Raw genomic sequence first — 142,341 nt, 5'->3', positions numbered from 1 at the left:
TATGATGAACTCTTTCTATTACCCATTGCCACATTTACAATTCAGTAGGTGCTCTACTGAATAACTCAAAAAGATTGTACTTTTGTTTTTCTCCCTTTAGGATCAGGGGTCTTTGTGCACTAGGCATTCTCATATAACCTTAAAATAGCTGGATCCGTGTACAATTTTTAAACATGGTCCTTTTGAACATAAGACTTGATTATATTACATTTTGCCAGTGCTTTTTTTGTAAAAGAAAAAGGTGCCGGAACTCACACATGTTATACAACCCGTTCCATCCAAAAAAAGGTGCCGGGAACTCCGTTCTGAGCGTTCTATGAGGAAAAAAAGCCCTGCATTTTGCACACTCATGTGCAGCTGAAGTATGAAAGGGTTTTATGATTTTTCAGTAGCCTCCTTGAATTGATATTGCTGGGAACAAAAGCAGTATACAAAAGAAGGTGGCCTTAACTAGCACAGCGCATGCTGCTTCTGTCCTGACATCCTAGTTACAAAACAGGTTTTCAAACTAGAGACTCGAACCCTATGGCCATTCCTTGCCGCTCACCACACAACTTGCCCCACAGATTTTTAAAATGGTTTAATGAAATGAATTGATTTGCTAAAAAAAAAGAAAATCCTAGCCTGTATCCTTTTTTTTCCAAAAATAATTTTTAGCCCTATGAGACCAGAGCTTTTGGCAGGGATGTTCATGAAGATATAGGTTATATTAAAGAGCATTTGGTGGCAGAAATTAATTGGGATTGTTGGGAGTAGCCTCACGAGTTTCCTTAGGGTAAATGGGTCAGGTTTGTGACTAAAGCAGCCATTTTGTAATCAGGCAAGCCTTCACCTAGTGGCCAGAGTATTATGCGACTACTCTACATATGTTTACTAAATTCCGAATTTCTTCTGGTCTGTGGGAAACTTGATTTCCTGGTCTGGTTTACCTTGTGCAGGGGTAGGCAACCTCGGCTCTTTTATGACTCATGGACTTCAACTCCCAGAATTCCTGAGCCAGCATAGCATAGCTGGCTCAGGAATTCTAGGAGTTGAAGTCCATGAGTCATAAAAGAGCTGAGGTTGCCTACCCCTGACCTTGTGGGATTCATGCTGATCACCTTATATATGCATTGCAAAATCATGTAGGTTAGAAGTGTAATTAAAAAAAAATAAAGTTCAATGTAGAAAAACCATCATGGATTTTAAGTGAGATCTTCGGTGCATATTAAATATAATTACTGATGTAGAAATATTGTTTTTTAAAATATCTTTAACTGCTAAATTCTGCATTTTTAGATGTATGTGTGTAGAAATTTTAGCAAATATCTTCTGGGCCCTCAAGCAAGATTCTAGTTAACTTAAATTTTATGCTGTGGAGGTGATGATTTTATTTAGCCAGGTAAACATATCTTTACATTGTTTTTTCAAAAGCGAGTTGCGATCTAATCATCTAGAGATGTAAGCCTTATAGTAAGTAGCAAACGTGGAAGGAGATGGGGGAATCAATCCGCATTTTTTCATGAATGAACTGGTTAATCAAATTCTTTTACTGTTAAGAATTCGGAAGATGGGGAAAGTAATGAGTTTCAAAGTGTAACAATCTGGGTTACAAATATCAGTATGGTTATGAATGTAAGGTCCAACTGTTCATTCTACTGGACAGAGACATATGGTATAATTTTTCTTTTTTCTCATTGTGCATTTAGGCTATTCCCATCCTTGAACCCAGATGGGAATGCAAACAGATCTTTTCTTTGTTTAGCACTGCCATTTCTGTTGCATTGTGTTTTCAAGGAATACTACCAAGTATCCTTTTGTCGAGATCTTTGCAGTAGTAAAAATCCTGTGAAATATATCTGGAATGGCCCCACACTACCCACTATGATAGATCATTTGCAACCCAGGACTTTTTTTTACCCCATACAACATGTAGATTTTTAATAATTCCACTGCCTCTGAATGCTGCAGACATTATAAATTCACTTGAAGTGTATAACTTGCTGTTCAGACATTGCAGAGATGCTCTGCATAAAGAATGTTAGCATTTGATTCTGTTTGATTAATGAAAAAAAGTCTTTTTGGTGGTAAATGAATTTGTTTGGGATATTCCTAAGATGTCTTTTTTGTTTGTGTGAGGTAGGAAATATGAGCTACCATGCAAAATGTGTTTGGCTAAATCATGTATAAGATACAGAATGGCCTTCTATTATTAATGCAGTTGCATACAATGGAATGTGAGCAAATTATACATCAAATCAAATCTTTATTACTGTTAGAGACCAGCATAAGGAGGATGGGTTACAGTCAATTAAAAAGCACATAAAATACATCAAAGTCTAAAACATAATTTTTATAAAAAGCCAAAAGATATAAAACAAAAGTGTATACAAAAGTAAAAGCCTAAAAGGAATCTAAAAGGAGGATAGAAGCATTAGCTGGGTGTAGGAGAACATAAAGATTAGTATGTTGTTGTTAGTTGCAAAGTCGTGTCTGACCCTTCGCTACCCCATGGACAACATTCCTCCAGTCATTCTTGTCCTCTACCATCTTCTGGAGTCCATTTAGGCTCACGCCTACTGCTTCAATGACTCCATCCAGCCACCTCATTCTCTGTCGTCCCCTTCTTCTCTTGCCCTCAACCTTTCCCAGCATTAGGCTCTTCTCCAGTGATTCCTTCCTTCTCATTAGGTGGCCAAAGTATTTAGCTTTAGGATCTGGCCTTCTAAAGAGCAGTCAGGGTTGATCTCCTGTAGGACCGGTTTGATCACCTTGCAGTCCAAGGGACTCGCAGGAGTCTTCTCCAGCACCATAGTTCAAAGGCCTCAATTCTTTGGCGCTCAGCCTTTTTTATGGTCCAACTTTCACAGCCATACATTGCAACTGGGAAGACCATAGCCTTGACTATACGCACTTTTGCTGGCAGGGTGATGTCTCTGCTTTTTAGTGTGCTGTCTAGATTTGCCATAGCTTTCCTCCCCAGGAGCAAGGGTCTTTTAATTTCTTGGCTGCAGTCCCCGTCTGCGGTGATCTTGGAGCCCAGGAAAATAAAATCCGTCACTACTTCCATTTCTTCCCCATCTATTTGCCAGGAATTGAGAGGGCCGGATGCCATGATCTTAGTTTTCTTAATGGTTAGTTTCAAAAAGGTTAGTATACAGCAAACTAAATTACAATAAACTAAATTCCAGTACGGAGCACTCTAGAATGACAAACCCGATACTCATTAAGACCAGTTTATAGCACAGGTAATTATCTGAGGATTTTGAGGACTACTTTGCAGAACCTGTAGCAGGGTTGATATCTGAAAGTAGGGAGGGAGGTATAGAATTGTCCTGTGCGACCTGGGTATTTATGCAGTAAGGGTGAGAAGAAGCTATTACGAATGTCTCTGCAATCTACAGGCATTGGAGGAGGACATGCTCTTTTGCTTCCGTGTCCAGAGTCACCAGGGTATTGTCTCTCTGGGTAGGGAACTTTCCTGCATTGGCCTCCAAGGACAGCCAAGGGAACATCATGCTAGAATAAAGGCCCTCTGGGAGTTAGGTATTTTGAAATTAGTTAAGTATGCCATGGGGGAGGGGAGAGTACCTGGATTCTTGGGCAAAGAAAAATTGGCAACCTGGCTAGATCCAGTTGGTGCTTTGTGTCTGCTATTTAATGAGTGCTTTGGCTTGATTACATCCCATGCTGATTAGAAGACCTGTAGAGAAGCCCAAGGATGAGATTTTCATTGCCGCTGCCTTCTTCCATGTGGATTGAAAGATATCCCTCATAGTTAATGAGAAAGGCCAAGGGAAAAAAGGATAGTTTGAGCCAGTTTGGGTATGATCTAGTCTTCACATTCATGAGGCTTGTTTCTAGACTCAGGGTGGCATTAGAGACACCTTTGGGGATTGAAAGGACTGATCTTGGATAGAACAAGCTCTAATAATGCAAAATTGCTGAAGGAGCCCAGTGGGCAACATAAAGAATTTGTGCTATTGGCTTAGCTTCAAATAATTTCAGTGCTGGGTGTATATGATGACTACCACTTGTCTTGAGGAATTTAAAGATGTCAGATGACCTCCCCTATCCATTTTCAGCAATGTAGTTCCCATGGGGTTTCCTACTGTTGGCAGTCTTGTGACCAGCTATCCTCCAGGAGTGTGTCTTGGGCCTTTGGCGAATGCCGTGATTTCTGCTTTCTGATACTTGTCTATTAGCTGGTCTTCCTTGTAATACTGTGTTAGTGCTCAATAGGTATTCTTGAAAGTATTGCTGCCTTGTTTGCATAGAGTAGAAGACAGGTCTTCCAGTCTTCATTTGGGGAATGAAAGTCCGTGTTGCAGATATGGCCTACCATGGAGCTGATTTAGAAATTGAATGAGGATGGGGCCGACATGTAGCCTTGCGTGACATCTTTTTCAGTTCCAGTGGCACTGGTGAGATGGTCCTGGGGGCTGCATCTTCTTTTGAGTGAGGTCCTTCATGTAGCACACATATTAAATGAAGTAAACAGCCATCAGCCTACAGTTTTTCCTATAGCATGGAATCAAAAGCTGCTTCAAAGTCTATGGAAGGAGGTTGTGTTGTAGAGCAAATAAGAATAGAATAGAATAGAATAGAGCTGGAAGAGAACTTGGAGGACTTCTAGTCCATCCCCCTGCTCAAGCAGAAGTCACTATATCATTTCAGACAAGAGGCTGTCCAGTCTCTTTTTTAAAGCCTTGAGTGATGAAGCACCCACAACGTCTGAAGGCAAAGATGTTCCACTGGTTGATTGTCCTCACTGTTAGGAAGTTTCTCCTTAATTCCAGGTTGCTTCTTTCTTTGATCAGTTTCCAGCCGTTATTATGTCCCAAGAAGTTGCTTTTCATAGAAGAGGGGAAGTTTTTTATTTTTATTTTTTAACTGATTCCCATTGATTGCCCTAAAAATCTTTCCCGGGAGCTGGAGAGCTCTTCAGGGGAAACAGTAACTACCAAACATTCACCATCGTGTTGTGTTTATTGCCTTAATTAATCTGTTGTGGATTTTTAATTAAAACAGTGCTTTGTGATGAAAAGAATACTCTGCACTGATGTCCTACACATTCTAATCCAGATTATTAGCAGATTCAGCATCATACAAAGTGCATTGTGACAGAAAATGTGGACCTTGGAAATCTTGACTCTGTTTCTCTTGCAGGTTAATTGTAACATTTGTTGACCACCAAACCCGTTTTTGCAGATGATATTATTATTATTTAAGATTTAATCTTCAATTTGATTCACAGTCTGGGACTGATAAAAACCTAACAGTTGAAGTCCTAATCAAGGGCCTAAGATCTAGTAAGCTGCTTCTTCTTTCTCTTCTTCTCCTTCTCCTCTTCTTCAATTTTATTCACAGTTTGGGACTGCTAAAACTTAACTATTATTATTATTGGTAGTAATAAATGCAGAGCAAATGGTAGTACAATCGTGTGATGCATGTAATGATAAACTTTGCCACTTTTGTGGCCTTTTAAAAGACTGTAATAAACCACAAACGGTGGAAAAAGTTCAGGAGAGGTAGTCCCTCAGATAGCCTGTTCCATGCCATGAGGAGTTTCTAGGTTAAAAGCAGCACCCTGAATCAGATCCAGAAACAAACTGGCAACCAATGCAGTTTGCAGAGCTGAGGGGGTAAATTGCTCTGCCCTAAGAGCACGCATAATTGCCTTCACTGCCACATTCTGTAGCAGCTGAAGCTTCTGAGTACTCTTTGAGGGCTGACCCATGTAAAGCGCATTGCAGTAGTCCAGTCTGGAGGTGACTCTAGGGCATGAATATCTGTTAGGACCTACTGATCCAGGAACAGATGTATCTGGCACATAAGACAAAGCTGTGCAAAGGTCCTTCTAGCCAAAGGTGCCGTATGCTCATTGAAGCAGGAGTTGTGAATCTAGAAGGACCTCTAGATTGTACATTAGGTCTGTCTGGAGTAGTGCAATCCCATCTAGCATGAAAAATGGCACAGTCTTAGAATCACAAACCCCCAAAACCAAAGCCACTCAGTTTTGCCAGGGTTTAGCTGAAGCCTGTTGTACCCCAACCAGATTCTCCCAGCCTCCAAGACTTTATAATAAGAAGCCCATGACATCACTTGAGTCAACAGGGCCAGAAATAAATAATTGGTTATCATCAACATATTTATACCCTCATCCCATGGTAATGGATGAGGTCACCCAGTGGCTTCATGTAGATGTTGAAAAGGAGAGGAGAAAGCACCAAGCACCCCACATAGCAGGGGCCAAGGAAAGATCCCCCCCCCAATCATCACAGATCGGAATCAACCCTGAAGGAAGGTGAACCAACATTAACATTCTCCCATCCACCCCAGTTCTCTGAGCAATTCAGAAGGACACCATGGTTAATGATCTCGAAACCTGCCGAGAGGTCATATAGGGCAAAGATCGCCATATAATGTATGTGAACAACCTGCCTCCAAAAGTTGTGAATGCTCCAGCACTGGAAGTTTTTAAGAAGAGACTGGACAACCATTTGTCTGAAATGATACTATAGGGTTTCCTGCCTGTGCAGGGGGTTGAACTAGGAGACCTCCAAGGTCCCTTCCAACTACTACTACTACTACTACTACTACTACTTATTATTATTATTATTATTATTATTATTATTATTATTATTATTATTATTATTATTATTCCCACATCAATCCACTCAGGGCCAAGATCTCTTCACTGAAGGTTAGGACCATGATCTGTCCTGCTGGCTTGATGGATAGATTGATGGATAGATGTTTGATGACTTTATGGGTTAAGGTTGGATGAACGTGACTGGCCTAAATCATCTAGCCAGCTAGGCTGGCTGGCTAGCTTACTACACAGACAGACAGAAAACACACACACACACACACACACACACACACACACAAGAAAGATCAATTGTTTCCCTTTCTTAAAGATCCCTTGCATATTCTGCTAGAAGCTCTTCCTCTGCCACAAATTGGGTGAAGGGAAAGTTGTTCGTGATTCATTAGTCTTTACCAGTGCATAAAAACTAGCATCTTAGTATCTTTGATACATTCGGTCTCTCAAGTTGAAGCAAGTCCACTACTTGTGAAGCAATCTGTTGAAAGAACTTCTTCCAGTAGGAAGCTGGTGCTAAAATATGTTTCTTTGCAGCCTTCTGCCAATAGAAGACCCTTTCACCAACCTGCCTTTGGTATATCTTTTGCTGTCAGCACTGTTCTATGGTGTTAGATTAAACTGGTTGGGTTTTCCATCCACTTGGGTTGTTTTCAGGCTGACTAGAGGCTCTGCACTTTTGCTTTTGTTTTTCCAAACTAATGCATTCTCTTGAAAGCCTGCAGACCTAAGCAATTTACTGCTCTTGGAACTTTGCCCCCAATCTAGATATCAGGCATAAATGAAAATCCTTCATTATATTTATATGTTGTCCTCTTTCCTGCTCTGCTCTTATCTCCTTCAAATTCCCGAAAGGCTTTTTGCTGTGATAATTTAGTTGAAATAAGCAGAGAGTTGGTGCACAATATGGTGGAGGATGAGGAGAAAGTATTTTCTGAGCCAGAGTTAGCATCCCTGTGCTGGTTCTCCAACTCTTGCGGCTCCTAACTACACACAATTTCATATTTTAAGTAGTCATATTTGATTCCATAGTACCTTCCTCTGGTACACAATTTTTTTTGGTTAACTGATTATGTGTCTTAAAGTCAGTATCGACTCCTAGCAACCACAAAGACGTTTTCAGGATGATCTGTCCTCAACCTGCATATATTTGCATAAATATAATAATATGAACTTTGTCATTTGTGTCTTGAGTGAGAACTTTGAATTGATTGGTTCTGTGAGCCATTTGTTTGATTTCTTGGCTATGCATGGTATTCTTAAAATCTTTTCCAGTATTAAAGTCCAAAAATGAGATTCCCATATTCTTGGGGAGACAGGGCTGATTTTCTGATTCTTCACTAGTGAAACGGGTTCTCTTACTGTACATTTTTTGAGATGTGTAGGAGATGCTTTATAAAATGCATAATTAACTGGGCATATCCAAGTGGAGACCATGGCGCTTCAGTTTTATTTCCCTTCTTTTGCTGAATTTTAAGTATCCAAGAAGCCTGGAAGGATTGCATTATACAGTAGTGTACATGTGTAGTATTAGTATTTGTTTTAGTATTAGTATTAGTATACATATATAAAATAAATCCTTCTTCCAAACTACACAGATACACACATTATTTCTTTCCTTCCATCTATTCCAAATATTTGTTTAGCTAGTAGATGTCAATAACTGCATCTCAATTTTGGCTGCAAGTACAGTCAGAGATATTGGGAGTGTTTATAGGTTTGCTAATATCCCACTTCAGAATTAAGTATAGAGCAAACATTTGTAGGAATAAATAAATACAAGGTACAATAAGTAGAAACTATTCCCTGTAACTTATAGGGCTGGGTAGAGGTGGGAATTTGATTGTCCTTAGAATGGGAGAAGGTTTACAAAGCTCCTGTTGTCATATGTCAACATTATTGTTGCATTCGCTCTGTGTAATGTACTTCTTGGTCCTTGAAGTTTGCTTCTGTCTTTTCTCAACTCTACTACCTTATCCACTGCAGGAAGTGTCAAGAGAATAATAAAAGTGAAACTATAAAAATAGTTCTGTTTTGGTGTTTTTTTTAAAAAAATAGTATTTATGTTTGAAGAACTGAGTGTCTTTATGATGCAGTAAATTAATGCCATAGTTTAACAATGTTTTTAAGATCTGTAGGCAGCCATAATCACATGCTTCTTGGTGGGTGATTGGATAAACAAACATAAAATGCCAATAGGGTAACAATGGCTAGTATGGTAATACAAAAATTAAAAGCAACAATCTAATTGGAGCAATATAAATGTTCCTGTGACTTTTAATTAATTAAAAAAGAAAGAAGAGCCCACAATGTTAGGAGTAATTTGATGATGATGATGATGGTGATGGTGGTGGTGGTGGAAGGGACCTTGGAGGTCATCTAGTCCAACCCCCTGCTCAGGCAGGAAACCCTATACCATTTCAGACAAATGGCTGTCCAGCCTCTTCTTAAAAACTTTCAGTGTTGGATTATCCACAGCTTCTGGAGGCAGGTTGTTCCACTGATTAATTGTTCTGTCAGGAAGTTTCTCCTTAGTTCTAGGTTGCTTCTCTCCTTGATTAGTTTCCATCCATTGCTTCTTGTCCTGCCTTCAGGCGCTTTGGAGAATAGCTTGACTCCCTCTTCTTTGTGGCAGCCCCTGAGATATTGGAACACTGCTATCGTGTCCCCCCTCGTCCTTCTCTTCATTGAACTAGACATACCCAGTTCTAGCAACTGTTCCTTATATGTTTTAGCCTCCAGTCCCCTGATCATTTACTTTGCTAGGAAACCTGTCTGATAATATGAGGGCCATCATGGAGAAGACCATCACTTCCTTCTGTCCTCCCTCTGATTTCATGGTACAGGGGAGGTACAAGTAATTTCCCCCCAACATGTTGTTATTGGATGGGTTGATTCTACTTGACAGCCTCTGGGGGAACATATTGCAGATACCTAGCCATTCAAGTGGTAACCAGTCTAAAAAACCAAGTTTGTGAGATGTGGCTGTCCTTTCATATACTTTTGTAACTTTACGAATGCATTTCATGTATCGGAACAGTGTATTGGCAACACAAGCCACATGAGATAAAACTGATGGAGCTAATCATGCTTAAAGTGACTAATCTGCCTGAAGAGAGGATGACACCATGGCCAGGAGTGCCTTTGCACAGCTCCTTGTTGTGTACCAGTTGCACCTGTTCCCATACTGGGAGTCCCTACTCATGGTCACTCACACCTTTAGTCACTTCCTGGTTGGACTACTGCAAGATGCACCACATGGGGCTGCTTCTGACAAGTATTCAGAAGCCTCAGCATTTGTGGATGTTGATGGTTGAAACATATGACAGTTCTGCTCCACAGGCTGCATTGGCTACCATGTGCTTCTGAGTACAATTCAAACTGTTGCAGGTCACCTTTAAAACCTTTCATGGCTTGGAACCAGATTATGGATAGGACTGTCTGTCCCCAATAGTGACTGTTACATTGGACAGAAGTATTATGCTCTGGTCCCATCCATTTCAACCTTGCGGAGTAGTCCAGGCAATTTAGAAGTATTCGTTCTAAATTACTTGTAAGCTTAGCTTTAACAGAATCATACAAAGTCTGAAAGAACATCTCGCCTGCCCCCCCCCTTCCCTTTACAGTGCAAGAAACTAGGGGAGGGTCTCTTCTGAAGCACCTCTATTGCTTCTGTGGGCTGAGCTGCTCTTATCCGAATGCTGTCTAGTCTGAGGCTCTTCTTCCTGTCTCCCAAAGTCATCCCTACATACCATTCCATTCCATTAGAGAGTGCCATCTGGCAGGACCCAGGAAAAGGGCCTTTTCTTCTGGGCACTCACTCATTGGAACCTCATTTCTCCCAGGACCAGATTTGTCCTGACCTTATTGGTTTTTCACAAGGCATTAGCAACTTGTTTCTGCCAACAGGCCTGAAGCTCTAATAAGATAGTCTTCTTGGCAAAGTTTTTCAGAGGTGGCTTATCCTTGCCTTCTTACTAATGTTGAGAGAGAGAAAGAGAAAGAGAGAGAGAGAGAGAGGGAGGGAGGGAGGGAGGGAGGGAGGGAGGGAAGGAGGGAGAGAGAGGGAGAGAGAGAGAGAGAGAGAGAGAGAGAGAGAGAGCTGGCTTTGTGCTTAAGGCAGGACTAGAACTCACGCTCTCCCGGTTTCTAGCCTGATTCCTTAGCGACTGCAACAAACTGGCTTTGCATTCCAAACAATGCGCTCTAAATAAATAATTTTTTCTCTGAAATTCTGATACAGTTTAAACCATATTAAGAGTTTCGTTCTGTGCCTTTTGATTCAGAGGATAGGACAGAAAGCTCTTCCCGATCCCTTAGAGTACCTTTTTGTCATCCTTAGTTTTCTCTCTTATTCACACTGAGTCGTGCTGCAGGGCCAGGTAGGAAGAGAAGGAGGAGGAGGAGGAGGAGGAGGAGTTGGGGGTGGATGACACTGCTGCTTTCAGCACTCCACGCAAGCTAGGGGCAGAGCAAATGAAGCTCAATTACGCAAATACTGGAGGCACTGAGAATGTGCCACATCACTTATGAGCATGACTGGAGCCGATGTGAATCATGGCTGTTGTTAAAGCTTTGTGTATCAGTTCAAGTGGGCAGAAACAGGGTGCTTTTTCAAATGTAAGGTTGAAGCTAATGAGCTGTGAGCTTGTAAACATTGCAATTTCACAGATCCTTGTATTCAGTCTTTCTCTCTCTCTCTCTCTCTCTCTTTTCCCTCCTCCGGTTACTTTTTCAGAGAACAAGGTCAAGACTTGCCACTGTGTCTCTGAAGATTTTTAGCTGCTAAAAGGAGAGAAAAAACCCAATGGTTAACAACTTTAAAAAATCTGACTTCAGTAAGAAAAACTCAGCTTCAGAGAGCAGTAGATACAATTGCTTTCAATTGTGGCAAGGACTGAGTCAGGATTTTGGCTTGCGTGCCAAAGTTTTCCACTGGGATTTGCTCAAACAGCTACCAGGTTTTACTCCCAAATATCTATGTTGTTTTTGCTGGGTTTTGCTCTTCTCCTGGCAGCCAATTCCTGTTTACCAAATAAAATTGGCTTGGTCTCCTTTGTAGATTTTTCAAGCGTATAAGTAAAAAACTGCTTCTCTCACTTAGCATGGTTTAAAACAGGCTTTTGTCCCCAAAATGGTAATAAGTAGGGATGGACGGCGAAGGATGATAGATAACCTGGCACAGTCATATATTCTGGAAAAAACAACAACCCCACCTCCTGCAATAATATAGTCAGTTGTTTATTAGTAAGAACATATTTAAACATGCACTCAGGTGACCGTTGCGCGCAGGTGTGAGGAAGCCATATTCTTCCAGATGTTGTTGAATTACCATCCTCAGTAAATCTCACCAGCATGGAAAATGGTGAGGGATACTACTACCAAGTCTAGCTCAGCAATATTGAAATTTCACATTTCTGTTGCAGCGTGGACTGATTATAATATGCTACAGTACATAGGTAAGCTATCCTAGTGGAAAATTGTTTCAGTTAACCCACCCAACATTTTTTTTCCCATTTGCACTTGGCAGGGTCCATAAAATTGCTCATAAATGAATGCTGGGGGGAAAAAAGGGTGAAACGCATGTATATCTTTACCTTCCTCCTGTTTGTATTCGTGAATAGTTTGTTTATCCTTTCTTCATTTTTTTCTTCACAGTTCTACCCACTACAAACCGCTGGCCGGACTCGATCCTGCTGTTGTAAAGACAGCCTAACTGTCAGAACAGCTGTCAGAAGGAAACATGCCCCGGGGTGTGGTGGTGGCTGTATTTTCAAAGCTGGATTTCTGTACTAGAGCTTATCAAGATGGCAACTGCACACAATGACAAAAATGGGGATCTGTGTGTGTGTGTGTGTGTGTGTGTGTGTGTGTGTGTGTGCGTGCGTGCTGGTCAACTTTGCCAGAACTACTTCTGGACAGGAAAAGGGAGGTCACACACCAGGCCTTGCAAGGTCTCGCCTGCTTTTCTGTCCAGGGCTGCAACATTCCACCATCCTGGACCTCTGAACTTGCCTGCCGGAATAACTTTTTAAAATCTCTTCCCACCTGATCTTTTTGCCCTTTCTATTTGCTGTGGAATTAGCCTCCTTCTTCACTTCCTGCCACTTGTTCCATTTCTGTCCCCTCACAGCTGCAGTTTCAGTTGTCCTGGGAGGGGGCACAATGCAGTTATGTCTAAAGACAAAGGTTTATATAGGCGATAAAGTACTATGGAAGTTGCAGTTTTGGAAACGGCGCGAACAATACTCGGAATTGTGTCTTTTTTTAATCATGTAATAACCTTTCTTCTCCCTTTACACACAAATACACACACACACACACACCAGTAATCTTGGGGGGGGGGGCGTCAAAAAGAAAAGTCTGGATCTCTCAGGATGTAGCGTCTAATATTCTCATTGTTTATTAAAGATCCTGCATGTGAGAATGTGTAAAGTACAATTTCTATTTAAATATTCCATGTATATATTTTGAGTGGGGCTGTCCTTGGTCTATGAAAAGCCACATCTCGCTAAAAACATGATGCCAATCTTGGTTCTTTTGGTGTCTAACATTCTTGCTGATCATGACTTCATTTTTGTACATTTTCCATTCTTGCCTAAATGGGCAATGCTAAATGACTCATCAATCAGCTCTGATGGACAGGAATCTCTCCCAGCTGCAGAGTGAACTAGCTTCCTTTTGTTGGAGCCTCCTTCAAGTGCTTGAGGATTGACTTCCTGCTCCCTCTTCCTATTATCTAGGCCCCATTTGCATCAGAAAGACCCTCCTGGCAATAGATTATTCACCAGGTCTTCCTCAGAGCAGTTTGTGATTTTGGCCAATGCAGATGTGCTAATATGTGCTAAAAGGATGATTCAGGTTACAGTTAGCATTGGAAATGGGTGTCTAGGTGGGTGAGCTGAGAACTGGATCACTGAATTTTCAAGTATTAGTCACTCACTAATACAAATGGGAAGGGATGCGGTGGCTCAGTGGGTTAGGATGCTGAGCTTGTTGATCAGAAGGTCGGCAGTTTGGCGGGTCAAATCCCGAGTGCCGTGTAACAGAGTGAGCGCCTGTTACTCGTCCCAGCTTCTGCCAACCTAGCAGTTCGAAAGCACGTAAAAATTCAAGTAGAAAAATAGGGACCACTATGGTGGGAAGGTAACAGCGTTCCGTGCGCCTTTGGCGTCTAGTCATGCCGGCCACAGAGACGTCCTCGGACAAGCGCTGGCTTTTCGGCTTTGAAACGGAGATGAGCACCGGCCCCTAGAGTCGGAAACGACTAGCACACATGTGTGGGGGAACCTTTACCTTTACCTTAATACAAATGGGGATCAAGATTCTAATTTACAGGCCAGAAGAGCTGGTCTGGGAAATAGCAATAGCATTTTGGCCTAATTTGAGGAGATATTGCAAAAAAGAGCAGCCATGTTGTTCAAAGAGTACATCACCTCAATGTGAGTAGTATAGTGTAAGAAATTATATTAGCCCATGGCAGTGGATGGCTTTGGAGTGCCTTAATTTTCCCAGAATTGATCTCAAGCATCTTGAGAAACTGGTCACCTAGCAGTCTTCAAAATTAAGGGCTAAACGTATCTTTCGAGAACACTCATTATTTGTGCACTGGCAGTCACACAGAGGTATCCGTAATCTTACTGAAGATGTAGACCACAGCTTCTATTGCACAGAATGATATACGTCCATTCGGCGATTCTGAAAATAAATGAACCAAATTCATTTTTATTAATTCTGATGGCTCTGCCCAGAATTCCCTTTACTGCCCAATAGATGCAGCGTTTTTTTAACGCTTTCTGTCTGAGGATAAGCTTATGGGTTTTACATCTAAAACTGTGAGTGGAAAGCTGAGGTTGACACTAATTTCAGAACTGATGCTGCGTGCAACAACAAAGACAACAACATTTGCCCCAGGTCTATCCACTAGTCCAGGGGTAGGAAACCTTGGCTCTTTTATGACTCATGGACTTCAATTCCCAGAATTCCTGAGTCAGCTATGCCAAGGTTGCCTACCCCTGCACTAGTCACTTGCTCTTTCTCACTCACCGCCTTCCCCAATTTTATTTTTCAAGGATGTATATGTATATGTGGGGGGGGGGGAGGAGGAGGAGGGCATTTTTTAAAAAGCTTTTTTTTTCAGAAGGCATTTTGTGCCTTGCTGGATTGGCTCTTGAGAGATGCAGTTTTGGCTGGCCCAGGCAGAATTATAGCAACAGGAGGGGTTTGAGGGTGGTGCTGGAGAGGTGAGGGTTTTCTCTCCCGGGGGCGGGGGCAGTTCTTTTTCTACAAACCACAAGTTTAATGGCCTTGGTGAACAAGCCAAGTGCACGCTTTGAAAAGCTATGGTTTTTGATGCAATATGCAAAGAACAAAAAGGCTGTTGTCAGCTTGCATGCAAGAGTTGGAGAGAGAGTTTGTGTTCTGTGCGCTCACTCTCTTTTTCTGTGGGAGTTATTTCCTGTTGTTGACTCCAGTTCTTTATTTAGAACCACCTTAGCTACTCAGCAACTGCTAGTTGGAGAAGGGGGTTGGAGGGAGGAACAGCAGCGTGATTACAACTTCTAAAGGTCCCTTTCAAACAGATAGCCCAGCTTTGCTTCATTAAAACCAAGCAGCTTTCCTTAGTAGAACACAAGAAACTTTTGCCCATCAACACAACTGCATTTCCTTCTGATAGTGCCACCCACACTTAGCAGAGAGCCAAGCCCCACCCTCCCACACACCCAAGAAGAAGCAAGTTGTGCTTCAGAGGTGCTTGCTCTCATCACATCGAAAGCAAAGTGCCTGAGATTTCTCTACAGAAAAATGACGGGCTTCTTTTGTGCTTTACAAAGGACAGTTTCACCCTGCTGTAAAAGTAAAAGTTATAAATCAGCTGCCCAGAAGAACGAAAAGGCCGTCAACTGGTATATTTTCTGATTGTGGAGGCTATTCTTTTTAGCTGACACTCGGGTTTCTTAGACTTAGGCTACCCATGAAAGGGACGCGGTGGCTCAGTGGGTTAGGACGCTGAGCTTGTCGATCAGAAGGTCGGCAGTTTGGCGGGTCGAATCCCGAGTGCCGCATAGCAGAGTGAGCGCCTGTTACTCGTCCCAGCTTCTGCCAACCTAGCAGTTCAAAAGCACATAAAAAGGCAAGTAGAAAAATAGGGACCACTACGGTGGGAAGGTAACAGTGTTCCGTGCGCCTTTGGCGTCTAGTCATGCCGGCCACATGACCACAGAGACGTCCTCGGACAAGCGCTGGCTCTTCGGCTTTGAAACGGAGATGAGCACCAGCCCCTAGAGTCGGAAACGACTAGCACGCATGTGCGGGGGAACCTTTACCTTTTACCCATGTAAGCTCAGGCACTTTCTGTCTCCCAATGGTAGCAGAGTCCTTTGCATTGGATGCCAGCTAAGGAAGTCACTCCCAGGGGTTCACCTGGGAATCTCAACAAGCAGCCATACTTTTCAAAAGTCCAGTTGTAGGCATGGATGTATGGATTATGAGCTTTATGTCCCATTTTTCCTTCAGGAGCTCAAAGCAGCACACACAACACTCCTGCCTCCTGCTCCCCCCCCCAAATATCCTTGTGCTTTTCCATAAGCACTTTTTTGACACTTAGGATGAAAGAAGAATCTTGCAAAGAATTGCAATAGACCCCTTTCGGTCAGTGCAGATGTTCATTCACAACCTCCAGTGGGGAAGAAATTCAGATACGAGTCTAAAATGAAAATTTAGCACATTATATTGTGGGCAATGGGGTGAATTTTGATATACATACTGATTCTCCCAATAATCGTCACTACCTCCACGCTGGTCAAAATAACTAGGAAATTCAGATGGATGTTTTCTAGGGATTTTGTCTTCCAAAACTAGACACAGTGAAGTCCCATTGATTTTGATCTGCTTTAACATTTGGTTTAATGGTGCTCAGGTTAGCATTCGTTCTGAAGGAAAATGCAATATGAAACTCACTGATTTGTTTTCTAGGAGGCCAGTTCCCTTGGTGATGGGAGTAAGTTGTGGGGGGCAGGGAGCTTTATATATATCATCCTGAATTCCAGTTCCCCCAGCTGTTTTCTGATAAGTGCTTTGGTTCTTTGTGATGACAGGGGCTGAAGCTCTCTAATAACATTTTAACTTTCCCCAATAATATCTAAAAAGAAATCTGTAAAATTTGTCTATGCAATTTATATAAACAGTTTACATTGTTGGATTGTAAACTTGTGAAATCCTGTAGTGAAGAACTTTGCTGAAGCCTTAATAACACAGTGCAATATTATGAAATTCATAAATGACCTCAAAGCAACCAAACTCTAGGCCAGGCGCGGCCAATCCATCGCTTGCAGGCTACATGCGGCCTGGAACAGCTAGTAATGCGGCCCCAAAAGATTGTAAATTTTAAACATTATTGTGTGATTTATATACATTAACTGTATTATATATTTTATACGGGGCGCAAGGCAGTCCCTTTTCACTCAACGCAGCCCAGGTAAGCTGAAAGACTGGACACCCGTGCTCTAGGCAGTTTACATTGTATAATAAAATACAGCAACAATAATATTATTGCAATATAAAAACTAATATATATCTTGATGGTTCCAGAAACAATGCCAAAAGGTCCCACAAAGAAGCCATGTTTTCACAACTTTCCAAGCGGTCACCAGAGTGGGGTCTGTCTTCATTGGTGTGGGGTAAGATGGGGTTAACTGTTCCATTGAAAAAGAGAACGTCTCCCTTCAGGCCATTTCCTGTGGCACTTTTTGGTTGTAGATGTTATTTAGTTATTCCTTCTGCTTAGAAAATAACCAAGTGCCTTCCAGATGATCCATCCACTTGTTAGTGGTTGTTAAGACACTGTAGCACAAATTGAAGAGAAACTTAAGACTCCTAAACATAGTTGTAATTTAAGCTTCAGCTTGATAATACTATGTTTCCACAAAAATAGGACCCTTTTTTTGTTTTGTTTTGCCTCCAAAAGAGGCACCAGATCTTATTTTGGAGGGGATGTTTTTTCCGCGGTCTCACCTCATGGCGGCAGCACCGACAGCCCTGCCCAGCCGGCTCACTTCTGTGGCCACAGGCGTCAATCCAGAGCTCGGCTCTCAGCTGCAGAGGCCTTTCCTGAAGGCCTCTAATGGTAAAATGGAGCCTGGGATGACATGCATGTCAATCCGGAGCTCCATTATCGGCTGCAGAGACATTTTCTGAAGGCCCCTGATGGCGAAATGGAGGCTGGGGGCTGGCAAGGCAAGGCAGGTGTCGGGGTTTGGGAGGCCTGGCTGCAATGGTAAGTAGGTGTGGGGCGCATGGGGTAGCTGCACCCCACCGCTCTAGCTTGACTTTTACGCGTGCGACTCATCTCCAAAACTAGGGCCTATTTTGGGGGTAGGGTTTATATTAGGCCCACCCCCGAAAATGAAGCTAGGGCTTATTTTTGGAGTAGATTTTATTTTGGGGAAAACACGGTATGGAGATGACAGAACTGTTTCCAGATAGAGTGTTCAGTTATCAGTTTGCCATGAGTTTCTTGCCCAGGAATTCCAGAATGCCAGGAGATGACTTGTGGGTTATAACATGCTTTTTATAATCTGAGAATATTGCTTTTGTTGGCTACTAATATTTGTTCAATTGCTTCCCTTGGTAAGATATAGCAACCCTGAATGGGTCAGGACAGTCCCTTTCAAAACAACTGTTTTAAAACAGTTTAGGATTTAAAAGTGTTTTGCACAGTCTTAATATGCAGGAATGATATGGCCTCTTTGGTTAGCCACCATTTGTCTGCTCGAGTGCAGAATGGGGTCTAGGGGCATCACAGAAACAGAATTGTACATCCAGCTTCAAGACATTTTTGCAACAACTTCTTGTGCTTTGGAGAGGAGGGTGAATGAAAAGAACTTAGGTCAGGGGTAGGGAACGATGGCCCTTTTATGACTTGTGGACTTCAGCTCCTAGAATTCCTCCTAAGCATGGCTGGCTTAGGAATTCTGGGAGTCGAAGTCCAGAAATCATAAAAGGGCCATCGTTCCCTACCCGACTTAAGTGAACACTTTGATAAAGCTCTAAATCCTAGATGAATTTCATAGACTCATAGAATGTAAGAATTGAAAGGTATCTTGGAAGTCAACTTGCCCAACATCCACAAACAGTTGGCCATTATTGGCCATACCTCCGTAGAACAGAATTTTAGAAATATTTCATTCAGGTTTTTGTTGTAGTAAGTACTATGAACAATAATACTTTTTTAAGAGAAAGAAGTGCACAATTACTGTGGTGTTCACTGTAACTGGCCTTGCACTTACATTTAATGGGGCAGAATGGAGTGGGAGTTGAGTCCAGATCTGACATTCTCACACTGAATTCTGGCAGTGAATTTATTTCTAAATTTGGTGATGCAGATTAAATGTTTGTATGTATGTCTATTTGTGTGTCTACATGTTTAAGAGAACTTAATTAAAATTGCTTATACTATCTGCTTATTATCGCCAAAAATCCATTTTTTTTAAAAAAAAACACCTAAATTCTCCCCCCCCAAATAAACTGTAATTCTCAATCCTGAGAATAAACTGCACAAAGCTTTCATTCTTTGGAAGAATCAGTTCTGATTACACATCATGATAACACCAATATAGAAACTAACTTCAGATTATTTATCATTCATCATAAAATTTACATAGCTACTCATCTCATCCTTGATGACATATAAAACAGTAATCATATAAAATAATTATTATTTAAAAATGAAAATTACAAAGCTAAGAGACAATAACAGATCTGAAAAATAATGGAGTCACATCACTACCTTGCCAGTCCCTTGGGGCCCCCAGGCTGGATGGCATGACCAGGTTTTGATTAATTAAAAATCAAGATGACTTCTGGTTTTTCTAATGAGAAAGAGAAGACTAAAGATTGCAATTGTGGATTACAGTAATACTTTAGACTAATAAAAGTATGCTTTATTTTATTAAACTTATATTTAATAATAATTTAATTGATTTGATTTAAACAAAAATATAAAAGCTTGCTCCAAGGAAAATATTAAGTTGCAAAAGTATGGGAATCTAAATAATTAAAATACGGTTACAGTAGGATGCAAGTTCTTCAGAACATATTGGATAAAGTCTCCATTCTCACAACCATGTTGGACATCTAAAATTGGGAATAGGTGTGTGGTTTCTATTGCTTAGTCCTGAATTGGAAAAGCTTATATTGCATGGAACATTAAAAGAATGTACTTCCAGCTGAATTTCACTTTTCAGATATGCCTTCTGTGCTTCTAAAATGATTCGATTACAAGAACATAATTGATACCAATTGCCTTGATATTATTTAGTCATTACTTTAATTATTTTTATAAGTAACTCAAGGTGCCAAACATACTTAAATACAGGTAGTCCTTGGCTTACAATAGGTCATTTGGTGACCATTCGAATTTACAATGGCACTGAAAAAATTGACCATTGAAGCATCCCCCATGGTTACATGATCAAAATTCAAATACTTGACTGATAATGATCATTGCAGTGTTCAGGGGTCATGTGATCACCCTTTGCGACCTTCTGACAAGCAGTGAGGAAGCCAGATTCACTTAACAATCATGTTATTAACTTAAACTGCGATGATTCACTTAACAACTGTGGCAAATAAGATCGTAAAATGGCACAAAATGAAATGTTGGGCTTAACTGTAGTTGTAAGTCGAGGACTATGTGTTCTTCCTCCTCCCACTTACCCCACAACAATCTTGTGAGGTGGGTTGGGCTGAGAGAGAATGACTGACTCAAAGTCACTCAGACGGCGGCTTTCGTGCCTAAGGCAGGACTAGAACTCACAATCTCCTGGCTTCTAGCTCCACGCCTCAACCTCTCGACCAATCTGGCTTTCAAAAAATAACGACTAATAATATTACAATGGTAAGTCCTAAAACTTTATTTTCTCAATGCACTTATTGAATAATTAAAAGCCAGGATTATTTAATATGATTTTTAAGTGGTAGCCAACATTTGAATGTGTGTGGATGAAGTTTTAGGATACTATTTGAAATAAGTGTCACATTTAAAGTTTTGATATAGTGTTCCAATTCTGTAGCTTTCCTTCAAATCTTCCTGCACGTATTATTGATCTCAACTCTGTAACCAAAGTTGTGCCTTCACAGAAGTGCTGGGTTTTGTGTTGGGAAGAGGAAAACCTGTCACCCTATCTGATTTAATGCCCCTAGGAGGAGGAAAGATGGCAGTTTACCGAGTTTCTCTTTGTCCCTTGCATAAACCGATGATTTGTGTGTCAGGACCTCGATAATCTCGTCCGTCTTGGAAACTTAAGAAGAATCATCCTGGTTACCAGTAGTACTTACTGGGGAGATTCTCTGGCCTGTCCTAGAAAGGGAACCTAAAAAAGATCTCGGCAGAAGGCAGCGGAAATCCACTTCCCTAACTCTGCCAAGAAGAACTCATGGCATTGTCTTGTTAAAATCACCACAATTTCTTTTCCACTGGATAGATATACCGTATTGAAGACGGTTAGTTAGCACTGTTGCTTCTATCACCGCTACTCCCCTCGAATGCGTCCATTGTTGGGGGAGGGGCATTTCATTGTCCTTCTCTTTGGCGCCCGGGTTGTTGTGTGTCACAGGAACGGAATCCATAGTCCGCAGGCTCGATCCGAGCTGGGACGGTTTTGGGTGGCTTGTCGGTTCGGCCTTTCGGTACTGATCCCAGGCCTTTGGGGGGGGGGGCAAGTGCATCTCTTGAGGCTCCTTCCCCCTTCCCAGCCCAAGATCCACTCGGTTTGGGTGGCTTGTCGGTTCGGCCTTTTGCTACTGATCCCAGGCCTTTGGGGGGGGGAAGTGCATCTCTTGAGGCTCCTTCCCCCTTCCCAGCCCAAGATCCACTCAGCTTGGGTGGCTTGTCGGTTCGGCCTTTCGGTACTGATCCCAGGCCTTTGGGGGGGGGGAAGTGCATCTCTTGAGGCTCCTTCCCCCTTCCCAGCCCAAGATCCACTCGGCTTGGGTGGCTTGTCGGTTCGGCCTTTCGGTACCGATCCCAGGCCTTTGGGTGGGGGAAGTGCATCTCTTGAGGCTCCTTCCCCCTTCCCAGCCCAAGATCCACTCGGTTTGGGTGGCTTGTCGGTTCGGCCTTTTGCTACTGATCCCAGGCCTTTGGGGGGGGGGGAAGTGCATCTCTTGAGGCTCCTTCCCCCTTCCCAGCCCAAGATCCACTCGGCTTGGGTGGCTTGTCGGTTCGGCCTTTTGCTACTGATCCCAGGCCTTTGGGGGGGGGAAGTGCATCTCTTGAGGCTCCTTCCCCCTTCCCAGCCCAAGATCCACTCGGCTTGGGTGGCTTGTCGGTTCGGCCTTTCGGTACCGATCCCAGGCCTTTGGGTGGGGGAAGTGCATCTCTTGAGGCTCCTTCCCCCTTCCCAGCCCAAGATCCACTCGGTTTGGGTGGCTTGTCGGTTCGGCCTTTTGCTACTGATCCCAGGCCTTTGGGGGGGGGAAGTGCATCTCTTGAGGCTCCTTCCCCCTTCCCAGCCCAAGATCCACTCGGCTTGGGTGGCTTGTCGGTTCGGCCTTTTGCTACTGATCCCAGGCCTTTGGGGGGGGGGAAGTGCATCTCTTGAGGCTCCTTCCCAGCCCAAGATCCACTCGGTTTGGGTGGCTTGTCGGTTCGGCCTTTTGCTACTGATCCCAGGCCTTTGGGGGGGGGGGAAAGTGCATCTCTTGAGGCTCCTTCCCCCTTCCCAGCCCAAGATCCACTCGGTTTGGGTGGCTTGTCGGTTCGGCCTTTCGGTACTGATCCCAGGCCTTTGGGGGGGGGGAAGTGCATCTCTTGAGGCTCCTTCCCCCTTCCCAGCCCAAGATCCACTCGGCTTGGGTGGCTTGTCGGTTCGGCCTTTCGGTACCGATCCCAGGCCTTTGGGTGGGGGAAGTGCATCTCTTGAGGCTCCTTCCCCCTTCCCAGCCCAAGATCCACTCGGTTTGGGTGGCTTGTCGGTTCGGCCTTTTGCTACTGATCCCAGGCCTTTGGGGGGGGGGAAGTGCATCTCTTGAGGCTCCTTCCCCCTTCCCAGCCCAAGATCCACTCGGCTTGGGTGGCTTGTCGGTTCGGCCTTTTGCTACTGATCCCAGGCCTTTGGGGGGGGGGGGGAAGTGCATCTCTTGAGGCTCCTTCCCAGCCCAAGATCCACTCGGTTTGGGTGGCTTGTCGGTTCGGCCTTTTGCTACTGATCCCAGGCCTTTGGGGGGGGGGGAAGTGCATCTCTTGAGGCTCCTTCCCCCTTCCCAGCCCAAGATCCACTCGGTTTGGGTGGCTTGTCGGTTCGGCCTTTTGCTACTGATCCCAGGCCTTTGGGGGGGGGGGAAGTGCATCTCTTGAGGCTCCTTCCCCCTTCCCAGCCCAAGATCCACTCGGTTTGGGTGGCTTGTCGGTTCGGCCTTTCGGTACTGATCCCAGGCCTTTGGGGGGGGGGGAAGTGCATCTCTTGAGGCTCCTTCCCAGCCCAAGATCCACTCGGTTTGGGTGGCTTGTCGGTTCGGCCTTTTGCTACTGATCCCAGGCCTTTGGGGGGGGGGAAAGTGCATCTCTTGAGGCTCCTTCCCCCTTCCCAGCCCAAGATCCACTCGGTTTGGGTGGCTTGTCGGTTCGGCCTTTCGGTACTGATCCCAGGCCTTTGGGGGGGGGGAAGTGCATCTCTTGAGGCTCCTTCCCCCTTCCCAGCCCAAGATCCACTCGGCTTGGGTGGCTTGTCGGTTCGGCCTTTCGGTACCGATCCCAGGCCTTTGGGTGGGGGAAGTGCATCTCTTGAGGCTCCTTCCCCCTTCCCAGCCCAAGATCCACTCGGTTTGGGTGGCTTGTCGGTTCGGCCTTTTGCTACTGATCCCAGGCCTTTGGGGGGGGGGGGGAAGTGCATCTCTTGAGGCTCCTTCCCAGCCCAAGATCCACTCGGTTTGGGTGGCTTGTCGGTTCGGCCTTTTGCTACTGATCCCAGGCCTTTGGGGGGGGGGAAGTGCATCTCTTGAGGCTCCTTCCCCCTTCCCAGCCCAAGATCCACTCGGTTTGGGTGGCTTGTCGGTTCGGCCTTTTGCTACTGATCCCAGGCCTTTGGGGGGGGGGGGGAAGTGCATCTCTTGAGGCTCCTTCCCCCTTCCCAGCCCAAGATCCACTCGGTTTGGGTGGCTTGTCGGTTCGGCCTTTCGGTACTGATCCCAGGCCTTTGGGGGGGGGGGGAAGTGCATCTCTTGAGGCTCCTTCCCCCTTCCCAGCCCAAGATCCACTCGGCTTGGGTGGCTTGTCGGTTCGGCCTTTTGCTACTGATCCCAGGCCTTTGGGGGGGGGGAAGTGCATCTCTTGAGGCTCCTTCCCAGCCCAAGATCCACTCGGTTTGGGTGGCTTGTCGGTTCGGCCTTTTGCTACTGATCCCAGGCCTTTGGGGGGGGGGGAGTGCATCTCTTGAGGCTCCTTCCCCCTTCCCAGCCCAAGATCCACTCGGTTTGGGTGGCTTGTCGGTTCGGCCTTTTGCTACTGATCCCAGGCCTTTGGGGGGGGGGGGAAGTGCATCTCTTGAGGCTCCTTCCCCCTTCCCAGCCCAAGATCCACTCGGTTTGGGTGGCTTGTCGGTTCGGCCTTTCGGTACTGATCCCAGGCCTTTGGGGGGGGGGGAAGTGCATCTCTTGAGGCTCCTTCCCCCTTCCCAGCCCAAGATCCACTCGGCTTGGGTGGCTTGTCGGTTCGGCCTTTTGCTACTGATCCCAGGCCTTTGGGGGGGGGGGAAGTGCATCTCTTGAGGCTCCTTCCCCCTTCCCAGCCCAAGATCCACTCGGTTTGGGTGGCTTGTCGGTTCGGCCTTTTGCTACTGATCCCAGGCCTTTGGGGGGGGGGGGAAGTGCATCTCTTGAGGCTCCTTCCCAGCCCAAGATCCACTCGGTTTGGGTGGCTTGTCGGTTCGGCCTTTTGCTACTGATCCCAGGCCTTTGGGGGGGGGGGAAGTGCATCTCTTGAGGCTCCTTCCCCCTTCCCAGCCCAAGATCCACTCGGTTTGGGTGGCTTGTCGGTTCGGCCTTTTGCTACTGATCCCAGGCCTTTGGGGGGGGGGGGAAGTGCATCTCTTGAGGCTCCTTCCCCCTTCCCAGCCCAAGATCCACTCGGTTTGGGTGGCTTGTCGGTTCGGCCTTTTGCTACTGATCCCAGGCCTTTGGGGGGGGGGGGGAAGTGCATCTCTTGAGGCTCCTTCCCAGCCCAAGATCCACTCGGTTTGGGTGGCTTGTCGGTTCGGCCTTTTGCTACTGATCCCAGGCCTTTGGGGGGGGGGGGAAGTGCATCTCTTGAGGCTCCTTCCCAGCCCAAGATCCACTCGGTTTGGGTGGCTTGTCGGTTCGGCCTTTTGCTACTGATCCCAGGCCTTTGGGGGGGGGGGAGTGCATCTCTTGAGGCTCCTTCCCCCTTCCCAGCCCAAGATCCACTCGGTTTGGGTGGCTTGTCGGTTCGGCCTTTCGGTACTGATCCCAGGCCTTTGGGGGGGGGGGGAAGTGCATCTCTTGAGGCTCCTTCCCCCTTCCCAGCCCAAGATCCACTCGGCTTGGGTGGCTTGTCGGTTCGGCCTTTCGGTACCGATCCCAGGCCTTTGGGGTGTGTGTGTGTGTGTGAAAGTGCATCTCTCGAGGCTCCTTCCCAGCCCAAGATCCACTCGATCTACACCGAATCTTAAGCGCCCAGGCTTCGTGAGGCAGGAAAGCCCAGCTTTCATTTCTCGTTCGCACCGTCGTGCCGCGCCCGGGCGTTTCGTGTTGTTGTTTTGTTTTTGTTTTGTTTTTTTTTCCTCCCCGGCTCTCCTCTTAAAAAAAAAGAAGAAAGAGTTACGCAATGCTTGCTTAGGAGGGAGCTTTCGGCTTGCTCACCTACGCGTTTGGAGAGGGGAGGGAGAAAGAAAGAGGGGGAACCCCCCCCCAAAAAAAACCCCTCAAGGATCTCCTGGGAAGCCTGAGGAAAAAAGTCCTGCCCAAAGTTGAGGGACGAAAGAAGCCTCCCCTCCCCCCTCCCCGCACACATGCCTGGGAGAGAGAGAGAGGCCTCCCCGCCCCGGGAGCGAAGCCCCCCCCCCCAGCTCTGCGCTTCCCGCCCACTTCTCTTCAGCGCGGCTCTGCCCGGCGAGGGGAGCCCAGCTGTCGTCCCTTCCGCGGAGGCCGCCCGCTGCGGCTGCTCCTTTCAGGAACTCGGCAGCCCTGCTCCAGTTTGACTTGTTGACTAATTTCGAGTTGTTGAATAGCTCGCGTGCTTATCATAGTTGCGGTTGGCTTCGAGCTTGCAAGACTCGCTGCCGTCGGGGACTTGTGTGTGTGTGTGTGTGTGTGTGTGTGTGTGTGTGTGTGTGTGTGTGAGGGGGGGGAGGGAGGTGTGTGTGTGGGGGGGAGAAGAGTGTGTGGGGGGGAGAAGAGCGGGAGGGTCAGCGCGTCCTCCGCGTAGGACAGGGGTCTTCAAACTTGGCCCTTTTATGACTTGTGGACTTCAACTCCCAGAATTCCTCAGCCAGCCATGCTGGCTGAGGAATTCTGGGAGTTGAAGTCCACAAGTCATAAAAGGGCCAAGCTTGAAGACCCCTGGCGTAGGAACTCCAGAGTTGGGCTCGGTTTTTGTTCCTCTCCCGCCCGCCCCCGCCCCCACCCCGAGAACCGCGCCAATTCTGCGCCACAGAAGCGGCGAGTCTCAAGTACGGCGGCGTCTCCCTTTTGCCTTTTTCGGCTGCCTGATTTTTTTTTCTCTTTTCGGAAACGAGAGTCGCTTTGGCTCGCTTTGCCGCCTTCCGTTTTTGAAAAGAGTCGCCTGCGTGATGTGGGCGGCGTGTGCTGGAGGCTTGAAAGGCTGGATCCAGGTTTCTTCCTCTGCTCCTCCAACTTAAGATCGGAGCAAAGCTTTCTTTTAGCTTGGTCTTCCAACCCAAAAGCAGCCTCGGTCCGGAACGTCCATCCTGGCAAAGCAACCTCTCCGCTTTTCTCTAGAACCGGCACGAGGAAAAAAAAAAGAGTCCGAGATCAATACAAATCAAAATCAAGATCAATCAAAATCAAAATCAAGATCAATAAAGTTGTCATCAAAACCACCCACCGGCCGGCCTTTCGGATGATCTTCCAGAACTAAAGAGTACGAACCCGGAAGGTGTACCACGTAAGCCAGGGGTCTTCAAACTTGGCCCTTTTATGACTTGTGGACTTCAACTCCCAGAATTCCTCAGCCAGCAAAGCTGGCTGAGGAATTCTGGGAGTTGAAGTCCACAAGTCATAAAAGGGCCAAGTTTGAAGACCCCTGACGTAAGCCCTTGTAACCGCCACTGGGCATGTGCAGAGGGCAGCCCCAAATCATGACGGCTCAGCGGAGGGACTGAAGCCCCGCTCTCCCTCCCATCCCGGGGCTTTTGCGAGATGAGGGCTGGAGCCAGCCCGTTGGGTTACCTTTTCGTTTCCAAGGTACAGCCTTCCCTCCGGGGCCCGTTGTATATCACCTTTTATTTCTTCGACCCGATCGCTCATGAAAAGCGATCCGCTCTTCCCGAGCCCCTCTCGCCCCCGAGTCGGGCGGGAAAGGGTGGGGAACGAAAAGCCAGGTTGGCTGCGCCTGCTTGTCATCCCCCCCTCCCCTCACCCCTTTCCTCTCCCTGGCGTGTGAGGCCGGGGTGAGTGGGTGACCGCGCGCTGGTCTCGTCTTCTGCGGCAAGCGGCGGATTTGTATCAGCGTAGCCGCTGATCCCTTGGGACAAAGGCACAGGGAAGGGAGAAGGGGGGCCCGACGCCCCGCCCTCCTTAGCCGGCCCGGCCAGGGGGGGGGGCATGTGTCGCCTGCCTCCCAGGCCTTCGGAGGGAGGAGCGGAGAGCGAGCAAGCAGCAGCAGCAGCGGCAGAAGGAGAGAAAGGAAGGCGGGAGGGAGGGAGGGAGGACGGAGGACGCTGCCTGCCTTGCCTGCCTTAGGGACATAGGCGGGGCTTCCGACGTGAGCCAAAGGGCAAGGAGCTTGCAGAAGAAGCCTTTTCCTCGCGTCACTCTCTCCGCCTGGCAAGTGCTGGAAGCGCAGGCTGCTGCTCTTCCAGCGCTCGCCTGCCTGCCCGCCTGCCCGCCTGCCTGCCTGCCCTCTCCCTCCACCACCACCACCACCACCACCATTGTATAATGCTTCGTGATCGCCGCAGCCACAGGAAAGCGGAGGCTTAAATCCTCCCCGAGCGGCATTCGCTTCCCCGCCCCCCCCCACACACACCCTATTCCACCTCCTCCTCCTCCTCCTCCTCTGTCCCACCGTCAGCCCCCCCCACCGCCACCCCTCGGGCCAGGAGAGTGACATATGGAGCGAGTGGAAGATTAGGAGCGGGCAGCGGGCAGGCAGAGCCCGATGCTTTAGTTCTCGGGAGGAAACTGCATGTGGTAAGTTCAACTCGCCGCCGAAGAGGAGCGGGCCAAAGTGGGCGAGGGAGGGAGGGAGGGAGGGAGGGAGCGAGCCAACCCCCCCTCCCCATCTTTCCTCGTCGCCGGGAGTCACGCACGATCCGACGGGGGGGGGGATGTAATTGACTCGGGTCAGCAAACGGGAGGGGGGGGAATTAAGAGGTCCGCGGGGGCGGCGAGACGGACTCTAGGCAAATCTCGGGGTGGGGGGGGGTGGGGGGCGCCTGGCTTAAGAAACGTCGTCCTCGTAAGCCGGATGGGGCGAAAGAAAGACGTCGGCGAGAAAAAGCTCGGGGAAACTCGGCGCTTCTTGTGCCTTGACTGGATTTCCCCCCCCTCCCCTCCCCTCCCCTGTAAACCCTTCGGATAGAGATCTTCCCCTCGCCTCCCGGGAGGACCCGACGGGGCAGTCAGAAGAGGCTGGCTGAGTTTACTTTCCTGCCCGCCAAACCGCCGAATCCCGAAACGTACGAGAGAGAGAGAGGGCTCGGAGGTGGCCCGAGGTGCCTCGAAGCAGGTGTGTGTGTGTGTGTGTGTGTGTGTGTGTGTGTGTGTGCGTGCCTACTCGCGGGTGGCTTACGGCAGGAATGTAACTGTGCGCGTTTCTTCCTCGCTCTTCCCGAGGGTGATAATGTCGGGAGAGTTTTTCAGAGCCGTCTTTACGGCGCAACTTTGCATTTTTTTTTAATTTATTTTTTTTGCTTTGACCATTTTCAACGTCTGCTGTGTGGAGTTGGAGATGCAGAAGCCGCTTGCCGGGTTTCTCTGATGTTGGAGAAAAAAGCAGACCGGTGTGGGGGGGGGGCGGAACGGAACCTTAAACTGGGGTTCTAAGCGAGCAAAACCCAATTCTCAGAGCATTTTGTGCATTATTTGTTCGTTTGATTAGGACACGATGGCCCGCGGAGGAGGAAGTTTAAAGCAGCGTTTCCCAACCTTAGGAACTTGAAGATGCGTGGACTTCAACTCCCAGAATTCCCCAGCCAGCATAGCTGGCTGGGGAATTCTGGGAGTTGAAGTCCACGCATCTTCAAGTTCCTAAAGGTTGGGAAACGCTGATTTAAAGAGCTGTCTCTTGGGTTGTACAATGTAACATTTTAGCCTGGTTGTAAGTATGTATGTTCCAATTGGTTATTTAAAGAGCTGGGTTAATCTTCTTCTATGTCTTGGTATGGGACAGAAGCATTGATATAAATGGAAAATCGTGGTTATAATTTTGGCACCCTAAAAGCTGCAGTGGGTTTTAAAAGCAGCTCTTGAATATGAAATGCTGAGTTTCGTTCCTTGAATCGCATAGAGCAGAAGTTGGCAAGACTAATTGAAACGGCTCTCCAACTTGGTTTCACTTGACTGAAAGTTCAGGCAAAATAAATAAATAAATAAATAAATGGCGATAGTGACCATTCAGAATTCTTAATCAGAGTCAGCCCCTCCAGTTTGCTCCCTTGAGATCCCATAGCATGCTGTTCCAAAGAAACATGCTTCTTTTTTTGGCTTCTGTGAAGTTTTGTAAATGCTTGGAGTAAAGGGCCCGATTCCACTGCCATATCAAGTATACACAATTAGGTTTATTCCGTGACTGACTTTGGGGGTTTTTTGGGTTGAAAGTGGCAGAAAAATAGTGTTGAGTTAGTCCTAGACTTTGTATCCATCCAGGTGTTGGCTCAAAGATCAACCTTGTGTTAACCACTCCCCCTCCCACCTAGCCCATGACACTGTAAATCAGCCTTTATACTGTACTGGCCTCCAGGCACATTAGATTACAAATTCTGCTTCCATAGCCAACAGCTGTGCCGAGTGGAGAAGATGGGATCTGTAGTCTTTTGGGAGGTTAGGTGTTGAGGAAGGCTGCTGTGTTGCTATATGGACCATGTGATTCAATTGGGCTATGGCCTGTGCTACTCAAAGAGACTTCTTGCCCTTGATTTCAGCCTTTCGTCTCTTGCAGCCTCACACGTTCCCTAAAAATTTGTGGCAAATCGGGTATCTTTATTAGGGATACAGAAAAGATGGCAGGAAGAAACCGTTCAGTTATTTATTCTGTTTTATCAATTGTCTGATGCAGTAGGAAATATTTTTTAGTAGTATTTATTTTACTGGAGTATATATGATACGTGTATTGCAAAGCAACGAAAAGGGCACTGCCTTCTCTCATCCCCCCTTACCTTTCTTTGCAAAAGCTTCTTGAAGAAAATTCCGTTGTTTTGCCTTTTTTTAAGGGCAACTCTTTAAAGCAGCCATATCCTTTCCCCAAGAATTGTAGATTGTGTAGGCAGGTGCTACATTTGTGTTCCTTGCACTTTAGGGGGCATCTTTTAGAATCGAATCTGAAACTCTGCAGTGCCCTGCTACGTTCTTTCTTCTTGAAGTCATAAATCAAACTGGTGTCCATTGAAGGAAACCAATTTTAAGTTTAAGAGGAAGTATTTTCCCCGACTGACAGTGTGTATTGGGGAAGAAGAAGGGATTAACAGCTTTGATGCCAGACAGGTATATATGAGTCTGTATCCTAGGGAACACTTCCATTGTTCAAACAGGAATTGTAGCTGCAATGAGTTTCTTCCTTTGGGGTCTTTATCTGCATCATTTAATAAAAGAGGTTTGTCTTCAGGAGGAGGAGATAAGAAGTTTCCAATATTGTAATTATGTTTATTGAGATTTGTACCAAGTGTACAATAGAACATTTCCTAAAATGTTCTGTGCTACATTTTTTTCTCATACGTTACCTAAAATAGATAGGAAAACCTGTTCTCTAATACAATGATTTTTATTCTGAATAAGACGGCTTGTACAAGTAGAGTTGTCTAAAAGTACAAAAACTTCACTGATATACTGTCTTCACACTGTATCACAAGTTTAGCTTTTTAGTGTTCACAAGTTTAGCTTTTAAAAAATGTTTCTTTCCCCTTTTTAAAAAAAATACAGTATGGCTCTTCCAACATAAAAAAACAGGTAAAAAAGCTTATATTGAGGAAAACTAGTCATCTAGATACCAGATTTTTAAAACCTACCTTAATGACGATACTGATTTTGTGCATGTACCAAAAGAGTTTGCCCCTGAATTTAAAACTTCTGAAGGATCTTACATAATAATAGTCAGTTGAGCTACTTTGCTGACAAATCTTCATTCTTCACTCTTGGTATGACACATCAGTGTGAAAAGTACAACAGAGCTTCATTTGATATTTTGCACATTTTAAATGGAGTGAGGTTTGTGAATTTTACATTCGCCTCATCTCTATTAGAGAATGCACTGTATCAGAAGTGAGACTAACATTTCTAAAATGTAGCTGTGTTCTTCTGTCCCTCTCATAAGGGCTCTTTAGTGCCTCCTTTGGAAGTACAGTTTTTGTCTAAAAGATAACACAAATGGAGACAGCGCCAGTTGCAACAGCTTCTTGGCCAAAATGGGGCGGGGGGGGGGGGAGAGAGAGGGAAAGAGAAAAGAAAAGAAACTATGCCAGAAACAGCAGGCTCTGATTACAGAGTCCAAAGATCATTTTATGCACTAAAGGAAAGCCAGTGAGTGAGTGCAAGGTCCAGTGTAAATGACTGCAGGGAGGGAATAAGTCTAGGGCATAAGAACAGCTGATCTATTTTTCCCATAATCAGCAAGATTTTTGCTAATTGTTCCGTTATTACCCAGAGCAAAAACCCTTTATTTAGGCTGACGTTTGAACAGAAGCAAAGAATTGAACGGGCAAGGGAGGAGAGCATGCTATGGTGTGAATGAGGCTCTGGTATTCTGTCTCCTCATCTAGATCATGGGTGCCCAACTTTTTGATTAGCCTGGGCCACACTGAGTGAAGAGGAATTGTCTTGGTCTGGATATAAAATATATATTTCATAGTTAATGTATATAAATCACACAATAATATTAACAGTTCATGATCTTTGGGGCCTGCATTACTAGCTGTCCACGGCTGCGAGTTGGGCATGCCTGGTCAAGATAAATGATCACCCAACTTTCAGCAATGCAGTTTTATTTTTTTTTATTTTATAGTTTCTTTAATCCCACCCTTATTATTTTTATAAATAACTCAAGGTGGTGAATATATCTAATAATTCCTATTCCTCCTATTTTCCTCACAACAACTTTGCGAGGTGAGTTGGGATGAGACAGTGAGTTGCTCAAAACCACCCGGCTGGCTTTCATGCCTAAGGTGGTATGAAAACTCAGTCTCCTGGTTTCTAGCCTTGGTTGCTTTAACCACTAGACCATGGGTCTTCAAACTTGGCCCTTTTATGACTTGTGGACTTCAACTCCCAGAATTCCTCAGGCAGGCATGCTGGCTGAGGACCTCTGGGAGTTGAAGTCCACAAATCATAAAAGGGCCAAGTTTGAAGACCCCTGCACTAGACCATGGTGTGGTATAGTTTCATGGTGGCTAATCTGTTCCATCAACTTGCTTCAGGAGGAGATCAATCATAAAATGCAGTCATTATGATAGAGCTGATGATTATAAGCTTGGGCATTGATGGCGTAATCCTAACCCTTAAATGGAATTAGTTCCTTTTAACTTTGGTGGAGTTGAGAAGATATTGCAGCCTAAAAGGCTATTTTATGTGTGCCATACTATCTCCAGTGCTTTTCCCAACTTGTTATTCCAATGCATGTGGTTTGTTAGAGTTGAAACTGAGTTGACAGATTTTGCTTTCCATGTTGGGTTGTGCAGTTTTTTGGTGCAGAAATTACTAGGAATAGCATGGATTCCTATTTCAAACATGCTTAATTTGATAATCTGCCTTGAATTCAAAGAATGATTAAAACCATAAGATGTGTTTTAATAACTCTTCCCCACCTCGGCAAAACTCTTTAAAGATATGAAGGAGATAAAAAAAATTAGATGGCCACCTTTTGACAGTCTATTGCTGTGGCAAATTACTGACTCCAAATCAGCATTCGTTAAAAGAGGGCCTGATTAATTTCTGTCTTAAAAGAGGCAGAGAATCTGTCAATATCTAAGGAGGGTAGCCTTAACCTGACACTCCATTTTACTTAAGTTAAATTGCTAATCTGTGAAATTAATCCTATTTAAATGCCATGAAAGTTAACATTTTAGGCAGGGCAAGGAAATCTAGGCTGCCAAAAACCAGGCAACCACTAGTTGGCAGTAAAGTGATGTGGAATATAACCAGATCTTTGCTATTATATAATGATTGTCTGAATTCTTTGCCACTCAGGCCTAGTAGTACTAGATTTAGGGATTTAGATAAGAAAAATCCAAATATTCTTATTAACATTTATGAGAATAGCTTACTTTCTGAACACTCATGGCTCAGTCACATGACTAAAGGTCAGAGTGAGGTTTTGGTAAGTTCAGCCATTATTGCTGACCAGGTGACACAAAAGTTGCTTGTTACACAACCAGTTCTGTTTTCAGCCCATAATGATGCAAAATTAGCTTGTTGCCTTCATATTTTTCCATGAGTTTTTCTAAGAAAATCTGATTCTGCAAGTAACCCAGTCCCCTTTTTATTTCATAGAGATGGATGATAGTGGCTGATTTTTACTTTCCCCGATCCAGTCCTTATTATATAACATTGAGGACACAAAAGAAGTGTAATATTAACTCAGTGTTACTGAGAAGTTTTATTGAAATTTTGAGTATCCCTGTATGCCAGAAAGTTATTTAGAGTGCTAAGGAACTTTCTAGTAATCTAGGTCTGTTGTTAATCATTTTGTACATCTGTAATGGGATTGGGAATTGTTTTGGGAGATCCAAAGCAGATCTCTCTGCTAAGCATTACAAATTAAAATATACAATGTAAAATTGTATTTCTCATTCCCATTCTAAGTCCATTTAAAAATGGACAGAGAATCAAGTGTTTTGTTACTTACGTGGAGAAGATTAGTTATATGGGTTTTTTTTTGCTAAAAGCTAGTTAAATAAGGTTCTTTGACTTAAATAAGGTTTGGGAAAAGGTGTTCCTTTAGTATCACGTGACGTCGTGCAATGTATTGGGACGGTTTTGCCATTGCCGGCAATGGGGTGGGCACAGCTTTTGGATGATGCGTCCGGCCCGCAGGCCGGCGGTTTGACACCCCAGCTTGAGTAGAGCCAGGACCAAATAAAGTAGCAGATTAATTAATTTCAACAGCAAACAGTTTTCTGCTTTGTGACTGAATTTTGAAAGTTTGAAAGTGTGGAATGGATGCAGTTGCTGTTTTTTTTTAAAAAAAATAAATCACAAAGTTTCCAAAAATGGAGAGCCACACATTTGAAATGCACAAAGCCATAGGACAGGGGTCTTCAAACTTGGCCCTTTTATGACTTGTGGACTTCAACTCCCAGAATTCCTCAGCCAGGCATGCTGGCAGGGAATTCTGGGAGTTGAAGTCCACAAGTCATAAAAGGGCCAAGTTTGAAGACCCCTGCCATAGGAGGCATCAAACCATCAGAAATTGTGTGCCCCATTTTCACTGCTGGAATACGGAAAGAGCTAGAAGGGGGAAGTAATACTTGTGTTTCTGGAGAGTGAATAATAGAGGCGCTAGTAGCGCAGTTTAGTTTATAAATTATTCCATACGCAGGCTACAGAAACTTATTTTAGCTTCTACGATTTTATGAAAAGAGAAGGAATTCTTTTGCTTTCAGTTTTGTTTTCTCAGTACTATTGACAAATAGAGGTGGCTCCTGTGTCAGATGCAGAGTATTTTCGTTTCCCATGTTCAAGCTCTTCTGCAAAGTGAGCAACAATATAGGAAGAAACGCCCACAATGGTAGGTAAACTATGCAGATATGTTGAAGTGGGGGGGGTGTTGTTGAAAAAAGAGCCTATTTAAATCAGATTGTACAGCTAGTCAGTCAGCAGGTCCAACTAGTTTTGAAATGCCCTGGGGTAGCTTGGATTTAATGAAATGCAGGTAGCTATGCAACAAAGTTCTTAAAAAGCAAATTTAGTCTGTATAGCACCACGCTAACATTTTCTCTCCTCCCCCCCCCCAAATTAAAAAGAAAGCTACCTGAGATACAATTTGTCTTGCTTTCTTTCACCTTTACAGTATTCGCTGACTTTGAATGGTGATTTTTAAATGTCTATTCCAAAGGACTCTAGGATGGAAGTCTTTAGAATAAAATATAAAGGTAGGTTTATTCATAAGACAGAGATTGCAGAAAGCTGAAACGTGCACGTGGAAGGTTACGACATTGTATTTTGAATCATCTGCAAAATGGAGATCCTTATTTTGAATGGCATCAGTGTTTTGACTTTGGGACACTTTGTATTCCAGATAATTGAACTTTCTGCCATGGCACAAACTTTTCTTTGGTTTCTTGATTTCCCCAACTGGTGTTTCCTTTTATTGATCTCTGGCTGCTGTGTTTTCCTCTCCATCTGTCTGAGAAGCAGAATCCAGATCAACTTATTGTTGCACAAAATCCTCCTGCCAGAATATGTTCCCCACTTCTCCTTTTTTCTTCTTTTTTTTCTAAATCTTACATAGCTGCCTTCTGTTCCAAGTGTGAATGAAACTTGATATGTGTGATGCAATCTCACAATACTATACTCTTACTTTCTTCCTCTTCCCTTTAACTGCAGTAAAAAAGAAGACAGATTTAAATGGCCTCAAGAAAGGAACCAGGAAAAAAAAAGTGAACCACCATGGTGCCGCTATTTTAAGTATGTCATAATGGAGAAAGTTCCATTTGTTCTTCTGTTGATTATGTAAGAAAGTTTCTTTTCTAATGTTCATTCTCATTATAGGTCCCCACCCCCTAATACAATGATGCCTTCTCATCGAGGCTTCACTCAACAGTCAGTGCAAAGCTTACTATTCCTGTGAAGCAAAATCCAATTCAGTGTGAAAGGGTATTTCAAATTAGGATAGTTGGTTAGCGATTAAGGAAGATACAGTGATGATATTCCCCATCACACTTGGGACAACCTTGTGAGAGATAACACAGGGTTTGCATGCCAGCAACAGCATGCATGGAAGCAGGCAGCTCTCTCTGTAGAATCTATGGCTGGCTTAGAAACTCAACCTAGATTTTTTTTCAAGCCAATTTAGTTGTCTGACTGGCAAATAGAACCTGTGACCAAACAGTGTGAAACTCAAGTTTGGCACCTTTTTTATTTCTTTAGTTTTTTCCCCCTCCCTGAGCCTTCAGACACTTCTTGCCTGGGCATTCTTGCTTAGAAGATCTCTAATCTCCTTTTTCTAGACTTTATCACAGGCTATCTTTGTCAGCCCTTTGAAGTAGGCTAGGTCAGAGAACAGACGAGACAAGGACTACTGGAACTCTGTTGCTATAGGACAGGGGTAGGCAACCTTGGCTCTTTTAGGTTGCCTACCCCTGCTATAGGACATATGAACAGAACCTTGAAAACCTGCCAGAGTGTCCCTCTGGCCTCTCTTATACCAAACAGAATCAAAGTGGGCTATCTTGAGTTTCTTTCTCACCCCTTCTGTTTCCCAGGATTGATTTATCATTTACTTAATGATCTTGCATTCCTTCTTCAAGATGGCCAAACTAATGTGATATTGATAAATAGAAGGAGGTATATTATGTTTACGGACTCCTCTGAGTGAACTGAGGGGACTTGCAAGCTTAAACTAAAACACTGTCTTAGCTATAGAGATAGTTGGAAAAGTTGGTAAGCAAGCTAATGAAAGGCAAAGGAATGCAGAACTGGTGATGGTCCCTGTGAGGCCAGAGAAAGAAAGAGAGGTACTTGGACTGAATGGAGATTTAAAAATCTCAGATCAAAGGATACAGGGAACTTAGAAGACTACTGAGAAGATGAGGCATGAAGACTACTGAGAAGATGAGGCATGGGAAGGGGCTGCAAGATGCGTGGGTGTAGAAAAAAGCTTCTGCAGAGAGTGTGTGTTGTTGGCAGGAAGCAGGGTGGAGTGATAAATAAGAAGGCTGAGCAGTAAAGCATATTGGCTGGTTGCCAGCAGCCTGGAGGAAGTAGAACCAATTCAATAGCAGGAAAAAAGTGAGAGACCTAAGGAGACACCTTCCAGAGGGTTAGCCACATTAGTGGGTTTTCAAGGTTTTCAAGGTGTTATAAGACTAATAGCTTTATTATAACCCAAAGACGCTCTGTAGATGGCGGAAGCACAGAGTTGAAACGTACCAAGTGAAAAATTAGAGGCAAATTTTACGCAAGGCCAGGATGGCCATTCTCAAAGTATCATAACCGCATGAAAGCATTCAAACTCAGCTATAGTCAATGATGGCAACCCTAAACTTGGATTTAAAAAATACTAAGCCTCTGTATCCTAAGGACTCACAGGTAGAGAAATTGTTATTTTTTTTACCCTCCCACACGCATCCACCCTGAAGAAATTACTCAAAACGAAGCTTTACTCATCTCATTATTCCCCTGCTAAAACATTATCACCTTTTAAAAATTTCTTTATCAAGCCATCTCTATAAAGGTAAATTTGAAAGCTGAAGCGCTCTGCTTCAGAAATCTAGGAACCTAAACCCAAGTAGACTCGAGATGTGAACCAGAGGCAGCTTCTGTGATAGCTTCAGTTCTGTGAAGGAAGTGCAGTGTCTGTGGAAGGCCTAGCAGGGTCTTCTCCAGATCTGGACTTAGAATATGGTTGAGCTTGTAGTGATCCACAGCCAATGGGAAAAGAGATGGGTGAAACTAGTCAAATCTAGAAAAGTAAATGGTTTAATAATATGGTGTTTCCCAAACCTGGGTAAATTACCCAGAATTGGGTAAAAGTGTTTTTTTGGGGAGGGGTGTTAATGACAATAAATCCATTGTTGTTGTTGCGAAGTCGTGTCCGACCCATTGCGACCCCATGAACAACGTTCCTCCAGGCCTTCCTGTCCTCTACCATCTTCTGGAGTCCATTTAGGCTCACGCCTACTGCTTCAGTGACTCCATTCAGCCACCTCATTCTCTGTCGTCCCTTTCTTCTCTTGCCCTCAACCTTTCCCAGTATTAGGCTCTTCTCCAGTGAGTCCTTCCTTCTCATTAGGTGGCCAAAGTATTTGAGTTTCAGCTTCAGGATCTGAAGAGCAGTCAGGGTTGATCTCCTCTAGGACTGAGCAGTCCGGGTTGATCTCCTCTAGGACTGACCAGTTTGATCGCCTTGCAGTCCAAGGGACTCGCAGGAGTCTTCTCCAGCACCATAGATCAAAGGCCTCAATTCTTTGGCGCTCAGCCTTTCTTAGGGTCCTTTATCCATTATCCAGTCACAAACAACATGGACATCTAAATAATGACTTTCTGATAAGTGACAGTGGGTAGTGAAGGAAAAAGTTTGGGAAGCATTGCTTTAATATATTAGCCTTTCACATGGTGAGTGCTTAGCAGTATATTAAAGTTTGATCTTCCAGCCTCCCTGCGTATTTGAGAATCTGGTGTCAGAAGAGGAAAATATTGTCAGGAGAGAAAAAAATAGAATTAGTTGGCTTCACACATCATTCTCAGCCAAGATTTGTTTTAACCATATTTTGCTTTAACAAAGTATAAGAGTTTGAGTCATGCATGACATTAAAGCTATAAAGCATAGTTTACATGCCACAATGACTAGGTCAAAAGCAAGCAAACCAAGCAAGTTATGGCTCAATAAAATCTATGAAAACAGATCCTGGAGTGGATCTTCCATTTTAGTAGCTACAGATTATGTCTGGTGGTCTCAGCTTTCAACTTTTTTAAATTTAAGGCTGGACAAAAATAGCAGAACTGATATTGAAAAGATGTTATTAAACTAAAGCTGGTGTGTATGAGAGAGAACGCACGTGCAAATTGTGGAGAAAATCAAAAGGATATCTGTTTGGAGAGTGGGACAGCATTTGTAGAAGGAAAACAAGAAACAAACAAAAAGAAAACAAGGGACATTTAATTTTATTGCATCTTCTAGGGTGAATATCTTCAAATCAGTTTTTTCATGCTCTATGAAATAGAAAGTAAGTCAGGGCCATTTGCAGGAAAAGAATTAGGGGGAAAGTTTAAGTAATTTTATCCTAGTTAGTTCTGGCCTATGAGTATCTCCAGCATTCAAGTCATTCCACATTCAGTTAAGTTCAGGGGCAATTAATTGCTAAGGCTTATATGCCACTCTGGTCATATCTGGCTCTGAGTGGTTTATAATGTGTGTAAATGGTCATAGAATCAAGGAAGTCTGTATTTTCAGAATCAATTGTATGACTGAATTATTGCAGTTCATGTAGAACCTTTACTGCCATATGTTTTTTCCCCCCAAATTCATTTCCAACAAAACATTGTCCTCATCCGAATTGCCCCTTGTGTACTCTTAATTGTCCTTAACAGAGAATATAGCTCTTGCAAAGAAAGAGAACAGCGATCCCAACCCCTTGTGGGCATAAGGCACTAATCTGATTGCTGACCACTGAAAAACCCATCCAGTTTTTCCCTCCTGACCAAACAAGTGAAAAGTTAGCAAAGTGATCTTCAGATCCACGTTGCTTTTACCCCATTTGTTCTGTGAGCATGCTAGTCCTTACAAGGTGGTTCTAAGACCTGCAACAAACAAATGGAGCATTTCAGATGTTTTAAAAGTAGCATTCAAAATGATCAAATGGCTGTACATACGTTGATTCAAAAGGCTCCTCTTCCCCCCTCCCCAGGAGTTATACTAAAGCAGGCATGTCAAACTCGTGATGTCACGTGACTTTTTTCCCATTGCCGGCAATCGGGTGGGCGCAGTTTTGGCGTGACGCATCTGGCCCACGGGCCGGCAGTTTGACAACCCTGTACTAAAGTATAAACTTTGGCTGACAACAACGTTGAAAACTACCCCTAAAATAAAAAGTGCTTCAGAAAGAGACTTTCAGGTCAACTACAGGTAGTCCTCAACTTACGACCACGATTGAGCCCAGCATTTCTGTTGCTGAGTAAGACATTTGTTAAGGGAATTTTGCCCCATTTTACAACTTTTCTTGCCACATTTATTAAGTGAATCACGGCAGTTGTTAAGTTAGGAACACGGTTGTTAAGTGAATCTGACTTGGCTTGTCAGAAAGTCGCAAAAGGAGATCGCGTGACCCCGGGACACTGCAATACGTGTGAACCAGTTGCCAAGCATCCAAATTTTGTTCATGTTACCATGGGGGATGCTGCAACTGTCTTAAGTGTGGGAGACGGTCACAAGTCACTTTTTAGTGCCATTGTAACTTTGAACAGTCGCTAAATGAACTGTTGTAAGTCAAGGACTGCCTATAATGTTAAGTCTCAGAATGTTATTAGGGATGAAAGTGCCTTGTTTCCCCCCCCCCCATCACTACAGTGGGTTTTTTTTCCTGTTGTTCATAGGATGCCTAATTTAGAATCTGATTTTTGTAATAAAATTTATTAGTTACAGTTGTCCCTATTTACCTTTGACCGGAGGTGAGGGAGTCATGTAACCTTTCTGGTGTTATACTTTACAATACTGGTTCACCAATCCCTTATGCATTTATTTAAACGTAAATCACATATATCTATCCGTGGAACTTTTTCTCCTGCTAGCTGATTTGGCTTCTAAATTTCATCAAATAATCCCCCCCCACCAAAGCTCTGATGCAGTGATAGGAGCAAAGTTTTGAGCTTTCAGACTAAATATTGTTGTTTCACCTCACCTCATCTCCCCTAGTGCATTTTATTAAGGGTCTGCTGTGAGGAGAAAAACAAGGCATCTTTAGGGAAAAGACTTTTTGCCAGGATTAAAAATAAAGGCTCCAGCCAAGTAATTATTAATATGGGTGGAGGGAAACCAACTAGTATAATGCCAAGTGATTTGGAATGGAGGTTCAAAACTCATTAGTTGTTTGGTTTTTTTTAATGTAAAATGGATATCTGCACTGGAGAAGATAGCCCGAGGATTCAAGAGATTTTGAATGCACAAATTACATTGTCTAGACAGTGACATACATCAATAATTAACATCCTTCCTACACTGAGTCTAGCAAAGGGTTAAAAGATTATCCAGCTTTATTTATTTACTATATTTTCCTCAAATATTTTCCAGGTATAAAGTTTTAAAAGAGGACAGTAATGGTTTTGCTCATGATTTGCTCATGTTTTGTACGGATTTTAAAATATTGTCTACTTAATTTAGAGTCAGGGATGCGGTGGCTCAGTGGGTTAGGACGCTGAGCTTGTTGACCAGATGGTCGGCAGTTTGGCGGGTCGAATCCCGAGTGCCGTGTAACAGAGTGAGCACCTGTTACTCGTCCCAGCTTCTGCCAACCTAGCAGTTCGAAAGCACGTAAAAATGCAAGTTGAAAAATAGGGACCACTACGGTGGGAAGGTAACAGCGTTCCGTGCGCCTTTAGTGTCTAGTCATGCCAGCCACATGACCACGGAGACGTCCTCGGACAAGCGCTGGCTCTTCGGCTTTGAAACAGAGATGAGCACCAGCCCCTAGAGTTGGAAACGACTAGCACGCATGTGCGGGGGAACCTTTACCTTTTTTAAATTTAGAGTCATGGTTCTTTGTTTCAGCTAAGGTTGTTTCTTAATTAAAGAGCAGATAACGTTTTCTATACCATTTAGATGTCTTAAAGGTACACAGCTATTGTTTTTCCATCGGTGTGGTGTTCGTAAGGGTCAGCTATGCATCTTCAGGGCTAGAAGCTTCTTTGTTAAAGGCTTTTCTTTCTATTGATAGTTTAAACAGTCCTTGCTTTATGTGACTCCTCCATCCCTCAGAGCAAGAATGCACAACTTTTCTAAGGCTGAAGATCACACTTTAAGAGATATTTTGGGGTAGATTTTGGCTGGAAGAGTTATGTGTTGGGTTAGAAGAAAATGTGATTTGATTCACATTGAAATTCAGCAATACTAGGGTTCTTCAGCATGCATTTAATAATTTTTCACTTACTTTGAATTAAAAGCTATATAATTTGATTACAGTGTTTGGAAGATGGGGGCTGAGCCATTTGAGGAACCACATTCAAGCTGTACTGTACATTCCAGCAGTGATAACAGGTAGTTCTCGACTTACAACTACAGTTGGGAACAGAATTTCTGTTTATAAGCTTGAAGCTGGTTGTTAAGTGAGCCTTGCCTGATTGTACAGCCTTTTTTTTGCCACAGTTGTTAAACAACTCAATCGTGCTGTGTTAGGCAAATCCGGCTTCCCCCATTTGAAAGTCATAAGTGGCAATCACACAACCCTGGGACACCGCAGCTGTTGCAAATAGATGTCAGTTGCGAATTTTGATCATGTAACTGGGGATGCTTCGGTGATTGTAAGTACATTGTAAGACTAGTCCTAAGTCATTTTTTTCAGTGCTGTTGTAACTTTGAGTGGTCGTTAAACGAATGGTTGTAAGTTGAAGACTGTCTTTATTGTTTCTCTGTAGCAACTGCAGGGCAAAATTGGGTGTGTCTTGTGATCATATTTATCTCTTTAGTTTCATAGTAAGTATGTTTTAATTGGTGTTGTGTGCCCACATAGTGAAATAATAGTTCGGTAACTATCATTGCTAGTCCTTCACTTCAGAAACAATGGAATTTCCATGAAATGTGGTACATAATTTCATAGAAGTCTGAATTCTGTGTAAACAGTGTGGTATAATTTTGATTTATGTTTGGCAAGCAGATGTCACTGCACTACTGCCACATTATATTCAATTCAGTTTAGTTTGTAACATTTTCATCAAAGAGATGTGTATTTGAATGACAGCCTGGTTAGTCCAGATACATGCACACTCCTGCATCCTGTATATACAAAGCTTCTTTACTCTTCCATTCCATTTTAGTTCCTTCTAATAGTTATTGCTGAACTGTGGATTTAGTATTTCAAGATATATAATCACTCTTGTAGTGTACACGTCCTGGTCCTCTTTTGAGGGGATTAGTTAATGAGGTGGTAATTTATTCCAAAGGGTATATTTAGTGAAGGGCTTCTCCGCTTTATTTGACATAGTCCTGTCAACTGACTGCAATTTGTCAAAACCATTAAGCAAGGACCTCTTCTTTGAGGTGAAAGGAGAGTTACCCTAAACCAGGGGTAGGCAACCTCGGCTCTTTTATGACTCATGGACTTCAACTCCCAGAATTCCTGAGCCAGCTTGGCTGGCTCAGGAATTCTGGGAGTTGAAGTCCATGAGTCATAAAAGAGCCGAGGTTGCCTACCCCTGCCCTAAACAAACAGGCGGCACTACAGACTACATCTTAAATATTCTTCCTGCAAAATCTTTAATAAGCCACATCTTGGCCTATGTAGATTGTGGCTTCTCCTATCCACCCCCCCCCCCTTTTTTAATGCAGCAAAATCTTGTTGGGGACACCAGAGAGAAGGAAGCATGCCTGGAATTGTTTTATTATGAGAGCTTCTGAGTGTAGGCTCATCAACTCTGGAGAAAGTAATGTGGTATTCATCCTCTTCTCTCCCTCCCCCCCCATTGCCCAGCTTTGCAGTGCAATGTCTGATCATTAATAAACAGCAAGCACTCACTTCGCCCTCTGGGCCTCAAATAGTACAGTGTGCAACAAGGGAGTGCGGGCAAGGCACGAGGATGGAAACAGTAGTATCAGATTACAGTTTCAAAATATAACGAGTGTGTTAGCTGGCTTACAGCTATTGACTTGCCGCATAATTGTGTTGCTTATTTGTTGGAAAAGGCTTCCCTTTCCTTCCCAATTAATATGGATGTTGTTATTAAGACCTTGGAACTCCTGGGTTGGCTTGCAGAAATCATGATAGTCACCTAGCAGTAGCTGCTGCTGCTGCTGCTATTATTATTATTATTATTATTATTATTATTATTATTATTATTATTATTATTATTATTATTATTATCCAACTGCATATGGTAAAAATCTAAGTTGAATTTCTCTCTTCTAAATGAGGTTTTTTTTAAAAAAAATAAGCAAACTAAAAGAGCCGTGTACACTTGTATTTTAATTTATTTCTGCACAGTTATGTTTAATTCCTTCTTTGCATTTGAACTCAGGGTGCAAGCGTGGTGATGTTCAATACATACAAGCGGAAACAATTATTCTGGAAAAAAAAAATACCATGTAGGTACAAAGCTCAATCAATGAGGATTCAGAAGCAAGGCACTTTAAATGTCTTTGCAGTTCAGTTAATACTCCTCTCCCCAATAAATTATATTAGTATTATCATCTATGATTATTGTATTTAGAATGGGGATCAGCAACACAAGGCCCATGGGTCTCATTTGGCCATAGCACCATTTGGTAGTCTCTATTTACTTCTAAAAACTTCTTTTAAAAATATGTGTGTTAAATGCCCCCCATTTTTGGCTTCTTGAATGAGATTTGTTGAGAATTTGGGCCCTTTTAGTTTTATTTCCAAACTGCAATATCACACCAAATCAAGACATGATGCCCGTCAGCTGAAAATGTTGTGATCCTTACTTTAGATAAAATATCTTTAATTTATTTTACAGTGTGTTAGTTTTCCAGCTCCTTAAACTGGATACCCAATTTCAAGTGAACAAAGCACGTTTTAAAAGTTCTGAAAGTTGTGGCTTCATCATGAATAGAAGTGAGACTGTCGCGACCGTCCCATAACAGAAGAGAATCTATTTTGGCCTGTTCATCTCCTCCTAGGGCAGCCCTTTCCGCAGAGTTTCAGAGGGTACAAAGGATAAGCACAGCTTGTTTCCCCATCTTATCCTCTGGTGTCCCGTTAGTGAATTTGTGTCTTTGGTCACTGATTACTCCTGATTTTTCACAACAGTAAATAACTCTTGACAAGTCTGTAGCTCATATACACTTATTGGCCAGTCCTCAAAAGGCTTCTGAAAGCAATATTTGCGAATTGAATTTCCGCCAGCGCAAAGTATTCTTTAGGGATTATAAGCTTGCTCTCTGTCATTGTGTGAGCTCTGGCTTCAGAGATGGATTAACCTCTGACTCCACCTATCATCCATACTGAAGAAAATGAGGAAAATCAGCTTGTTTTAAAAATATAAAACGGCAGACTCTCCAATGGGTAGTTTTTGGCATCATCAAAATCTTTGTAGTGAGGATCCCTCGTTATAATGGAAATTCTGCAAGCTTTTGCTCCCTGCGTCTCTGTTTAGCTATTTTGCTAAACTGAGAAAAGAGCTAATTTTGTCATTCAGAAAAACATAAGCTTGATAAATAATGCAGTTTCTCACAGTTCTTGAGAGAGACTTTGGAGGGGATTATGTAGAAAATTAAATATTGGACACACAAAAGCACTAAAAAACATTAAAATGTCTAATTTGGACAGATACTCAATAGTTCATATATAGGGCCAGTTTTATATGATTGATTGCCTAATGATAACCTCAGCAACCCCTGAACACCTTTAAATCTCTGGACTTTTTGACTGTTGCAAAAACCTTTGAATCAAATATCCTTCTCTTTACATATTGCTGAAACCTTCTTGAAATACTGCATATGTGCAAGTGGTTCAAATATACATATTTTATTTTAATATTTCTGAACTGCATTATTTTTTTTCTATGCTGTGCTCCTATCAAGTTGTCACAGCAGCTTTTAAAAATCAATGATCTAATAAATTAAAATGTGAGCAGCATAATAAAGAAGCAATCCAAGCCCCAAAAAAGATGAAGAAATCTAGAGAAATTTTAAACTTCTGGAAAACCAACTAATGATGAAAGGACATAAAAATGAGTATAAATGGAATGATATTTTTTTTTTTAAAAAAAATAGGCATCATGGCTGAAAGGGCATTCTCCTTAGTAACAATTTTAGGTTATTGAGCTACTAAAAAGTGTCCAGGTTATTGGTCGGCTAAAGAAGTGTCCTCTGTATGATCTCTGGATGGTAAAAAAAATAAAGGTAGTAATTGCATGTGAATACTGGACTCTTTTTACATGTGTTACAAACATGACACAAGTAAAAGGGAGATGTGGCTTTAATCACTTTAGTTGCAGTCTCTATTTGCAGTCAACATTTTGGGACAACGTACACCATGGACATCCTTGGTGAGTACTCCTGTTGAGCTACTGGCATAATATGGATTGGCATTACAATATATCGTGTTCCAATAATTTCAATTTGCAATAATTACCATTTTTTAACTTTTGAAAGACAGCTTCATTATAGTAGTTTAACTTGCATATTATTAGAATATGAATAACTTAGACACACAAGGCCATTTCTCTCTGGAATGTTTTATGTGGGGATGTAACTAATATATTCATTAGATGTAGAAACAATGGTCCTCTATGCCGTAAAAGCAACTTAGGCTTCCATGGGAAGAGTGGGTCAAGAACCACCTATATAGAAGGAGTAGTCTAGTGCAGGAGAACAGTATTAATCCAGGCCATTAGACAATGGTACCTCAACCACTGGGGAGATGCAAAGGCCCTCCTAGCCATGAGCGCCATCTGCTCTTCAAGCCGGTACTGTGAATCCAGGAGGATGTCCAGATTGCACACTGGGTCTGTCTAGGACAGGGGTAGGCAACCTCGGCTCTTTTATGACTCATGGACTTCAGCTCCCAGAATTCCTGAGTCAGAATTCTGGGAGCTGAAGTCCATGAGTCATAAAAGAGCCGAGGTTGCCTACCCCTGGTCTAGGACATTACAACGCCATCCAGCACCAACAATGGAATAATTCTAGAACTGAGAAAGCTGGGAAAGCCGCTTACACTTGTCACGGTTCCACAGAAGCTTGCTGTTTCCCATCCAGACACTCACAGCCTCCTGACATTGGGGAAAGACAGCCCCACCATCACTTAATTTGCCAGGGGCCGAGATGTATAATTGGGTATCTTCAGCATACTAATGATACTTCATCCCCTGGCAACATAAAAGTAAATACGTAGTTCGAACTCAAGGTTACTTCTCTGTATCCAATCCATAACTACAGCAAAACACTGATTCATCACTGCTTCCTTTGACTTCTCTTTGATTTCACATTTCCAGGTAGCTGTAAAACAACTGGAAATAGTGGAAAGTCACTTTCAGCCATAAACTGAAGGTATTAATCAAACCCTGGTCTTGACCTTGAGTGACTATTTCCATATAAAGGGCTATATTTGGGAACAGTAGTACAATTCCTCTGCATACTCCACCCTCCTGGAGTGAATAATTTCATGGAGTAAAAGTGGAACCTGGTCCATGTTCGCTGGCAAACGTGTTTCCTGCCTAAAAGTCTACAGATAGTTCTCTTTTCTGTTTATTTTGTCCTCAGAAGGCAACTATGTCTGGCAAATAGTGGGTGTCTGACTCACCTCACTGTCGTCTCAAGATTAGTAATCATGTCCTCTGAAACTGCTACCGAGAAGGCATATCCAGGAATAATTATTCATTGGCGAGAAATCTACACATGGTCAGATACGTTAAATGTTGCAGAGTTACGTATTTGGAAACTCATTCTCATTTGGTCTCCGTAGGATACGGCTTAAAGCAAACAAAAATGCAAGGAGAAGAATGGCTTTAGCCAAAAGCTTGGCAAGCCCAACCGGTCGGACAGTGCGCTGATGGGAGTTTTGTACTGGTACAGCCAGGGCCTCGCGAAGGTTGAGCTCCCAGAATTTTTGCAGCACTTCAAAAAAAAAAAATTGATCACAGGTTTACGTGCAGCAGACTTACAAGTAGTAAGCTGTTAGCACGCCAGCTTTCTGCGAAGCCCTTTGAACTAACAGATTCAGTTTTATTGTCAGCGCAGTCCACAAAATAAATATTGTTTGTGAGCTTAACCTTATAACTTTTTAATGCTAAGAAATGAAGCAAAAACATAAGTTTATTCCAACTTTCACTTCCTGGGCAGTGATGCTGCTCCTATTTATTCTGCTTTTCTTTTATTCCTCAATTGTCGTGCTGCCTCTTATTTGAAGAGAATTAATCTTCTTAGTGGAGCTTGCCTATTATTTCAATATTATATGGTTAACTCACCATCCCCCAAACCCCTTTTGGTTAGTTCAGACATGTCAAACACAAGGCCCGGGGGCCAGATCCAGCCCGCAAAGTGGTTTCATGTGGCCCGCAAAGCCATCCTGGAAACAGTGAGGGAACGGCCCCCACTGCCTTGGCCCTGGCCCAGAGACCCTCCTTCTGCCAGAGACCCTCAGATCTCTCCCACTCCTGCCCAGGCCCCCACAGGCATCCTTCATGCGAACGTTGTAGAGCTGGCCACGCCCACCCAGTAGGCCATACGCACTCTAGCCACGCCCACCCAGTAGGCCACGCCCACCCTGGCCATACCCACCCGGCCCCCTGAGGGCAACCGCAATGCTCATGCGGCCCTCAATGAAATTGAGTTTGACACCCCTGGGTTACTTGGTGACTTGGAACTGGCATAATGCTCTTTGCTCTCTCTCAGACAGTAGTTTTCTATCTCCCAGCTTTCAGGGCGGTCCAGTTGAATTCGAGAACTGCTTTTGGCAAACACAAGTAAAGGGGCCGGAAATCTTCAGCTGGTACCAGCCAGTTCTGCTAGTTAGGTTCATTTTGGGAACTACAGGTCGTCCTCGACTTAAAAAAGTTCATTTAGCGACCATTCAAAGTTACAACAGCACTGAAAAAAGTGACTTATGACCGTTTTTCACACTTCACGACCCTTGCAGCATCCCCATGGTCACGTCATCAAAATTCAGACACTTATGATGTCCCAGGGCCATGTGATTACCTTTTGAAAATTTCTGACAAGTAAAGTCAATGGGAGAAGCCAGATTCACTTAACAACCGTGTTACTAACTTAACAACTGCAGGGCCGCACTTAATAACTGCGGCAAAAAAAGGCTGTAAACTGGGGCAAAAGTCACTTGCCAAGGCTTGGCAAGTCTTGCTTGCCAACAAAAAATTTGGGCTCCCTTGTGGTTGTAATGTACTTCCTCTATTATAGTCTGCTGTCTTCAGTGTGATGTGCCACGGGAACATAGGAACATAAAATGAGTTCTGCTGGATTTGTTCAACATTCTGCATCGTCCTTAGCGACCAGATGCCTTCAGGAAGCTCACAGGCATAAAGAGAAAAGCAATATGGGTAGGCCTCAGCGGATGACCACCATTGAGCCAAAATTTCCTGTTGGCAGGCAAGACAGTTTTAAGCGAGGTTTGCCCTATTTTAGACCTTTCTTGCCCCAGTTGTTAAGTGAATCACTGCAGTTGTTAAGTTAGTAACGTGGTTGTTAAGTGAATTTGGCTTCCCCATTGCTTTTTCTTGTCAGAAGGCTGGAAAACGACCCCGGGGCAGTGCAGCTGTCATAAATACATGCCAATTGGCAGTCATGTGACCACGGGGATGCTGCCACGGTTGTCGATGTGAAAAACGGTCATAAATCACTTTTCCCAGCGCTGTTGTAACTTCAAACAGTCACTAAGCAAATGTTTGTAAGTCAAGGACTAATTGTGCTCTCCCCCACTTTTGCTCTTTAGCCGCTGGAACTCAAGGCATTCTGCCTGCGATTCCAGAGTCAGCAAGAACAATAATCACTGACAGCCCCTACCTCCATGAATTTGTTCAGTCCCCTTTCAAAACGATATAAAGAGATAGTGACTTTGGACCAGTTAGTCTTGTCTCCATCCAACCCACCTCACAGGGTGGTTGTTGTGGAGAAAATAGGAGGGAAGAGCATTGCGTGTTTGCTGCCTTATTACTTTTAAAGTGATAAGGGCAGCATAAAAATACAATAGATGACAGAGAGAGATGCTGCGCTGTCTTCCCTTTATCAGTCTGAATCTCCCCCCAGTCAGGGGGACCTACCGTAAATTCCCCAGGTATGCCAGATAGAAGATATGACTAGATGAACTAATTCTACTTTATTTTAAGTCTCCATTAATAGAATCTTGCAAGTCCGAAAGTACGATCTCCTACTGGGCTCCTTTTCAGTTGAGAAGTTGGGGGAGGACCCTCCTCAGCCTCTTCCTCAGCCCATTATGCAACTGTAGGCTATGCCCTCCCTTATCTGACCATTCCCCAGGCAGCATCTCTTTGCCTTCTTTCTCAGTACCATTACATTCTCACACTGAGAGAAAAAGTTAGTTCTCGTTCTCTCTCTCTCTCTCTCTCTCTCTCTCTCTCTCTCTCTCTCTCTCTCTCTCCCCCCCCCCCCTCATTTATTTACTGGAGGGAGCTCCTCCAGCTGCTCAATCATGTGAATTTTTCTGTGTTTTTTCATTTCTTTTGCATCTTTTTTGAGCTCTAATACCTGTTTTCTACCATAAGAAAGGCTGAGCACCAAAGAATTGAGGCCTTTGAACTATGGTGCAGGAGAGGATTCCTGGAGTCCCTTGGACTGCAAGGCGATCAAACCGGTCAGTCCTAGAGGAGATCAACCCTGGCTGCTCTTTAGAAGGCCAGATCCTGAAGCTGAAACTCAAATACTTTGGCCACCTAATGAGAAGGAAGGACTCACTGGAGAAGAGCCTAATGCTGGGAAAGATTGAGGGCAAGAGAAGAAGGGGATGACAGAGAATGAGGAGGCTGGATGGAGTCACTGAAGCAGTAGGCGTGAGCTTAAATGGACTCCAGAAGATGGTAGAGGACAGGAAGGCCTGGAGGAACGTTATCCATGGGGTCGCGATGGGTCGGACACGACTTCGCAGCTAACAACAACACCACCTGTTTTCTAGTGATGCTTAAAATGAGGCAGTATTTCTGGTTACAGTTCTATATTCACCTACCTGGCATTAGGTTCCATTCAATTTAATGGGATTTATTTCTACATAGACATATAAAGATTGTAAAAAAAGGGGGGTTGGGGAGTGAATACTGGTTTTAACCCTTATTTTACTATTTATTGCCTTGTTCCTAGTTGGCTGCAAACTAAAGCCTGCTTCAGCTAGTGCCCTCCAAGTGTGTTGCAAACTGAATAGGTATTTTGTGTTTTGACTGAGATTTAATTGCTTTGTAGAAATTTTAAATTGCTTTTTTTTCATTAGAGTTTGGACTGTCCTTTTTGAAGTAACTATTTGTACTGTCCTTTTTATTCAAATATCTGACGATGCTAGTCAAGAAATAACAGGAAAAGTTGTTGCTCCTAAACTATAGGTTCCATAAAGGCCCAATTTTAAGGGTTTTTTTCTTTTTCTTTTTTCTTTTTCCTATTTTTTAATAGTGAAAAATTATACCTGAGAATTTAATCTGACCTCATTTGGTATATTTTAAGCATTTTAATGACCATTTTGCATTTTAAAAATCTCTTGCCAAACTTTGATAGGGTGGTTTTCATATCCTTAAATGTATGGAACTTTAATGGGATAAATTCATCAATGTAATAAATGTTTTCTGGAATTACTTCCAAATAATGTGGGGCATAAACATAAAATCAAGCTAGGAAAACTACCACATTAGAAAATAATGGTTCAAAATAGAAAAACCGGGATGTTTAATTGAAATTGACCCAATGTTACAAGTGAAACCTCCATCAAATAAAAAAGCCACTCAAGCTAGCTTGGGTGACCTGTGAATGGGCTCACTATGAGAAATCTAGCTAGCTGGCACTGTAATAACTTGCTTTGCCTGGGTCACGTAAAAGAGAAGGCAGAAAAGGCCCTACGAAGGAGTTGGTGTAAAATTGTTTTCTTTGTCCTGAGAAATAGAAACAGAAACCAGAGAAAGCCACCCAGCTGTCTTTCAGTTTACTTTTTTCCCAGAGGGCAAGTCCAAAGAAAAAACGTTGAGTTGGAAAGGAAGAACAGTCTTGCAGAAATGGTGCAATAAAAAAGAAGCAGGAAGTCAGAAGGGTTTTTTTAAAAAAATGTTTATGCCAGTTCCTGCTCAGCCAGTCAAGGAGAAGGATGGCAGGAATGTGATGGATGAATCAGAAAGCAGTTCATATGGCCTCACAGGTGTAAAGGCCGGCCATTTTAAAAAAAAGAGAAACTGGCAAAATATTCAGCTTCTACTTGCTGGAGACGTCAGAAAATTAAATTCTGGGCCATGTGGCTCAGGTGGGATGGACCAATTTATAATTTACTTTAAATTCCCCCAAATGAGGAGTCTACAAATATTTATTTGCAACTTCTTCCCAGCAAAATCTGGGAAATCCTTAGCACGATTTGATATTTTGCTGTACCTGGTAAGATCCTTCAGTAGATTGAAGCATTGCTCCCCATACACCTTATCTGAATGTAAAGTAAGGAAGTAACTCAGCTCTGTTGCTTCCTCAGAGTTGCTACACTATGGCTTGGCATGCTGGGAAAGTCCAGACCATTTTCTCTTCCTCTGTGAAATATTTCTTGCTGATTTTTGATGCTCTAACTAGGGTGCCCATCACACCCTCCATTCCAACTGAAATAAGACAAAAATGTATTTAATTGTTGGAAGGTTTGGGGTTGCTTTTCAATCCTATTTCCTCTCTGTCGAGATGTTGAACTAATAGGGAATTCCTCATGCAATTGTGTTCGCAAATGGACCGCCTACTCTGAATTTAAATTCACTCCAGAAGAAACCTTTTTTTAAAAAAATCTTCCTTGTGTAAAAGTTTCCATCTAACATTAAATACCAGCTTTTCATACAGTTTAATATTTATCAATATTTACTTTTTCCTCTATAAATAATTTTGGAGCATCATGAGATTATGCTGCATTTCTTTTTCTATAGTACACTCCTTTACTATGACTTTACTCAAGACTAGCTTATTTGTTCTTTATTTTTAGCAAATTTCATTTAAATTTTTAATGGTTCTGCTTCATGGAGCAGTACTTCTCAGATTCCTTCTTCTTCATTTTCTTCTTTTACCACCCCCTATGTATATCTCAAATTAACTCTATGATTATCTCAAATTAACCCTGTAATATTTGGAAGGGATCTTAACAGCTGGCTGCACCTGACAGTCTCATCTGAGCTTGGAATCTAAAAAGGATCAGAGCTGGTTAATTCTTGAATAGGAGACTAGCAGAATTCTAGGAATATAAATTGGGGGGTGGGGGGGGAAAACAAATTTTCTTGCCAAGAAAACTACTGTACATGGATAGTAGTAGTCACTCTGGAGACATGCTACAGGGAGAGGAAGGAACAGTTGCCTTATGTGACAATAGGAATAACACAACTTAGATGAAAGAACTTTTAACAAACTTAAATGGACAGACAGCTTTTAAAATCAGGATGTGATTATAGCATAGGAAACAGAAGTTCTGCTGTTCAGAGAAAAAAGAGGAGAGAAATCCCTTAAGATAAGCCCAAAGTTTTGAGACTTGGGGTAGTTCTTTGGATACTGAAAAGGAATTTAAAGGAATATTTTTGCTAAAAGGTAATTAGATATGCTTTGACTAATTTCCCAAAAGGGCCTTTTGCAGTGGGGACAATTCAGACGAGTCTTAATTAAGATTTCCCTGTTCAGTGTGTTTTTCTGGATACCTCCATATCTTATTTCTATATAATTCTATAAGCAACATTTGGAGTTGCAGTGACTGTAATTGTATGTCAAAAAGCAAAGGTCTTTTTATTCTATTTTGTCTCAGTTGTGATAAAGGAATACTTTTCAGCATGGTATCTTTTTATTTTAATAAAAATAGATAGTTAAAAGCAAATAGCCTCTGTAAACTGGAAGTGCATTATTCCCTTCCATCAAAACTTCCAAGACAAAGAAAGGAAGGGAGAGAGGGAGGGAGTAGGAGGAGGAATATAATAACTCTTTAACTACTGCACTCTTTATGTCCTATTTAAAAACCAGTCAAACTAAAAATGTAAGGGCAGAGCTGCCATTATAAAGCTACCTGCATTGGCTGTATGTCCATATGACATTAAGAGTATCTACTTTAATGGCTAGGTAGAAATTGTTTACTTTTGTAAAGTATTTGTTTTTCTAATGATGAAACAATCTACACCAGGGGTGTCAAACTCAATTTCATTGAGGGCCGCATCAGCATTGCAGTTGCCCTCAAGGGGCCGGGTGGGTATGGCCAGGGTGGGCGTGGCCTACTGGGTGGGCGTGGCTAGAGTGCGTAAGGCCTACTGGGTGGGCGTGGCCAGCTCTAGATCTTTGGCATCAAGGGTGCCTATGGGGGCCTGGGCAGGAGTGGGACAGATCTGAGGGTCTCTGGCAGGAGGAGGGTCTCTGGGCCAGGGCCAAGGCAGCGGGGGCCGTTCCCTCACTGTTTCCAGGATGGCTTCGCGGGCCACATGAAACCACTTCGCGGGCCTTGTGTTTGACATGTCTGATCTACACAATCTGTTAAATGTGAAAAATCAGAGCAATAGCTAAGGTGAACTCACAGAAAACTGACTATCTCCAGTCTATCCAGCTGTTCCAAGCTGCGGCTCTTGAAAATGCTTCATTGGGATTTGCAGCTGTTGCATGAGGGGATCCTGTAAGAAAAGCTGGTGGCATTTCAAAAGAGACTTTTTTTTGTAAGAGAATGTGGGGGTGAGAAGTCACTCCCTTAACCTTCCACCAGTATATATTCAGTGTCACTCCCAATATTATGGGGTGGTGTAATGTTCGTACTGTACCATTGTCAAGAAGTGCAAGTTGTTGTTGTCATCGAGCATTTAAATTCGCATCAGAATGTTTTAAAAATTTCCTGCCAGCTTACCCATTTTTTCACCCCAGTATAAAATAACAAGGATCAACGTCGTTTCTTAGTATCTCTGTGCTTTGTGTTTTTTGTTGTCAGTACACCCATTTGAAGCCAAAGGAAGAAGTGTGCCATTGGGGGAAGGGAGCATCTCTTGCTATTAGAACAAGGAAGGAAAGAATAAATCATACATTAGAGGCCACTGTTAAATCTGCCACATTTTGATTCACCATAAAGGCAGGAAAGAAGTTTTTTTTTAAAAAGGCACATTCCATGACATCATTGGCTAAAAGCAGTTTTCAGATTGTCTTTGCATTAACACTCCAGATTTATTCTTTTTCACTAAATGGGAAAAATGTAAGCCTCATTCTAATTATGCATGTGATAAAGTATGTTCTCATGAAGTCAGTAAACCTAATAGTATTGCAGTTTTCTTATTCTTAATATAGTCCACAGCAACCTTTTTCTTCCTGTAGAGAATTTGTCTGAAGGTTGATAGTTTTTGCTGTTTTGTGAATTAATTGCAATAGAATTTGAAAAGCAGTCTATTAATTGCATCTAAAGCAGTGGACATGAGCCCACAAAAATGTATGGTATAATAAATTTGTTGGTTGTTCGGGTGCCACAGTGCCCTTTGTTTCTCCTAATCAGAAAATATTTAAAGATGTATAGGACCTTCTGAGAATAAAAGGCCACAGAAATGATTTTTCAACGTTAAGCTTTTAATTATGATGTGGTTGCTGTAATCTGAATTTTTAATTCCTCTCTTGACTTTCCTGACCAAGGAACTGTATATAGAGACCAGTCAACTCGATGAAGTGGCACTTATGCCATTGTAAATATGTACATATCTACTTATCTACATATGTATCTTCCAAAGATGTTATTCCTTTATTTAAAACATCTTCCTTTAAATCTGAGTATTTCTTCTCTCCATGTTTCTGCCTCAGGAAAGATTAAACAAACCAACAAGAACAGTTGCAAAACTGAGAATAAACCTCCCTCCCTCCTCAAGTAGTATATTAGCATATAGGTTGGCATATTCAGGGATTCCAACGGTTCTGTAATTCAATTTTGGAATTACTGATACATTTAATAAGTAAAGCTGTATAATCTTAGTGTATTTTTGCTTGGATACTGACACAAAAGGCAAAAAGATGCATACATACAAACCTCATGCAATGTCCACATGAATGAACGAAGTTGATTATATGTAATGTGCCAGAAAGATCCATCCAGGTTTCCCTCCAAATTCTGTATAGAATCTTGCACCACAGCTGCATTTTTACTTTCTGACCTACATATACTTCAGCCAAAGTTTAGATGCAACATTGTTTTCTCCCTCTCCGAATAAATTGTACCTCCCTTTTACGATTCCTCGAGTTGCTTCCTCGGGACTCTTACCCATCTGTCAGAGGAGGGACTCCACCAGACATTATGCTATACTGGTTCTTGTGGTCTTCTGATGCCCACAGAGTGTCAAGCCATTTCCCCCCCCTCACAGGCTATTTTTCAGGGTCTTCTCCCCCCCCTCCAGAGATGTCTTCTCTCTCCTAGCATTGAGTTCTTTCCCCAAAAAACTATCCTTGGGTATTAGAAGAAGAGACATTGGAATCAGACCTTTTTTGTGCATTTAAAATAGGGAAATAGATGCATTCTTCTCCTGTATCATCTTTCCTCAGATGATTGATATGTGGTCCAAATTCTGCACCATAATTGTCAGATGTGGCTCTACCTCACTCAGAAACCTCAGAGGAGGGCAGGAGAAAATCCTTACAGATAAACAACAATTAAGCCCATAAATGCCTCCCAGAACCAGATTTTCCATAGGGATAAAAGAAAGGACCATTTCAGTGGTTATGATTGCATTACATAATTAATTGTCCCATGAGATTGAGTTGTTCCTCCTCATTGTTTTACTAGCTGATGAAAAACATTTTTAGTCTGACAATCTGTCAGTTTACCAAATTCCATATCAATTGTTTTTGGTGGTTGGCTGAGCCTGTTTATAAACTCATAACTGTTATTTTTATAGCATCCCGATTTACTATGATCCTGTGAAGAGACAGGGAGTAAATTATAAGAAAACCCTTGTCCTCTTTTAAAACAAAAAAATGCCCTTATTTTACAACATTTCTTTTCTGGCTCAAGTGAATTTTGATTGTGGGCCCAGCATCTTATCTTTAGTCACTCTATTCATTCCTTATAAATCGCATTTCTAATGTGTGAGGGAAGACAATTTCATGCATTTTACTTTTTCTCCAAGAATGAACTCAAACTTTGCAAAATGCTCCAGCTTTAAAAGCATGGTCCTGATGTTGGATATTCAGGAAACAAACAAAGGAAGCAGTAGTTGACTACTTTGGAAAAGAAAAGGAAAACAACATTTTGGGCATAACAAGTATGTAATTAATTAATGAATGAAATTGTGGTTCATTTTGTGACCTAAATAAGAATTCAATTAAGTTTTGGGTAGGTATAGAGAGTTAGGTAAAGGTAAAGGTTCCCCTGCACATGTGTGCTAGTCGTTTCCAACTCTAGGGGCCAGTGCTCATCTCCGTTTCAAAGCCGAAGAGCCAGCGCTTGTCCGAGGACGTCTCCGTGGTCATGTGGCTGGCATGACTAGATGCCAAAGGTGCACGGAACGCTGTTACCTTCCCACCATAGTGGTCCCTATTTTTCTACTTGCATTTTTACGTGCTTTCGAACTGCTAGGTTGGCAGAAGCTGGGACAAGTAACAGGCACTCACTCTGTTACGCGGCACTCAGGATTCGACCCGCCAAACTGCCAACCTTCTGATCGACAAGCTCAGCGTCCTAACCCACTGAGCCACCGCGTCCCTTTATAGAGAGTTATGGAACTCAAAAAAGATTTTCTGTGCCACCATGCTAAATACACACTGATGCCTTATTTATTATACCCTCATATATTTACACAACGTTCTGCAGGAGACCTATGATATTTTTGCAGTTGCTTCTTTGTAACAAGTTCTTTGTAGAATAGGATGACAGAAATTCCAATCTTTGACTCTTGAGAACTTGGTTGCAATGATACATAACAGCCAACATCTTTAACTGATCATGGCAGGATCTGATTTGTTTAGGCAGAATAGAAATTTATAAAGTAGATCAATTCCACGCTGAACTACTTAGAGCACATCTAGCCCCAAAGTAAAATTGGAATATTATTTGTAATAAAAACATATAGAAAGGTAACAGCGTTCCATGTTTCGCCATATGCTCTGTGCTGCAAAGTGATGTCCTGCCGGTCACAATGCTGGCTCTTTGGCTTAAGGAATGGATATGAGCACAGCACCTTAAAGTCAGGGAAACAAGGGTAAAACCTGTGGGGACCACTTTACCTTTTTTATTTTATTTTTTCTAATATATGAAAATCAGTACTGTCATATCTTAATGCCGTCCTAGTCTAAAATGTCTTAGGTTTATAAAGTAGATTTTTGGTTCTCTAACCTGTGAAGCTTGTTATTACTCTACTGGGTGAACAGAGCATGAACAAGCCAGTCCATATCTATAACTGACACTATTTTTGATTTCTAAAAATATTAAGATTGTAGGAATATTATGTTGTATGAATTTGCTTAAATGATAGAATCTTGAGAACTTTTTTTCATATACCATAACAGTTGTAAAATATGTTCAACACCTAGAGCTTCTCTCTGTGTTGGGCCCAGATCTTTGGAATGGATGTTAATTTTTTATTTCTTATTTCAATTGTATTGACTCAGCTTTTTGCATGTTTTAATTTATAAATTGCTTTGTGAAGAGTTTTTAATGGAAAAGAAGCCTATAGACAGTCTCAACAAAGTTAATAGTACTAAAAATATTACAGTTGAGTTACAGTACCCCTATTATTTTTTCCCTCTACTTGCAATATACCTTTTGTATTTCTTATATGTTATCAGGTTCGCAGTTTCATAATTATTTTCATTTCTATTCTACGTGTGGGTGTGTGCAGTTGAAGGAATGCTTTGTGCGTGCTTGTATTTTCTGCTTTGGAATAATTCCAGAGAGAACTTTTACAGCTGCAGTTCCAAGGTTGAGGTACCTTATTCAGTTGAGATAGGGTTTTTTTAAAAGAAAATTCATAGCCCAGGGGTTCTAGCTGTGATAGTTGGAGCTTAAGAAACATTCCACCACATATGAAGTAGGCAGCTGTATTTTAGATGGGAAAGCAACTCAGGGTCCACCTAGGCAGGTAGGCAAGTACCGTAATTCAGAATCATGCATGGTTTATGCCTTTTAAGTTCCAATAGAAAAGAATGTCTGTAGCACAGGGTTGAACTGTGAAGTTCTTGATGCTTTCTGAGCTTGATTGTGTTCGTTACCTGGCTAGGAAATGTTGTCACTGCTCTAGCATTTTTGAGGTGGATCACTTGGTTAGGGTGGGTGGTTTTATGATAGATTTTTGTGTTTCTAATTTGCCACCATTTCCTCTGCTGATGAGGATATCCAGGAAGGGTAGTGTGGACTTCAACTCTCAATTCTGGGAGTTGAAGTCCAGGAGTCATAAAAGAGCCAAGGTTTGCCTACCCCTGTCCTAAGGTATTCCTCTGATTTATTAATATATTTGCATATCAAACTGAAAGTAGATAGTGAAGCAGGGGATGAGAAGGTCCATGATTCTGGGTATTAAGATCTTACCGTTTTTTATTAGATTGGGTATGTTACATGGTACTGCTGCTATGGATTCTTTCATTGTTTCTGGGGTGTTACCCCAACTTCTAGCACTGAAAATGCTACCTAGCTGGATGATGAAATGTATGTACAAAACTCGACGACCAAACTCAAAGAATACCAAGGACTCCACAGCCTTTTAAGTCATGAGGCATTGTGTACTTGTTATAAACCTACTATTAAACACCTGCTGGTTATGGGTGTTGTGGTACAAAGCAGATAGAGGCACCTGCTTACCGGTCCCTGTAAGCTTTTAACAGACTACAACACAGTCCTCTTTTTGTGCGCTATATACAAAAGAACATGAAGAACCTAAAATCCCCAGGTAACTCCTAGTGTGGTAACCTGCGTGTCCAGTAATAGTTTAGAATTAATTCAGCGATGGGCGTTCACACGGATTGTTTTTGAGGTGCCTGTTGTTTCATGCGACATCCTTGCCATTTCCCCCAGTATTCGACGTCCTGAGTTACGGGCTAGGGAGGGGCATAGGGAGTCAGTCCTTCGGTATCATGGGACATTGATAGGCAGTTTTAGCAGAGCCAGGCTAGAAAAAGAAACCCCATTCCACAATCATCAGAGAGAAACTCCAGCTGTCTTAATGGAAACCAGGTTCAGCCCAGCATTCTCTCTGTAACTCTCGGAGCTGGAAAATTCCTTCACTTTATACGAGCAATTTGTTAAAGACTTGATGGGAGGAATACAGAACGGGCCAGGCCTGGAACCTTCAAGGCTATTTTACACTCACACTGTAGCTGGCTCTGACATGTGGCCATAATGTGAAAGGCATTTCCTGCTCTTGCTCTTGTGTGATCTTCCAGAAAACCACCAATTCAGATGGACTCTCAAATTTCATTTGCATTTCAGGATTTGAACTGCTTGAGCGTTTCTGCTCTTGCGAGGGTCACAGGAGTGTGGTTTTTAATTAGCAAATTATTTATTAATACATTGACATCACTGACTGATACAATAGTTAAGAGTGCCATTGTATTAAAGCTGTGGCGGCGCAGGGGTTAGAATGCAGTATTGCAGACTAATTCAGCTCACTGCCAGGAGTTCGATCCTTGCCAGCTTAAAGTCGACTCAGCCTTCCATCCTTCTGAAGTTAGTAAAATGGGGACCCAGATTGTTGGGGTGAATATGCTGACTCTGTAAACCACTTAGAGAGGGCTGTGAAGCGGTATATAAGTGCTTTTATGGTTGCTAGTATATTTAGTGACCTCCTGGATGGGTGTGTCTTTTCTACTTACCCCTTGAAGGCAATTTATTGGGGAGAGGGAGGATATGGTAAGGAAGGAGAAGCTAAAGCAAATGGTAGAGAAGCCCTAAAGTTATAAGTAGCCCTTGAAAATATGGGTTGTCACCTTCAAAACATGTTGCTAAATGGCTACTTTAATGTTTAATGTTATTTAATTTAAAGAGGACAATTATTAACTGGGTTAGGAAGTAATCTTCATAGGAAACCAAGTCTTATTTTTTGTCATGGCCCTTTCTGTGGTTTTGGAGTGCAGCCTTCAATACATCATTCAAAAGCCAAGTTTAAACACTAATTTAAATAAATAAATAATAATAATGAATCTTCATACTAAAGCCCAAAAAGGAAGCAGTTATACATTTTCTTTTTCTTCGACATCCCATTTACACCTTCTTCTCTACATACCTTTCATATATTCCTATTTCTTCCTGCTTGGCAGGCTTTCAGAAAAAAAGATCAGCTTTTGTTAAATTGCTTGGTAGCGAAGGGATCTGAAATGCAGGGTGAGTTACCCATCTCTGACCATGTGATCTTTTTTTTTAATGTGCTATGAGTTAGAATAAGAGTCCTGATGAATTGGAATATAAAGTCTTAGGACTGGTCTGAGATAAAAATGTGCAGGATTACTGTTACTCTGTTAATAATATGATGCTTTTGCATCTATATCATCAACCAGTTTTTGTGAGATTACAATCTTGGTTCAGTTTCCAGTTCACTATTTGGTTGCAGTTGACAGGTAGATTAAATAGTCAATGACTTTTTTTGAAGGCAAGATAAATAGATTGACAATACTTGGATTTGTTTTCTTTGTGTCTTCTCAAGATGATTGCGAGCCAACTTCCTATATCTGGTTTTCTCCAATATGTTGGGGCTACAGCTCAAGCGAAAAATATCTAAAGGCTTCACGTTGGAATAGACTGAACTACAGTGCCTATAATTCTGGGGGAGAGTACTATCCTAGTCAATATTTCTCTTCTTTTTTCAGATATATGTTGGGGAAAGGAGGAAAACGGAAGTTTGATGAGCATGAAGATGGGCTGGAAGGCAAAGTGGTGTCTCCTACCGATGGTCCATCTAAGGTGTCTTACACCTTACAGCGCCAGACTATCTTCAACATTTCCCTTATGAAACTTTATAACCACAGGCCCTTAACAGAGCCAAGCCTGCAAAAGACCGTTTTAATCAACAACATGTTGAGGCGGATCCAAGAGGAGCTCAAACAGGAAGGCAGCTTGAGGCCTATGTTCCTCACCCCATCACAGCCTACAGATCCTCTTGGAGATAACTTTCGAGAAGCTCAGCCTGCCTTTAGCCATCTGGCCTCTCCGCCAGTCCACCCCACTGACTTAGCAAGCCCTACACCACTGGAGTCTTGCCTCACCCCTGCCTCTCTGCTTGAGGATGACACTTTTTGCACTTCCCAGACTATCTCATTAGATGGTCCTCCAAAATTACCACCTCCAACGATCCAACCAGTAAAGGACAGCTTCTCCTCAGCCTTGGATGAAATTGAGGAACTCTGTCCAACACCTACCTCCGCTGAGGCAGTAGTAACTACAGCAGCAGCAGATACAAATGCACCAGATAACTCTAAGGAGAATTCCAGTGAATCCAGCATTCAAAAGCCTGAGGGTATACAGGAGAACAGAATGAGTGAGCCTAAACTCATGGACTCATTACCTGGCAATTTTGAGATCACAACTTCTACAGGTTTTCTTACAGACTTGACCCTGGATGATATTCTCTTTGCAGACATTGATACGTCTATGTATGATTTTGACCCTTGCACATCCTCTACAGGGGCTGCCTCAAAAATGGCTCCTGTCTCCGCAGATGACCTCCTCAAAACTCTGGCACCCTACAGTACCCAGCCAGTAACCCCCAATCAGCCTTTCAAAATGGACCTTACAGAACTGGATCACATTATGGAGGTGCTTGTTGGGTCATAGATAGATAGCAACTTTTTAAACGCACCAGTATAAACCCTTGGTAGTATTTTCACAAGGCCCCCTCTCCTTCCAAGCCTACCAAGAAACACACAGACACACACAAATATGCACGCACGCAAATACACACATCACTGTGCATGCGTCTTTGCTTGTCTTTTTTTTTTTAAGGATCATACTTGTTTTTGCTTCAAGCAGAGTTGGAGTGCCTTCATTCACGTATGACCACTTTTAATGTATTTCTGAAAGTGGTTCCTCAAGGGAGACCTGAAATCCTAATATAGGAAGAAAATGCATATTGTAAAACATAAATATGTTTGACAAAAAATGTAAAAGCTAAGCACAAGGATTATGTTGGGAAAAAGCTGTAAATTGCATGTGCATATTTGTCTATTTTTTCTATAAGTTTTATTGCAAGAGGTTAAAATATTATTTAGATAATTGCAGTACCTTTTTGACATTTTAGCACTGTCTAGGTTGACTTAGCAATCCAGCCTTTTTAGAGGTATTAACGATTCCTCTTTAAATGTTGCATTTACATGGCTCTTTAGAAACTGCTACCCAAATTTATTTTATATTTTTGTATAGATTCTGCAATTTATGATATTGGATTTTTTTCTTAGAAAAAAAGAAAAAGAAACAAAACAAAATGCTGTTTGTACTCACATACACACAAAAAAGGAAATAGTTATTTTGGTAGGATTTGCTCACCCCATTCCTGCATATACCTTCTGTTGTACAAGAACTGCTTGTAGTTTTATACAGACTTGTAGTGTTTTATATGCATATAATGGTGCAAAGAGAAGTTTGGATCAAATCAGTCTGCAGCTGGCCTCCCTGAATCCAGACACCCATGCTTGAAGGAAAAGACCAAGGGCTCTTCCCTTAAAAGTTTCACAGATATTTACTCCCTGCTGCCTACTACTGTGATTAACAAAAACCTTAGAGCCATGTATATTCCAACACTGATGTCAAACAGTTGGCAAGAAATAGCTGTGAAACTTTATTCTGATGAAACTCCCTTGTTCTCCCTTCCCTCACTCCGAAAGGATCAAGAAATAAAAATATATTCCCTCAAACCAAGCTTTCTTAAAACTTGCAAAGCAGATTCCATTCTTCCTCTGACAGAGTAGAGTGTCCTTACGTCTGTTGAGCTCAACTTTCTAATATTTTACAGCTTTCCTAGTGAGAAAGTTGTGTTCCTGGAAATAGCTTTCTTTTGGGTGAGTGCAGTTGACAAGAGTGCCCCGTTCAGATTCGAAACCATAGAAATGGGTGAGCTTTGGTGTACTTTACTCTGTCTTGAGGTATTACCATAGTAACGGCATCTAGTTTTAGAGAGTCACAATTTTAGGCAGTTACCAGTTTTAAGGAGAAGCATGCTGTGGCTGTAGCAGATTGTTTTGTTTGATTGTTTTGGGTTTTTATTTTGTTTAAAGCCTTGAGAGTAAGTTGTGTTGAAATCAGTGGAGATTCCTTCCAAGAAACTTGAGTTTAGGATCAGGAGTGGGAAAAGGCCCTTTGTCTCTGTGACAGTGTAGTAATTCTAATGTACCTGAGTTCTTCTAATCATTCTTACGATTATTCTTGCCCTTTGCTTGGAACGTTAATATTCTTATTCACTCTGTTGGCAAGTGCTGAAAAAAAAAGTCTAACTTCAGTATTACCGCAGTGAAATCATCTCTTATCAGCACTGGATGGACTCACTCAAGTATCCATTGCTCTTAAAACTGGAGCTAGTTGTGCTTTGAACACTTGGTATCTTTTGCGGTGGGGTGGGGTTGGTTTCCTGATTCAACTCTGTTCCTTGCTTTATACTTTATAATGGCCTGTTTGACAATGTATTGAAACTGCAGTCTTCTATGCATGTTTCCTCCCCACTTAAGTCGTCTCATTTCTGCACCTGTTGCAATTTTCTCTCTCTCTCTCTGTTCATTGTGATGTACATTTGTGTTAAAGAAAACTTGCAATGTTATCATGCCTGTTGCCGAGATTGCTATGGCGTATTAATTTTAAATGGTACTTAATTGAGTGCAGGTTACAAACTATACTGTTGATATGCATATGGCTTCTTTAGGAATAACGTTTATATTTATTTAAGAAAATTTAAATTATGTTTATGTAATTTGGCAATATTCAGTTGGTTCTGCTTACTTCTTGTCATGGATTTCTTAAAAATTGGGTCTTTTCTGCCTTTAAGATGGCAGCTTTATAAACTGGCACTTTAGAACGGGCCATATATATTTATTTAAAATGCATGTAATTTATTATATATAATCCACACACAAAGTTTTTCATTTGTGTCCAAACTATCTGGGTAATTAGGGTGCTGCATGCCTGCACTAAATATGCCATGCCAAATTATCAACTAAATCCTAATATGTTAATCAGATTTTGCTATCTTTCTTGAAAAAGTTTTATTTCATTTAAATGCAAAATGCCCTTAACAAAGATCTCTTCTCTTTTGTTAGTCTGGTAATCACTAGGAATATCGCTGGTACTGTATAAAACAATGATTACAATTTCATTAGGAATTTGTGGATTTGAGAAGATGAGGTCTTTCAAATCTGGGCTGCAGAAATCCAAAATGCCACTAAACTGTAGCAAATACATCGAAAAAATTCTTTGCTTCTACCTTTTGGTTATCCAGATCTTTGCAGAACTAGATATGGTGGTCAGATATGGTAGAAAAGATGAAATAAGATGCTTGCTGATGTGCTACTAGCCAAGGAGGATAATCTTGGGTGTAGATATCTGCAATGCTAGAAAACACTCAATTTAGTTTTAATCACTTAATCAGGATGGCAGCATCCCAAGCCTTTGCTGGAACAGTCTAGGTTTAGATTAAAATTAAAATGTCAAGGAAAAAAGCAAACAAGATTTACCATTGTCAAAATCTGATTTTACACGTAATCCAGAAACAATACTTTCCTTTTTGGACGAGGTAATAGAGTATGTAAACAAGTTCCACATGTTGGGCAGAAGTTCAAATTAACACCATTTTAGAAAAAAACAGTAGGCTTGTTTTCCAAATGCTAACCTTGCCATACAGAGCAAAGGCATTTGAAATGTTGAGCAGAAATCAGTCCTACGCAACATTATATGATGCAAATGAGTATGATTGTGGCAGATAGTGCATCCACCCAATAGAATTAGATACCCCAGTATGATGAGTGCCTCACAGATATACCAATTTTAAACACTTCTGTCTCTATAATATAACCTTCCCCCTGCCCCCCCTCCCCATAAAGGATCAGAACTCACCGGACTACAAATTATTCTTTTCCCCACTCTCCAAATTCCATCTTGAATGCTGGGGACGTTTTTAATGATAGAAAACATGCAATGAAATGACAAGAAGAAAGCAGAATTAAAAAGAGCTGTTTGAATTTGAAGTGATTTTTTTTTCCATTTTGTTTCTCGTAAGTTATTTATTCCATTTTATTTTTCTTTTGTAAATATATTTATTTTATTGTGAAGCTAACAGCATCTGGGTTGTAACATGTACAGAATGTATGGTAGGAATGTATTCTCTTGTAGGAATGTGAAATCCATACAAGAGGGAACTGAAAGTTAGATTTGGAGATGTATTATCTGGGTTCTGTTCAGAATACATGTCATTCATCAGATCTCTCTCCCGCCTCTCCTGCTTTTCTCTACTGAGAGTCACTTTGATTCTATAGGACATGCAAAAAACAAAAAGAAAAAAAAAGAATTACAAACTTTTGTTATACAAATCAAACTTTGGTATCGCTGGGTATTTCAAATGGGCCAGATCCTAGTTCAGACAGCCATATACAGCTTTGGTTTCAATGGGACTTTGTTGCATAATGTCTACTCAGGAGTAAGCTTCACTGAGTTTAATTAAACTTACTCCTGAATAAGCCCGTACAGAATTTCAGTCTTAAAAGGCCTAAAGTGGTATATTCTCACTCTGGTGGCTGGAACGGAATAAGGTTTCATGTTAGCCTAAGTATATATGTTTGCTGATGGATAAAGGAAGAGTGTTTAAGATTTCTCTTCCTTCAAAATTGCACAGAAGCAGCGTGCACCACACAAGATTCATCCTAGAGAGACTGGGCAGAGCAAGCTGGCTTCTTGCAATGGAAGAATGATGTAAGGTGAAAGCAGCTTCCTGACCGAACAGTTCAATTGCTTTGGCAACCTGAGCTTCACATCACAGCAATCTATTTTTCCCCCCAGAGTTTCAGTTCGAGTTGCTAGTGCTTAAAACCAGGAATTTTTAAGCGGGGGAGGGGCTGCCAACTTAACCAACTTAAGGTAAGATTAGCCTTTACACATAAGTGTGCCTTTTCTTCTGCAGAGACAGAGTGTAAAGTGGCATAACACAACCTGTTTCAAAAATGCATATTTATAATTTGTCCCTATTTGTCCCTTCAAATGGATTATGCATAAGTAGCTGTTTAAAGAGCACTGTTGAAAGTGACCTGTTGTAGATCAAATATGGCAAATGTACAGTGCGCTATTGTATGCATTAACACGTGCATCCAGTACCATGTCCTGATGAGGCTTCTCAGGAGAAAACAGCAGTGCAGAAAACAGTAAAAGAGAGAAAGTGTGGAATTCCATGACAAAGTTGATTTTTTAGGTCTGAGTAGAGCTAGCTGTAGGACACAATTTGCAATAACTCCTTGTCTGCTAGCTACTACATAGCTTTCAGATTAACTCTCCTAGACTTATGAAATTGAACAAGGAAGCCTCTAGGAGCAACATTGTAGAAGTTAATGTGGGACAAAATCTGTGAAAGAATATGTTCATCTGATCGAAAATCAACAAAGCATTTGCATTCACATTTCTGCTGGGTTTTGCAACTATGAATGCCCAGATAGGTGACCAAAAAGTAGCTTTGTTGGTGCAAATGCTTATCCCAAATTTCCAAGGATTAATAAGGGCCTCATAATAGGTATAGTGAGCCATGCTGAAAGCGCTAACAAGTTTTGAGGAAGACTGTCCTATTGGTTTCAAAGAGAGATCCTTGTTTCCGCTTTTTAAGATCGTTTCTTCAGCACAGAGGCAAATCTGACCTTAACAACCTCCACCTTTCCTAGGGAAGAGTTTCTAGACATGCGCAAACGGACCTTAAGACCCTGGGTAAAATGCTGCAGGGGAGTCATTTCAGTCGGTGGAATGAAGAATGTTTGACAGGCTGGATGAACTGACTCGAAGCCCCGGAGTCACTTCTCCCACCCTCCTTCAGAACATCAACTATGCTGGGAAGCAAGGCTGAAGGTCTAGCCTGGCCTTGGCTACAGCGAGCAGACTCTCCAGCAGGCAGTGTTTAGGATTCTCGGACAGAATTGTGGGCATTCTGTAGACCAGGGGTCTTCAAACTTGGCCCTTTTATGACTTGTGGACTTCAACTCCCAGAATTCCTCAGCCAGGTACGCCTGGGGCATGCCTGGCTGAGGAATTCTGGGAGTTGAAGTCCACAAGTCATAAAAGGGCCAAGTTTGAAGACCCCTGCTGTAGATGGTGCCAAGGAAAGTGCCCCGAAGTCCCTCTTCCTTCTCAGTTACTTGCAGGAGAGAGACTTCCCACATGGAAATTGTTGCCACCAAAGTTACTCTTCCGGCTAGTTGCTCTGCTTTACAGTGAGAGACAGAATTAAGGCTGCCTTTTCAGAGAAGCCAGGATGAGAATAAATTGTACCATGTGATTTTCTCCCCCCCGCCCCGCCCGATTGTCTTGTAGAACCTGACTTGTGAATCTAAAGTTTACAGTTCGATAACAACCATGAGCAAATGGACGTGCGCCCTCCTATAATGGCTCATTGGATCTAGAATGTAATTGTGATTGTTAGAAAAAGAAAACCCAAGACCTTGCTTTTATTAATATGCTTATAAAAGTGTCTGAATTTTTTTATTTTTATTTTTTTGGCGTGGGGGGGAGGACTTCCGCTCATTTTATAGTCTTTTTTTTTCAATGTTAAAAATAATTCTAATGCTGATTTTGGGGTTGTTTTTTTTTTTGTAAGCTAAAATCTTGCAGATGCTTAACATTGTAACAACAGACAAGACTCTCTTAAAGCAGAGATTTCAGGGGAGGGGGAAGAGAAAGATGTAAAAATGAGGATATATTTGGTGCATGGTTGTTTTAAAACAAGGCTTGTTTTGTCCCAAACGCTGGTATTTTCTCCCTGTGCCCCCCCCTTCCTATCCCGCGACAGACCTTAGAGCTGTGCCTTTTCTATGCAATATTACAGACATATACATCTGAAACCAGATTACTGTATTCACTTGTAGGTATGGGCTGTAATAATAATAAAAATGGGCAAATTACATGGAAATGAGCAGTCTTACTTTTGTAGTTTTATATTATACAATAAACAGTTTAAAAAGAAGCCTAGTTGTCTTGCTTCAGTTTTTTTTTTAATAGGAGTCCTCAACTCCAAATTGCACAGAAATGGAAAAGAATGAGTGAAAATGAAGGGTAAAAATTCTCTATTTGGGGGCAGAAGGAATAGTAGACCGAGACATATTTGGTACTTTGTTTTTTCAATCTGAGAAATGGGGAGAAACCCCCCCCCATACATTTGCTTTGGCATTCGAAGAAAATACTATCCATTATTCGACTGTTGATGGTTTTTGAACACGGGTAAGATAAAAGTTGGATTCCACCTGTTCATCCTGTAATTCCTGTGATATGCCAAAGATCCACTAGCAAATGTGCAATATTGTTTTTCAGGCAGTGTTTTCTATATTAACCTGCTGTTCCCACATGAGATATAACTCTACAGAGCTAGACGGCCAATTCAACAGAAGATTATAGAGTGAGGCTTTTATTCAAGATTCCTGTCACTGTAGATCAGAGGTGGTGAACTACAGTATGGCTCCTTTATCAATTGTGGACTTCAACTCCCAGAATTCTAGAGCCAGCATGGCTGACTAAGGAATTCTAGGACTTGGAAGTCCACAAGTCATAAAAGGGCCACACCTCTGATCTGGATCATCCATCCAGGGTAAGTGATCGTTTGTATATGGAGCAGACACACCACTGTCCAGTCTCAGCTGCATTTATTTCTCGAGCAATATTTAGGGGATATCATTTCATATTAATCATCTAATCATGACAAATTAAAAATGATGAATCCAGCAAGGCAATAGTTAAATCTATGGGTTTTTTTTAAGCTCCTTGCTCCTTGTCTACCAACACCCTTGCTGAATGTGGTTTTTTAGAAGAATTAAAGATGAAGAGGGAAATAAGACCTCCCAAGGAAAATAGTTCTCATTGTCATCCTAAACTACCCCAGAATCTCAAAATAGGCTGAATTCATACTGCTGAAATGTGGGCATTTTATAGAGGCCCCAAATTGAATGCTGAAGGGCCACAGGTCAATCCTGGTTATTTCTTTCTGCACTATTGGTAAGATATTTCCAAGTGTTAAATGACAATTTATATTGCAGTTTTGAATGGTTATTGTAGTTTTTGCTGAGATTTTTCTTGAGTCTCAATTTATGTTAATATTCAGAAAGCTAAGGAAATTTAAATTAAACTCTGAATCAGTCACCTTCACGTGCAATAACTTGCACCAATGGTCTAGGAGAAAATAAGGTGGGCAAAGGAAAAAAAAGGGTCTCTGAAGTTGGTGAAATAATGCAAAACCTTATAGAGGTCTGCTAAATTTGAGGCAATTCCTTCCCTGAGTAACTCTAGGAGAGGTCTTTGTGGAATAAAGAGGTTTGCTCATGTAAGAAAACCTAAAACATACATATCAAAGCTGATAATGGAAAGATGCTCTGTTTGTGATTGCACAGATAGAGGTGTCATTTCTAGCCACGAGTCACCAAGGCTAGAAAATCTCAACACAAAATCTGGTTTTTAGGTTTGTGCCTAGATATCCAGGGCAATCTGAAATCATGCTCCCACACTTTTCAAACTTTTGCATTTGAGGTTGTTTTGGTCCAGAATCTGGTTCTTTGTGTTCATCAAAAAACAAAAAACTCTCTCTCTCTCTCTCTCTCTCACACACACACACACACACAGAAAGTTTTTTTCTTGAGACAGTTTTAGGAAAAGATTTCTGAATAGAGCAAGCCCCCAGTACAATTTACAAGTTATAGCAGGTGAAGGCCATTTCCCCACTGCTGGCTAAACTGCACCATAATATCTTCTTTGTGTCAGCAAAAACTATGCACTCATAAATTTGGTTTTCTGGATCACTTGAGTTGGGAGGGATTGTTTGCCAAATTGTGTTTTTCTGATTTGTGGGTGTGCCAGAATATCTTTTTTTTTAACCACTTCTCTCTTCTGCTGCAGTCACCCTTTTCCTTCAGCAACTTCAGCGGTGAGCAGGAATTATTCAAAAATGCTACAAGAAGGAAAAGCAGGACTCCCTTATCCACACCATTTCCAATTTACCTTTGTGCCATTTCATCTTCCAGATTTCTTTCATCTCTTCTCCACTGTAGAAGCAACTGTGAGTTTATGCAGGCCAAAAGATTTGAACATTCAACTGGAAGGCACAGTTGCCAACACCGTGTCTGGAAAGCCACTGACCTGGATCAGTGTCAGGGTCCAGGTAGCTTGCTTTCCTTGTACAGGCCTCATCTCTACACTTTCTGGAGTAAGTGGCTGTGATTGTAGGTTGTATAGGTAGAAGGAGAGAATAAGAGAAACAGGAATAGGTGGGGAAAGATAACAGCTTCTGAGCAGGTAAACTGATTTATTTCAAAAGGGCTGGCCGGGATATCCCGGGACCAAGTCCTAAATAGGAGGGCAAACACTGAGAAATTGGTATAGGAGATGTCAATTAGTCTCTGAAAGGGGGCATGACCATACTTTGAATATGGCTAACAAGAGCTGTGGTGGCGTACTGGTTAGAATGTAGTATTGCAGGCTAATTCTGCTGACTGCTAGGAGTTCGATCCTGACTGGTTCAAGGTAGACTCAGCCTTCCATCCTTCTGAGGTGGGTAAAATGAGAAACCAGATTGTTGGGGGCAATATGCTGACTCTGTAAACTGCTTAGAGAGGGCTGTAAAGTGCCATGAAGCACTATATAAGTCTAAGTGCTATTGCTATTGCTAACATTCAGACGTAGGCCACCTGATTTTTTGCAGCAGCAGCAAATAAGGCTATTAAGTAGCATAGCTATAACATAAGTTACCTTTCTGAGGCTTAGTAAAAACTAATGTCTAATTAATGTGCTTCATTAAGCACAAAACTCTCTCAATTCAGAATATGAAGTTTAATTTTGGTTTAATTCTGGGTTGGGGCCTGTGATCAAGGGGGATATCTGGGTTGCTAGAACCTATTGGTGTTGATTTGCTTTGAGAGGAAATGCATTCATTATATACTGGCCATGTCTCTAAATGAAAAGGCAGCTTCTCTTTGGAGAATTATAACCATAAGGTCAAATTAGCAAAGTTATGTGCTCCACAAATGGACCTCTCATCTCTTTGCATTCCCCAAAGAAAATCATGGAATTTCTCAGAGAAAAAGCAGATATATGACGTTTCAAATAAAATCAATAAGATCATTTCTGAAATTGGTACAATTTGGGCCTGCAGTCCTGAGGAATAGTTCCCTCCTTCTGCCACACCATTTTCTCAGTGAAAATTTCCCCCCTTCTCGGCTGTCCTACACAGAGACGTCGCATTCTGAATCCTTCTTTCCTGCATGCCAGGCACTTTTCCAATTGGTCTATTCCTTTGCTCAGTGGACTGCTGGTTCCCACTATTCATTTAAGACTGGTTTCTTTTCCTCTTACTTTAACCCTGGGTTTTCAAAATGATGTCCAGGAGGGTACAAAAATATCCATAGTCATATTTTGGGTTTCCCCCAGGCACCTTGCCGCAGGTGACAAAGCTGATGAGTATACAGGTAATCCTTGAGATAGAACCGGCCACTTAACAGCCATTCCAAGTTACAACAGACCTTCCAAAATCTACACACAACCTATTCCAAAGTTAAAGCAACTGCAGCGTCCCCATGGTCATTCGCCCTTATGACTGACGGCAGGGCTGCTGCAATTCTCCCTGCCTCTCTCCCAAAACTTACTGCAACATACCCCACAATACATTGGGAGACTGCAAACTATAAAAGTAGCTGGCATATCCGCAAGGAATCGTGGGAGCACTGAAAATGGCAGCTGCTTCCAGGAGGCACGGGAGAAGGCCCCAAATGCTCCCCGGTCCCGTTGGAGCTGAATGTTAAGAGAGCGGGGGGGGGGGGAACTGCAGCATCTCTGTGGTCGATCATAAGGGAGACCCTGTAATGCTAACTAATGCTTAGTTAACAACCTGTTGCATTCATTTAACCGTGGCATCAAGAAGAGCAGGGGGAGGGACTTGTTAAACAAGGCTGTCTTAACAGTTGTAACACTTGTGACCATAATGGGCAGGTTTCATTACCATTCATAGGTTGAGGACTACCTGTATGTTGCATAGCAGAGCCCCGGTTTCCAAACACACCCTTCCTAGAAACACCTGTAGGGCCCAAAGGGTCCCATAAGTGTTCTGAGGAAATATAAATGCAGCCCAGGGTTTTATTTGTAAATGGGCCAGTTGCCCAGGAAAGAAGTGTCACATGGAGTGTCCTGCAGCAGAGGAGACCACAAAGGGTGACATGTAGCCTTCAGAGAAAACAACACATGGAAACTGGTCATGACTTCCATGGAAGCACTCAATTTTATAAAAGGCCATTACAACTAACCATTTGGTGAGGGTGACCGAGGGCTCTCAAAATTCTAAAGGGGTCTACAAAAACAGTAGGGAAGGCCTGCTTTTATAAGATTAGAGAGATATAACTTATTTTAGCATATTAGTCATTGAAAAAACACCCTCTTTTCTCAAGCTTGCCCAGGTCTTAAAACAGTTCATTTCCCAGCCTCTTTTATATCGCCAGCCTGGAAGCATGGAAATTTTAGTGTCCAAATTCTTCATTTCTAAAATAAGGGTAGATGCTTTTGTTTTAAACTTTATGTAATGTAACAGAAGGCCTTAGGATAACATAACAGAGACTTGCAACAGCAATTTCCCACTGATAAAACCAACTGATAGACATTCAAAATATAATGCTAAATCACAGGATTGCATAATTATCAATACAGCTGCTAATTTATTCCTATATTGTTCCCAATTCCTTCCTATGTTGTCTACTATTACTGATTGGCTGTCAGTGAGAAACCTATTCAGTAAGCTATTTAATGTTTTGTTTGGGGGGGTTGGGGGGGGAAGAACCACACAAATGAAATAGTGGCATGTAATCCACTGTTGTGTGTTTGCTGCCTTGTTACTATATTAACAAGGCCTTCACTATGAGTTTGTCTTAAACAATATATGATCAAATTCCAGATTTGAGAGTAGAATGTATGTTTCTTACTGGCTAAAGAATCTTTAGTAATCTTAGAAAAATAAGTGTAGAAGTCTAGAAGGAGAGATACAATAAATTTTAAAAGAAAATGTTTAGAAGACAAGACAATGTCTCCATTCATACTGCTTTCAGTTTGATTGATTGATTAAATCAATCAAATATATTTAGGAGTAAGTCCTGCTACGCAATTCCTCTCCATTTACCTGGGAATAAGGCACATGAAACTTACTTCTGATAGGCATTTGTACGTAGTGTACAATATAGTATATTCTTAGTAGCAATATGTAAGTCAGCTATATTTACTGTTCAGCTCACTTACTGAAGCATTACTGTGGTATTAGTGTAATTATCCAAGCATCTAGATCATCTCCAAAACAAATAATCAACTGGAAAAGCAACTCTGTTTATGCATGTTTGCATGCATGCATGTACAAGTAGTAGAAGATTAGCAATTAGAAGCAGATCATATTTATAAGTCAACTGGCTGCAGCATTAGAATTCAAAAGAGCCAAGTGGGATCCTGCCAAGATGTTATCCTAGTTTCCTCCTAAAACTACATGATCAGGAGCACAACGTGCCCAGTGGTTTCATAGCAATAATCCTTAGGAGACTGGAATTTTACCATAATATTCAGTAATCTACATCTTTGACAATCCGTACAACGGAAATTCAACAGTTTCCTTGCCTCTTAATATCTGACTATAGGTAACATCTACGATACGCTGCCTGTGTGCTTTCAAGGCTACTTTGAGATTGACCATGCCAAAATCTTATAAAGTTCCAGGCTATACAGTAGTTCTGTTACAAGATGGTGACTTGATAATAAAGTCTACTGAAATCAAAGGCGGATTATCTGTGAGATTTGAAATTAGTGGTGCTAGGATTTCCTTTTGTCCAATTGTATCACACATAACAGAATTTTTACATTTGAACCCATCATATGATAGAAAAAACCAATTATTTCTTCAGGAATGCAGAAAATTATATGTAATAAGAACAGCTTAAAAATAACTTCATCAGTTCCTGAATAAATCTATAACTCATTTCTAGTGACTTCCTTAGTCTAGAAAAGTGTTTCTAAAACATTCTGCAGTCATAGACCACTAAATCATCATTAAAAAAAAGTGGGAGGGCACCCAATTAAACAAATACCTCCCTTGTACATTTTTGGCAAATAAGCCTATACTTATGGTCAGGGTGCAGAGGGCCAGGGAGTCAGAGCGATATAAGCAATATTGGAATGTTGCTGGATTGAGACGCGAGTTCTGCCCGTTTTCTATGCGCACTGTTACACTGCATCTAAAGGGCAGAACTTGTGGCAAAACACGGCAACACTGACAAATCATTCTAACCAAAGCAGCAAGCCCATGTGGATGTCACAGGTTATCATGGTATCTGTGAATGTCTTCCCTTCCCTTCCATTTTACAAGGCCTTTTAATGCTAAATATTACATCAATAATTTTAATTCAGAATTGAATACTGATTTGACAAGTAAATTCTTTTATGTGTCCCATGTTTTTGTTGGTAATGAATGCTCTGGTATAATACTGACCAGATACAGCAGAAGTACAGGATTCTCTCTCTCACACACACACCCCACCCACAAATGAAATCTCCTTTTTAGATGATCGTGATTGTGTTCCCTTCCATCTAGTATAGTACCGGTAGTTGCAGACCTGGCGTCAGCAAGCCCACTCAAGAACTGTTAGCTACTGTCAGTTTTCTGAATGTCAGTAAGTCAACTGTTGTTGGGCAGAAAGATTTAATTTAATTTAATTTAATTTATTGAGATTTTTATACCGCCCTTCTCCCAAAGGGACTCAGGGCGGTTCACAGGGCATAAATATAAACACCAATACAAACATTAAAAAATAATTAAATTAATGCCCAAGTTAAAACCAGAATACTAAAACAAACCAATAAAAAACCCAAGTACCCCCATCAGGCCAGACCCGCTAGTTCAAATAAATGGGTCTTCAACCCGCGACGGAAGGATCGGAGGTCTGATGCCATCCGGAGCTCGACCGGCAGTTGATTCCATAACGCCGGAGCACCCACAGAGAAGGCCCTCCCCCTGGGGGCCACCAGTCGACATTCCTTGACAGGAGGCACCCTGAGGAGGCCCACTCTGTGGGCGCGCACAGGGCGGAGGGGAGTCGACGCCGGCAGCAGGTGGTCCTCGAGGTATCGCGGACCCATGCCATGTAGGGACTTAAAGATCATAACCAAAACCTTGAACCTTACCTGGAAGACAACTGGCAACCAATGCAGCTCACGGAGCAAAGGTGTAACATGGGAGTACCGGGAAACTCCCAAGACAACTCTCGCGGCCGCATTCTGTACCAGTTGGAGCCTCCGAGTAGTCTTCAAAGGAAGTCCCATGTAGAGAGCGTTACAGTAGTCTAGGCGAGAGGTCACGAGCGCATGAGTGACCGTACACAAGGCCTCCCGATCCAGATAGGGCCGCAACTGGCGCACCAGGCGAACCTGGGCAAAAGCCCCCCTAGTCACGGCCACTATGTGATCCTCCAAAGTGAGTCGTGAATCTAGGAGGACTCCCAAGTTGCGAGCCCTATCCACAGGGGGTAAAAGCTCACCCCCCATAGAAAGAGGTGGAACATCCCAGGTGTCTCGGGAAGCCGGAATGTACAGCCACTCAGTCTTGTCAGGGTTGAGTTGAAGTCTGTTCCTCCCCATCCAGACCCGAACCGCCTCCAGGCAATGGGACATCACAGCGAGGGCATCACTGGGGTGGTTTGGGGTCGAAATAAAAAGTTGGGTATCATCAGCATATTGATGATACCCAACTCCAAAACCACGAATGATCTCACCCAGCGGCTTCATATAGATGTTGAACAGGAGAGGCGAGAGGACCGACCCCTGAGGAACTCCACAAGCGAGAGTCCTAGGGGTCGACCTCTGCCCCCCTGCCAACACCGACTGTGAGCGTCCCAGGAGATAGGAGGAGAACCACTGAAAAACCGTGCCTCCCACTCCCAATCCCCTGAGACGCTGCAGCAGGATACCATGCTTGATGCTTGATCCATGCTCTCTAAACAGATCAGTTCTGTCTCCAGGGCAATCCACGGTGTCTTCTTGCTTCTTGGATCTTGATGTTGCTCGTCCCAAGGGAGGCTTCCCCTCTTCTCTCTAAGGGCCCCCTCGCCTTCCTTCTTGCCTTGCTTTCCTCTTCAGTCATCCCCAGCATTTGCTGTACATGGATGCAGCTGTTTCGCCCTCCCACTGCTTCCTGGCCTGAGGGAACCAGGCGAGGCCTAAGTGTGGGTGGCAGAGCATGACAAAAATTCATAACAAGAGAAAGATGCGAAGGTCTCCTCTGCTGACAGCAGTATGGGAGTGGCAGGCTACAGCAAGGCTCCAGTTGAGATTTCTTACCCAGGGTGACCCATTTCCCCAGCAGCCTCAGAGTTTCTCACCATTATGAGTATCTTGCACCATGGTTAAAAAACCTGAGCTACACAATAATGATTGTTTGGCTTCAGACCCACGGAAACTTTGCAAAGCATCCAATTAATTATATGAACACATCCGTATAATTTGGGGGGTAGCAACATGGGATTAATTTGACCCTGTCTTCTTCTGAGGGTTTTGTTTTTGTTCTTAACTTTACAGTCTAGTGTTTATAGAGATTTCTTAGTGGTCTCCATTCTAAGTATTAACCTAGTCCAATCCTGCATAGCTTTTTCATGACCAGCTAAGTTGGCTAGGTGCTGCCATCTGCTGTGACAGGAATGATATTCTTTCTACAGCTGCTTACAGTGTAAAAGTATTATGGAGGAAATGTACATAAAGTGCCTTCTCAATTAGAATCATCCAAGGTGTACCCGAGTCTTGATTCTGAGGAAAAACTTTGATGCAGCTAGGGGTTTACATACAAACAGAAATGAACTCTAAAGCTGTTCACATAACTTTTTGATTCTGCAATTGTTTTGCCTTATGCAGAATTTATTGGGTCCTGGAGAACATTTTCCCATTCTAAATGACCTGCTGCTTCTTTTAATACACGCACACACCAAAACATACACAAGGATAAGAGTGCTGGCAATCCAGATCAGGCAGCCCTAAGGAAGATGTAAAGAACTGAATCTCTGACTCTGTCTTTTGATTTCTAATGTAATCCACCTGGAAGAGCCTTTATATTGACTGAAAAGGGACACAAAGTTTCAGTTGTCTCTTTCTGAAGTTATAGGAAAAATTTAGCTGCAGACTCAGATGAATAGCACTGGAGGTTTAGCAATGATGGTTCTGCAAGCCTGGGATCACATAAATTTGGCTTATTTCTATAAACACTGGGCTGGGGTTGATTTTAAGATTTTTATAGTAGTTCTCTCCTCCATTCACTCCATTATAATAAGAAGAGAGAGAAAGAAAAGGTCTTGGTAATTTCTGTAACTCCAGAAACAATATTATAGTCAATGCTTTTTTTGTAAAAGAAAAAGGTGCTGGAACTCACATGTGTCATACAACCCGCCTTGCCTACCCTACAAGGTTCTATCCAAAAAAGGTGCCGGAACTCCGTTCTGAGCATTCTATGAGAAAAAAAGGCCTGATTATAGTGCAGTGTTCCTCAACCTTAGCAACTTTAAGATATATGGATTCAACTCTGAGAATTCCTCAGCTAGCATTCTGGGGACTAAAGTTCAGAAAAACTACAATATTGCCATAATTATATGAAGATTTTACAGGCTGCAATATTTCTTATATTACATAGGTACCTAGAAAAGCACAAATTCCTCACCCGCCTTCCGTAATTCTTGTACCCTCCAGATTTTCTTTCTCCTTCTCCTTCATTTGTGACATTCTAAACAGCATTTTAAACAGGCATTTGTTCTGAGTTGATGATAACTGGGTAACCATTTCCTAATTAAATTATACTGGTTAAGGATTGATAGATTCTTTATTTTGTATTTCTGAACCACCCAGAGAGGATTGATTAGCATATAAAAAATTGTAAACAAACAAACAAACAAATGAAAAAACCTAAGAGAGGGTATAGACCAGGTCACCATCCTTAGGCACACCTGTGACATATGCAGTCTTTCTCGCAAACCATGAAGACAATGGTCATCAGTTCTGATATATTTTGGCCGGTATATCACTGAAAGCCCACTTTTATCCCAAACATATTCAGCATATTCTGTGCAAGGTACAATCTCTCCTTCAGATATTATTTTGCAAGCTGACATATCGTTGCCTGCATCTGACTAATGAGGAAATAAATGGAGTGTCCTGAGCCACACTCACAAACGCAATGTAAGATATTGTGGAAACAAAGAAGGTTGCATGAATGGGAAGATACAGTGAATTAAGTGGTGTAAGATAATTATGTTACGGTTCCTTTCTGTTTTCTTGTTTCACATCTCTTAGGTTTTTGACTTACCATTTGTTATTCCTTTTCTGCATTCTCCATAAGTCTTATACGCCCAGTCGTCTTATATGCCAGAAAATATGGTAGTGTTCATTCTCTCTCTCTCTCTCTCTCTCTCTCTCTCTCTCTCTCTCTCTCTCTGTGTGTGTGTGTGTGTGTGTGTGTGTATGCTTCATAACATTCTGTTTGACCTTTTTATGTATGGGTTGGATTATATTTTCATTAGGGAACTATGCAGATGGCTTGAAAATCATATTCTAAGAATGCTCGTGAATGATTCCTTATTAAACTATAGAGGGAAATGTTATGGGGTGCCATGAAGTTCATTCCTAAACCCCTCTACTCTTGAACCTTTTCATTAAGGACTTGAAAGAATAGAGGCATTGCCAATGGCACAAAATTGATTGGGATAGAAAATAGCAAGAAATAAGAAAACACATTCAGAATTGCCTTTATAGGTGGGCATAAAATAATAGTACAAAATTGAATAGAGAAAAATGCAAATTCTTCTCTTAAGAAACAGATAACCAGGCCACAGGGACTAGGAGGTGATTTTAACTTTGCAACAATAGTTGATCATAGGCTAAATATGAGTCAGCAGTGTGGCATGGCTGCTACTGCCATTTTATTGCATTATTGCATTGCATTATTATTGGCAGATTACAAAACGTTTTATGGTAAAATTCAAGGTTGGGTTCCCCCTTGTACTTAACTATTGTACAAACGAGTCTTAGCGACATCTTTTTTTTCCTGCTATAACACTGCCTTAATTTAACCTCCAGCATATGTAAGATGCCTTAAGTCAGGGGTGTCAAACTCAATTTCATTGAGGGCCGCATCAGCATTGCGGTTGCCCTCAGGGGGCCGGGTGGGTATGGCCAGGGTGGGCGTGGCTAGAGTGCGTATTGCCTACTGGGTGGGCGTGGCCAGCTCTGCATCGTTCGCATCAAGGGTGCCTATAGGGACCCGGGCAGGAGTGGGACAGATCTGAGGGTCTCTGGCAGAAGGAGAGTCTCTGGGCCAGGGCCAAGGCAGTGGGGGCCGTTCCCTCACTGTTTCCAGGATGGCTTCGCGGGCCGCATGAAAGCACTTCGCGGGCCAGATCCGGCCCCCGGGCCTTGTGTTTGACATGTCTGCCTTAAGTTGTATGTAGTCTGTAATGAAATTTTCCTTCTTATTTTGACACTGCCTAGCACAGCCTCGAGATGTGTAAAATATATTATATGGGAGGCAAACTCAAGTGACCAAGAGTGGCACTTCTAATATGGGCATGCTCCCTTCTTACTCCATGGTGCTATTCTGCTGTTGCTTCCCAGAAGCACTAAACATTGCACGAGCCTATCAGAATTGCGCAATGCCACTAGGCCATTCGGTTGGCAGCCCTGCGGGGGTAATTACATTGTGGCTGTTACCAGTTCACTGCAAGTCAGAAATGTTGGGAACAATGAAGAGATGGGACCAAGCCTAGCATTGCTTTTGCAGCCCAGCATGGAAGAATATGGATTTGTTATCTGCACAAAGAAAGAATGGTAGACAGCAATCACAGTAAAAATGCATCTGACTCAGATCTCGTGATTCCGATCTTGTCTTCAAACTTTACTGCACTTGAGTCACCACAAAGTGTGGTGTTACAGGGAGGACACAGGAAAGACCCTAGAAGTAATGGAGTCTAAAGCCAAACTTCCTCATTTCTGCTGCAGCACCATGATTGGTAGCTTTCCCACCAACCGATTATGTGCCAAAGAAGGGAAGGCAACAATCCAGAAGAGCAATTTTACTCATTATGAAACAAAACTCAGGGAGCCCCATTTGGCAGCGAGCCAGAAATTAAATGAGGGTGGGGCTTGGTAATGGAAGCTCCAATTTTTAGTTACTGTGGTTTTTAATTAACCAAAGGCTGGGCAGATTCAGTGGGAAAGAGATCTGTGCATATTGGTTTGTTTAAACTTGAGAACATGGTTGGATCTTTGTTTAGCCAGACGGAACATGGCTGGATTTTTCAAGAACCTGAAGGAATGTCACAGGAAAAAAACACCAAAACCTATTTGCAGTCCTTCCAAAAGGCAAGGTGTGAAAGAATGGTCAGAAGTTCCTGGAAGGCTGTTTCTATGGAAGCTGAAGAAAAACATTCTCTGAGTGACAGCAGTTTCAAGAGGATTCCCCTTGAATTCCCTTTGGCTGTATATGATAAAGAAGTTGGACCGCCATCTTTTGGGGACGTAGGGATGGGACTAAATGGGCCCTTCCAGCCCTATGAGTAGCAGGGTGAAATTATGATTTTAGACAAGATAACAGGCCAAAATTTCTTCCTCTTTTCATGTACACCATTTCCCATTTTTTTTAACCTTTAAGCATACTATGATTATTCTTTTGTTATAGTCTTTAGCAGCGCTACCCAAACAAAGACTACTGTATATTCTTTTACTTGGTATTCCTTTGTTCTGCAGAACACCATCTCATGGTCCAAGGCAGTGATGGCGAACCTTTTAGAGACCGAGTGCCCAAACGGCAACCCAAAACCCACTTATGTATCGTTGGGTGCTGGGTGGGCTTGGCCCATTGGGTGGGCGTGGCTGCGGTGGTAACGGCAGACTGGGTGGGACTAAAAAGTTCAACCAATCAATTCCAAGTTTGCGAGATCTTTTTTTTCCCCCCGTGAGAAGTTGAAATTGATTGATCAAACCTTTTTTTTTGCACACAGCGGTGGAGGCCTAAAACGAAAAGGATTTATAAAACCCAGCTGAAGGCCTAGGACTGGGCCGACGGCGTGTGTGCCCACAGAGAAGGCTCTGTGTGCCACCTGTGGCACACGTGCCATAGGTTCGCCACCATGGGTCCAAGGCAAAAGACTAATCTTTACATTGGCAGGGGCCTGAGAAAGGCCCAAGAACTCTGCTGGAAAGAGAGCTGGCGATAGCCCTACGTTTCAGCCCACAGCATCAAACCTGTTGAGCTGGCTTTTCCAATGATGCCAGCATTCCCACTTTAATAACTGGGAGGGGACAGACCAGCCCCAATGGCTGCTCTCATGGGGTTTGGTTGCCTTGCTGGTTTAATCTGGTTTAATTGAAGACTGAGCCTTTAAGTCACTGCGAGGGGGGGGAGAGGGGGGACGATAGAAAGCAACCCTGTGAGATCGTCAAGGACCAGCCCTCACATCCAATTGCCTTGGTTGAAATGTAAATCTTTCAAACAGCCATAAATAAGCAAAGGAAAGGGGAAGCACGAACAATATCCTCATCAAGGCAGTGTCCAAAATATAAAACCTGAAAACAAGATAATACATGTCTAGTCTAATACTTTGGGAATTCCCAGTATTTTTCATCCCAGCATGAATATCTTATTCACAGAGTCCCTCTGTGAGGGAGATGGATGATTTTAAAATGTAATCAATAAATTAAATAAATTCAACCTGCCTCCAGAGGTGGTCAATGCTCCAACACTGGAGGTTTTTAAGAAGAGACTGGACAGCCATTTGCCTGAGCAGGGGGGTTGGACTTGATGACCTCCAAGGTCCCTTCCAACTTCTTCTTCTTCTTCTTCTTCTTCTTCTTCTTCTTCTTCTTCTTCTTCTTCTTCTTCTTCTTCTTCTTCTTCTTCTTCTTCTTCTTCTTCTTCTTCTTATTATTATTATTATTATTATTATTATTATTATTATTATTATTATTGAAACAGCTTGCTCCTGCTTAGTTTTGCCGTATTGCCCAAGCTTAGGTTTCTGAAATTCTGTGACTATGTATTGCTCTAAATTGAAACGAGCAGCGTAAATGAAGACCAGCACTATCTTTTAAAACTGAAATACTGTACATGTAATTTTAATTCCAATCTACATCAAATTACTGATGTTTGGTCGCAAACAAAACTTTTCCTTTGTTTTGTTTGAACTCAACTGAAATGTAACTTTGTTTTTCTGATGTAGACTTGCTCTCTTTGGGTAACTCATAGTACTTCCTTGGATGGGAGAAGAGAGATGGATATTCCATAATTTCAGTTGAATTCAAGGAATTGTATTTTCTGAGTGGAATTTAGGATTTGAAGGCAAAAAACTGCTTCCAAGCGCAACTGTTTTGACTCACTGCATCATTTCCTAACTGAAGGGTCGCACAACCCCATTTTTATTTTTTTATTTATTAAATTATCTGCTTACTATTTCTCATTAGGGAACCCCCTAATGAAAGCAGTTTTTAAATCTATTTATTTATTTATTTAAAAGATTTATATAGTTGCCCATCTTATGCATCATAAACCCAGATGGCTCACAAATAACAATCAAAACAGGGGGGAAAAAGCATAAAACCCAACACAAAAATTCCACCCTGGTATTCCCAAAAGCAACATCTCCCACACACATCTACAACTTTATTGGGCTCCAGCCTTACACCACCCAAGTGCTGATGAGTACAGCAAAGTCTTTAGGCCTGGGGACCTGCCAATCTCAGAGGAAGGGTGTTTCCCAGAACAGGGGCAGCTATCAAGAAGACACACAGCCTTGGTCCCAGTAAATGGCAGTATTTAAAGCGGAGGTTCCCCAACTTTTTGGGCACCAGGGACTGGTTACGTGGAGAGAGGTTTTTCCGCAGACAGGAGGGGGCATGTTTTTGTGTGCTGCCTGCATCCCGGAGATGGGGCTTTGCTTTTGCTTGTTTGTGCGGCCCAATTGCTGGCATGCTGTGGCCCAGTACTGGTCCACGGACTAAGGGTTGGGGACCCCTGATGTAAGGGAAGAGACCTGGAGCATGGAGCGCTCTATCAGACCTGGTGGGCTCATTTAATTAATTTAATTTAATCCCATTTATATCCCGCCCTTCTCCGAAGACTCAGGGTGGCTTACAATCTAAAGCACAAATCAATGTACTTAGCAGTAGCCTTCATTCTATGTATATGCCTGCTTATTAGGGCTTTCACACACACCCCAAGCGGCATTATTACAAAGTCAGCTTATTGCCCCCAACAATCTGGGTCCTCATTTTACCTACCTCGGAAGGATGGAAGGCTGTGTCAACCTTGAGCCTGGTTTTATTAATCCCAAAGATTAATAAAAAGTCAAATGGTAGGTTCTCTGTACTATTAAAATTACTAGGAAAATTAAAATGACACCTTAAAAAAATACCTATGGTATGGGTCTTAGTTTACTGTAGGATGATTCCCGGGAGAAGAGCTACCACCAAATGCCCTACAAGCAGCATACCATATGTTGTAACACACAAACTGGCTTTCCCAAGAAAATCATATATGTTGTTGCAATGGTATGCGGGAATGACCTTGGGAGACAAGTTAAGCAGACACGCAGCCCGGGTGTGTGTGCAGATAAAATGCAACTTAGCCTGCAGCACGAAGGTGAGCAGGGCAAGGGGCTTCCTAGTTTCTTGGGTTATAAAAAGGATGGGGGTGGGGAAATATACTTTCAAACTGTTAAATCTTTTAATCATAATTTGCCTTTTTATTGTTATTAGATATATACTGTATATTATTATGGTTTTACTGCTTTTATCATTGTAAGCAACCCAGAGTCGCCTTGTGGTGTGACGGGTGACAAACAAATAAAATAAATAAATAAAATACAAGCTTACAATAAAAGTAGAATTTGCTCATCTAGCCACGTTTCCAAACTGGTCTACCTCACAAGGCCGACAGCTTTAGAATCTAACACAAAGTAATAGTTAAAAGTTTCTTTCTATCCTAATACCAGCCCGTTGCTTCATTCCAAGTGTTGGCATTAGCTTACCAAATTGTCAACAGCTTCTACTTCAGAAGCTGCTCTGATGCCAACAGTATGAGCGTGTCTCACTTCCTCATGATCATATCCGGGGCTCTGGCAAACCGTCAGATGGTGGGGAGGGCAGAAAGGAACTCACTTGAAGGAAAAATTGTTTCATGAGGCCCCAGTATTGAAAACAAAACTCCCCCCCCTGGTCTTTCCTTTCGTTCAGCCAAAAAGGAGGACAGGGGTAGGAACACAGAGCTCCAGATGCACAAGGAGACAGAGGAGAAGAAAGGCAGAAAAACTAGAGGAGGGAAAGCGGGCTGCTAAAGTGCCTAATGACATGGCAGCTGGTTGGCTTGGACACGGCTCCAGACGTCACTCAGTGATGCCCCTTTAAACTTGCTATCTTCAGGGCAGCAGCATGCAGCACCATGTTTGCAGTTGGGATTGCTCCTCCCTCCTTTCTTTCCTCTCCCTGTTTTCTAAACTGCTTCAGTTTAAGCAGAGCAAAGAGATAATTTATTTCCTGCGATAATCAGTCATTTGGACTGAAGATAGCCTTAGCGGCCTTACCATCCTGCACAGCCACAGCAAAAGCCACTTTATGATGGCACCGGTTTCAAGGTATGCTGACTATATACTGAATAGCTTGGGGCTCTCCATAGGTAAGCAGATGGACACGGCTGTCATTCACCTTGCATGTCAGGAGGAAGGCTTGCCAGATCTGCCCTGCAGATGGCAACAAACAGAAACCCCTCTTTGCTGCCCCCTAGTGGCCACGGGGTTTTGCACTAAAGAGAGCCTCTCCTCCCATTCCAAGGAGAGGGAAAAGGTCACAGGAAATGAATATCAAGGCATCCACACCAGCCATCCAAATCACGCATCTCTATGAGTCAGGCCATCCTGTATGATGACAGCCCAAAAGACATCAGCAGAGTTGTTGTTTTGGGAAGGATTGTTGCATAGCTGCCATTCCACATGTTAAGTTAAGAAATTAAAATCAGAGTTCCAGTTCAAGAATAACCAGTCCTTAAGTGTACCCACTGTAAGTAGGTCAATTACATTTCTTTTAATAAGTGAAGGCTTAGAGTAATTGTTTTCTAAGCACAAAGATGGAGATTTCTTGTTTAGCGGCACCGACCTTCCCCCCCCCCATGCAGAATTGATAAATTATCTTGAAAACCAGGAGCCTCAGTGTCAATATCACCCTACTCCATCTTGGGATCCTTGAGAGATGCTATGATTGAATGGGGTTGGGATGGAAATCACTTCCTTCCCATGGCTGATTTTTTTTTTTTTTGCATGGGCCCTGTTCTTCAAACAATGTCCTGGCAAAGAAAGAATGAAGGTTCTTCTTCAGTTTGCTACAGAGCGACATTGGCAAACTATCCTCAGAAATTAGGACGTCATCCCACCCAAGGGGATCCATGGAATTAACCAAAAAGCAGGATGGCTTTTTACTTCCCAAGGCCATGTTTTTCAGAGACAACTCTCTGAAGACAGCCCTGAATCTATTGTTTTCTTGTGGGCTTTGAATTGCTGTCTGGATTGGTTTGGCAATGAGCTAATTATTATTTTGGGGGCTAAAGATCAACTCCTTTCCATGTCAGGCTGATGGGTTCCCATCCATCTCCATTTGTTCCAAGGGTGATTTTGCACAGCCATTTACAGAAGGATGGAGAAAGAAAGAAGTTTTATGGTTCAGCTATAAGATAAATGGAGAAATGAACAGAGCAATTCACTCAGGCAATGGTATCTAACTATAGTAATGTTCTTAAGTGCCAAGAACATAATATTGTTTTAATTATTTAGCTTCTAGGGACCAAACATTAGCGATAGAAGCACAAAACAATTGAAAGAGGATAGAAGGATTAGGCAGGTCTGTAGAAAATAAGTGAGGCAGAGTGGAGAATAAATAAAAAGAAACCAGAGTCTAATATAGTTGAACAGAGCCATATGTCTATTTCTATTAACAAAAGCAGAAATAATGTAAATCCCCAGTGAAAACACATTGCTAGTTAAAAACTTGCTAGGTTGGATAAGCAGTAGCCATTTATGAATACATTTTGCAACTGTTCATTTGCTTAAAAAAAAAGAAAAAGAAACATTAGCAAATGTATTGCTTCTTCCATTGATTCCTTTACTGCAAAAATCATCTTACAGTGTTTAAGGCCGTGAAAGGGCAAATATGTAATAGGTTCCACTCCTTGACTAATTTAGTATGATTAATTTATCCCCCAAAGTTTACATATCAAACAACTGTGAAGTTTTATTACACCCAAATTAACAGACGCAGTAACATCAACATCTTTGTATATTGTATATTCTGTTTTTCAAGGATTTTGTATCATATATGGCAGCTCTTTGAATTATTTGATCAACATATTGAATTAAAGTTTTAAGGTTTCTGCGATGAAGTTAACCTGTACCAAGAGAGTCAGTCACATCTTTCCTGCTACAGAGCCTTTCAAGGTGCAATGGCTCAGAATATACAAAGCCTCGAAAAGAAAAAAAAAATCCCAGATTACTCAGCAAATAATCCGAAATGCGTTTTAAATGTAATTATTGCTGCCCTTGGGGAAAGCTTATTCATTTATACACTCTATAATCAGCTTTCCATTGGCACCTCAAAGTTATTCAAGGGCAGTTCAGATCAATATCACCTGATACAAAGAAATTTGTGTCGCAAAATTACCTTGTGAGGCTAGAAATAGCTCTCAGTAATGCACTGAATGGCCCTGCTCCCCAAAAGTTACTAGCCATGTCAGCAGACTTTTTTTGCTATCCCTTTTTTTTTACAAAAGAGGGAAAAGACTTTTTTTTTAAAAAAAAATAAAACTGTTAAAGAAGTTAGAGTCTATTTAGAGTTAGGAATTTAAGACTTAACTCTTGCTAGATAATGTAATTGTTCCATGATGTTTGGCTCAAATGTGTCTTCTACACTGCCACAGTTGGGAGATGTACACATATTGCAGTAGTATTCAAATTCAAATATCTTTGTAGTGATTACCGGGCACCCAGCCATATGCCTGTTTGTAATACACAAATGAATATTTTTCCATTTACATATGTACAGCAGCATAATCCAGACTAATTCTGTGGACTAGTCTAGACATAGTGCAGAACAATGCATACTCACATTGATCAATCCTGAGTTGGCAACTCATTTTTTAAAAAGCGCTATCTTGATTTGAGCAAGGTCTGAATTAACAGGCAATGTTAGCTCCACCTATTAACTTGATTTTTTTTAAAAAAATAGATACAAAGGCTTGGAAAACAGCAACAAATGTTTAAACTGAGATTATGCTCTTTGCTCAGATACCTCAGACAACCAGATCTGCATTGCAACTATCCAAATATAGCTAGAAGGCTAGGAAGAGTTAAGAGTTCTGTAATCCCTTGCTGCCATCTAGTGGCCATTTGGACTTTTGCAGCCCAGATCTGGTAGCCCTGCCCATGTGCTTTCTAAAACAAATTAAATTGAGAGGGCACAGGAAAACTTACTTAACATGGAAGAGGAGAAACATTCACATATAGCTGGCAAGAGGGTTATGATTAGGTTTTGCCTGTTCTGAAAGGTCATTAGTGGCATATAATGCTTTTCTCTTTCCTGGTCGAATTTTGTCCTTCCCGCTACTTATCATTTCCCTTTCCATCTGGCCAACATGATCTCCTTCAGAAAATGGATGAGGAACTATCACATGTAGCTTGAACGATTATGAAATGCTAGCGACAGAAGGGTAACTTTTGCTTGAGCCTTTGGTTTTGTCCATATCAGAAAGGAAAAAGAGTTTTCTACCGCATTTTTGCCTGCGGTAGGGATTACAGAAGAGGGACTCCTGCTTAGCAAAAAAAGGCATTCCTGGAAGTGGTCAGCTCTGAAAATTTTGCAATAGGCTCAGGAACAGCTTAAGAACAGAAGTGCAAGATATACTGTGTACCAGTCAAGATTATAACAACAACTGCAAGGCAGGTGTGATGCAGAGCTCCATTAGGTAAGGAAACAAAAAAAAAAAAGGAATTCCAAGCATTTTTCCCCCCTCAAAAAAGGCAATTTAGACAAGAAAAGGTTTGCAGGGGGAAAGCTAATAAGAGGGGAGTTGTAAAAATTAATATTTTAATGCAGAGGAGCCCTTTATGGAAAACTTCAGCTACGGCAGGCCTCATTACAATGAGTTATCCAAGAAGCCTCCCTAGCCATGTTTGCATTCGGTGTCTGCTAAGCTACCACTCCTGCACCTTGAGAGAAATTGGGCAGCTGCTCCCAAAGGCAAATGTCTAAAAGACAGCAGCAGCCCAGCTTGCAGCTGGCATTTCCACACCATCTTTCTCCCCTCCCCCCCCCTTCAATAGCTTATCAGACTAGCTTTGAGTCTTGAGTTAACTCTCAACTTCCATTCTAAGACAATAGCCATTTAGCCCTTTCCTGCTGTTCCTGCTCAAAAAATGGTGTTTTAGGCCATGGCAACAAAAGCAGCTGCGGTTACCATGCAGAAGGCTGTTCCAAGTGGAATGGAAGAGAAACGTTTCCGCTGAAACGATCTTCAAGTATTATCAGTTAACAATGTCATACAATCCCACAGAATGTTACTTAGCTTTGCAGAGCTTTATGGCAATTTCCTGCCATGTTTTCATGGGAAATAGTAAGCAAATGCTCACTTCAAAAGAGCTCGCTCAGGTACAGAAAAAAAACACCCCTGCAATGAAATCCTCTTTTGTAGTCCAAGGTGAATATTTCTGAAAGTTTTGTTCATTTTTACTTTTGAGGCTAAATGGGTTATTCTTCATAGCCAATTGTTTGCAAGATTCTAATCAGTAAACAATGATTTTGACTTTAAATTTATATATGATATCTCTGGACTGTTTCAGTGCCTTTTCAAAGCTGGCATGAACATACAGCTGTCTTGACATATCTGTTACCCAATCTGTCACCTTAACTTTCACATGGTACAATGCAATCAAATCAATTGTTATCAATAAAGTTTAAGCTAGATTTTCTTTTAAAAAAATCTTCAGTCCTACGGGCTCTCCCTTGAATTTTTAATTTTATTAAGATTGATAAACCAAAGTCATTTTCAGATCTCATGAGTCATGTTCCTTTTGCTTAGCCTTGGGAACACTAGGAGGTTTTGCATTCACATGCAACCGTATTTGCCTGTTTTAATCTTTTGCCATCAGTTTTGCTTCTGGGCATATACTGAAAAATACTCCATTCACTGAGTTTATATGTCCTTTATGGGACAAATTCGTTGTATGTTTTCTATGCTGGTTCTTTAATTATTTTTACTGTAATGAATGTGGCAGGTATATTTGATCACTTCTATGTATCCATCAGATCAGATTTCAGCACTTTTGAAAATTGGCAGTTTTCTGCTGCTTCTACATTTCATGGTATGCTTAATCCAACTCAGTCAGCTTCCAAGTTACCCTACATCTCATAACTCTTCATGACTGCTGATTAGCTTGCTGATTTTAAGCTGCCGCTGTTTCTGTTCTGCATGCTCACTATTTTATCTCACCTACTATCCTGAAATTAATAAAATTAAATCAAATCATGTAAAAAACCAAGGTGATCTTTGAAAAAAATAATCCACCAAGATGTGGGAATTTTTAGATGGAGTCATGAAAAGCAAAAAAAAAAAAAAAAAAGCAAATTTATACAAAATTCTTTAAATTGCTGCCCCTGTTTCTTTGCAGAGGTGGCAATCTCTTGGTTTTCACCGAGCTAAAATCTGTAGTCTAAGGCACTTTCCATTTCTTTTCTCTGAACTGATTCCATCTTTCTGGATTGTAAAGAATGGAATACTGTATTGTATCAGCTATCTACTCAAACTTTAATATGTCTGACAAATTTATGAATATGGGAAGACTGGTCCTTAGAGAACATCATTTCCATACTTTACAACTAGGAAGATGAATGGGATCTCTAAAATCATTTAGCTGATCTCACCTAGCTGAACCTTCAAACCGACTCAGAAGGCGCATTATCACAGCATGCTATGCGCAGTATATCTATATCAGGCATGTGAAACTGCTGGCCCGTGGGCCGGATGCATCACACCGAAACTGCGCCCACCCCATTGCCGGCAACAGGGAAAAAAAATTACTTGACATTGCAAGTTTGACATGTCTGATCTAGATCAATGAAGTTGAATCAGCCCCTTTCATTGTCAAATGGATCATAACCTTCAGTAAATCCCTTTTAATATTTACTTGAATTTCTTTCTTTTCCTTGTCCTTTTCTACCATCACACCCTACCCTTTTATTTGCCAGGCTGTCATACAACATTGTCGAGTTTTCAACTGAATATTGCTATATGATATTTTTGTTTGTGTGATTTTGTGTCAGTGTTGATTCCTCATGACTGTCTGGAGTAGCCCATGCAGTTTTCCTTGTAATGCAAAGAAATTCTTTGCCATTTCCTTCTTCCTTTGTATGTAAGTTTCCTGCCTTCTAGCTTAGGTTCTTAATTACTACACTAAATTGGCTCTCTGCTTTATAATACTTCCGCCACGTTTCCTATTTTCTGTCTCTTTATACACTTACCTATAGCCCTTCAATATATCTGTTGGAGAAAATTAAGTGAAGCATTTGGATTATCCTTAAGCTATCTGACTAAGATGGGATTGCTTAGGCCCTCGGAAGAAACTGTAGCTAAGGTCCCAAAAGATCCAGTTCTTTATAGGCAGGTATCCCTAGAAGAAGGAAAGTATTTTCCACATACCAATAGGAAATAAAATTATATTACGTTTAAATGAATAATAGTGTATGTTTTGTTACTTCTTTGGAGTAAAAAGCCATTCAGGTACACATTTTCTTTTCAGGTATGGAAAAAGGGAATCTTCAGTTCTGCCTTCAGCAGTATTGAAATCATAAAGAGAACATCAGTACACGCATTAACAGACTATATAACTTTATTTGTTTATTTTGATTAGGCTAAGAGAAATTTGTACACTGAAATTTCAAAAAGACCTCAGGCATGCACATGAACCTTGTTAGAGGTTGTTCTACATAGCATTCTCTTTTTTTTTCCATAGGAATTTCCCCAAACATTTACAACCCATAGTTTTTTTTCTCTGTACATACAGCCTAAACCATAGCAACCTATGATTATGTCAAATTTACATTGTGCAAAATCAAACATAAGAATAGTGGTACAACAACAACAAAAAAAAATGTAACAAATATATTTCATTGTAAGACATTCAGATAGTCTTGGTCCTTCCATCCCAAACCATATTGATTACTACGTAGATCACAATAATCAAATGGCTAGGCAGTGATCTATTACTTTTCTAAAATGAACCCGAAGTAAACTGTTAAAAGATAATGTCAAGATAATGTTATTACTAGAAGGCAGAAAACTAAAAATCAAACATCAAGTCCCTAAAAAGAAAAGGCCTCATTAGATGAAGAGGGCCTTACTTAAAAAAAAAACAAAAAAAAAACAAGCCCCACAAAACAAAAGGCCTGACCCATTTTTTGGAAAAGAATTTTCATCAAACGTTAAAGTGATTCATTCTGACCAAAACAAAAACAAAATAAAAATAACACCTGGGAAATTTCATGAAGAGCAAAAACTGGGTGTTTTCATTTTAAAAAAATGTTTATAAAGTTTTATAAGAAGGACACAACCAGTGTATTCCACAAAGACAAATGTTTACACCCCAGCACACAGAAAAAAAGGATGTTTTCAAAAAAGGTGCAATCCTCCCCAATTATTTACATTTTTTTTTCTAATATAAATCCAGGGCTCCAGTATGTAAATAAATATACATTACTATGTATATCTTTCTAGTGCTGCTTACCGACAAATCAACCTGAACTTGGATTTTTAAATTGAAGCGAGATAATTTGTAGGTCACAGAAAAGAGCTAGGGGGAAAAAAATTAATAGAAATTGTCCAATCCACTTCACTTTTAGTCTACCTTGCCTTGGCAAACTGTTGAAGGTGTCAACGTAGATGGAAACATCAACACCTTGGCATGCATGAAAGACAGGTCAGGAAGGCTAGAAATCACCTTGGCAGCTTCGTCACTGAGTTGTTCTTCCTTTGGGGGTTTTCTATTAAAAAAAAAAGGTTGAAGACAAATTGTTTAGTATAACCCTAACCAGTTACAGAAGAACACTATTTAGAAAAACTGTTTCCATTGACAAGTTCTATTTGCAGCACTGCTCAGTGGGGCAAAGGTCATTTGCTGGCACTGCAACGGGAACATCACACACTACTTCTTGAATACAGGAATTCAGGACTTTGTCTTGTTAAGTCGACCCTGCACATACAAGGAAAGCCTGTGCAAGAGAGTAATCCCAGTTTTATCTTAAATAATAGATTCTGCATCCACATACATAAATCTAAAATTGTTCTGTTGAGCTGAAATTTCATTCTGACATTCTGATTTTAACTACATAAAGAATATGTAGGATTCGGTCAACATTTTCTTCATTGAAGTTGATAACTCCCATTAACTAAGGATCCAAACGTCTGAAAACCATCATTTATGCGGAGAGTCTTCATAGATAGTGTGGGGTTTCCACTTCAAGAAATGTACGAGTATAGAGCAATCAGAAAACAAAACAAAAAATATATCCTGCCCTTCCCTGTTCAAAGTGAATTCTGGAACATGACTGGTAGGGAGAGCTGGAGGACAGGGGTGTGTGTGTCTTTTTGTGTGTGTGTAAATACAACATTTCAAGTTCAACTGTTGCCAAGCTTGATAACAAGATCATTCTCTTGTCCTTTCAAGCCAGTCATATGATGGTAAGTTTTATTGCTCTCCACTGTTCAAATGGAACTGCATGAAGAACAAGCAGTCTGTTTATACTCACTCTTAATTTTAAATTTGTTTCCTACTATCACATGCCTCACTAAACACAGAGAGACCTTAAATTTCCTTTTGGAATTGATCTCTCTTTATAGTACAGGGCATACCGTATTTTCCGGCGTATAAGACGACTTTTTACCCCCTGAAAATCTTCTCAAAAGTTGGGGGGTCGTATTATACGCCGGGTCGTCTTATACGCCGGAAAAAAAATCAGTCAAGCGTCCCCGTTCTTGCAAAGCAGGGCCGCCCCACGCAACTGAGCTAACTCCGGCGTGGCTCCGGGACACGGCTGGGCGGGAGCGTTGGGCGGCTCTCCCCACGCAAAGGCGGCGCTGCCCGTTGGCTCTTGGCCCGAGGGGAGGGCCTCGCGCCTGCCGGACTCACCTGTCACCAGCACTGCTCTCCCTCCCCGCGGGGATGCGCTTCCGCCGGGCGGTGGTGTCGGAGACGAGCTAGCCTGGTGGCCGGGATCGGAGCTGCGCGCCGGACTAAGAGGCCATTTCGTGAGGCGAGAGGGCGGCGGGAGGGGGGAAGGAGAAGGAGGAGTCCCCAGACGTGGCAGCTCTTCCCGCCGCCCGTGGAGCGAGGTCGGTGTCCTCATCAGCCGCCTTTGCCTTGGCCAGAGGGATGCAGGGTGGGCACTTTAAGAGGCAGGCAGGCGCGGCGTCCCAGGCGGGGCGTGGGCGCGGCAGTCGCTCTCCCGGTTTGGCAAGTTTCCCAGCGGGTGACCGAAGAGCAGCCTCTGCCGGCGCTTACTCCAATGCGCTGCAACTAGGAGCGCGAGCCGCCGAGGACGGGAGAAGCAGCCGCTTGGGCGCATCAGCGCAACCGAGACGAGCCAGCAGGCAGCCAGGATCGGAGCTGCGCGCCGGACTAAGAGGCCGTTTCGTGAGGCGGGAGGGGGGAAGGAGGAGGAGGAGTCCCCAGACGTGGCAGCTCTTCCCGCCGCCCGTGGAGCGAGGTCGGTGTCCTCATCAGCCGCCTTTGCCTTGGCCAGAGGGATGCAGGGTGGGCACTTTAAGAGGCAGGCAGGCGCGGTGTCCCAGGCGGGGCGTGGGCACGGCAGTCGCTCTCCCGGTTTGGCAAGTTTCCCAGCAACAGGTCCGAGCGCAGGAGCCGCACCGCCAGGCTGCCCAGGAAAAGCAGCCACACCGAGAGGCTGCACGCCCAGTCCAGCTCCATGAGGGGCAGGGCGGGAAGCCGGCTGGGAAGAGGGACCGGGAGCCCGGGCCGAGCATGCCTCGGCCGACAGTGAGAGGGAAGCGCACGAATTCTAAAAAAGAGGCAGCGGGCGGAGCTGCCCCGCCCTGCGCCCAATGGGAGAAGTTCAAGGCCTGGGGGGGGGAAGCAGAAGGGGCGCCGGCCGTGGCGGGGTGGCGGCTGCCCTCCGGCACTGCCTGCCGCTTGGGAAACGCTGCGCCTCGGGGGCCGGCAGAAGCGCGGGAGCAGCGGGAGGGCCGGCGGGGCCAGTCTGGCCTTCGCCTCCTCTGCGACGGGCAGGGCATGTAAGTATTTTCCGGCGTATAAGACAAAACCTTGAAAATCTTCTTAAAAGTAGGGGGTCCTCTTATACGCCAGGTCGTCTTATACGCCGGAAAATACGGTAGTATATTCATAAATCAAGGCCTGATCTCAAGTTTGCCATTCTCTATTGCTCATCATTCTGACCAGAATAAGCAGGCAGACGAAGGTATAAATACACTTAACCCATTCCTTCAAGTGAAGAAGACCTAAGTATAATCACATATTGTCGTACATTGGTGGTTAAATTAAGCAGATTCATATCATATATATTTGTGAACGTTGCACACTTGTATATGTTGGGGTAACCTCAACTGTGCAATGTTCACAAATATATATGCAAAAGATCTATGAATCTGCTTAATTTAACCAGAAATGCATACATGTACTTGAGTACCATGAGATTTCCATAGTGGCAATTTAAGTTTGCATACTCTGCTGACAATATAGACTTAGCAGTCCTCTTTTAAGAACAGGGTTCTTTCGAATAGCAATACCAAAGTGTAAATATATTCCTGCAATACAAAAGTATAATTTATATTTGTTTAAAATATTTGCAGAGCCAAAATCTCACTAATAATAATAATAACAACTTTATTGTCACTTTGAATGTACACCAATCGGCATACATCAAAACGAAATTTCTTTGCATACAGCTCTCAAAGGGTCACCACCTCCGATATACACTCCTTGTTTGTGCTCAGCTCAAGTTTCAGATCGTCCATTTTAGTCTCTAGGGAGCGAACGATGGCAAACAGGACAGATGGAAACGGAGCTTCATGTGGATTAGCCCTCATATTAGCTTGTATTCCTGCACAACAACCTTGCCTCCTTTCCTTTTCCTAATCTTGTCTCTTCCACCGTTTCCTTAAAGAGGCCTTGCTTCTTTTCGCTCCTGGAGCATGCTGCTGCCGTGGCCACCAGTTCCTTCGCTCCATAAGCCCCGGGACCTCCCCTCCTCTGGAAACAGCCCTGATTTGCAGTAGAATCCATCGCTAGGCCAGCAGTCAGATCTTGCTGCTGGCAGAACAAATTGAAGGAGGAAAGTGACAACTACTATACACTCTTTGTTCATAATGCTTTTTGCAGATTTTAATGGCTAATATTATTCTTTGGGAGTGGGAACACTTTACGGGCATTTTTTTAGATCTCTTTTATTTGCCTGCCAGTACAAAAGCAGATATGTTTAATAATGATAAAAGCAGTAGGTTAACACAAGAAAAAAAGACAAAAAGACACTACTACTGAGGTAATAATACTTTTTAAAAAGTCAAATGAAGGTTTACAAAATAAGCTCTGAGATTTCCAAGATTTCATCGCCCGAGATGAAGAGCAGAAGAGTGGAGTTGGCTTAAGCCAAGTTGCACCAGACTCCGATCTTTGGTGATGAGAGTGTCCAGAGACATGTGTAAGGCTTGAGAAGCAGAATGAATTCTGGGGAGTGGGAAGCATAAATAAAATAGTATGCAATGCAGCGTGTTGCACAATCCCTTTCCTACTTTTGTTCTGGACCTACTGCAAGGTAGCTGCAGAGCTTTCATAAAGGCTGCTGTTAAGTGATAAATATAATAATTGGTCGTTTGTAAATATACAACTCTTTTTGGAAAAAGTAGGCCTTCTATCAAGGTTTCTTTGATAGAGTAGTAATTGCTATAAGAAGGGAAAAACTGAGAACCGCATTATACCATACTAGATAGTACAATTTCAGCTTGACCCCCTCCAATTACTAAAATCTATTTTTGTACACTCTTTGGTCTGTTTTTCAATATTTAGTATAAGTTATACTGAGTCCTGAGAATCTATTTTTCATAAATACATTGAAGGAAAAAAGTAGTAGATCCTTCAAGAGTTTTACATTTAAAAGTTCCATCAACTTCTCTGTGAACTCTGCTTAAACCTCTTCCAGTAAAAAAAAATCTTTTGGAATAGGATATAAAAAATCCCCTAAAATGGAGATATTTAGGTTGGGTTCAGCTTATCTGCAAACAAGCTTCTCAAGTATTTACAGCAATACTTTTTAAAAGTGCCACTATACTCTGTATATACTTGTGGATAAACCAAAATACAATGAAAAATGTGCTACCCGTGGATAAGCTAAGTGTGAAAATTAAAACATGAAAATTTCAAGGGTTGTCTTATCAGTAGATGGCACATTTTGTCATAGTATTTTGGTTAAAAATTTAAGCACTGGCTTATCCATGGAAGGGCTTACACACAAGTATATATGGTGCATTACACAACAATCTTTATTCATCTCATTTGCCTCCTTCATAAAATTCAAGTACTAAAGGTATCAAAATAGCTGTTTTTCATTCATCTGATCCAGGTTTTAATTTCCTCTCCAATTTTGGTGCCAAACACACTTTCCTTGAATGATAAGTTTAACTCATTCAAAAGCTGGAATTTAGCTACAAAGTAACACATTTTCTTGTTTGTTTGTTTTTGTCCATGTTTTTCAAGGACCTAACAAGATCACAACTTGTTCTATATAAATATAGCTATTTATTTTTTAAAACTGCAAACTTTGAAATAACCTACCTACTCTTACCAGCTAGTAAACATCTTCATGTAATAGTTGGGGTAGGAGTAAGGGGATTCTAGTTCAACACACAAGATGGTAAACAATCAAGAATGAAGAAAACTGGATTTCATGAAATAGGTCAATTTGTCAGCTGCTACTTGCACTTCATCTAAACTGGAACCAATCTTTTTGCTTGCAACACTTTTTGGGAGAATAATATAATATGTGCCGCCTTGTACATTTGGTCTTACTCAATTATTCTTTTATTAATCCCATGTGCCACCAGTATGATGGATTTGATTTCTATCATGTTAATTTAAATTACTAATAAGGGAAATTTAATTTAACGATTTAGATCTGTGCTTCTCAACCTTGGCAACTTCAAGGTAAGTGGAACTCATCTCCACAAGTCCATATATTTTAAGGATGTCAAGGTTGAGAAACACTGATTTAAATCACAATTTATTAACTAGTTAGAAACATTCTATAATCATTTCTAGTAAAGGTGCATATTACTTTTTATATGGCTTTAATGCATTTTCTTCAATATTTAAGAGAATGATGCATTTTTATTTTTAGAATGTCATTAAAAATGCAATGATGTTCTTAGTACCAAGTAAGCAAATATATATGTGATTAGTAGTTATTAATCAACATAGAGGTTTGGAGGCTATTTTTGCCCTGATTTGCTGCAGAACAATTGTCACTCATGTTTATATTTTACTAATAATCTTGCTTGTTCTAGCTACTCACTTCAAGAAAATGTTGTTTTTTAAAAAAATATGCACATGGATTTATTTAATTATCTGTATTATTAACAATGGCTATACTCCCATGACACACTTCACTGAGCAATAGGAAGTTATGTGTGTCTAAGAACATCAAAATGAGATTAACTAATTCAGAAGAGCAGCTGTTTGGGTCTCTGTGAGGCAAGATGGCTACCTGGCGCATTATCTGGCATGCAGTATCACTGACCTATTAGGATGCAGCTTGGGGAACAAAAATATGAACAAGCAGATGAAATGATAATCAGGGCCAAAGATCTCAAGAGAGGGTTTAAGAGAAACCACCTTAGGCCACAATGTGACAATTCTATTTTTGCTCAAATATTCTACAGTAATTTTGAAAAGCTTATCCAAAAATATTTCAAAACCAGGTCTTTCTTTGGTTCCATACAATTTAGTATCTCTTCTTTAACTTTTTATTTGTCGTAATGAAACAGCATAGACCAGCAGCAGAGCTTTGTCAGTACTGTCGGTACATTTATTTAACTAAAATCATGTATCTATTTAACATTAAAAAAGATGAGCATTTTTGCTCATCTTATTTACAAATTTTGAAACAGAAGTGTACAAATGAGGGGTCTTCTCAGTTTTTTTTAGTGTTTTCATCTATTAACATACTTGCATGTATATACTGTACGTGTATATGTATATGTGTGTGTGTGTATATATATATATGGATATATATATATATATATATACGTATATGTGTGCGTATATATATATATATATATATATATATATATATATATATATATATATATAAATAATGTGTGTGTGTGTGTGTGTGTGTAATTTTTTTTGGCTTGCTAACAAAGAATAAAGGGAGACAGATATGATCATTTCAAACTTATTTGTTCTCATCAGTCAGCCATACCCTTCTGAGATTCGAACCTGGGCTGATTGCATCTTAAGCAGTTGTTTTAACCCTTAGGCCACAGACTCTCTCTCTCTCTTTGTTAGCTGAGGAGCAAGGGAGATATGTGTTAAATGTTTGTTAAGTATTTAGAACGTACTGGCTTAGGTCCAAACACGGGACAAATCTTATTATTATTATTATTTATTAAATTTTTATACCGCCCTTCTCCCGAATGACTCAGGGCGGTGTACAGGGCAATAAATATCAAAATGTAAATACAAAAGTTAAAAAAGAGTTTAAAAGAATTAAATAATTATGCCCAATATAATACAATAATAAAAGTGTGTTAAAACTAAATCCAACCCCAAACCCATCAGACCAGGCCAGATTGTTCAAATAAATAAGTTTTTAAATCGCGCTGGAAGGAGCGATTTATGTCCTGTTTCAGCCTATATATATGTATATATATGTATATATGTATGTATATGTATGTGTATATATGTATGTATGTGTGTGTGTATATATATATATATATATATATATATATATATATATATATATATATATATATGTATGTATGTATGTATGTATGTATGTATGTTTTCGTAGCAACAGGACATGAAATTGACTTTGAAGGAACGAAATTAATCTCCAAAACTGAACACTACAAGAGAATAATTATAGAAGCCATCGAAATAGAGAGACACCCCCACAACATGAATAAACATGACGATACCTCCCGCCTACCAGACATCTGGAAACTAGCCCTAGTCAACAAACGAGTCCCAGCCATGAAAACCGACACCGGACCCACAACACAGGACACCACCACCAATCACCCTCACCAGACTCAAACCCAAACCCACCCCATAGATGAAATGCAACCACCATCCAGAGGCCAAACCTCGGCGGCATCTCCAGCTGCTGCACCCCCGACCCCCACACAAAGCAAACTGACATACGCCATGAACACAGGGCCAGACTGCAAACCCGAAGCCAAACCAAAGCCCGGGATGTTACACCACAGCCTTCTGCTCGGGACATTACATCACAGAATTCAGGAGGTTACAATGCTAAAACCCGGGATATCACAACACAGCAAACCACCCAGGATATTTCAACACAGAACTCAGGAAATCACTACAACAGAGCTCAGGATGTCATCACACAGCCCATTACCCAGGTCGTTACAACACAAAGGACTAATGAGCACACAGCCAGCACCTCAACCACACAGGATGTTACAAAGCAGTCAACTAATCCCCTAACAATAACCGCATCAACCAATCATGATGTAACATCACAGCCAACCAATCCGCTTACAGCAACAAAGCCAGCACCCCACACATCCCCACCAGTATTTATAGAGAGACGGCAGCTCCGATCACGCTTCGCTTGCACAAGCACAAAACCGAAGACACCAGCCTGAAGATGACGAGTGGGACCTCATTGAAATGTCGCCAAGACACCCACAATCCTACACGGGAAAAGACCCGAATATGCCAAGACCTACATATGTGTGTGTGTGTGTGTGTGCATTGATTGCATCCAACAAACAAAACATAATTAAATCTTTGCGAATAGTGAAATTTCTCTTTGATTTGGCAATGTAAAGTTAATATAAAAAAGATGTATAAGGGGGGACATACTCATTTCCAATTCCCATCATCTGAATTATTTTCTTTTAATCTTTCAATTTGCTCTTTTTATAACAAAAACCAGCTGAGGCATTCTGATATTGCTGATGGTTTCTTTCAAAAGGGTATTCAAATCTTGAAGGACAAGAGCACTATTAGACAAAACCACAAAAGAAATAAAGGCATTGTGGTACATACATTTTGTTATTGTATTATTGTATTGTCTTACTGTTAGGTATATTCTTGAGAAATAATTATAATTCCATCAGTTGGTGATGATACTAATTCCTTTGCAACAGCATCTAACTTGTTCAAAAAGAAATTTAATTTCAACTGTCTTCTGGGTTGACAGAATACATGCGACACACCATTCTCACACAAGCACGCAAATGAGTAACTGACAAAGTGGCTAACTCATTATTATAAACATATACTGTGTTCCTAAATTGCCACTGCTGTAGATACAGATAAGACAACCTATTCTGTTGAATTTTCCAATTTTCCAATTGTTAAATATAAAAAAATACTGATTTTACAAATGCTTATGGCACAGAAAATTCTGTATCTAATGCTGACCTATCATGATTCTTCTTGCACATTTTTTAACATTTCTCTTAAATGTTGCATCTCACCTATGTTCAGAAATTAGTTAACTTTGCCATTTCAGCAGCTGATTTTTTTTAAAAAAAGTTACTGTTTTCTAAAGCTTCTATTTGATATTGCATTTTCAGACACAAGTGGTGTCTTCAGCTTAGCAGCAATTTAAGCGAGACAGATACTGAATCAACATTTCTATACGTAACATGCCTCTTAACAGAACTAGTCAATAAATGGCAGAGTATCTAATGGTTGGCTGGAAAGACATCTAAGAAAGTCAAAACTGTATTTTCTGCTTAACTCTGTTGTTCAGAAAGGCTTAAAACTACTATTTAAAAATAATACTTGACTATCAAAAATTTGATAAAGAATACTGAAATCAGAACTAAGGCTCACTAGGACACCATCAGCTGCAGTTTGTGTTAGAAATTTATTTTATTTTAGAACTAAAATACTAAGGACTGGCTTTGTATTATTTTTTATTAAATACATATTTATGCTTAGTTGCATGGCAAATAAGTGTACATTCCATACAATTATATAAAAGTAAAGGGACAATTCTGCCAAAGATAAGCTTTTCCAGGTCAATTCATGGTCTAATGATCACCATATATTTGCAAACTGAAGTAAATGACATTCTATGTTCCATCGAAAGATCAGCAATTACATTACTGATACTTGGGAAGTTTAATTCTGTTGAGTATGTTATCTTATAATAAATGCCAACAAATAATTCTCCTTTTTAAGTCTGAACTTGAAGAATGAGTCTCTGCCTTTTTCTATGATATGTCGGAAGGTGTGTGAATGTGGAAGCAGAGAATGGATTCTAAGCCTGCAGGTTTGGACTGTCTCTTGTTAAATTGTTTGCAAGGCACTTGGAGAGAAAATAATTATCCTCAAAATATGACAAATGCAGGAAATGGAGCATAATTTGCAAAATATGACTGGTAAAGTATTCGCTACAATTTTAATCCAACCTTTCTGCCTTTATGGCAACCCACAATGAAGTACAAAATGGAAAAAAAAATAAACAAGCACCCTTATCTTACCAGAGCCGTTGGGTGCAAGAAGCTGATTTCTAAGAAGGGTTGCTATACTCGGTCTCCCTAGAACTATTTTTCCTTGTTGACTGATTCTTGGAGACCATCACGGCAGCTTTCTTGGCAAGGTTTTTTTTTCAGAAATGGCTTGTCACTGCTTGCTTTCTAGAGCTTAGTGTGTGACTGGGCCAAAGTAACCCAGCTGGCTTTGTGCCTAAGGCAAGACTAGAACTCACAATTTCACGATTTCTAGCCTGATGCTTTAACTAGACCAAAGTGGCTCTTCCACCTAGAATAGTTTGCAATATAAAAGTGGGTGGAAGGGAGAGAAATTACCTAATTTTAGGTTTTAGTAGTTTTAGCTACTTTAGGAACATAAACAAATCATGTTTCCTCTACAAATGACATAAATATATTGGTATCTCACATACTGTACATTCCTTTTGTAGCATGAACAACCCTGGCTTTAATTCATCACGGTTCCAAGCCAAATATTAAATTATCAGGAATGCTGCCGAGACATGTTTTTTTTCTCCTGATCCTTGAAACATACAGAATTATATTTTTTTCTTTTTCAGCAGCGTTTCTGATTTAAATGCTAAACATTAATTCTAAATGAATATTTATTCCCCAACTAGGAACTCTGGAAATGTGTATATTATTCCAGCTGCTCCTCAGCTACAAGAAAGAAAGTCCATAAACTGTTTCTATGCAGCTTCCAATTTTCCTTTACAATTCTTCTTCTACAACAAGCAGGGGATAGAATCTAATAAATTTTAAGTCTTCACGGCTGTTCAATTGCAAATTTATGGGTAGGAACAGGTTATACAATAGAAAAAAATCATGCTTAAAGGCAGATGCAACGTACTAATGCTTATAATTGGGAAGGAACCATTCGTTTAAATGTTAGTTACTTTATGCTCAGATGCTCCTCTTGTTATTCCCCCCCCTTTATTTCCTACTATTTCCTTCAACTACCTAGCTATGCTTAAGGGAGAGCTCCACCAAATGTCAGAAACTAAGCAGTGTTGGATCTTGATAGTATCCGGATGGGAGATAGCTAGGGACTACCAGAACTGCAAGCTAGGCTGAGAGGTAAAAAAAAACATCCCAGAAGGGGCTATGGCAGATCACTTCCAAGATATCTCTTGCCAAGTAAACTACAGAGATATGGATGTGTAATCACAGAAAACTTGGCGACTTTACCTTACCTTTCGTCTCAACATACCTTTATTTTGAACCACTATTATTTGCTCTGTAACATTTTAAAAGTTATCTAGATAACTATAAGAAGAAAAAAACCCTGTAATTTTAATGAAAAATACTGTTAAGTTTAACAGACCAGCAGATCAAAATTCAGGCAACCTAGAGCAAATTTGTAAATGTTACTCCAAATGCAGACAGAACCCACATTGTAAGTAACTGACAAAAACAGTATGCAAGTAAAGCTGCTTTTGGATACCATCTATCATGTATCTGTTCTAGTAATGAAGTCAAGGAATGGTCTGAATGCAAGAAAGGCTAAAGCCTTTAATAGGTGATCTAAAAAAACCCAAAACCCACTGAACTCTGTGACAGAAGGGAAACCTTCCTGCCTTTATAAAGAACAGTTTTAAACAGACCCAAATAATTGAGGCCTAGCACGCCCCCTAGTGGCACAATATTAAAGTAACATAAGATCTATAGGTTAGCCTAGCTTTCTTCTGCTTGAGGCTCTCTAGCCAGGTTAGATTTCACACTGGCTAGATCAGGGGTCTTCAAACTTGGCCCTTTTATGACTTGTGGACTTCAGCTCCCAGAATTCCTCAGCCAGTGTGCCTGGCTGAGGAATTCTGGGAGTTGAAGTTCACAGGTCATAAAAGGGTCAAGTTTGAAGACCCCTGGGCTAGATACTAGATAGGTAACAGCCCAAATCATCCAGATGTGTTTGAGATGAGACAAGACTATTTCATATAGTAGCAATTTAGAATGCTTGAGTTGCTAAGGAAACAGCTTCTGAAATTTGGAATACATTTTTTGTGAGGGATGAATTTTATACTACTGGGATGAGCATATCCTCATTTTACATGCAGTAATTGTGGACAGAATTTAATCTTGCAATTAAATGCAAGAATTCTAGCAATTAACAAGCAGAAGCCAGTTGCAGCCCTCTTCTTTTTGTCATTTTTTAAATTTTGCATAGCAGCACTAGTCATATTGTTACGATTTATATTCTGCTATTAAAAATCAAATACTTAAATTTTATACAAAATTCAAAACGAAATCTTTGCCGCATATTAGAAAAACTGACGCTAGAAGCACGGCCAGGCACTCCCAGGACAATTCATATTGTACAAAGCAACACACACACACACACACATAAGAGTATAAATAGAGATATGAGAAAATCAATTGTACAAAGCAATGTTAAGTGCTAATAGGGATGTGAAAAACAGTCTGTGCACGAACTGTGTTGAGCTTCAAATGGCTGTTTGGAGCATTTCATTCCAGGAACACAACCTTCCCAGTTCAAACTGAGCTGCTTCTAGTCTTCTGTGCTGTTCTGGGCAATATAAGTGGAGTGCTATCTAGCCTCTTCCATCCAACAATTGACTTCTGAGTTTTTCTGCTTGGATCACTACAGCAACCAGGACGAATCAGTGTCAGGGACCAACAATTCTAATTTTAGGCTTAGGTAAGAAAAATCCAGGTTTAATTCCTCACTTGAGCACCAAGCCACTGGGCAACTTCTCTCTCAGCCTAACAAACCAGTTGTGGAATAGTAGAAGGAAGCAGCAGACCGATAACCAGCACAGGGGCACAGCGAGTCATTTTGGATCTGAATGTCATCAGGAGACAGAAAGGAGCACGAAGGCTCCTGAAAAGGATTAGCAATTACATCTGATTGTGAGTCACTCCTGCTGCCTTATGATTTATACAAGTAATTGCCCTGCATGGAATATTCAGAAAGCCAGGAGGTAAGATATGATAATAAACAAGCCCGCCCCCCCCCCCGCCCCCCAAGTCCACATTTTTCATCCTGGCATCTTTCACAGTTCCTGAAATGTAATGGTAACCGAGAAAGACCTTGGGAGACATGAGGAGGAACCTCGGCCTTTCTGATAAATGAGAGCTTGAAAGAGGAAGGGTGGCAAAAGTGTCCCAGAAGGAACCTTCCCTCATTTCAGGAGAGCAAAAGTGAGGGATAGGAAGAGGACTTCCAGGCTTGCAAGGTTCTCTTAATATCCTTATACCATAAAGATAGAACGAGTGTTTCTGGTAGTCCTTCTTGTCTGGACTTTTTCACAAAACCAACAACGGCACACCAATGATATTCATATTAGCTGAATAATAGTATTATCACTTTTGTTTATCAAACGTCTATGCTGCCCATCTCACCAAAGGCAATATTTGCATAGTATCCTTACCTACCAACAGTTCCACTCTAGTCATACAGCCACTGATGAAGTTGCTGGGTCCCATTTACTGACCCAGATCTAACAACTGCAGTACGCTAGCTGTGAGGCCTCACTCTACACCGTATACACACAGTGCATGTTGCTCTGTCTCCCAAATCATAACCAAGGTAGAAGTGGGGATGTATTCTACTTGCAGTGTTATAAAGTCATTGTCTGCTTTCCTGGAACATAGACTACTGTTCTTTGTAAAAAGAATTGTTATACTTCAGGGGTTTCCAACCTGTGGTCCACGGGCCGGTACCAGGCTGCGGCCTGTTGGCCACTGGGTCACAGGAATGGCTGGTTAGCGGCCCCAGTTGTGCATGCACAGGAGTGCTGGCGCCACTGCCAGCATCACGTGGGCACTAGCAGCCTGTTTGCGCACGAGCATGGGTGCCGCCACCAGTGCTGCCGCAGGTACACATGGCCCACTAGTGCATGCACGTGGGTGCTAGCACCGCCGCCATGCACGCACCTGTTTTCACAGGTGCGCGCACACATTTCCCTGCTCCTCCTTTTCCTTCTGGGCCACAAATCCGGATATAGTTGATATAGTGGGTTTACAGGAAGGTGGCAAATGAAAAACTGAATATATGCCCATGTGTTATTGTGTTCTAATTCAATATAAGTGTTGGACATACTTTAAAGCAGGGTTCCCCAAAACCTGGGGCCTAGCCCACTCCTGGGCCATGGCCTATTTGGAATTGGGCCATGTGAGTGGCTGGTGAGAGCGTGCACGCAACTTAACGTGTATGAATGGTGGGCTGGTGGGCACACATGCACATGCGTGCCAGCCCATCACTTGCACAAGTAGAGCTTTGTGCATGTGCACGGCCCACCACTTGCACAAGGGCTGTATGGCTGCATGCATGAATGCCAGCCTGCCCTTCACGCAGCCCATTTCCCTCTCCCCCCCAAGCCAGGGCACCAAGCTGCAAAGGTTGAGGACCACTGCTTTGAAGAGTATTGTTACCATATTGGTTTAGTTGGCTTATTGAGTGTGAATATATTTGTCTGTGTAAATGGTATTCATATTTAGGTTATCTTTAGAAATGAGACTGTATTTTCAAAGGCAAACTTTAAGTTCCACAATCTATAGGATATAAGAGCATGCATAATAGATATACCCTCTTTCCCAAACCTATCAATCTAGCAACATAATGTTGCTTCAGAAAATTTTCCATGTTTGAGTGTTGAGTATTTTAATGTTAAAATTTATTTATTTATTTATTTATTTTATTTTATTTTATTTTATTGGATTTGTATACCGCCCTATTCCCGTAGGACTCAGGGCGGTTTACAGGGCAGTTAAAACCATGAATATAAAAAATTAAAAACAAATAAAACAATTAAATTAAATTCAAGCCCCAAGAGTAAATCTAAAACCCAGTTAAATTAACAACCACACAGTCTGGACCAAACAGATCGAACAGCCAAGTTTTCAGGTCCCGGCAAAATGAGCGAAGGTCGGGGGCAGTCCTAGGTTCTGTGGGTAGTTGGTTCTATAGGGCAGGCGCACCCACAGAGAACGCCCTTCCCCTGGGAATAACCCGCCGGCATTCATTAACTGGCGGTACCCTGAGAAGGACCTTCCTGTGGGGGCGCACAGGACGATGGGAAAATGATGTGTTCCCTTAGATAGTCCGGACCCAAGCCCTAATAAGCAGGCATATACATAGAATGAAGGCTACTGCTAAGCTTGTAAGCCGCCCTGAGTCTTCGGAGAAGGGCGGGATATAAATGGAATTAAAATAAATAAAATAAATAAAATACATTTAGGGCTTTATAGGTCATTACCAGCATTAACATGCATTAACATCCTGTTGATTGTCAAGCACACTGAATAGGGCTATAAACATCCATTTAATTACTGGTTGGCAAAAATAAAAAGAGTAAAGCTGGTTCCATGCAGTAATAACTGCTTCCTTGAAGGAGGGTGTCTTTCCTGCCGCCTTGAAGGAGGCGGTGGTGAGACCCCTTCTCAAGAAGCCTGCTTTGGACCCGGCTGTTTTAAACAACTACCGTCCAGTCTCCAACCTTCGCTTTCTGGCGAAGGTTGTTGAGAGTGTGGTGGCGCATCAGCTCCCTCTGTTCCTGGAGGAAACTGATTATCTGGACCCGTACCAATCGGGCTTCAGGCCCGGACACAGCACGGAGACGGCATTGGTCGCGCTGGTGAATGATCTCTGGAGGGCTAGGGACAGGGGTTGCTCCTCTGTCCTGGTCCTATTAGATCTCTCAGCGGCGTTCGATACCATCGACCATGGTATCTTACTGCGGCGTCTCAGGGGGCTGGGAGTGGGAGGCACTGTTTTACGGTGGTTCTCCTCCTACCTCCAGGGCCGCTCGCAGTCGGTGTTGACAGGAGGGCAGAGATCCGCCCCGAGGTCTCTCATTTGTGGAGTCCCTCAGGGGTCGGTTCTCTCGCCTCTCCTGTTCAACATCTATATGAAGCCGCTGGGCGAGATCATTCGTGGTTTTGGGGTGGGGTATCATCAGTACGCTGATGATACCCAACTTTTTCTTTCCACCCCGAACCAACCCAGTGATGCCCTCTCCGTGATGTCCCGGTGCCTGGAGGCGGTTCAGGTCTGGATGGGGAGAAACAGGCTTCGTCTCAATCCCGCCAAGACTGAGTGGCTGTGCATATCGGCATCTCGGGTTAACCAAGTTATTCCATCCTTAATGATGGGGGGTGAGGTGTTACCCCCCGTCGATAGGGCTCGCAACTTGGGCGTCCTCCTGGATTCACGGCTCAATTTTGAAGACCATATAGGAGCCGTGACCAGGGGGGCTTTTGCCCAGGTTCGCCTGGTGCGCCAGTTGCGTCCCTATCTGGACCGAGACGCCCTACGCACAGTTACTCATGCGCTTGTGACCTCCCGTTTGGACTACTGTAACGCTCTCTACATGGGGCTGCCCTTGAAGACCACTCGGAGGCTTCAACTGGTGCAGAATGCGGCCGCGCGAGTTGTAATGGGGGTTTCCCGATACTCCCATGTAACACCTCTACTCCGCGAGCTGCATTGGCTTCCGGTTGCCCTCCGGGTGAAATTCAAGGTGCTGGTTATCACCTATAAAGCCCTACATGGCCTGGGTCCGGGATATCTGAGGGAACACCTGCTGCCGGCATCAAATGCCCTTCGCCCAGTGCGCTCCCACAGGGAGGGTCTGCTCAGGGTCCCGCCGGTAAGAGACTGCCGGCGGGTGACACCCAGGGATAGGGCCTTCTCGGTGGGAGCGCCTGCCCTCTGGAACCAGCTGCCGGTGGAGCTGAGAACTGCCCCCGACCTTCGATCATTCCGCCGGGGCCTGAAGACCTGGCTCTTCGAGCTCTCGGGCCCAGACTGAGGAGGAATTTTAATTTGGGGTTCTTTTTAATTGACTACAGGGTTAATTTAATATTTTTTAATTTGGTTCTTAATTTTTGTATTTTGGATTTTTTAATTTCCTGTAAACCGCCCTGAGTCCTCAGGGAATAGGGCGGTATATAAATATAACTAAATAAATAAATAAATAAATAAATAAATAAAGCGAGATTCAGAACATGTAGATTTTTTGGACCTCAAATCTGATAGTGTTACCGTATATGAAAAAACTCTCTGCTGATTTGCTTGCTGAACTTTCAGTTTCTACTGCACTCTGTGCACTCCCTTATGCTATCTTGTTAAGACTTTAAAAAAATATTAAATAATTTTAAGGCTACGGTAATTGATTTGGTTTTTTGAAATTTGCTGAGAATTTCTCCTGGATACTCAGAATATAATTACATCTGATGTGGCTTTTCATGATTGGGATGTATTGTTTTTGCTTTAGACATCATTGGTTATTGCTGGTAGCTATAACTTTAATCCTTGTTCATCACCCAGCTTTGAGACGGGCAATCCATCACATTTACAAAATATATCAGCACTCAAGAATCATTAAATGTCATCGGTCAATGCAATTTACCTTGCTGATGTACTTGCTTTCTCGACTGTAGACATTAGCCTTGCAAATGCATCAGTCACTTTACTGGTGGCTTTGGAAGTTTCTAGCTTGGAAGTTGTCAACTCGTACAACTCTGGATCTACACCTTATAGCATAAAATTATAATTAGTAGAAGATAGCAGAAACTGCGTACGTATAATCTCAGTTAAGTAATTTTTATTTCCATTTTCTATAAACATATTATTCCTAATAAGCAAATAAAAGACATTTTGTTAATTTCCATTGCTTTCTATTAAGTGAGAGTCAAGAGCAGCAGATAAAATGACATAAAAGTCACAAAAGTAATGTAGAATTGAAACCATTCTGTTTCATGATTTCATTAGAAAAATACTACCTAATTTAGGATAGACTTTTCCATTATCACCACACAAGTAGTATTTAGAGTTCTCATGCATTTTTTCTCCATATTCAGTAATAAAAGTAGTTTATTTTTTTAAAAAAATCTTTTAGTTTCTCTTTTATGAGAATGCAATTAAAAAAGGCATGGATCTTGGAAACCAATAGGAGCCATAAAATAATTAAAATGACCAATTTTTGGAAGTATTTGTTTTTGGAAAACTCCAATTTCAGTATTTTTTAAATTGCCATATCTTGGAGTAGAAACTGGCAACCCAAAAAGAGGAAAATATACTGATAGTATAATGAGGGCTCCAAGATAAAAGCCCAATTGTTTTTAGAAACTAGCTTTGAGAAAATTAAAGTTTATATAATTTGTCAATTCCTATAACCATCAGAAACAGTTTTAGTTAAACCAATGATAAGGCCCACTGTAGACTTATTACTCAACTGAAAATATGAAGATAACATATGAACTTTAAATTTAGGATACTATTTTAAAATTTTTGAATGTTTACAGAATTCTTAATAAACAGAAACATACAGTTGAAAAAATACAGTTAATGGAGTTTCAGAAATCCCATTAAGGTATGGAAACATGCAAACCTGCCAGTATTTCAAATTTTAAGTCACAATTAAATCATTTGATACATTTAATGTATTGCTACAATTAATATTTTCAAGCCGTTAGCCAACAATATTCAGTAGCTAAAATTGCTTATCTTCACATATGATTAAGAAATAACTGCTAAAGTTGTTCTAAATTTGATTTCACTACTTTTAAACCAAGGCCTTTAAAACAAAATGAATATAAAATATGACTATGTAAGTATAGCTAATCTGTGGTGCCTGGAAATATCCATACTACTTTAATATAAAAATGGCCATACTGAAAAACCTTAATGAGATTGAGGGAATTCAGGATCTAAGTAAAAACTGAGCTTTAAGCTTAGGAACAGACATACACTGTTACATCCACTTTCAACACTCAGAATTGCAGGCTAGAAGCAAATGACTTTCCAAGAAACAAGATAGATGTCACTGCTGCCTACATGTTTTCTATTAATTTGAGGACAAAATTTTAATGAAAATTCAAAAATAGGTAAATATGTATTTTCACAATAATTATTTTAAATTAATGTCAGAAATCAAATCCGATTTTACAAGAGGCCAATAACTCTGAAAATTAAAACTGATAAGATAAAAATTAATGTATTAAATAAGATATAATCTTCACACAAAATTAAACCACCAACTTCTAACAAATGTATCAATTCTAATATTAAGGACTCAAGAGTTAAAAATGCACAATATACCACCAAAAGCTTCTATAGTTACAAAGATAACTCTCCCTAGATATTTGATCACCAAAGCTTAAGAGAGAGTTGTACTTCTCTACCCTTCTCATGTGTACACAGAGGCATGCTTTGCCACGGAAAGATATCTGAACTCCCAGCAGAGTATTAGAAAAGGGGTAAAAGAGACACGCCATATACTGATCTTTCAGTCTCCTCATAGCTTGGACTTTCATTATGGAACAATACAAGGTAAGAGAGGTCTCTGCTACATCTTAAAATGACTGCTACATCCAAAGAGGAGAACTTGCCTCAAGCAGTCAGTTGTTTAAGATCCATATGGACAATTCAAAGAGTACAAGAGTCTTTAGAGCAAGGCTGTATCTGCAACTTTTAACAGAACAAGCTTGACGAAGGACCACTTCTTTTTAAAAATTAATTTCGCTACAGATTAATCTTTCAAGTAAACCGAAACCCTTACCTATCAAGAGAATTAAACAGAAGCAAAATGTACTCTGTTAGCATCCCCTACCTCCTCATATTTCATCCTAAGCTGGCAGAATATTCTCATATTCCGTGTGAGATTCAAGGTGCTGGTAATGACCTACAAAGCCCTTCATGGCATGGGTCCGGAATACCTCAGGGAGCACCTGCGGCCGGCATCAACTTCCTTCCACCCAGTGCGCTCCCACAGAGAGGACCTCCTCAGGGTGCCACCGGTCGAAGAATGTCAACTGGTGGCCTCCAGGGGAAGGGCGTTCTCTGTGGGCGCGCCGGATTTATGGAACCATCTTCCGGTTGAGCTCCGGATGGCACCCGACCTTCGCTCCTTCCGGCGCGATCTAAAAACCTACCTGTTTGAACAAGCCGGCCTGGCCTGATGGGTGATGGGTTTTATTGCTTTTTATGTATTTTAACTTATTGTTATAGTTTTTGGGCATCTTGTTTAATCTCTTTTAATTTTTGTATTCTTGTCTTTTAACATGTATTGCCCTGTTCACCGCCCTGAGTCCTTCGGGAGAAGGCCGGTATACAAATAAAATTATTATTATTATTATTATTATATTCAGCTTTGCAACATTTCAAAAGTATTAAACTGCTATGCAGAATTACAACACATGCTTTTGCCTAATATCAACTTTTCAATTTTTCTACAAGCAGCAAGATGCCAGTTCTTATTTATTAGTTTCAGCTGTCTATTGCTGCATTCTCTAGAGCAGTGATGGCGAACCTTTTAGAGACCGAGTGCCCAAACTGCAACCCAAAACCCACTTATGTATCATTGGGTGCAGGGTGGCCATGGCCCATTGGGTGGGCGTGGCTGCGGTGGTAACGGCAGACTGGGTGGCACTAAAAAGTTCAATCAATCAATTCCAACTTTGCAAGATCTTTTTTTTTCCCGTGAGAAATTGAAATTGATTGAACTTTTTTTTTTTTGCACAGGGTGTCAAGAGGCAAAAAGGTTTTATAAAACCCAGCTAAAGGCCTAGGACTGGGGCGAAGGTGAGCGTGCCCACAGAGAGGGCTCTGTGTGCCACCTGTGGCATGAGTGCCATAGGTTTGCCACCACGGCACTAGAGTTTGATATTGAGATCAATGAGCATAATTTCAAGCAGAAAGGTTATGATTTGAAAATATTCTTAGCGATACTCATATTTTGTTCCAAACACTTTTTAAAGTTGGATATCTCTGGATAAAACACATCAATTAAAAGTACACATTTGAGATATATTAGCCAAACTAATTATCAAACTTGCAGTTCAATAGAAAAAAGGAAGAATTAATTACTGACTGAAACATGTTATGGAGGAAGAAGCTATGTGTCAAAGACAGGCATCCAAGAATAAAACTCATATATTCTTGTTTGTAGGAAAGTCACACAATGCAGCTCATGCTTTTAGTACTAAAGAGATTAAATTTGCAGTGTTTAGTGTTTGGCTGACCTGGGATGGTGGTGGTGGTGCTAGAGCTACTGTCCTCCACGGGCCCAAAGAAATCAAGGTTCAGAAGAGTGGAACCTCCACTAGCTTGAAATTCAGTGACCATGTTGGTAGGCAGCCATATAGAAGGTAAGCCAAGGGAGGGATTTATGTGTAAAAAGGGGTAAGACACACACTTGAACATGCCAGTTATAATTAGTACTTATTACATCGTTTTATAAAACAATATAATAGTGCTTACAAGATTAGTTTGCAGTTTCTATAGCTGTTAACAAATCAGTGTACATTGTCATGTACAAATGCAGCAGGAATTCCAATACTAGTAACTTAAAAGCTAGCCCACATTTTCAGAACAATGGACAGAACCAGAGAGAAAAAGAAGGGTATGTCCAATTAAAGGGAAACAATTTTGCAAATTCAAAGCTACTCTTCTACGTGAAAAAACATGCTGCTGTCTTAGTACAAGGTGTAGTCAATATGCATAACGTTACACTCTTAAAATTGTACTGTGCATGGTGAATGAATAATGTGTTATCTATAAAAATACAGTAAGGACTGTATGTTCACTTTTATTGTTTTGAAATTTTATTGTGCATTGTTACTTTCTCCCATGTGATAATAGCTCATTATATATTGCTCCAGGTGCTTGGCAGGCATAGGAGGATTTATTAATTTAATAAATAATATAGCAAAGCAATATATACGAATATTGATAGTAGCAGTTTTCATTACAACCAACTCCTTTGTGTCAAGTTACATTGTTCCCCTTTAATACTGAAACAGAAAAATCAGAGATACATTTTAAAGAAATTTTTAAAGGAAAGCATATGATGAATTGACTGAAGAAATAAGACACCAGACAACAGCAAGAGAGTCCATCCAGGCTTTCCTTCAGCACCTTCATATGAATCACAAAACCGTAACATCCTCAAACACTGTTTAGCAATGTTTTCAGTTCACCGACATGGCTGGTAATTATGATGTATGACTGAACTGTAACAAAATAGATGCCATGTTTACTAAATCTTATTTAATTTATCAGATGTATTCAGTGTACATATTTTTTTACATTTTGAAGCTTCGTTCTTATTTTTGGCACTTAACTAGAGAAAATCATGACAATACAGTTTGCAGCCATTAACAAAAAGATTTACTCTAGTGAATTGTACAATGAATAAAACTTAAAAGTGGGCTAGCATTTTATCATATACAATATTTGTACATGGTTGAAAAGTAGCTTTTAAAAAGTGAATGTTTTACAAACAGATTTTGATTAAAAAAAACTTGGAAGCAATTACTACACATTCGAGTTTGCTATTTAAAACTATAAAGAAGTCTAAATAGGTAACAGTCTGTTGAGATGAAAGCTATAAACTAAATATAAATAATCTAATTACTCCAAACTTAGGTTCTGTTAATACAATATTACACAGTGATGTGTATGTAACACAAATTGAGCAAAAATATGTCTTACCTTGCTCTTAAACACTACAGACTGCTTTAAATTGGGCATAGTTAAACAGAAAGAAAGCCTGAATTTCCAAAGCTAAGAAAATATATATTTAAGCTATCAGCAGAGAGACGTTTGTCTGAACTTTGTAGCGTTCTTAACTCTAGCTCTGGTGCTAGAGGCTCTACGGAGAGACGTACCATCTAAAGGGTTAGTAAGGCCACTGCTACTCCAGTCAAACTGGACAGGTGGTAGAGATTCCTAGAGTTGAAAAGTCAGAAATCAGATTTTATAGTTAGGTCATAGTATAATAAAATGTCTTATGTGCTCTTGTGCATGCAAACAAAAAGGCTACCATTGAAAAGACAAAAGACAGACTCAAGGCACAATGCTAAAATGTTCAAAATGAAATCCTTAAAATGCATTTCACGTTACCTATGAAAAGGTTTAATTATTTCCTAGTCCTGGGGGGGGGGGAAGGGCTTGGATATGTCTGATGGACATATGCATTTCAAAATTACAATACGATATTACTGCAGATAGGAGTATTGCTCTGGCACAACAGGCAGATAAAAAGGCATAAACGATTAATACAAGAGAAGCAGAACAGTAATAGCAAAATACAATTTTCTAATTTTTCAGTTTTGAAAATACAAAGGGGCATCACAATATATTTAATGAAGTATATTTAATAAATGAACAAAAATGGATCACTACAACCCTCTAAATAATTATAGGGAAGTTATAATGATTTAATAATTAAAAAACCACTGAATTGTACTAAAAAAGCAAAATCTTACCATCAGCAGACTTATGTTTCAAAATGGTTAGTACACTTAAGCTAAGTTATTAAGTATGACAATAAATTAGAATGAAGAAAACAACAAAAATATATGAAAAGTATTACTATCTAATTTTCTAATTTTGAAGCGTAAGACAAAGGAACAAATTGCACACCAATGATTAAAAATGCATACTGCATTTTAAAAAAGTTCCAGATGTTACCATTCAAACAACAAAAGGACTACTTTCATTTGTAAAAGAATCAAGGATCCAGCAGTAACGTCCTACTAAAGAAAGTACAAAGGACTTTTTCTGGTTACACCTTTCCTTTGTACTCTCACTTAGCCATGCTACTCTAAAAAATTCCTTAAAACCATAACAACTTTTACAGGACAATAAAAAAGGGAGTCAACAAAAAATTAACATTTTCTAAAATAAACAGAAGTCTTCTGAACAGAAATCCTGACCTAACCCTAATCCTAAACTAAATGTCATAAAGAATCTCCAGATTCTAAGTTTACCCTGACAGGCAAAAGAATAAAACTATCGCACTGTCCTTTAGAGCAGAGGTGGCCAACTTGGCAACTTTAAGACTTGTAGACTTCAATTCCCAGAATTCCTCAGTCAGCCACAAGTCTTAATGTTGGCAAGTTTGCAGACTCTTGCTTTAAAGCTTCATGATACTTAACTGGAAACAAGCAAATACAAACTCCTTTATTCTTCATTACTATTTTAAATTTTATCTCTTTGTACAGGTGTTTCCCTATCCATCTGATACTTCTGTTTAGCATATTCATTCTGAACTTCATCTATAACTTGCAAAAAGGCATAAATGCAAAGCAAGATCAAAGTGTGTCAACAATTTTACTAAATCTTCTTTAACTAAAATTAAAGCTTGCAAAACTGCACAATGTAAGTACAGTGCATAAGAAAGCAATTTAGGATTTTACTTAATATTTCATGTAACTTAAATTATGACAGAATACTTAATTTTAATTCAAATTGTCTATTAGAATCAACCAATTATATTTTTCAGTCAATGACCAGTCAAAACTACAAAACACTAAATGCTCAACCCTTGAAGGTTCTACTTTGTAAGAAATCAAAATTCCTCTCTGGTCATATCCCAGAATGATACTGCAACACTTCTAACCTACTCAGGGGAGAGAAGCACAATGTCATAGCACTGCTTTGGCTATATTTACATACATCTAAGAACTGCTGATGATTAGGACAATCCCCATATCTGAGGATGTCCAGCACTGGCACAGAATTATCATCAGCTATCACAAAAATGTTATTTACAGCAAGGTTTGAATCAAGTACTTCAAGTTGTTGTTGATTTTACCCGAAGTAAAATGTCAGAAATGCCAAAAAGTGCTACTTCTAATTTTAAATTAAATTTTAAAAAATTAAATTAAAAATTAAATTCTAATTTTTAGTTGAAAGGAAAGGTGACGGCAGTACCTCATTAAGCTATCTTCTGGCCAAGCCTGACCTGTATGATTCAAAACTTCCATGTATTTTACAAAGAAACTCATCTAATCATTTTATTATTTTAAATATATTTCTGTTTGAATATTTGTTTTGTTTTAAAAACAAAAGATACAAAATAAATATCTAATACTTCTACATTGTTTATATCCTCAAAAGATTTCAATATTAGTTGCTTTTCCCTGTATTACACCCGAATCAAAATACAAGTAGTCTTCAACTTATAACCATTTATTTAACAATGGTTCAAAGATATGACAGCACTGAAGAAAGGGACCTATGACCTGCCCTTGAAATTATGACTATCACACCTTCCCTTCAGTCACAGGATCCCGATCTGGGTGCTGGGCAGCCTGGCTCACACTTAACAATGGTTGCGGTACCCAGCAGTCACACGATCGCCATTTGCCACCTTCCAACAGGCAAAATCAATGGGCAAAGCCAGATCTGCTTAACCACCACACGATTCACTTAGTGACCACATGCTTTGCTTAATGACCACAGTAAAATGTTTATAAAATCAGGTCTAGTCACATAACAACTCGCTTAACAACCACGTAGCTTGGTGACCAAAATTCCAGTGCCAACTATGGATATAAGTTAAGAACTACTTGTAATCATATATAATATATACAATCTTTATCAAAACACTATTTTAAACTTAAGTAAAAATAGACATTCTATCAGTGGCATAGCGTGGGTTGTCAGCACCCGGGGCAAGGCAAGTAATTTGCGCCCCCTAAACGCACGCCTGGCACCCCCCCTCCACAGTGGGCGGCGACCCGGCGGCTTGGATCGGATTCGCACAGCCAGCACTGCAGTGAGAGAGAGTGAGTGAGCCAGGCAGGGGCAGAGAGCTGCGAATGCGAGCGCGCCCCCCCAGATGTTGCGCCCGGTGCAGCCGGCCCCCCCTGCACCCCCCACGCTATGCCACTGCATTCTATCACTTCCATCAACAGTAGGATTTCTTTTATTTATGTATTAAATTTATGTGCTGCTCCTCTCACTGATAAGGTTACTTTTTTCCAAAATCAAAAGTGGATATATAAGTTTAAATAAAATGTTAATAGAAAAGCATAATTAAAGCCTTGCATGTTTTTTTTCTAAGAAAATTGTAGCAATTTTAGCACAGAAAATAGCAATATGACTAAGCACAAAATTACTGGTTAAATCACTGCTATCTGTTAGAAGTATAACTGTTCGAGCTACTTATTTATTGTTAGAAAGTAGACAACTGTTAAGACAGAATAGACTCCTGCAGCCTAATGCGGAAAAGTTTCTTTTCTCTGGCAAAGAAAGGCTCTGGAAACAGGCTTCACTCACTCACATGGGGAGAAAATCCACGTAGGGCAGAGTTCGGAAGGTGGCACATGAGCTTAGGTAGCATTAGAAACTGAAATGATGAGATAGGCAACACCCAAATAATGCTAAGAGGTTTCTTTGACCAATGGGCCTTTCCTTTTATCTCACTCATTGGTCCTTTGCATCCACCCAGTTTGAAGGGTTGCCCAAACTTTAGTAATAGATTGGTAGATGTTCAACAGGAGGGACAATCAAGAAATAATTCATTCCCAATCACGGATGTTAAGCTGTTCCCTCACAGATGAGTGCTAATGAATCTAGTTCTGACAAATTCATGAGCTTTCTTTGAGTACAGTATATGAAGATTTATATTTCCCGGGCAGAGGGAAAGAATTTTGGATACTGTCATTAAGAATCTTCTGATTGAACAGTAACCACCCTTATTCTCCCCCCACTTTTTTTTTTACCTGCAACTGATCAGATGTACATATATTGATTTCTGGTGATACAGCAGAAGTCTGTCCTATTGAAGCTATTTTCTCTGCAGCAGAAATTGGTTTCATGGGTTCCTTCGTAGGCTCTAACATACCCTGTAAATGAACACAATCAATCAATCAAATCTTTATTGTGGTCGCAGGCAAAAATAAGAAGGGTAGGACATAAATTGTAATTTTAAAAGGTAAAAAAAAATCTAAAATAGGTAAGTTAAAAAAAGATTTTAAAAAGCATACACACACGCACAAACCCAAAAATTAAATAATTTACCTATAAATACAAGGAAACAAAATCAGCATATGGCCAACTAAATCTTATTGTGTTTTGTTATGAACACATACCATTTTAGTAAAACTGAATAAAGAAACACCAAGCATATTTTTAAAACAATGATGTCTGTCTAGTGCGTCTACTATTGAGCATACAGAAATCTTTACTTCTGGTTGAAAAGAAAAAGAAGACTAGCACTGTTATATTTACTTTTATTGTTGCATTCAAAATCATAGAAACATTTTTTTTACTTCTTTTTAAAATACGATTGTGTGGTATGAAAATAAAGGTGTTTTTTGTTTAATCCTATTTCCCAAAGAGTTCACTGCACCCCACTGCATAAATATATTCAATTAAGCATGTTGTATTTATATTTAAGGGATGCGGTGGCTCAGTGGGTTGGGACGCTGAGCTTGTTGATCTGAAGGTCAGCAGTTTGGCGGGTCGAATCCCGAGTGCCGCGTAACAGAGTGAGCTCCTGTAACTCGTCCCAGCTTCTGCCAACCTAGCAGTTCAAAAGCACGTAAAAATGCAAGTAGAAAAATAGGGACCACTACGGTGGGAAGGTAACAGCGTTCCGTGCGCCTTTGGCGTCTAGTCATGCCAGCCACATGACCACGGAGACGTCCTCGGACAAGCGCTGGCTCTTCGGCTTTGAAACGGAGATGAGCACCGGCCCCTAGAGTTGGAAACGACTAGCACGCATGTGCGGGGGAACCTTTACCTTTACCTTTTATTTATATTTACATTACAGTATTGCATTGTAATTTATGTGTGCTGCTGAATGATGGATAGTGGGCATTTTCACATCCCCACCATTTTTACTCTGCACACACACTCCCATTTGTGGCTCACCTGCATTTGCCCTCAGTATCAAAGGGACCTCAGAGTTTTTCCCCAGATGACCAAGTAGTGCAGAAACAGCATCTACCCTCCACTCCTCTCTAGTCCATACCACTTTATTCATGTGTTAATTTAAACCACTGCTGTTACTGGAGAAGCGCACAAGAGCTAAATGGTCCATCCCTTAGCTCTGCAGAGCTCCAGTGTCTCAGCCCCAAAACTGGACTGTTTGTAGTATGTGATGTGATACAGCTGCTCTACAACTCTTATTATCAGTATCTATAATCAGTATCATTAGAAAAACTAGTCCTCCTGTTTAAAAATGATTTGGCTTAAGATGGAATAGGAGATTTGGCTTACAAAAAGTATGATTCGTCATATCTTTATACCTTTGGGATTTCCCCTATCATTTCCTGGTTATTATTAAATAGTTTTTCATCACATATGAATCAGGCAAGTTATGTAATGATTTGTAATTAATTTCCCAAAACAGATTGAGATTTCCAACTTTGATCTGGAGGCAAAATATAATTTGTAGCATTCAAGCAGTATCTCAAGATGATTTTTTTTCTCACCTTGGGGAAAGGGGCTGAATGAGAGGGGTTGAATGAGAGCCTAAACAATCAAAATGGCTTGTCTGTGGCTATTTTTCCTTAAATATCTAAGAGTCATGGAAAAAAATCTAACGAAAGACCTAATATATTTTCTATGATTAACTATCAGATGTTTGCAACCAAATGCCCTACAAAGTGGATCAAAGCTTGTGTCCCAGAGCAAGTGGAATTCAAGAACATTTCTTCATACCTTATGCACAAAATATCTGATACAAAAGTACAACAGGATTTGTTGTCTAAATCTGATGTGCCCCAAAAGCTCTATTATGAGTTAAGTAATTATCACAGAATATAGCTTCGAGTAATTTCCTAATCTCAGAACTGTTCCACCACACAGGAGGAAATGTGCAGGGACTTGGGAAAAATCTTACATTAAATGAGACCATTCACTCATTACAATAATATCACAAGGCATGATATGATAAAGTGTGCTAATAAATTAAATGCTACTATAGCTGATCTAAAATGTAAAAAATTGATACGTGACTTGGGGGTTTCAGTGCATTTCACCTGGAAGGGCATTAGATTTTACTATTATGCAGATACAACCGCATTGAGCTGTGGAACTTACCAACCCTGCTGCATACATGGGCACTATGACGGGCTGCTTCTTGTTACCTGTGAAGAGCTAAAACAAAAACAAGTTTCCATCTAATTAGTCCAAGTTATTTGCAAAGTTATTCAATTAGATCAAGAACCATTTTTCAAACAAGACCCAACAGTTTCATAGGCTTACTTATAAAATATACAATATCCTGTAAAATTACTCTCAGAGTTAAAACTATATACTATTCCACATTCCAAAAGAATGGAAGAATTTCTACCTTAACTGAAAACTCACAATGTTTCTTGTGTCGATTCCCAAAGAGCAGAGAAGCTTTTTGTTGCTATGGGAGCCACCCCACTGGTATCTCAGTCCATAAGCATCATGGATATCCTGAAGCTCTGCCCACACATCAAGTAGTTCCCTACAGAGCATGTTATAAGTCAAGAGAAACAACAAAAAAAGAGAAACACTGGCACTCAGCAGATTTAATTGCTTTCTTCTGCATGTTTAAATGACTGGCATGTTAAAAAAGTACTAATTAAAATCCCACCCAAGCACATAACCTCTAGGGAAATAACACTGATATTTACAGAACAATTATTCTTTTACCATATAACGAGAAAATGAGGTTCACCGCAAATAGATTGGTGTCCACTTAGGAGAGACTAGATATAATAATTTTTTGTAAGCATAAGCAATACCCCACATCCAAATTATCTATTTCTGCCCAGTAGAAGAGTTCGTCTCAGAAAATATTCCCAAAAATGTAAATGTCTTCTTCTCCATGTTTTGACGCCACTAAATATTCCTACCTTTCTGATAGGTTCTCCACTGTTCTCTCTGGTTTTCTGCCCACTTCTAACATGAGATTTAAAGGAGGAATTTCCTCTCTCATTTCAGAAACAAGTAAAGGAGGGAAGCAGGCCTTGAATATTCGTTCAAGACGATTTAGAAGCACAACCTGCATTAGGACAAAGAAAACCAAATTGACTCTGAAAACCATGCAAGTATCTTAATTACGGGGAAAAATGACACGATGACTTTCAGATATAATTGTCTATACACAGTTCCAAGGATTCACTGAGAAGGCATGGAACATCAAGCAGAAACACTTCCTATAAGCCATGTGAACAGGAATTTATCTAGTTTTCTGCTATTCACAAACATATTTGACTGTATAGGTAGTCCTCATTCAACGACTCTTTGAAGTTACAACTATACTGAGGGAGGGTACTTATGGCTGTTCCTTATAACTGTGGCTGTCACAGCATTGGGCAGTACAGGTTTGGAACTTGGCAACCAGCTCACAATTATGATGGCCACAGCATCCGCTGGCCATGTGATCACCATTTGCGTACTTAACTGCTGGCTTCTGGCTAATAAAAACCAGTGAAGTTGATAGGTCATCACAAATGATGATCACGTGACTGTGGGACACTGCAACTGCAACTACATGGGATTCGCCAAATAATGGCAAATGGAACTGTCGCAACTGCTGTCATAAATTGAGAGTCGTGTGAAATTATGCTTTATGACCGTATCACTTAGCAACAGTCTCAATTCTATTGTTAAGAAAGGACTACCTGTAGTCAGAATTTTCCAGGCAAGTGAAACGTCTATTTATTTGTGAATAGCTGCAGTTAAATTTTCAACTTGATCAATCCTAATCCATGGGCCTGCAACCTTTGCATTGCAACTTACAAGAGTGTAGTTAATGATGGTTTTTGCTGATCAGTGATTACCTTCTTATATCTTCTCAGTATGTTTTGGCTACCTGTTCGTGGATAAAACTTCTTACGTGAACTGTAAGGCACAGATAAGTATGGTGCAAAAGAATACAGAGATGGCTTTGGCAATGGGTAGGGAAGCACCTATTTAATCCTGAATGGTAGGAATGAGGGGAAAAAATCAGAAGTGCTCTGCCTTGATTCTATTTGGTACGGGAGGGATCTCTGCAAGTCTTTCAAGCTTTTGTTGTTATACAATGCATTTATATAATACAGCTTCAATTGTCTTTGTTGAGTTTATTTCATGGCCTGACCTATCTTAAAGGGATGACAAATATCTTGGGATCATACGTACTGCTTCCCTGCGATTCAGGAAGAGACCTCAAAGTGCCTTCTACCGTCAGTGCTAAAAATTTCCAACAAAAGCTTACAATGAATTTCAGTTACAAACCTCTCGGAAACGGTGCAATATTCAGTTAATTTTCTGAAAAGGGTTTTTAATTAAAAAATAAATAAAAATAAATCAGTACAGCACGTAGTTTAAGTATGCAACACATAGCCAAGGCCTGGATATTATCTTCCATTTTATGAAAAATTGGGGCAATGATGGTAAAATTATACCTGCTGTGCTATTCTGTACTGTTTAGAGGCTTTTAAACATCTTAAAAGCATTTGGCTGGCCAGTGCTGGAGGCAGATTTCTTTAAAAAGCATGTTTGAATCAACATTAATTCTTATCCTCCTTCCTCTTGTGCTCTGCCAACTATTTCTTGACCACATTCATTTTCTGAGTAAAATCTGTGGAATAATACACAATGTAACAATGCTATATGGCTGAGGTACACAGCTTGGAGTTGAAGGGACTTTAAGTGTCAAGGGAGGGGGTAAGTAATCCAGAACAGGCATATTCAACAAAAAGGAAAAATGGTTAGAATTTGATATTTTAATTTAACATGTAGCTAATATGATTATTTGCCAAGAAATTAATAATTTCCCTATTCTTCCTATTTAAAATTACAACGTGGTAACAATTTCAAAAGAAGCTAGGTGACTGCTTCCAAGGGTTTCAGGGCCCTTGACCAACAAAGGGCTCAGAGCTGTAGTACAGCAAAGCAAGGCTTTTATTTTGCCCACATTATTTTGATTAATAATTATATTCATGTCAACCTATTCTTTCATCATGGCTTGAAAAGCAGACTGTATAATTATGATCATTTAAAGTTAAGAGGCACTTTTAAAAGTATGATTTGCTCTATTCCTGCTAAAAGCTTTGGGCATGGTCCTTAGAGCCCCTCAAAAGTTATCACAGAACTGTCATTTTTTAAATGTGAAAAGATAAAACTATTAAATAAAAATACGTTATTGAGGCAAATTCTTAGCGTTTACATGGATAAATCACAGCTGATTCGGTGTTCTTGATGGGAGCAGTGACCTGGAATTAGTGGATCTATCTTTGGTCCCCTTGTCACGGTCAGAGCAGAATCTGGTGGTGATCAGAACTGTACACCTCCTGCGGAGAGGCAGGACCTTTTAGCGACTAACGGACCTGGATGGGTTTCAGAAGGAACTGGGGGTTATAACTGCAGATGTGCTGCACAGTCCTGCCAAACTCTTAAGTCATCATTTGGAATAGGAAGGTGATTGAGGTTCTGGATAGAATTTCCCCCATGTGACCTCCTCAAACTCCTGAACCTCTTTGTCTCTCGTGATATATGGAGGAATTGAGAGGGATGAAATGGGCAGAGAGATGTCTAGAGCGCTGCTGGAAAAAGACAAGGGACAAACTCAATTGAACATGCTATTAAAGCCTACCTCGTGATGATTTGGGAATAAGCCATAACTACTTCTCTGCACTAATTGAGTCTGTAGATAATTAGCCAGCGACCCTCTTTAACATGAGTCGCCTCCTCCTAGGGAAGGAGGATACAGATTCACCTGAAGGGCGTGCTGAGAAATTTGCTGATTTTCTGGAAGACAAAATCACTCAGATTTATTCTCAATAAAATGCCAGAATGGTTGCTGGTCTGGTGGGGGCACCTGGGGCGGTTCTTGTCCGGTTATCTGGGAAAGGTTTGACCCCAGTGCTCCTGAGGAAGTGGACAGGATCCTAGGGAGTACAAGCACAAGCACCAGTGTTTTAGATCCATGCCCCACCTGGCTTGTGAAAGCTTCCGGGGAGATGACATGCAGGTGGATTCTGGCAGTGATTAATGCTTCCTTGTGGGAGGAGGGGTACCTAGCACTTCAAGGAGGCTGTGGCACGGCTTTTTCTCAAGGAGCCAAAACTATACTCCACCCTATTGGATAATTTTCTCCTGTCTGCAATTTTTCTTTTCTAGGGAAGGTTATTGAGAAGATGGTTGAGCTTTTCCAGTCAAGATGTTCCTGGATGACATGGATTATCTAGATCTTTTCCAGTCAAGATTCAGGACTGGATAAGGGACAGAAACGGAATTGGCTATGCTTTTTGATGATCTCTGGCATGAGCGAGATGGTAGTACATCCATCTTTGTTCCACCTGACCTCTCGGTGGCCTTAAATACTGTAAGATTGCCCCACCCCATTTAGAGACTCTTTCACAGGGCATTAAAGATCTGGTTTCACCAACAAGCCAGGGGAACCAGAGTGGAATAGAGCCCATCAAGTGGCTTATTTGACTGATTGCTGTCACCAGGAAAGTGGGCAATTATTGCTTTTTATTGTTTTTATAGGAGAGTTTTACCTTTGTAAGCCGCTTGTAGTCTCACTGAGTTGAATGGCCATTTAAATGTTCTTAAATAAATAAAATAAAATAAAGCCATGCAGTTTCCTTGATTACACTATGGATGAAGTTTGCCACTACCTTCTTTCAAAAGTAACCTTTTTAAAAGGAATTTCAGAAGTATTAACTTGATTTCAGACAAGTATAATCATTTATTAATAAAGTATCTAGGATCTCATTAATTCAACACTATATTGTTGAATTAATATTCAATTACAGCTCAAGTAATGCAACAAATAGTTGAAAAAATATTTAATAATATCTAAAAAAAAATATTTAAAACCAAGGAAATCCCACCAATGAATTCTTACATTAATTATAATAGGATTTGTTGAAAGTCTTTTGCCATGCATCACTATTTTAGAGATGACACTGAAAATCACTCATCCCATTTTTGTAAATGAACCTTGAGGTTGGCTTAGGTTTTGTATTTCCTCTAGCATATATAAATCACAGCACTGTAAGAACTTGATTCTATTCCCTAGCTGCCAAGCTTGTTATCACAAAACAGCAGAAAATTAAAATATTTGGCTCAATCATTTTTAATATGTGGTAAACTGCTTTATCAAAAAAAATGAAACAACTATAAAAATAGCTTTCCACAAATCTGAACCACCATTAATTGTATTAACTATATTTCTCCTAACAGAATACATTTGGCCTGTAAAAACATCATTTTGGGCAGAAATATTGAATATAGAAGTTTACAATGTTTATATTTCCTTTAAGGTCACTGTGTGTTAAACAAAGTTAAAAAAAATGAAGAGTTGTTCAATGTATTCTAGTTTTTATCTATTCTCTGCTGAATTTTTATTTTTAATGATCCAATTGTATAATCTAAACCAGTGTTCCTTAAAAATTTTTCTCTCAGGACAACTTTGCACTTTTAAAAATTGCTAGACAATGCATGACCTGTTAGACATCATTTAAGAAACATTTCCTTAGCAGATTCCTCAATGCCTTCAACAACGGCAAAGCTTTTAATGTACTAGAAAAGTTTTTTTAAAAATTCAGGGAAACATTCAAAGATGTATCTGCTTTGAAAGTAGCCATTCTCTACCATAGGAAAGAAAAATATTCCTACCAATTAGAGAAAGGAAAACAAAAACCAATCATGGCAGTTACCTGAGCTGAAACTTGCAATTCTTGCAACTGCTCGTTTCCCGCTTGATTAGCTGAATCTTCAGCACTGTGAGTTGTGTCAACTGTATGGGATGGCCACACATCTTCTCTAGGATGAGATTCTACCATTTGGTCATCTTCAAAAGTAGCCCACAAGCAGCTCTCTTTTTGTTCAGTTTCAAAAGCGTTCCACTCTGTAGCTGGGTTACAACCAGCTGAACTAAAGTCTGAAAATTCATCAGCGCCTGGGAATCTTTTTGACTCTGAATCAAAATCTCCAAACTCATCATCATCCCCATTTTCCAATTCTCCAGACGGTTTCATCTCCTTGCTAAAATCAGAGCCAACCGTTGGATGTTCTTCCAACGGAGCACTTGAAATCTCATCTGGATGACAAGGAGCTACCTTCGCTGATTGCTGATGAAGACTACTACTGGTAGCTGTGAATTCACTACATTCGTTATTGAGATTTTCAAAAGGGGGTTGAAAATGTTCTTGGCTTGCAGACGTTTGAACACTATCTGCAAAAGCAAGAGATCCATTACTGACTCTACTAAAATCACCAAAATCATCTTCGGTAACCTCACTACACGATGCATGTCTAGGGTCACTTTCACCATTTTTTACTCTTTCAGAAACATTTACCTTCTTGCTACTAGGAAGACTGCTAAGACTTTCAAACCTACTTAGGCTGAGGTCTGCTGTTTTTGCAGCATCGCTGGTCGAAGAAAACGCATGTTCTTTGTTGTTTCCGGTGGCGTCCTCCCCCTTCTCTTCAGCATTTTCAATTGTGCCTATTGAATTCACATTTGTTTGTACAGAAGTGACAGTGTCACTAGATTCCAATTCTGTGCAGTCTTTTTCAGGCTTCACATTGTTTATTAAATTAGTTTTTGAAATGCAGATGTGTTCACCTTCAGTAAAAGTTTCCCCGTCACATTCACAGCTTTCATCCAAAATAGCTTCCTTCATAGATTCGGCCTCTCCAATTCTATTTACATAATTTTCCTGTGCATTTAATACTTTTTCTTCACTAAAATATTTGCATATTTCGTTTTTTGTTTCTTCTACCTGGGTTGTTTGTTGATGTGAGAATGTGGCAAAATTCTCGTGTGTGCTGGGTATAGAATCCAAATTTAATTCAGTACTATGAGTGCTAATTGTCTTTAATCCCTTTGGGTCATCAACACTGTCCAGATCCTTTACTCCCTGAGAGTTTGCTGTATCTGGTTCTGAAAATCCATTTGTTAGAACTTCTGAGAATGGTAGTCTCTCGCCATTACAGCTGTCTATTTGCTGATCTTCATTTGGAACTTTTAGATCAGTCCTAATAATTTCAGAATATGACGATTCCAGTTTTCCAGCTCTTTTCACTTCTACTGGAATGACATCTTCAAATGATGTACCCAAGTTTCTACGCTCACATTTTTCTTTAGTACTATCAGGAAGTTCTTTTATAGAAGTAGGAAATTCTGCAATGCTGTCCTTATTGTTACTATATCTTATTGTGGTAAAAGTTATAACACTATCTACCCTTCCTGAGTAATCGGAGTTAAATGAAGACTTATGTTCTTCTTTTGAACTGGAATACTCTGATGCAAAATCAAAGCTTACACTAGTATTTCCAACATCAGAAAAGCCACCAAAATCACCAAATTCCTCTTCTTCCTCCTCCTCCTCTTCCTCCTCCTCTTCATCCGGTGCATTATCTAATGGGGGAGGGGACGAAGAATACATTCGAACGATGTCTGGTTCCATTATTTAGTTCTTTATAAAAATTAATTTGCACCTATAAGAAGATAAAAATTCATTGAAACAGACTAAGTGTTAAACACAAAACATTTACATCACTATATTTGAAACAATTCCCTATATTTTATTATATATAATAAAATAAAAACTTCATAGTTCACCAAATATTTATTTCCTATCAGAGCCAATCAGAAGATGCTAAATACTTGGGCATTTTCTGGTAACTCAGCTTACCCACTGGCAAAATCACAAACTTCTTGTGGTTAGATTTACCAATCCATTATCTTATTGCATCACAAGCATACACAGAGGATTTTAAAGATGAATATTCATTTCAACATTCATCAGAACAATGCTTTTTAGGACTAATGGATAAACAGCTAATAAAAAAGCCATGGAGTATTATTTCAATATATCATTGCTGTGGTGACATTATTATATACACAGAGATGGAACAATTCAAGCTACCTACTATGGAGGAATTGTTAGTAAAATTAAGATCTTGCTGATAATAGATAAACTAACCATTTTGATTAGAGAAAAGATACTATCTACACTATCTACATTTACTGTGGACTGGAAACCTCTTATGGAGTTTTTGCATAAAATGAAAAAAGAGCTGTGATTTACGGCTTTCATGATTAGGCAGGACAGATTAAAGAAGAGAAAGAGCTGTGGTGGTGCAGTGATTAGAATGCAGTATTGCAGGCAAACTCTGGCCACAGCCAGGAGTTCGATCCTGACTGGCTCATGGTTGACTCAGCCTTCCATCCTTCTGATGTCAGTAAAATAAGGACCAGATTGTTGGGGGAAGAATAGGCTGATATTTGAAAACCGCTCAGAAAGTGCTGTAAAACACTATGAAGAGGTGCAGAAGTCTAAATGCTATTACTATCATTAGATAGCAATACTGTAGTAACTTTAGAGAGAAAGTCTAAAATGCAATTGTACTTATATCTGTTGTGAGACATATTGGAAGCCACTATTTTTCTTTAACTTTTTTTCCTTGCCTTTTTGCTATCACTTTGAATTTTTCTCTTTTGTTCCTTCTTTCATATTTGTATTAGTTTTTCATTTTAAAAGACTAAATAGCTTATAACACAAGATATCACTATTAGGCATGGGTTTGCTTAAAATGTGTGAACCCTGTTGGGATGCTTGATCCTTGTAGATGGCAAACAGAGTGTTCTTTCATTAGAACTCATTGCCACTTGTTGCCAATGAAAAAGAATGAAAGTCTGAGAGCTGGTTAGCTAGGGGTGGTAAATGATGACCTCTTAATTATAACATACTACAACTAAGTTAAGTCCTTCTGTACTTAGCTTAGCCTAAGTTTAGATCATCTACAACAGTGCTCCCCAACCTTTCTGGCTTGGCAGCCTAGCAGGGGGATAGTTCCCTATGAGTGGTAGGTAGGCATGTGCACGTGCAAGTGCCCGCCACTTGCACAAGGGGAGTTTTGTACACTCACTCAAGCAGTTGCCATTTGTGCAAGGGAAACTTTATGCACATGCTCACCCATCACTTGCACTTCCCAGTTCTGAAAAGGCCACGGCCTGGTACCAAGCCACAGCTTGGGGGTTAGGGACCCCGATCTACAATATTACTCGATTTGCAGCTAAGGTTGCTCTTAGGAACACATAAAGATTAACATATTTCATTTGATTCTAATGGAAACATGAATTCAAAATATACCTTATCTTTAGTGACTACCATCTTTAATGCATTAAGGTTTCTATTCAGAGTGCAACGTTCTACTGAATTTTAACCACTTATACTCTATGAGAATATATGAGTACATAAAAATACACGGCACTGTACAACTAACACTGTATTACTACTTCGCTCTTTTGTCTTTCTTCTAAATAGAAGCAATTCACACATACCTCTTGAGATCAGAGAAAAACTTATAACCAGATATATCTACTTCACAATATAACAAGAAAGCAGTTGAGAACTGATGGTTTTTCTCATCCATATTAATATTCAATTTCAATATCTATTCAATATCAGAAATGAGAGCTTTCCAGCAGTTTAGGATAGTATTAACTGTGGATAATGAATTGTGGCCTTAAATCAAGGACTACCTGTACTTTGAGGATGGATGTGCTGGTTCCTCAATTCAGCATTTCCCTGTCTTCCCCCAATGCCTTTACCTGTTCTGCTGTTTTAAACAAGCAGGAAAAGCTTCCATACTATTCTGTTTTAGGGAACCAAGCTCCCAAATGGGATATGGGAGGCCAAGTTTCATGAAGGATTTTGAGACAGAGCAAGTTAGAGAAAGATATCCTACTTTCGAGAGCCAGTTTGGTGTAGTGGTTAAGGCATCAGGCTTAGATACTGTGAGTCTATGTTCTCTAGTTCTGCCTTAGGCATGAAGCCAGCTGGGTGACCTTGGGCCAGTCACTTACTTTCAGTCCTAGAAAGGAGGCAAATAGCAAACCACTTCGGAACATCCTTGCTAAGAAAACTGCAAGGACTTGTTCAGGAATTAGACACGACTGATGGAAGAAAAAAAAATCCTACTTGAAGTGAGTTAAAAACATGCCTTTGAAGTTTGGGCAGAGTCACTAGCTGTAATAATTAGCGATAAAAAGTAGTAGATAGTTAACAGGAAAACCAAGATATCCAGAGAAGAATCACACAAATCGATGTAATTCTCAGTATTTAATATCGTAACATTTTGGAATTTCCTTGCCTTAGTTTAAACTCTTAACACATTCATACAAGGTATCTGTCCTGAAACTTTGTAACTCAAAATTATCTACACCTTTAGCTGGTTCTATATCAAAGTTGTATTAATGTAGAGGAACAGGGACAGATTTAAGCTTATATATATTTTAAAAAGACCCATTGAAATTTAAGCCCCCTTAATGAATCTAAGCACTATATAACCCATTCATTTCAGTGGGCCTACCAGTTATGATTAGTGTGATTCAACCCAAAATTTAATTTTGCTCACAGGGATGTTATTACAACTATCTTATTTATTTATTTGACTTGGAGGTCACCTGACTCCCAGGTAATTCCAGATGGCCTACAAAATTAAAAGACAAAAAATGCACATCTAGATAAAATTATGTAATGTAATACAAAAGAAAAGTTGGTTGTTGGAGCTCAACAATCAACCTAACTCCAGGTTTGGGAGCAAATCCCATTTTCAAAGATATAGGTAACCTCTGTATGGTGAGAGCCATGTAAATCTCTGCTGTTCCAGATGACAAGTACCACAAGAGAGAAAGCGTGCTTCCAGTGTCCCATTAGATGACTGACTGAAGGGACTGGAGCACTCCTACTCTTCCCAATGTTATTTGATGGGCAAAAACCACTGGAGAAACATGGTCTTTCAAATAATGAAGTCCTCTTCCATGAAGGACTTTATAAGTGACACTCAACCCTTGAAGTCATGTGGCAACCAATCCAACTCACATGGCACTGATGACACATGGGCATTTAAAACATCCCCATTACTACCTGTGTATGACACATGGGCATTTAAAACATCCCCATTACTACCTGTGTTGCTGCATTCCCTCTTGCTTACATGTGCATGAAACGTCAAAAGTACAAAGTAAGTCCTGCTCTCTTAGAATAAGGTCATATATGAATTTTTATAACATGGCAGTTTGGGAATTTTTGCATACCCTTATTCAGACAAAAATGTGCTTTAAAAAGGAGGGGAAATATGGTCAAATATAGAGAATTAAGTTTTGGGTTTTTTAAAAGTCATAAAAAGGTTGATGATTGGGAAAGCACCGACAAATGTTATTTTTCTCTTTCTACTGGTATAAGGGAAAAAGTCCATTCTTGAATACCGTAGAGATAATTGAGTTCGCATCTCTCTTCCTGTTGCAGGAAGTATTCCTCTGATATCACAAAGAAGCAAAATAGAAATATGCCAGGAATATTATGAGGAAAGCAGCAAATCTCTTGAAACTAGTGCATTACTTATTCCATACCTGCTGTTAGAACAGGGGAGGGGTAAGAGAACCTTACCCCAGGTCTGAAGCCGGGTGTAGTTCGGTATTTTTATGAGAATTTTTAATTGAAACCCACTTGTTAACCTTTAAAGTAATGACAAAAATAAGACTTGATAAGTGCCAACTTGCACAATATTGCTGTGACATCAAACAGCTGTTTTAACTTTTTTTTTTGCTTTCAGAACGAACAGTTCTCTTTTGGCGGTTTTCTGTCGATGAAAATGTAGCTTGAGTCTGCAGTTTATAACAACATACTGCTCAAAAAAAAATAAAGGGAACAGAAAATAAGACATCCTACTATTAAATACAGCACATTGTGTTGTTTAATGAAGAGAAGGGTGAGGGGTGACATGATAGGAGTGTTCCAATATCTCAGGGGCTGCCACAAAGCAGAGGGAGTCAAGCTATCCTCCAAAGCACCTGAAAGCAGGACAAGAAGCAACGGATGGAAACTAGTCAAGGAGAGAAGAAACCTAGAACTAAGGAGAAACTTCCTGACAGTTAGAACAATTAACCAGTGGAACAACCTGCCTCCAGAGGTGGTGAATGCTCCAACACTGGAGGTTTTTAAGAAGAGACTGGACAGCCATTTGCCTGAAATGGTATAGGGTTTCCTGCCTGAGCAGGGGGTTGGACTAGATGACCTCCAAGGTCCCTTCCAACTTTATATTATTTATTATTATTATTATTATTATTATTATTATTATTATTATTATTATTATTATTGTGTCCCCTTTATTTTTTTTTTGAGCAGTATACTATCCTTCAGATTGGAAATCCCTAATACACTCATCTTAAGGGTTAAAAAAATAAATAACTTGGGTAGGTAGATGGGAAGCAATTCCAGCAACCTAATTTGTGTCACACTCCTGCAATGAACAACTAATAGGGCACAGTGCCAATTAGCAGAAAATCACCACCGCTCGATCCATCTTCACCTATGGAGAAACGAAACAGCTGGAGACGGAAAAGAGATGAAGAAACCCCCGGTACTTACAGGCCAGCGATGCACCCGCTACCCGCCTTAGGAGAACAAAAGACAAGAGACAGCTTGGGAACAACTCCAAAAGAAACCCGGCACCTCTGACTGCCCAAACCAGGCCAGAGCATACCGTCATGACGACACGACCCCATTCCTCCATCCCTTCCCTGGTTGTTTTCTTCCAACTTTCAGAGGGAAGAAATAGGCTGGTCTATAATTGAGAGGAAGAGGAAGCGCCGGAATACATTACGGTTCATGCCCACTTGGACTTTTCCAAAGACACCTTGCTAGCAACGCACGCCACAGGCAAGCCCGGGCTTGCACCCTGCCACCCGAAACGAGGGATGCGTTTCGACGGCGAAACGAGTCCGGAACCAAGAGGGAGGCGGGAGCACAGGTGGCGGCGGCGGCGGCGGCGGCGGCTTCCCTCTACGCTCCGGACTCGCTTCCTGAGAGATAGCAGGCAACCGAGGCGAAAGGTCCGCCTGGCCGTCCGGCTGTGCGTCTCATATTCGGCAGCGGCGGCGGCAGCAGCAGCCGCCGCCGCGCTCCTTACCTTTGGGCTCCTGCAGGGTCAGCTGGGCCGGGCATGGCCGGGCCAGACGGGTCTGGGAGGGTGACTCGAGGCCTCCCGCGGCAACCGCCATTAAGGTGAATCCATCTCGAACTTCCCCCTCCCGTCCCAGAGCCCAGGAAACGCCTTGGACTGACCCGCCTCCCCTCGCCGCCCACTTAGTTCGCCGCTTCCCAGCATGCCGCGCGGCTAAACGCTCCCTTAGCTCTGCGTGTCCCTCCGCCGCACTAACGTCCCGAGTCAACGTCACGTCCGTCACGGAGGGGGGAGGGGGCTTTTTCCATCTGCTGGAATCCACGCGGTTAGGAGTCGTAACTTCCAACCGCGGCCATCTCCGTTGCGCGTCGTCGCTTACTTTGCCTTCATTGTTTAGGCTATAGCGGTCCAAGGATGAAGAGATCGGTGAAGTTCTATAAATCCCGAGCCTTCCGGGAAAGAAGCCGAGGTGTTACTCGGGAGAAAGCATCAAAAGTTGAGCTGCTCTTTCCCTTTCCCCTAGGCCAGGGGTCGGCAACCTCGGCTCTTTTATGACTCGTGGACTCCAACTCCCAGAATTCCTGAGCCAGCATAGCTGGCTCAGGAATTCTGGGAGTTGGAGTCCACGAGTCATAAAAGAGCCGAGGTTGCCTACCCCTTTCCCTAGGCTCTTGTCTATTTACCAAAGTGAGCGAGATCCGCCATATCAAGTGTGGGCACGCTTAATCCAGAGCGGGGTGGGGTGGCCATTTTGAAGTCTGCAGGAAGAGGAAGCTCAATCGGTGCGCGGGCAGCCATGTTTGGTGAGGGCAGAATTCCCTCAGTTTGCGGGGGGGGGGGGAAAACTTCGGACCTGCAGTCTACGTCGGGCCCCGCCCCGCCTCGTGTGCATGCTTGGTCTCTGCTGCTACTGTTGCAGTTCTGACATCTGCATGCGCTCCGGTGGCTGCTCAGATCGCTGGCGAAGAGGGCGGTGCCTGGGAATCCCAACTATCGTCACGGTCGGGTTTAACCTGTGAACACTAGAAAGCCCAGCACGACACATATAGAGATGTTAGAGAATTGTAGATTAACAAGATAAAGCTGGCGAGGTCCCAGGAGAAAAAAAAAGTTTGATCTCCTCTCCATCCTCGTTTTTAACTTATTAACCTTTATTGTCAAAGTACAACATGTGTACATTGAGATTAGCTGAGCCTCCTCCCGTGTTCTCTCCCCCCCCCAACACACAGTGACAACAAACCCTCCATCCTACCACACCATGTGAACCAACTTTTCGAAGTTTGAAGCGCAAAGCAAAGCAAAAGTGATGCTTGCCTCTGTCCTCTTATACAAGGAAAGCGAGGCTTCGAACTGTGTGGACTTCAATTCGGGTGTCTCTTAGCAGATTGATCTAATGGTGAAGGCACCAGGCTAGAAGCTTTAGAGCCAAAGCCAGCTGTGCGACTTTAGGCCAGTTACTCTCAGCCCTAGAAAGGGGGCAAGGGCAAAGTACTTGAGGGGGGGGGAACCTCGCCAAGAAAACTGCAGCGACTTACCCAGGCAGTCACCAGGTGTCAAAAGCTGCCTCGAAGGGACACCTTCACCCTTTAAGCTTATACAAATGACCGTTTTCATTTGCAAATCATGTTATTTCATTTCATTTTATTTATTCGTTTATTACATTTTTATCCCATCTTTATCTGGGCTGCCAAAATCTGAACAACTGGACGACAAGAAAGAGTTAGGATTTTTTATTTTGAAACATCTCTTTGCTGCCATCTTGTTTTGTCGAGATCTGGAAGCCCTGTCTTATCTAAGGTCAGGATTGTGTGTGTGTGTGTGTGTGTGTGTGTGTGTGTGAAGAGTCTGTAAATACAGGCATTTCTAAACTTAAAAGCTGCACTTCAAAATTTAACACATCTTTTTTAAAAAAAACATAAATGCCACAGTTTCAATACAAAAAATTACCATGCAGCCAAATAGGATTGTGGCTTATATTTGTACAGAAGTGTAATCCTCAGTAGTGTCTCTTTAATCAGTTGAAACAGGATGAAGAGACAGGATTAGGAAAGAGGAAAGTAGGTGTGTCCAGCCCCATTTGGTATGGTCTGTAAATGTTCAGCAGAGTTAACCCAGAATATAGATAGAAGAGCATTTGGAAATCCTAATGGTCTAATGTCACTTCTGGTGAAATAGGTGGCCATATAAATGTGATAAATCAATGTAGATTAGACTTGGTGCTTTAGAAACATCCTGGCAAATAGCAATGGCAAACATTTTAAAAATTAGTATGTCCATAAAGTCAGCAGAAGTTGTTGGACTTTACTGGAGGGAATATTGCCTTTTATATGTGGCTACAATCTAATTGGCATTTATAGGTAATTCTTCGTTAACCAGCAACTGTTCTATGTTGTGACTACTAAACGAGTGATATTTAAAAATGGTCTTAGAAGATCCACCCATCACAGCATGCTTGTGATTGCAATTTGAGCGCTTGTCAACATGCTTGTCGCCATTCCGTAGTACCTGGCTGGGATCAAATTGACTTTGCCTGTTGGAAAGTTGCAGTCACATAAGATCCTCACTTAACAACAGCAACCAGAACTGCCAGGATTGCAGTCACTAATTCTTGTTCTTATTACCATCATAAACTGAAGACTACTTGTACTTTGGAGAAAAAGTTGTATACCTATGTCTGATATTGACATTAAAGCTAACAAAACTGGCCTGCAAAAGGTCGCCACTAATCGTGTTTTCCCAAAAATACGACCTATCCCAAAAATAAGCCCTAGCATGATTTTTTGGGGGTAGGCCTAATATAAGCCCTACCCCCCAAAATAAGCCCTAGTTAAGACCCTGTCCATTCCATCCCAGACTGCACTGGTGCAGCTGCCACCAGTTGAGGTGAAGGAGGGTGGAGCTGCCCACCCCCCATCACCCCTGCCCCGCCCTGTCCCACAGATCACCTGCCCAGCGGCAGCCACCTCCTCAACCTGCTGCCTCGCACCGCCTGGTCCCCCTTTGCCATTTCAATGGCGGCAGCTCTGGAGGCCTGCAGCTGTGCATTGTCCCTGGGCTGGCAGTTTTGGCTATCTGGCCTCCTTCGCAGCAGAGCTGCAGAGCTTGCTGCACCACTGCCCAGCTGTCCTCGCTTCCCTCAAGCATTTCTTCACTAACCTGCTTTCCAGCTCCATCGCATTTCTCTGTCTCCGCTGTGTTTCTCTGCCACCGTGTGCAGGGAAACAAAAGAAATTTGTGGGACTACCGGTAAAAAAAAAAAAGTTCAATCAGACCTTCCAACTTCTCACAAAAAAAAAGATCTTGTGAAGTTGGAAGGTCTGACAGAACATTTTTTTTTAACCGGTAGTCCCATACACTTCTTTTGTTTCCCTGCACGCAGCAGCAGCGAAACGTAATGGAGAAGCATGACAGAGCTGGAAAGGAGGTTAGCAAAAAAATGCTTGAGGGAATTGAGGGCAGCTAGGCAGTGATGCTTCTTACAGCAGAAAGCACAGGGGCTGACCCAAAGCCTGGCAGGAAAACCTGCGAGGGAAGTGGCACAAGCGTTGGGCGCCGCTGCTGCTCAGGAACTGAAATGGCACGCCTGCTTGCAAGCACAACCAGGGAGGGAGGACCACTGCAGGAGAGAGGGAGATCCCCTGCAGAGAGACCCCTGCGGGAGCAACAACATCAGAATCATGGGAAGGTTCCTCCGAAGCTTTTTTTTCTAGTCTTTTGCTGAACGGGAAGGATCCACATTCTGCATCAAGTAAACTTTAAAGAAAATTAAAGTCTGGGACTGAAAATCCAGCAGTGGGGGAAAAAAAACCTGGTCTCACGTATGGAGAATCTGCACTGCCCGCCTTACCCCTTGTCTTCATTTCGCTCAATCACCCGGCTACTGGTAGAAGTGAGGTTTAGCAGGCCAAGTGCAGAGGCACGGGGGGAGGCAGACTGTGCAGATTCCCCGTACGTGAGACCGGGTTTCCCCCCTCCAACTGCTGGATTTTGGCTGCCAGACTGTTTAACTTTCTTTACAGTTTACTTGATGCAGAATGTGGATCCTTCCTGGATGCTACCCAGCAGCCACCACTACCCCACCTCTGGAGCTGCCCCATGCAACCCAGAGGCCAGGCAGCACACACACCCCTGCACTGCACAGCTTCGGCGGGTGTCTGGCAGATGGAGGCAGCTCCCCCCCACCTGTCTCACCTCACCTCTGGCAGTGGCAGACCAGCAGTGTGTGTTTGTGTGTGTGTGTGTGTGTGTGTGTTGTGTGTGTGCTCCGGAGATCATACTGGAGGTCTGGAGCTTGGTGGTGGGCTGGGCAGAAGGCAAGGTGGCGGCAGAGCAACCACACATGAAGTAGAGGCCGAAAGCAGCCAGGAGCAGCCCCGTGCCCACCTCGCACAGCTGGCACAAGGCCCTGGCATGCTAGTGGCAGGGGGTGGGTGCTCCGGAGGTCATACCATAGATCTGCGCCAATTCATCCCATGCCAGGCAGGAGCAGCTCAGAGTGGGTGGGCAGCCACCTGCCAAGAGGGAGACTAGGAGGACAAGGGCCTGTTTCCCCCAGATCATGAGAGGAAAGGGTGAAAGCAGATGGCATGTTGCTGGGCTGTACGGTAGTCAGGACAGGCAGGCCTGGGGCACCGTTGCCTGCTCCAGAGTCACAAGGTGAGCTGCAGAAGAGAAGGCCCCTTGGGTTGCCTGGCACCGCAGGCATGGTGGGCACCTCCTCTTGGCACCCAGAGAGATGGAACGAGAGGTGGGTCCAGGCCGAGCTTAGCTGATCCAGCCGCTATGCCGAGCTGTGGCGCACACACCCTCCCATGCACAGGTAGGGCAACTGAGAGCAGAGCAGCCGGGGGGGGGGGGGCGAAGAGCCCCTGCAATGCCAGCAGCAGCACGGTGCCTGCCCTGGCCAAGAAGTGTCCCAGCTGAAGCAGGGCCAGCAGGCAGGAGGGGTGGAAGCTGCTCCTACTCCTGTTGGCCCCATGCTCACCTCCTGTACATGAAAAAAATAAGACGTCCCCCGAAAATAAGACCTAATGCCTCTTTTGAAGGTGAAAATATATATATAAGCCCGGGTTTTATTTTCAGGGAAACACAGTATTTTTTATTTTTTTTATTTTTTATTTTTTAATCCCATTTACATCCCGCCCTTCTCCGAAGACTCAGGGCGGCTTACAATTTAAAGCACAAATCAATGTGCTTAGCAGTAGCCTTCATTCTATGTATATGCCTGCTTATTAGGGCTTTTGGGGGGCCCCCAAGCAGCATTATTACAAAGTCAGCTTATTGCCCCCAACAATCTGGGTCCTCATTTTACCTACCTCGGAAGGATGGAAGGCTGAGTCAACCTTGAGCCTGGTGGGATGCGAACCTGCACTAATTGCAGGCAGCTGGTGTTATTTAAGGAGGCATTAGCCCACTGCTAGGAGCAGAGTCAAGGGTATCCGAATCTTGTTACTGCCATCGAGTGATCATTGGGATGTTTGCAACTCAGATTGTTAGGTATACCCACTGCCCAGGATGAAAACAAGTTTCTATGAAAAAAATAGTTGGTATTGGGATCACCTGTCTACTCTAATATTAGCCTTCCCTGACAGATGGCTTTTGGATTACAGTCCCTGTGACTTCACTGGTTTGAGAAAGAGGCACTCACCAGAGTAGGCTATTTATACATTTTAAAAATAAATACAAAAATAAAACTGTTAAGAGTAAACATTTATTCCTGCAGGAGGCAGGGATACCTCCATTTGATAGGCAGATAAATAAATGTTACAAAGATTTTGATAGGTGAAAAAAATTGAACAGTCTTCCATTAATAAGCATGAAAAATGCAATTCAATTTGCAATTTGCTCACTTCTGCCTTACAGCATCGGCATGAAATGGGAATGTTGACTTCAAAAAATAGGGTTTTTTCTGTGTAGTAATGTCATGTTTGAGTTAAGGAAGTGTCAACAACCTGCATATATCTACTCTTAAAGCATCTTTTTGGCTTTGGATCCTATGTTTTACATTCCTATTTTATGTTATGTTATTATTTACTTTGGGATGGGTTATAAATGGCTATTAATAAAAATATACGGTACTTAGGGGGAAAAGCAGTAGATTGGCTTTTCATTAAATATGCATTCCATTTATATTTTGTATTACAGAAGAAGAAAGAAAAATACTTCTTAATTCAAATTCGTACCTTATTATCCCATCCTATTGGGAGGAAAATGAATATCTTTTTCGTTTTGGACTTCAGTGTACACAGTATTTAAAGTTAAGACTATGTCCAATCTACCAAAATAATTCATAAATAATGTCTACTAGCAATAGACATTCTGTTTTCATTGCTCCAGAAGAATCCAATATTTATTCAGATGTTATTGAAGTTATAGCAGCAGCTCTTATCCAAGTAAAGAGTTGGAAGGCAAGGGCTGGGGCAACTGCTGCCTGGCACCATTGGCCCCCGCACACAGAGGCCAGCGAGCGCATGGGGGCCAACGGTGTCCGTCAGTAGCCACAGCCTGCCGGCCCCTTGACAGGTGCACTCTGGGGCTCCACACCCGTCACCAGCAGTTCAAAGAAGCCACCTCCGAGATGGATGGTCAGCCAAAAGCTGAGGAGGAGATGCAGTGGGTCGTGCCTGGGAAAAGGAGAGCATGCAAGACCAGGAGGGACAGGATGGGGGGGAGGGAAACCAGCCATGCCGGGATGTATTCAGCCACGTGGGACCTCGGTGAATTAGCAGGCGGCTGTTTGAAGAGGGACAGTTGCCACCTCCAGGGCATGGCGCGGGTGCCCACAGAGAGAGCTCTGAGTGCCACCTCTGGCAACCATGCCATAGGTTCGCCACCACTGTCCTAGAATGTGAAGTGAAATGGGCCTTAGGAAATCTGAGCAACAACAAAGCTAGTGGAGGTGACAGTATTCCAGCTGAGCTATTCAAAATCTTAAAAGACGATGCAGTAAAAGTGCTACACTCAATTTGCCAGCAAATTTGGCAAACTCAACAATGGCCACAGGATTGGAAAAGGTCAGTTTATATTCCAATTCCAAAGAAAGGCAGTGCCAAAGAATGTTCAAACTATTTTTTTTTAATCCCATTTATATCCCGCCCTTCTCTGAAGACTCAGGGTGGCTTACAATCTAAGAAGCACAAATCAACGTGCTTAGCAATAGCCTTCATTCTATGTATATGCCTGCTTATTAGGGCTTTCGCCCCCCCCCCAGCAGCATTTTACAAAGTCAGCTTATTGCCCCCAACAATCTGGGTCCTCATTTTACCTACCTTGGAAGGATGGAAGGCTGAGTCAACCTTGAGCCTGGTGGGACTCGAACCATTGCTCTCATTTCACATGCTAGTAAAGTGATGCTTAAAATCCTACAAGCTAGACTCCAGCAGTATGTGGATCGAGAACTACCAAAAGTACAGGCAGGATTTCGAAGAGGCAGATGAACTAGAGATCAAATTGCCAACATACGCTAGATCATGGAGAAAGCTACAGAGTTCCAGAAAAACATCTACTTCTGCTTCATTGACTATGCTAAAGCCTTTGATTGTGTGGATCACAACAAACTGTGGCAACTTCTTAAAGAGATGGGAGTACCAGACCACCTTATTTGCCTCTTGAGAAACCTATATGCGGGTCAAGAAGCAACACTAAGAACTGGATACGGAACCACACTTGGTTCAAAATTGGGAAAGGAGATCGGCAAGGCTGTATACTGTCGCCCTGCCTATTTAACTTATATGCAGAGCACATCATGAGAAAGGCAGGGCTAGATGAATCAAAAGTTGGAATTAAGATTGCCGGAAGAAATGTCAACAACCTAAGATATGCAGATGATACCACTCTACTGGTAGAAAGTGAAGAGGAACTAAAGAGCCTCTTGATGTGGGTGAAGGAGACTGCAAAAGTGGGCTTGAAACTCAGCATTAAGAAAACCAAGATCATGGCATCCGACCCTCTCAATTCCTGGCAAATAGATGGGGAAGAAATGGAGGTAGTGACAGATTTTATTTTCCTGTGCTCTAAGATCACCGCAGATGGGGACTGTAGCCAAGAAATTAAAAGCTGCTTGCTCCTGGGGAGAAAAGCTATGGCAAATCTAGACAGCACACTAAAAAGCAAAGACATCACCCTGCCAACAAAAGTGCGTATAGTCAAGGCTATGGTCTTCCCAGTTGCAATGTATGGCTGTGAAAGTTGGACCATAAGAAAGACCGAGAGCCAAAGA

General features: G+C 41.6%; 2 protein-coding genes and 3 long non-coding RNA genes across 10 annotated transcripts; 1 reads left to right on the top strand and 4 right to left on the bottom strand.

The window, feature by feature from the left end:
- Window positions 1–25,196: 25,196 nt before the first annotated feature.
- LOC310633178 lies at window positions 25,197–27,413 on the bottom strand. Its single transcript, XR_014490997.1, has 3 exons — window positions 27,011–27,413; window positions 26,295–26,556; window positions 25,197–25,398 (listed from the first exon to the last, which is right to left on the bottom strand). It is a non-coding gene; the product is annotated as an uncharacterized lncRNA (long non-coding RNA).
- Window positions 27,414–27,866: 453 nt separating this feature from the next.
- Window positions 27,867–62,429, top strand: SERTAD2 (SERTA domain containing 2). 2 transcript variants are annotated; one of them, XM_083357278.1, is made up of 2 exons: window positions 27,867–27,973; window positions 61,281–62,429. In XM_083357278.1, the coding sequence occupies exon 2, from the start codon at window positions 61,285–61,287 to the stop codon at window positions 62,242–62,244; it is 960 nt and encodes a 319-aa protein (XP_083213404.1). In that variant the 5' UTR covers window positions 27,867–27,973; window positions 61,281–61,284; the 3' UTR covers window positions 62,245–62,429. The 2 variants fall into 2 exon arrangements, with proteins under 2 accessions (XP_083213404.1, XP_083213405.1); XM_083357279.1 differs by lacking the exon at window positions 27,867–27,973 and adding an exon at window positions 28,353–28,511.
- LOC310637035 lies at window positions 34,382–62,491 on the bottom strand. 2 transcript variants are annotated; one of them, XR_014491854.1, is made up of 3 exons: window positions 62,421–62,491; window positions 54,047–54,505; window positions 34,382–35,530 (listed from the first exon to the last, which is right to left on the bottom strand). It is a non-coding gene; the product is annotated as an uncharacterized lncRNA (long non-coding RNA). The 2 variants fall into 2 exon arrangements; XR_014491855.1 differs by lacking the exon at window positions 34,382–35,530 and adding an exon at window positions 37,355–37,613.
- An 8,159-nt stretch (window positions 62,492–70,650) lies between these two features.
- Window positions 70,651–80,421, bottom strand: LOC310637043. The gene is made up of 3 exons (XR_014491858.1): window positions 80,363–80,421; window positions 70,759–70,833; window positions 70,651–70,664 (listed from the first exon to the last, which is right to left on the bottom strand). It is a non-coding gene; the product is annotated as an uncharacterized lncRNA (long non-coding RNA).
- An 11,157-nt stretch (window positions 80,422–91,578) lies between these two features.
- On the bottom strand, window positions 91,579–134,316 carry AFTPH (aftiphilin). 4 transcript variants are annotated; one of them, XR_014490757.1, is made up of 11 exons: window positions 134,130–134,316; window positions 126,863–128,648; window positions 122,063–122,211; window positions 121,545–121,671; window positions 121,275–121,331; window positions 118,949–119,071; window positions 115,103–115,163; window positions 113,456–113,539; window positions 109,843–109,966; window positions 92,528–92,733; window positions 91,579–92,468 (listed from the first exon to the last, which is right to left on the bottom strand). XR_014490757.1 is itself a non-coding variant. In XM_083348871.1 (10 exons), the coding sequence occupies exons 2-10, from the start codon at window positions 128,615–128,617 to the stop codon at window positions 92,589–92,591; spliced, it is 2,625 nt and encodes an 874-aa protein (XP_083204997.1). In that variant the 5' UTR covers window positions 128,618–128,648; window positions 134,130–134,316; the 3' UTR covers window positions 91,579–92,588. The 4 variants fall into 4 exon arrangements, 2 of the variants coding, with proteins under 2 accessions (XP_083204997.1, XP_083204998.1); XM_083348871.1 differs by having other exon boundaries at window positions 91,579–92,733; XM_083348872.1 differs by lacking the exon at window positions 113,456–113,539 and having other exon boundaries at window positions 91,579–92,733.
- Window positions 134,317–142,341: the final 8,025 nt, after the last annotated feature.

This window comes from Vipera ursinii, assembly GCF_947247035.1.
Source record: "Vipera ursinii genome assembly, chromosome: 1".
Classification (NCBI taxonomy): Eukaryota; Metazoa; Chordata; class Lepidosauria; order Squamata; family Viperidae; genus Vipera; species Vipera ursinii.
This window is presented reverse-complemented; position numbering and strand designations above follow the sequence as displayed.

Bases quoted from the DNA above. Each gene is read 5' to 3' on its own strand.
- SERTAD2 (XM_083357278.1), top strand. From the start codon at position 61,285: ATGTTGGGGAAAGGAGGAAAACGGAAGTTTGATGAGCATGAAGATGGG.
- AFTPH (XM_083348871.1), bottom strand. From the start codon at position 128,617: ATGGAACCAGACATCGTTCGAATGTATTCTTCGTCCCCTCCCCCATTA. The intron at 121,672-122,062 runs GTAGGAATATTT...CATGCTCTGTAG, and splicing joins GTGGAGAACCTATCAGAAAG to GGAACTACTTGATGTGTGGG. The intron at 109,967-113,455 runs GTCAGCCAAACA...TTATGCTATAAG, and splicing joins CACCACCACCACCATCCCAG to GTGTAGATCCAGAGTTGTAC.